This window comes from Doryrhamphus excisus, linkage group LG20 (assembly GCF_037039965.1).
Source record: "Doryrhamphus excisus strain RoL-2023G ecotype Guam linkage group LG20, RoL_Dexc_Guam_v1.1, whole genome shotgun sequence".
NCBI classification, from domain to species: Eukaryota; Metazoa; Chordata; class Actinopteri; order Syngnathiformes; family Syngnathidae; genus Doryrhamphus; species Doryrhamphus excisus.
Window position 1 is genome coordinate 6,140,398 of NC_136376.1, and position 144,179 is coordinate 6,284,576.

General features: G+C 42.6%; 1 protein-coding gene across 1 annotated transcript; it reads left to right on the forward strand.

Moving 5' to 3' along the window:
* Positions 1-30,661: 30,661 nt before the first annotated feature.
* Positions 30,662-106,582, forward strand: meis1b (Meis homeobox 1 b). The gene is made up of 13 exons (XM_058058036.2): positions 30,662-31,375; positions 32,487-32,707; positions 33,497-33,638; positions 33,783-33,833; positions 34,042-34,092; positions 35,228-35,374; positions 45,188-45,299; positions 69,993-70,138; positions 88,503-88,579; positions 98,668-98,726; positions 100,558-100,647; positions 101,056-101,162; positions 105,914-106,582. The coding sequence occupies exons 1-12, from the start codon at positions 31,364-31,366 to the stop codon at positions 101,112-101,114; spliced, it is 1,167 nt and encodes a 388-aa protein (XP_057914019.1). The 5' UTR covers positions 30,662-31,363; the 3' UTR covers positions 101,115-101,162; positions 105,914-106,582.
* Positions 106,583-144,179: the final 37,597 nt, after the last annotated feature.

Below are 144,179 nucleotides of genomic sequence, written 5' to 3' on the forward strand. Positions count from 1 at the left end.
AGCCCCGCGCCCTTGCAGCTGTGCTAACATCTGTGCAACTGTGTTCTCCATCCACCCCGCTCCCTCCGATAAGCTGCCACCCCTCTGACGGGTATGAATAAAGGACGGAACAATCTGGAGACTCGCTTGCACAAGCTGCCGCCGGGACAGTGCTCGTTTTCAATAATCCATGAAGCCCACCCACCCCCAATCCACTTGACTTTTTTTTTTTTCCTACTTTTTGTTTTGGGAGTTTATCAGTGGAGTTAGGCCAAACTGACAAGGTGGTTAAGGTGTTTTTGGGGGCAGAAAAGTGTTTCAAACAACAAGAACAGCTAATTTTAAAAATGTATCCAACATTTATTAATTCATTCATTTTCTACCGCTTATCCTCACAAGGGTCGCCTGGTTGCTGGAGCCTATCCCAAGTACACCCTGGACTGGTCGCTGGCCAATCACAGGGCACATATAGACAAACAACCATTCACACTCACATTCATACCTATGGACAATTTGGAGTCGCCAATTAACCTAGCATGTTTTTGGAATGTGGGAGGAAACCGGAGTACCCGGAGAAAACCCACGCATGCACGGGGAGAACATGCAAACTCCACACAGAGATGGCCGAGGGTGGAATTGAACTCGGGTCTCCTAGCTGTAAGGTGCGCGCTAACCACTCGACCGCCGTGCAGCCTGTATCCAACATATATAATGTATTTCAAAGTCAAATTCATTCATTCATTGCATTCACTTGCTGCTCTCCAGCTGATGCTTGCTTTTCCTCTCTATGGAAGGACATTAGTCACAAAGAAGCTCACTCATGCTTCATGATGAGGCGAGTACTGCATTTCTGTGTATTTTATTGTCCGATTATGAAGCATAATGATGTCACACAGGCTGTAGGAAGTCCATCCATAGCTGGAGCCTATCCCAGCTGACTTCGGGTGAGAGGCGGGGTACACCCTGGACTGGTGGCCAGCCAATCACAGGGCACATATAGACCCATTCAAACCCATGTCGATCTCCCGAGTGTGTGGCCTAAATGCAAACCACTCTTCCACCGTGCAGTAGAAAGTAATGAAACAATAAAAGTTACTGTTACTTATATTATTGGCGACATGCTGGCAAACAGAAAGGCGGGCACCATGATCCAACGCACGGTTAGCATATTAAGATGAAGTGAAGCCTCATCGTAGCTCTCTGCACTATATTTGATGAGGAAACGTTCAAATCATCATAAAATAAAAAGTCTGCTGTTTATCACGTTACATTAGCATCACTTACACTATAGTTGTCATCAGCAGGTTCCACTTGAAAAGCCTGAGTGTTTCCCAGGCTGCAACGCCACTAGCTGGTAACGACACACACCCTCTGCCCCCACTCCATCTTCACACACACACACACACACACACACACAAACACCCTTCAGCAGCCAGCGGGGAGTCATCCTGTTCCCACTGTGTGGCAAGGGCCCAGCGAAGCACACACACGAGACACACTACTCACCGCTACTAATTACCCGCCTACTTCTAATTATCCAATCATAAAACCATTAGCACCTTATGAACACGACCCCGCCCACACACCGGCTTCCATGGAATTGTGCAAACATAGAAACATTAATAAGGTTTTTTTGGGAACACTTTAAATAAACTTTAGCAGATTTGTCGTCATTCAACCAACCAGTCACTACAAGTGTTTTTAATTCTCAAGCTAAATGACTGCTAAAGCTAACGACATCTTCCCCGCTCACGTCCACCGCCGCCGCCGCCCTGTCCACCATGGTTTCCAGACATCATTAAGGCACGGCTGTAGCCGCGGGCTTTCTTCAAACTGTACACTTTATCCATAATTCAGCTGTGGTGCCCTGAATTATTCAAGCAAATAGCAGAGAAAATAATGGAGTTCACAGAATCTTACTTACACGTAAAACTATTTAAATGTGGATTTGAATTTTTGAGGCCTTCAGATGAGAGTCGCGGAGTGGGGGGGCGGGGTGGTAACTAAGCTGCACATGCGACCTCTTTGCCAACCGGGGGCGCGGGGGGGTAGAAGTACTGGTCACATTACAGGGGCAAATAAATTCATTCATTCATTCATTTTCTGTCGCTTTTCCTCACGAGGGTTGCGGGGGGTGCTGGAGCCTATCCCAGCTGTCTTCGGGCGAGAGGCGGGGTACACCCTGGACTGGTTGCCAGCCAATCACAGGGCACATATAGACAAACAACCATTCACACTCACATTCATACCTATGTCAATTAACCTAGCATGTTTTTGGAATGTGGGAGGAAACCGGAGTACCCGGACAAAACCCACGCATGCACGGGGAGAACATGCAAACTCCACACAGAGATGGCCGAGGGTGAAGGGTGGAATTGAACCCTGGCCTCCTAGCTGTGAGGTCTGCGCGCTAACCACTCGACTGCCGTGCCGCCAGGCAAATAAATGAATTCAAGTTATATTTACACTCATATACATGCAATGCAAATGTTATGTTTGCATGAAAAGTTCGGAGCCATCCAACAGCATTCCTATACTTCCTGGTGGAGGTGACATGCGTGTTAAAGGTGTGCTCACGTGAGGCCTCCCCCCATGTTTAAGAAGCTAAATGTAGCCATGCCCCCCCCCCCCCCCCCCCCGATTGATTCCCCATCAGAAAAAAGGCTGAATTAACACGAGTTCCTTGCTTACCGTATCTTGAATCATTTACTCCCCTTGGAGTAAAGCTGGGATAGGGGGGGGAGGCCATGCAACTTTTATCACGGGAAAAAGAATCAGAATTCCCCGGATAGGAGGCAGGGGTGGCTCATGCATAAGTAAAGTGCACGCTACATGTTAGCACTATAACCTTGCTCAGGGATTTTTTGCTGCCAGCGCAGAGTGCATTACTGAGAGGGTTTTTATACGCTATCATATAGAGGCTGTAGGGGCCCGGCGCTTCATCACGGCGCACCGGCGCTTCAGAGGCGAGGTCGCAAGCTGAGAAGGAAGCGCAGGAGAATGTCCTTGGGTCATACACAGCAACACACTTCAGCTTTATTCCCTCTTGTGTTTAGCCTTACGCACCTTCTTGCGCTTGTGTTGTTGCTGCCTTTGATACAACACACAGACACACACACACAGACACACACACACACTTGCACTGCAGGCCACGCATGTGAATGCTGCACTTTAGCTTCACTGCTAATGGACAAACTATTCCTGAAACGCTTGATGCTTAAACAACATTATAGCGACAGTTGACTATTTGCCCACACTAAATATGGCACTGGGGCTGCACGGCGGTCGAGTGGTTAGCGCAGGGTTCAATTCCACCCTCTGCCATCTCTGTGTGGAGTTAGCATGTTCTCCTCGTGGGTTTTCTCCGGGTACTCCGGTTTCCTCCCACATTCCAAAAACATGCTAGGTTAATTAGCGACTAAAAATTGTCCAGAGCCTATCCCAGCTGTCTTCGGGCGAGAGGCGGGGTACACCCTGGACTGGTGGCCAGCCAATCACAGGGCACATATAGACAAACAACCATTCACACTCACATTCATACCTATGGACAATTTGGAGTCACCAATTAACCTAGCATGTTTTTGGAATGGAGTATGGAAAAACTGGAGTATGGAAACAGTTTTTTCCAAATGCCAACTTTGAATCTGAATTTTATGAAGATTAATAACATAATTCAGACTAACACTTAAATCCATACTGTTGCAACAAATGTATAGCAACACAAACTAGCATGAGTCTTATTTATGTCTTACATGGTTTATTTACTTTTATTAGGTCTACTATATGAAGCAATTGAGTGTAAAGGAGAGGCTGCACGGCGGTTGAGTGGTTAGCACGCAGGCCTCACAGCTTTTAAGAGACCCGAGTTCAATTCTGTCCATGGCCATCCTTGTGTGGAGTTTGCATGTTCTCCCCATGCATGCGTGAGTTTTCTCCGGGTAGTCCAAATTGTCCATAGGTATGAATGTGAGTGTGAATGGTTGTTTGTCTATATGTGCCCTGTGATTGGCTGGCGACCAGTTCAGGGTGTACTCCGCCCGAAGACAGCTGGACTAGGCTCCAGCACCCCCCGCAACCCTCGTCAGGATAAGTGGTAAAAAATGAATGAATGAATGAATGTAAAGGTGACTATAGGGGTGTTATTTCCTATCTGGAGGGCTCTAGTAATGTCAAAACCCCATTTTCTATGCTGTATTTATGAAAATATACAATTTATAAATAAGGAATTCTACTTAACGATTGTAAAGGTGACTATAGGGATGTTATTTCCTATCTGGAGGGCTCTAATAATGTCAAAACCCTATTTTCTATGCTGGTACTATGAAAATATTCCATTTACGAACAAGGAATTACAGTTATTACGAACAATATTCGGACAGCTGGGATAGGCTCCAGCACCCCCCGCAATCCTCGTAAGGATAAGCGGTAGAAAATGAATGAATGAATGAATAAATATGGCACCCTGACAGATGCTCGGCCTGAGCCACCTTAACCAAATCCGGTTCTTGGGCTATGGAACCATGTTTAAGTATTCTTGGAGACACACTCAGTCATAGACAGCTGTGGAAAAACACCTCATATATCAGCATTAAAGCTACAGATGCACAAAACTGTGTGTGCTCAGTCAGACAACACTACCAATACACTATTGTGACATTACACCTGCACCTCCTGACATCAAGTATTTTCATTGGCTGCTCATCGATGTCAACACGGCTAGCTAGATAGCATCGTACTATATCTGCACATTTACTTTGAGACTCCCGAGGATTCTGCAGCCAGTCTTGTTGTTCTGTTTCTTTCCATTTGTGTGGAATGGGAAAGGATGGGAAGGACTGCGGGGGTCATGGGAGGAATGAGGAGGCTTGAGTGGGCGGCGAAGTGGAGAAGCAGGAGGCTCAGACGTGAGAACTAATTTGACACATTCGCCCAGATTTCCAGCCCCGTCTGCCACTATCAACACGTTTAGCCCTTCTTGTCTTGTTGCCGTGGGAGATGGGCCTCGTGTGAAGGCCCAGTAAAGGTCTTTCGGATCAATGTTGGGACGCAGTCATCCAGATGCATAATGTCTCTTTTACCAAGCGATAAGAGTCATTTTCCAGCATGGTGCAGGGGGTAAAATGTGACTGTATTCTAGTTTTCATGTATTAGAAACACATGTTGTTCTTCCTGCACATGTTTTTTTTATACTTTTATGTTTGGCTCTTTTTTTTTCTTGGAATCTCCTGAAAATCTTGTTGAAAGATGACAAATCCAAATGATGTCTTATTTTTATACAACATTGGAACAGGACAGGAAGTGAAAATATCCCCTTTGCAGCTATAACAGCTTCCACTCTTCTGGGAGTCCTTTGGAATGTTTTGGACTGGAGTCAATCTATGGGAATTTTTGTTAGTTTAGCTTGAGTTTTATCTTAAATGCCTTATATTATATACTTTATGTTTTTTTCACCAATTGAAAATAAGACTGAGATGTCTCAAAATTGGAAAAAAATTGAGCCTGGATACTAGAATTTAGTTTAAAAGTGCTTTTAGTAAATCCTACTGGGAACATCTTTGCGTGTCTGTAGCTTTAATGCTAATTATATGAGTTTGCATCCCCAATCGTGTACTTTATCCACTTTCTACATATACATGGTAACACTGTACTTGTCCAATGTAATACATGTCACATACAACATAACATTATTTTGCAATGTGTAGCGAAGCCTGCTATTTTTAGAAAGTGGTGGGTGCATACATATCTCTAATGGTAGGTATGTTTTCCTTCATGATGTTATGAAAAGACTATTGTCGACTATTTGACCATCGGCCTACCTTTAAATGGTCACGTATGGTTTGTACATTGGACCCCGTGAGCGTCTCGCTTGGCTCAGCGATGAATAACAGTAATTGTCCACTGGCTGTCTGCGTCTTTTGTGCCAATGCCAGTTGGCAATGTGTGTTTAACCCCCCCTCACCACCAGCCCTTTTTCACCTCTCACCCAACATACACATTTAACTACATTTCACTACAGCTGTGGTCACATGACCCTGCTGTGATAATGCTCGCTTTTGTGACACCGGCATTAATATACAAATGACATGCAGACAGGACCGCTGAGTCCATCATGCCCCCCGTCCCCTCTTTCCAAAACTGATGCTTTTCCAAATGATCAGTATATAGCAATTTAGCATCTTGCATGATGGCTCATTTTCCGAGGTGACGTTTTACCATATTGAGTCTCCCACACAGACAATTTGAAATACTACAGAAAGTGATCACCTCTTTTTTTTATGTGTGCTTTACAGAAAAACAGGAAAATGAAATAAAATAGAAATAAAATAGTACTCAAATTGCATGTTGAGTACTATAAATTTGTACAAGTTGGCAGGTCTGCTCTAATATTGAAAGCCCACCTTATAGTTGACTGAATGAATGCGTACATGTCACTCCCTGATGCCTTAAGAGCTGCACTGGACAACAAGGACTGTCCGGGGATTTTATCTCATTGGCTGGCGCAGAACTTAACTCTCATTTGGTGGAGATGTGTGGTCAGCAGTTTGAACCCGCTGTTTGATGACCATCATGAACGCTCTCTATACAACAGGAACAACTGACCCGCTGTCAGGACATACGTATATATTTCATCATTGGCGTCTTGATGGGACAATAGTGTATATGAGACAAATGTCCAGTGTTGTACCAAAGGTCAAAGGCTAATTCTCTAACTTCCTGCGACCTTCTTCATGTCGCATGTGCTCGAGACGAAAAGATGACAAAACAGTGCTATCGGTCTAACCTTTGGCGCATTGATTAGCTGTTTTGTCAGCATAAGAAACGGCAGCATTAAAGCCTTAATGATGACCAATTTTAGGACGCGAGAGGACCCCAGCTGTGTCTAGGTCTAGACATATTGGCCTATGATGAGCTAAAGTGAGTCCATTTACCCACACATTGCACTCCTCCTCGCCCGCTACCAGCAAACACATATGCATAATGGAGGAATAATGGAATCTTCTAATCGTTTGTTTGGGCCAGAGACGAGAGCTCCTAAATGACAAGCCCCTCTGGCCTATAACACCATTAGAATTTCAAGTATGAAATCTTTTTTTTTTTTTTTCCCCCCCCAGGTGGAATATTGAGATTTGCCGCCGTGGCTTTTTGCTCTCTTGCCAGCTTGCCGCGACATTCCCTCATTGTGACACGTGTCTGCCAATCACAGTGATGGACAGCTAACACAGAGAGGACAAAGACCAGACAGTTTGTTTGAGGGAAGCATTGAGTGACACCTCTATGCAAGGAAGACCTCCCAAAGTCATGTCCTGCACTTCATTTACTGCTGAAACCACGCCGTGCACATGTTTATGGCCGCTGTATTTACAACTACTGCAATAAAACGTCAGTTTTTATTCATTTTAAAGCTTAGTGTATACTTTATTGATACCTTTAGGTAGATTTCTTTTGTGGTGTAAACAGGACCTGCAAAATTGATAAAAAAAAATAGAAAAATACATTATTCAAAATGACAAAAAATGTAATAGTCCTTACCTGAGTCCTACTGGGATGCTGTGGCATGACCGTATAAAGGCGGTTCCTGCTGGAAAACCATCAAATGTGGCTAAATTACAACAATTCTGCAAAGATGAGTTGGCCAAAATTCCTCCACAGAGACTCATTGCAAGTTAGCGCAAACACTTTATATCTATATAGTCAATGTAAATGATATACTATTATGTAACCTTTTCACCTCTACTATTATAATGCACAGGTGTAAGATTAGATTTGAAAATATTTTCAACAATATGCAACCAAGTGTGCCGCCATCTGCACCAACAGTTTGCCACCAAAGCAGAAGCTCATGATTATTTGAATATTTGCTCTTCTCATGAATTAAACAACTTGCTGGACGACACTGTGTATGTATGTGTGCAGGCATCAGCGTGTTTGTGTGTGTGTGTGTGTGTGTCCCTGGCGCTTGCACTTAGACATGAAGAAAACATGAGTGTTTCACACTTTCACACACGACGCATCTTAAGACCGAATCGTGTGTGCAAGTGTGCATAGGTTAAACGCCATCGGCCGCCATCTTGCTGGCTCACAGTTGACCGTTGGACATATGTTTGTGTGTCTACTGTATGTGATGTCATGCACTCTCTTCATGTGTCCCTCAGGGCTGGGAGGCTGCTGCCAGGAGGACAGATGACGGAACCTGAAGACACAGGTATTTTCTAAATTTATATATTGTAAAATATAGAACACAAAACCTATTTCATGGGGGATATTTTATGTATTGTATGTATTTATTATTTAATTTTTTTATTAATTCATTAATGTAATATATTTATTTATTATTAATTATTATTTTATTTATTTAATTATTTATTTGTATATTATATTATATTATATTATATATTTGCAATTTAATATAGTATATTATTTATTAACAATTTTTCACTTTTTTAGCTATTATTTACATTTTAATGCATTATTATATATAAAAATGCTAATTCACCCAATTTTCAAAACTGAAAAAATTGTGTTTGTGTGGATCGACATTTTCTAGCGAATAATGATGATGTTAATGTCTTTTTTATGTGCTCACAATGTGTTTAAAATCCACATTAAAGCGCCTGAAACTGTATCAAAGATCAAAATGCAACATCCTCACACTTCCCGGCCAGTGTGATGATGTCACAGGCTGATTTTGGGGTGTTTTTTGGGAGCCATGAGAGGCCGGTAATCCCTGTGTTTCCAGGATGAGGCCCGCTGGGATGCTATGAAAGTTGTAACAAGATCTGTCCGTATGGGTTGGAGATTAACACCAGTGTCGTATTTGCTTCTGTTTGCCAAAAGCGGACCTCATTTTCTTGCAAGCCTTGCTTGTTGCGTAATTTGGTCAAATAATAATAATAAGGAAGACTAATGGTTATAGTAAACACACATAGAAACATGTGTAAGAGTCCTTAGTGATGAAGAAACCTTTAAGTAGAAACACAGGCTGCTGTACCTTGGCGAACCTCTGGACCTTCACTCCTTTGTGTGTGTGTGTGTGTGTGTGTGTGTGTGTGTGTGTGTGTGTGTATGAGTGAAATCTGTAGGGCTGGACACACTTCAGAGGAAAGAGTGTGCTTGTGTGTCTTATTGGAAGCGCATTGCCGCAGTAGTCTGAAAAGCCAAAGCTGACGGCCTGGCGGTGGGAAAGGCTCCTCTGATATGTCGGCACACCCACCACATATACATGCATACACAGGCCGAGTGAGGAGTCAGCTGTCTAGGCGTGTTTCTCAGCTCATTAAAAGCAAATCCCGACGACCGGACTGAAGAATTTCAATTAGAAGACATCTTCTTTGAAGTCCGCAGTATCTGTAGTCAGCCTGGGTGCTTCCAGTAGGTACAACACACGTTTATACCGTGTGTGGCCTCTCTAATGCACTCATATGCTAGGAGTCCACTGGGTCGGTGCCAGTTGGTGCCAGTTCACGCCGAAGATTATATGATTGGCTCGTAGTGGCTCGCTGTGGCGCCGAATTAATGTTTGCGCCACAGCGAGCCACTACGCGCCAATCACATAATCTTTGGTGTGAACTGGCACCAACTGGCGCCGGCCATCATTGGCGCAACTTGGCTCGCGCCCATTCCAGTGGATTCCAATAGGTGGATTGTTTGCGACATTTGGTTCCACTTGGTAGACGAAGATTTTGAACATTTTGAAATTTTCTTGCCAAATTTTTGCCGCCGTTGCGGGCCACTCCGAGCCAGTTGGGAGGCAGTTTGAGCCACTGCACGCCACTAGGCACCTTATTGGGGACACTAGGCGCCACAGAAAATTGCATTGCTGCGAACTGGCACCAACTGGTGCCGGCCCAGTGGACTCCTAGTATCATTGGCGCAACTGGTCAACAATTACATTCCAGTGGATTCCAATAGGTGGATTGTTTGTGACATTTGGTTCCACTAAGTGGACACTTCATGCCAATTGCTTGATGCAAGTGGCGCGACTAAGATTTTAAACATTTTGGAATTTTCTTGCCAAATTTTTGCCGCCGTTACGGCCCACCACAACTGGTCAACAATTACATTCCAGTGGATTCCAATAGGTGGATTGTTTGTGACATTTGGTTCCACTTAGTGGACACTTCATGCCAATTGCTTGATGCAAGTGGCACGACTAAGATTTTAAACAATTTTCTTGCCAAATTTTTGCCACCGTTACGGCCCACCACGAGCCAGTTGGGAGGCAGTTTGAGCCACTGCATGCCACTAGGCACCTTATTGGGGTCACTAGGCTCCACAGCAAATTGCATTGGTGCGAACTGGCACCAGCCCAGTGGACTCTTAGCATTACTGTGTCTACATGCTCAATTGGTTTCAAACATGAAGGAGACACATTTGGCCACTCAGCTTCCTCAGAAAGGCACTTGTCATCTTGGGGAAGTGTATAGGCTCCTGATCATGTTGGAAAACTGTCTTGCAGGCCTAGTTTCTGCTCCACAAGGCAGCAGAGCCCTTTGGCATTGAAACCCACAACCATTCTGGATCCGCTCTGCTTACCCCTTTTGGGGAAGAGACTAGAAAAGGTGCCCTAAAAATAGTCTGCCCGTCACATCCTGGCCGGGCAGATCACCACATGCGGCCGAAAACATAACACAATTAACTTCTGAGCCTCACCACACACTGATGGACAGTGTAACCGGTGACAGACTCCAGAGGAGAATTACCGTCATCTCTAGAGAGCTACAAGATGTATAATTGATAGGCCTGCTCTCTTTGAAATCCAGCAATGAAGGGAAAATGAAGCGGGAAAAAGGGGGTCTATACCTTAAAGTAAAAAAGTAAAAAAGACCTTGTGTGCATACCTTGATATAGCTGTAGCCTAAATTCCCAAGGTAGAAAAGATTATTCCCCCAGGAGACTTAAGGTTTGGTCGGGATCATCGCATGTTGAAGGGCACCATCGGGTGAGAAGACAGTGGGAAGATCAGCTACAGGAACAAATTTAAGGTTTCTTGTCTCCAAGAACTCACATCTCATTGATTTTGTCATCTAAGAACTAAAGATCAGCAAATGGTAACATCACAAGAGCCATGTTTGGCACAGAAGACTCCTGGTCGGACCATTGGCCTGTTTATTCCACCATGATCCTCAATCTAAAGAAGACAAGACGGACTCAAAAGGGGCAGATCACACAAAGGTTGAACCTTGATAGCCTGCAGGTACCTGTCACTCAGCGGCAACTCCAGGCCTCTCAAGAAAAATGCCTCCAACAGGGGTCTCCAGACAACACTGAAGACCACTGGAATACTCCCAGATACCCCTTGATGTCTGTAAAAATACCCTTGGATATACTAAGCCGAGGCTGCCTCAATGGAATTGATAGAAATCCAGCAACTCATCCATGATGGTGGAGAAATAAAGCAATGGAGATCCTGACACTGTCTGATACTGGAAACATCATGAGTTGTTTTCATTGCGTCACATGTTATGGAGGTTCAGCAAGCACCCAGTGGGCAAAAGAGGCACTACAATTACAACATCAAGACCAACCTAAATAAGTTTCATGTCCTACTGGATGAATGGGCGAACATCACACCTGACAGGCACTTGGCACTGGAGTGAAGCTATGTATAAAGGTGCAGTAGCTTCACCTGCGTCACCTTCACCTCGGCCTCTGCAGCCATCCCAAGACACCCCATAGCGGGCAGTCATACTTAAGTGATGACTGTCATAACAATTGGGACACAGATACAGTATTGTTTATTAACACTTATTAGCAGGCTGCACGGCGGTCAAGTGGTTAGCACGCAGGCCTCACAGCTAGGAGACCGGAGTTCAATTCCATCCTCAGGCATCTCTGTGTGGAGTTTGCATGTTCCCCCCGTGCATTTTCTCCGGGTACTCCGGTTTCCTCCCACATTCCAAAAACATGCTAGGTTAATTGGCGACCCCCGCGACCCTTGTGAGGATAAGCGATAGAAAATGAATGAATGAATAAATGGAAGAGTGCTCATTGGGCTAAAGAAAAGCCCATTAAATGGTGTTGTGCAATAATAAGTACTAATGCATCACATTTCTATAGCGCTAATTGTGCAATTTTTGCTAACAACCATTCACACTCACATTCATACCTATGGACAATTTGGAGTCGCCAATTAACCTAGCATGTTTTTGGAATGTGGGAGGAAACCGGAGTACCCGGAGAAAACCCACGCATGCACGGGGAGAACATGCAAACTCCACACAGAGATGGCCGAGGGTGGAATTGAACCCTGGTCTCCTAGCTGTGAGGTCTGTGCGCTAACCACTCGAACACCGTGCAGCCCTGAAGCGATCATATGAAAAGAAAATCAGTCTCTTTGCTTGCATATATTCTTCCCTGAAGTTCTCATTGAAGATGTACTCAGAGTCACCAAAGAGGACACAAGTGGGCAGTAGAATTTAGCATGAATGTAAAAATCATCTGTAAATGTGTTTTAAAAAAATATTTTTTATAGCTGTTTGATGTTTATGATGCGTCTCGATACCTTCTTTGCTCAGCTTCTGCGAAACGTCTTTGTTCGCCTACTCACCTGACCTACAACCTCTCTCAAACTTGCGCCAGTGCATTTTGGCGCTAGGAAACACAGAGCAGCTCCTCGTCCCTCCATCGTTCCGATGCTGAGGTTTTCGCTGTCTCTTTTCCCTCTCTGTGTGTGCAAGCTTCTTGTCAGGGATTTGCCTCTTCAATCCCACAAATCAACAGAGGATGGATAGCCATTGTGCCCAATCAAAGCACTTCCTCCTGGGATAATCCTTCAATTTGAGCAGGAAGAAAAGCCCGGTGCAGGGAGCGAATGGGTGAGGGGGGTTGGGGGGGTATGTTCTGGATCAATCCTATGAAGGGCCTACATTATACACACTCATTTAGATTTTCACCAAAGTGACACAGCCTGATGGCATCCTTTTGACTGCTCCCCTTTGTGTTTATCTTATTTAACCCTCCTTTTCTTTCCTTATTAATCTGTTTATTCCTCTGCTGCTGTTGTCAGCGAAGTGTCCTGGCGTACCAGCTTGTTAGCACGTGGCGGCGGCTCCTTCTGTAGCACGCTGCCACCGAGGGTGATTGACACGTCGCCAGCTAAAGCTACTCGGTTACAGTGGATGCGCGCTGACAGGAGCGTCAAAGCTGAATGTTTGCCGTCGCACAAAAGGCCCAGCCAGCTTCCATCGGAGGAGGAGGAGGAGGTGACGGAGATGTAATTAGCCACATTTGTCAGGTTAGCTTGACGGGGCAACTCGAAATGCCACATTTAGGTCCTGGGCGCGCACATAAGCTGCAGATTTTGTCGGATTGCTTTCATTTCTGGTGTCTTTTTAGTCTCATCTCATCATGTGACAGACATTGTTATGTCAAGGCCTTTTCTGCATTTAATGCACCTGATTTGGGAACTTTGTCAATAGCAAAGAGAAAACATCCGGCAAATAGCAACGCTTTGTCAAGACTGTCATGGTTTTGATATCGACAAACAAAAGCAGTGGCGTGTTTGTGAGCTGTCAAAACCTCTCTTCTCAATATGAGACTCTGTAACCTCAACCTTGATCTTTTTTCGGTTTCCATCACTGAACCTAACAAAATGTAACCAGAATTAATGTAGAAATAATTTGTGATAAAATTCATGGTTATTTCTTCTGACATGTCATCAATACACCGGCATCAAATATGAATATTTTTATGAGTCAATACTACATATTTCCTCAAAGGGGCGCCCCTCAAATACCAGTTTTCATTACCAGTTACATTCCAGGCATCTTGAGCGTAATATTTTTTATTGACTAAAAGAAGATAATATAGCATGGAAATTAAACACATAAAGTAATAAAATGTACTTGTAAATGTACTACATTATAAATGGTACTAATACATTATAATATTAATATTATAATTATAAGGCTATTATAATATAATATTAATATAATAATGCAATATCTCCTGTAATATGTCATATTTCACTCTGTAAAGTTGTGAAATTGCTGCTGTATTTTTGACGTGTATTTTCTCACAAGTAGTTCATGCTGTCTGTCAAAGGTTTGCATCATTTCTTGAAAATGCTGGCTTTTAAGCTGTATTGAAGAATAGCATTTCTTTCACAATATCTTTCTGTGAACGCGCACAATTTTGCACTGTTCCGTTTGTATTGACTTTGCCGACCAAAACGTCTCAGTGAGAATTTCCGCAATACAGTTAGTTGTACTGTTAATGAATGTTAAACATTGTTGTAGTTAGAGCATAAAAAACCTGTTCATGATAGTTTAGAACTCTGTAGTCATGAAATAACACCCCTATAGCCATTACACTAGATTGCTATTATGCTACAGGGACTATAAACGGCTACTAGCTAGCAAGCTAATGAGCTAACAAGCTAACCAACTAGCCTTAAATTTATTTCTTCTAAACTTAAGAAAGGATTTCAAACAGAGCAGGGAAGAAGGACAATGTAAGAAGCCATAAACTTACCACTTCCACACACAATGGGAGGAGAACCTTTTTTTTTCACTCTGCCTCTTTGTCTGGCTAATGTAATAAGGCTAAATGTCTCATCTATATAAATTACTGCTGCCTAGTAGTCAGAATATTACCTATCACTTGCATTTTAATATATTTTGATTAATAGTAAACCATTGTGATTAATTAATGAATTTCTGAAAAAAGTGTGATATATCAAGGGAGCGATAATCGAACCATGACATTTTGAGGGATAACTGTACTGGTGAGTTTGACACCAGTTTAAACTGCAATACAATGGCCATGTCTACTTGCAGTACATACTGTAGTTCCCATATGCACCCTTCAAGAGGTTCTGAACTGAGTGCATCTTGTGTTAATGCAAAGTGCCGTATATTTCTATACGTTCAAGGCCCTCACTTTTAATACTCTGATGGCTGAGATGGTTGTTGTATTACGTGGGGTTGTAAAATGAGGACATATGCAAACGTCCATCGGTGCATTATCTATACGTTGTCAGGGAGGTAATAGCTATTGATTCTTTGATAGCTCTTCTTTAAAAGGTAACGTCTTAATGTTGTTTCAGGGAGTACTCCTTCAGGGAGTTCAGCGTACTTGAGTGAAATAGTAAGTGTTTATTAAAGTGTGTTATTTCAGAAATAAAAAACAGCACTTTCAAAAGTGACGAAAGGGATTAAAAATAGACTCATCGGGCCCTCCCGTGCCAGAACCTCCATCATAAAAAAACATAATTTTCCAGCCTTAGGAGAGGCTCCGGCGCTTGGTTATGATGTTAATAAGTTGCTATGTCTGGGCCAGCACACATGCTTCTGTTGTGTCTCTTGGAACTTGAAGTGGTTTTGACTCAATGGCAGCTGCTGTTGGCTCGCGTCCGACCAGGAAAAAGACGACAATTGTTATCCCATTTTTTTTATTGTTGAGGTCTTGTCATTGTAGAATATCTTTTTTTTCCACGCAGGTCCATTGATGTCTTGTAACCCAAACTCTTGGATCGGCGTACGCCAGTTGCATCAATAGATATCATTGAACAGAGCTCACTAAACACGACCTTTACCGGACTTCTGAGGTCCTCCAGTGCAGGAAGTCAAAACAGATGAGTGGATTAAGTGTTAGGCAGCGCCCCTGGAGACTCATTAGAATGGAGGACAGGAATCAGAGAAGAGAGAGAAAGAGAAAAGGACCGATCCCAGCTGTACGCCGACATCCCTCCTCCTCCTCATGTGACCTCATCACCAGGAGAGATGTCTGTCTGGTGAGTCAAACGCCAACCACAGAAGACTGAAGCTACGCTGAAGACGCAACATAACCACCGGCGTTGGTTTTAAAGTCTTAAAGGCACTCGGGGAGTATATTGGCAGGGACATGTTTCAGCACTTAGGACGCCATTTTCACTTTTATCTTGTCTGTTGCAGCAATACTTCCTACAAGGTTACATATCAGGGTCTTAATCCTGGAGCAAAGTGCTACCTTTCTTTGTCCATAACGAATCCTTGAAGCTTGCAGTGGTAGGATGCTCGCCGTTTTCACACAGAGGGACCCAGTAACAGGAGATTTGATAGATAGCTGGTTCTGTGGAAGTTTACACAGTACTTGTAGGACAACTATTGCATTGAACATAACAGGGTGAGAGATGGTGTCGGATGTCAAACTTCACGTCCGGGTTTCCGAGACAACATCCTGTTACCACTCTTATACTAACTCCAAAGGTGGAACACTTCAGATTGACTTTGTTCCCTCCATTCTGTATTAGTACTCTTTTTTTTAACAGGTAGTGTGGAAGAGGCTACTATATGCTAGTACCTGATACCTTTGTACTCTTTTGGAGAAAGTAAAACGTAAACACTATACTATACTTTTTTTTTTTCCCAGAAAAATTTGCAAAAATTACGCAATTAGCGCTATAGAAATGTTATTTATTAGTATTGCACAACATCATTTAATGGGCTTTTTTTTGGCCCAATGTGCCTTCCTCCATTTATTCTTTCTTTCATTTTCTACCGCTTATCCTCACGAGGATGGCAGGGGGTGCTGGAGCCTATCCCAGCTTTAAAAATGCTTACTTTTCCTCTCTATGGAAGGACATTAGTCACAAAGAAGCTCACTCATTCTTCATGATGAGGCGAGTACTGCATTTCTGTGTATTTTATTGTCCGATTAGCAACCACAATGATGTCACACAGGCTGTAGAAAGTCCATCCATAGCTGGACTGGTTGCCAGCCAATCACAGGGCACATATAGACAAACAACCATTCACACTCACATTCATACCTATGGACAATTTGGAGTCACCAATTAACCTAGCATGTTTTTGGAATGTGGGAGGAAACCGGAGTACCCGGAGAAAACCCACGCATGCATGGGGAAAACATGCAAAGTCCTGGAATTGAACTCAGGTCTCCTAGCTGTGAGGCTTGTGTGCTAACCACTCGTGAAAAAATGCAGCATAACATAACATTCAAATTCTATGAAAGATAATGTATTTTAAGAGGAAAATGCAACATGATTTGTTTGGTGGATTATTTCTGAAAGTGTAGTGAAAGTGCATCCACGTTGGGTTCACATTGTGCTGATGTGATGGACGATGTGAGTAATTGTGGTTAAGTGGGAAATGGAGCGTTAATGTTTATGAGGCACCATCACCTGCTTTCACACCGCTCTGGCACCAGCCGGAGCGCTGCCTCCCTATTCCCAGATTACGCCACCCCTTGTATATCGGCCTTGTGAAAAGGAACACATGCGGCCTTTATTTTAAACACTCGCTCGTCCCTTCCAGCTAAATGCTGTAAATTTTCAGTCCAACCACGTTTTGTAGCGTGTTATTTTCCTACGCCGGAGCTCCGTTCACTTCTCCAGTGCAGTGCTCTGCCTGCATCTGACCGCCGCGCTCCCCTCTCGGCTCCGGGAGGCCCACAAGTGTCCCGACCTCTTCCTCTGGTGGCGCTTTTAAGCCCGGATCAGATGTTAGCCTTTAAAGAGCAAAAAAAAAAGTTTGATGTGGATGAGCAACTGCCTATGGAACACTTTAATCTGCAGTGCTGTAATGTATTTAATTTCACACCCTCTGATGTTGTTGCCCCTTCTTAGGATTACCCAGGGGAGGGAGGGGGTGGGAGCACAAGGACATGGCAGCAGGAGGAACAGGGAGGGGGGAATTAAGAACAAGACTTAAGAAAGACAGAGGCAAAGGGGCGGCCATGTTATTTGGGGTATTTTAAAGTGCTGTATAAGAACTTTTATGTTAGGTATCCATTAACTTTGCCCATTTATATGCAGATCATAACAACATCGCCAACTAATGGCCCGGCATGTGTATTACAGGGATTTTGCAGGTCGTTTAAACAATATTGTAGTCATTGTGTGAAACTTTTCCAACATGAAAAGGACTCTAGTGTTTTTCTTGGATGTACCTTACTAGAGAAGAAGCGCTGAAATGCATAAAAAGATGTTCTCAGACTCCGGGTCCACGGGGGGAAACGAGGCAAGGAAAAAGTGTTTATAAGATCTGGCCACAGAGTCGCCTTCCTTCACTGAGAAAAAGGAAGAATGCCACTTTACAATTTGGAATGCTTTTATTCAAATGGGAGGTCGGCTCTGTGTGCATTGTCACACCCTGGCAAATCCTATTGTACGGCTCGGGGGGCTTCATAACACCCCAGGAGCGATGGATACAGTCTGGGCGCCCCTTCCTTATGAGATGAGCATCTATGTGGGTTGGCTTCCGAAGCCCGAGACGCGTACACGGGTGGAAAGGGGGTTGGGGGATATCGCTGGCAATAATTCCCCGGGAACGGGAGCGCACACTGGCTTCTTTATATCGCCCCCCCCCTCCCTTAATATCCAATTTACGGGCTCAGGCCCTCGGCCAGCGCGGCCCTCCAGAGCGCAGACGGCCCAAAAACGCCAGCGTGAGATTAGGGCCAAGTTCTCTTTTCTTATGTTTGCCAGAAGTTTGAGGCTTACAGAAATATGAAACTACTCCCCCCCCCCCCCCCCCCTCATCCACTCCCCCTTCTTCCTCTGTGCGTTCACTCAGTTCAAATCGCCAAAGAAGTGAGCTATATGCAATAAATAATTACAGATTAAAAACCACTTTTGCTAGAAACAGTCTGCAGTTGTTAAAACTATTTGTGTTACTTGGAGATTTGTCAGGCTGGGGAGGTAAGAGGGTGGACGGTGGGGGTTCGGGGATTTTTTTTTTTCCGGTAGGGGGGGGGGTGAAAAAAAAGGCAGTGAAGAGAGTCCATCATGCTTTGATGAGTGAGGATTTATTTCGCGGCGAAAAAGTAAAAGTTAGCAAGTGTATACATGCTTAAGAGGCGTGATATTCCTCTTCTGCTGATCTCCTTATCCTCTCCTTAGCCTCCCTAAGCAACACACACACACACACACACACACAGTTGTCGGGGTTGACTCTCCCTCTCACCAGCAAGCCTATATTTACTGCTAACAAGGGCTTAGGTCAATAAGAATATATGGTGATTTATACTGTGACCATGCAGCCTTTAAGTATTTTACACTTTGCTAAACTCTCCCTGTCACACTCCGCCCTGCATATTTTACCAACTACACAACTAAACAACACACTAATGCATCTTCACGAGTAATTCAAAACCTGTTTACACGTGTGCCACATGGTCCGGACACACGATAAGTAAGTTTTAAAGCTATTCACCATGCTTTGGTGCAAAGTTTGTAAGGAGTTTCTTCAATCCAGTTGGGGAAAAAAAGCTTTCAGTTGCAAATAGGAGCGTCTTAGAATCGTTGACTATGCAACGAGTGTGATTCGACTATTAATCACCTGTTGAATCCTATGAAAATGTCATGTGATCACGATTTTACACATAGCTGCGGCTGAGTATAATGTTTACATAGAATGTCCTAGCCTATTTTTATACAAATTCAGCCTCATTTAGGTTATTAAAGAATTGAAAATGACCTGCCTTTAACAGAAGACCGATACTTCTGCACCTATTACGGATTTATGGTTTTGTAGTTATTATTTTATTCATATCAAGTCTAGCTTAACGTCTTGTGCTTTTTTGCAGTGCCAACATTTTTACAGTACCGGAGTCTGCACACACCACACACCCAGCCGGGTTAGAAGTGCTTGCAAGTGGCGTCAAGAACGTAAACAAAGGTGAGGAAGGCACAGAGGAATATGAGCCGACAGCTAGCTAGCTAGCACATTGCACAGACTCTGCTTACAGAACGGTTTTCTTGTTAATGTGTGGTCTTTAGTGAATAAAATGGACATGTTAGAATTCCACATCACACACAGTAGTGTTATTTAGACTGCAACATCATAATGCCGCTGTTAAGTCGCACATGAGATTTGTTTATTTGTAGGGATCGCTTTTTTTAAAAAAAAAAAGTACAGTTCACACTCTAGTGTGGTTTGATTATTACTCCCTCGCTATGTTATTTTCAGAAAGTAATACAATGAATAAATGATCTTACTGAGATATTAAATTTTAACACTTCATCAACTTGATGAAGTGAAAAAGAAGTTATCCTCCCATTGCATGTGGAAGTGGTAAAGTTTTGACTTTCTTAAATTTAGGAGATATAAATTCAAGGCTAACTGGTCAGCTCGCTGGTCGTCTCTGCAATGTGTTGGGGGGGGGCAATGAATATAATAAAATGAATAGAATGAAATTACTCCAAATTGTCCATAGGTATGAATGTGAGTGTGAATGGTTGTTTGTCTATATGTGCCCTGTGATTGGCTGGCCACCAGTCCAGGGTGTACCCCGCCTCTCCAGCACGCCTGCGACCCTCGTGAGGATAAGCGGTAGAAAAATGAATAAATTCTATATCATGGATATGTATATTCAACTAGTCAACGATATAGTATAGGCCCATTCAAGTATAGGCCCATCACTCATTGGATGGACCAATACCCGGGACACTGGGAAAGTCCATGGAACTCAAAGAAGAAGAGACTGGGAAAGTCTTTTGGAGACATTTCCAAAACTGAATGAAAGGGTACCAGAATACTAATTATAACACTTTTTTTGAAATTGGCCATATTATCATCCATTTCTATTGGTGGATTTCCATAGTCCAAATCAGGTAATACCAGGTACTGTATGTGGTACCTGTGTTTCCTGTGTGAAGTGGGGGACATCAACCTGTGTCTCATTGGGTGTACATTATCATATTTGATGGCCAGAAATAAACACACAAACCAATATTACTTTACTCTGTTATTTGGACTCCGCAGTCATGTTGCCCATAGTCTCCTCATGAATAAAATGAGTTAGTGGTAAAAAAAAAAAACAAAAACGAAAAAGATAAGAAAACAAAGCATGTCTTCTTCTCGTAATGAAGAGCCACATGTCAAGAAGAAAGAATCTGCCATTGATGTTATCTTCCCTCCCTTAAAGGTCAAGCCAAGTGTGGCCAAGTCATAAAACAGCCCCCCCATCTCATTATTGGAGCATTTCTTCAGCCGCTGGCAGGGCGTTGGCGGCGGTGGCGCTGTGGAAATGGGATGATAAATCGGAGGTGGTCAATAGTGGATCCATAGGCTGTGTGTTGTTGCCTTTCACTTGAGGATAATTTATATCCCGACTGATCAATAACTAATCTGGGCCATCGTCAGAGCTGAAATAAAGAGGAGAATGATGATGATGGCCGAAGGAGACGTGGCTTTGCTGGAATGGGTGGGAAATTGATGCCTTTCCCGTACCCGGTAGAAACACACACACACACAGATGCTGAAGTTAAGCCTTTACACCAGTGGTCTCAAACACGTGGCCCGCGGGCCAAATGTGGCCCGCAGGACACTAGTTTGAGGCCCCCGCCTTGATATGAAAGTTTAATGTTAGTGCGGCCCGCGCAAGTTTGATATGGATGCTGTATGGTATCATGTACCCAGAAAAAATTATTACGTTTGATTAATGTTCATGTTAAAGGTTAAATAACTGTTAATAGTTATCCTCCCTATCCGTGTGGAAGTGGTAAGTTTTTGGCTATTTAAGTTTGAAGGAAATAACTTGAAGGCTACCGTTTAGGTCGCTAGCTCTCTAGTTTGCGAGTTAGCATGTGTCTCTAGACCCTGCAGTTGCGCAATATGTTGTAAATAAAAAGAGTATAAATGTGACTATAGTCGTGTTTTGTCATGTCTACAGGGCTCTAATAATGCTTTGATAATTTTAATCTGAAAAAAATAATTTGTCTACCCACCAACTATATGTGGTTTCTTAAGTTTTTATTATTTGCCGTTTTATTATTATTATTATTATATTTATGTATTTATTACTGATTGATTGATTTTCTTTATTCTTGATTTGTTTATTTAATTTTCGTCTTATTTTGTGTAGAAAAATAAAAAGTAAGATATTTGAGAACAGTGGAATGTTTTATCAGAAATTGTAGAAAATTGGAACCAAAGCAATTTTTTTTTTAATAAATGCGTTTTTTTTGTTTGTTTGTTTTTTTTGGAAAACCTGATGCGGCCCAGTCTCACATAGACCCGAGCTCCAGTGGCCCCCAAGTAAATTGAGTTTGAGACCCCTGCTTTACACGGCTTAAAAGTTAGCATGTATAGTTTTAGCAGGGACATATAGACTTTATTAAATTGCATCATCATTTAGATTGATGTGGTTGTACTGTACCCAATTTAAGTAGCCATGTTTGAACCATTTGAACGGTTTTACAAGTGAAAAAATAAGTAAACCTTATTTGAGTCTAATTCAACAAGTCATCTGTAAAAGTCGACTAACCATGGAAGGGATTTAGTGTGTAGATGTTTGCATCCAGTGGGTGATTGTACATGGATATACTTACTGTATGTACAAATATGGAATTAAAAGTGATGTGAACAGGGGTCAAGTGGAGTGTAATGCGGTATAAACATGAAAGTGATTCAGCATGGTCATCTGTTAAGGTGCAAAGAACTTGCTGTTGGAGTGTCTGCTGGTTCTGCTGTGTTGGATTCTGATTCTGTGTGTGTGTGTGTAGGGGGCTGGCCCGTGGATCTGAGGGGGCTGAACCCTGTGCCCTCAGATTAGCCCCTGCTTGATAGGATTAGGCTCTAATGACTGGGACTTGGAAGACAAAGGGAGTTTGTGCAAAGAGGCTTAGATATGGAAGAATTAGCAGCAACCTTCCATTGCTTCGGTCCTCTCTTTGCTCTTTTTGCTTTTTCTCGTGCTGACTCCTTTCTTCCTCTTTGTGACCTTTTTTTTTTTTTTTTTTTGCCCTCCCCCCCTTTTGGTCATCTCATTTGTGCACATGACAAACTTTGGCCAAAAGTTGTCAAGTAAGGAGATGCTGGATTTGTTACTCACTTTGCTATACCTGTCCATCTCTTATACTTATTACCTCTTTAATCTTGGGGAGGGTTGCACGGTGGACGAGTGGTTAGCACACAGGCCTCACAGCTAGGAGACCCGACTTTCCTCCCACAATCCAAAAACATGCTAGGTTAATTAGCGACTCCAAATTGTCCATAGGTATGAATGTGAGTGTGAATGGTTGTTTGTCTATATGTGCCCTGTGATTGGCTGGCTGGTGACCAATCCGAATACAGCTGGGATAGGTTCCCTCGTGAGGAAGTGGTAGAAAATGAATGAATGAATGAATGAATGAATGAATTTTGTGGAGTCAGTGTGGCAGTTAGCCGGACTACACCAAACGTATCTCGGAGGGCCAAATAAGATCCGCTTATCCTTACAAGGGTTGCAGGTATGCTGGAGCCTATCCCAGCTCTCTTCAAGCCAGAGGCGGGGTACGCCCTGGACTGGTCGCCAGGAAGATGGTTCACTCTGTGCATTGGTTTCAGCACTTTGGCATGTGTGTTCAATAGAACAAAGGCATGAACGGTGTGAGCCCTTTACACAGTCATACATATGCTTTGGTGGGTGGAGGCGGGGCTGCTAGCATACACACTTTGTCGTCCATATAACATTTTTAACTGTCATGCAAGTGTAAAAAGAAATTTACCATGTAAAAAAATGTTGAGTATTTTCTAGAATAATATTTCTTGTCCGAGTCCCAAATTTGACACAAACAAACATTCAGTAGATCCAAACATCATCTGGATGTAAATGATTAGCCTTATTAGCCTGTTAGCCCCCATGCTAATCGCTGTGATGCACTGCTGAGGTTGTAATTGCCTCAACAACAACAACGGTAACAAAGAAGGATTTAGAAGCTTTTCCGCCAGCTTACAGGCGGCGGAGCTTAGTATGTTGTTGAAACCATGACAACATGACAACATGACAACATGACAACATGACAACATGACAACATGACAACATGACAACATGAGTGATTGGCTAAATAATTCCACACTTGAATGGTGGACATTTCTACAGACTTTTTTCAGGGATGTCCAGGAAGTGGTGTACGGTAACGTCGGAGCGCCAGCTGGGTCCTGATTGGGTTGACTTTCATAAAGCCGAACGAGGGCACAAGAGCTGGCAGAGAGAGTTAGAGTTCGAAGCCAAACTTCTGTCGCTCTTAATGGACTTATTGAGCCGTTTGTTCCCTCGCTTGCCAAGTTGCTGTTTGTCTGCGAGTTTGTCATGTAAGAACCTTGAAGGAATCAAAGTATACTTAAAACATCTTACGTTTAATTCTAAGCCTTTAATTACTCCACTAAGGCCTCTTTTCTGCTGTAAAACTGACCCAAATATTCTTAGAAGTGTGTGAATAATTAGTGCGCTCGTTAGGTCTGTCGTGTGAGTGTAGAAAATTCGGAAACGTGGAGGTCGGACATGCAAAAAATCCTGCAAGACGAATCAAGACGCCACAGTGCTATTTTATTCAAAATACAAAACAAATATAAGGCATTAAAAAAATAATATGTAGTATTCCACACTGGTCACTAGGTGTCAGTAATGTTACATTATGTTACATTGATGGGAAATGGGAAATGGGAAGTGATGGAAAAAAAACGGACTGCACGGTGGACGGGTGGTTAGCACGCAAGCCACGCAGTTAGGAGACCCGAGTTCAATTCCACTCTCAGCCATCTCTGTGTGGAGTTTGCATGTTCTCCCCGTGCATGCGTGGGTTTTCTCCGGGTACTCCGGTTTCCTCCCACATTCCAAAAACATGCTAGGTTAATTTGTCCATAGGTATAAATGTGAGTGTGTCTTTATGTGCCCTGTGATTGGCTGGCGACCAGTCCACAAGACAGCTGGGATAGGCTCCAGCACCCCCTGCGACCTTTGTTAGGATAAGCGGTAGAAAATGAATAAATGAATGAATGTCTACTAAATTGGTTTCATGAGCGTGAAGGTGACTATAGGGCTGCTATTTTTTTTTCTTGACGAGAGGGCTCTGATAATGTTAAAAACCATATTTAAAAGGTTGTGTTTCTATGCCGTAACCATCAAAATATTCCATTTATAAATAAGGAATCCTAGTTTGGAAATTCACTTAACATGGCTATAAACAAGGAATGATTGTGTTTAAAAATTTAAACGTTTAAATGTTTTGAGCAAAAATCCGCACATTTGCGGAGTTGCAAACATCCACTGAACAATTGCCTGCTATTCAGAAAGAGTCAAACCACAACCTGTTAAGAATAGATAGAATATGTATCACTTAAAAACGAGTGCAACAGACGGCATGTTTGCATTTGTGTCATCTCAAGGCCGACAGCGTCATAAGTGAGCGTGAGGTGTAATTATGAGATGCAGGTGTGCTACAGTAGCAACAACAATAACAACAAATGTGGTTCACGATAATTAACAACCAAACAGAAATCAGTCTTTGACACATCACACAGACCCTTTTGACAGTTTGGCGTAACTTTTGAGTCGGATGTTCTCAACGTCTTCACGCCACGTTTGACTCAATCCGTGACGCTTGTTGTCATGACAGGGAGTCCCGCTTCAGAGGTATTTTTTATATATTGGGATTATCTGACAATGTGAGGAACACTGACCGTCATGAAGGTCAAGATGAGCTCATGTGACCTCTGACCTCTCAGTAGAGATACATTTAGTAGAGCCGGCATAGACATAGCATTTGGTACAGCTGCACAGTCCCATCATCATGGGTCGGAAATATCACTTTCAACACTTTTTCATCGTGCTTTATTCTTGTTTAAATTGCAACAAAAATGGTTTTCAGACCACTTTTGAGATATTTCTCCCATGTAAACCGATATAAGATATATTAGAAACAGCTTAGCATGGTGCAATGCTGGATGCAAACTAGCAAACATATAATACCTTTCTGGCAGTGTCACTCAACTGGACATTGTCGTCTTTTTGAAAGGCATGCTAGTCTCATTAGGTTGTGCGGGTGTACCTAATGAAATGGCCGCCACATCCAAGTGTGTGTGTGTGTGTGTGTGTGTGTGTGTGTGTATATGTATAGCAACCAGAAAACAAGCAAAAAGTTCATCCATAAAAAGCGGTGACATAGTGCGGCTGTAGAACCTGATGAATAATTCCATTATATTTTATATTAGCCAAAATGTCTTCCAGAAATAATAAATCTGACGTTTAATTTGAAGAGCCAGCTGCTGCCTGGGGCTTTTAAAAATTTAATAAAATATATAAAAATTTGACCAAAAATAGAGAGCTCCTATTCAGGTTTTATTGTATCTTTTAGAAGTTTAATATACGGTGATTTTTTTTTTGTTTTAGTTCGACACAATCATCATTTTAAAGGATCCTAAACAAAGATCTTCTATTACGACAAGATGTACTAACTGAGTGAAATCATTCATTATGAACTAAAATCTCTGCCAGGCTTAGGTCCACTCACACCCGCCGTGAGGAAAAGATGAGTCTTCACACCTCTTTCTTCACCCCCCCCCCCCCCCCCGTAATACCCCCCCCCCCACTCACCCTTTCTCTCCTCCTTGTCCTTCCTCGCTCTTTCTCACTTCCATCCCTCCATCCATCCATCACCTCCCTCCACGAAAGGTGCTGATCAATTCACAGTCTTGCTGGGAGGTGTGACCACCCCTCACCCGTGCACCCCCATCTTCTCTTCTCTTTTGGGGAGGCTGGGGCAAAGATGACTTTAAACTATTTCAATGAGGGAGCGTGTGAGGCTATTAGCACACCTGAACAAGAAGATGCAGCGGATGTGATGATGGGGGAGATGCAGGGCGGGGATAACAAGTGGAGATGCTGACCCGGTAGTCGTTGCCACAATGTGAGAATGGATTTGTGCTATTAGCTCTCTAGGCCTCCATAGTCTAGGTCTAGGTCTAGTTCTACGTTTATGACACGCAAGTATTTAACAAAGCAGATGTGATTCCCAGATGTTTGCGTATATTCGGATGCGATGCAGCGATGTCGGCTGTCATCCGCTCATTGCTTTGCACTTCTGCTTCTAATCACCACCAGCGCTCACGTTGACGCGACACCTCCAGCGGCTAATTGAAGACGCCTCACGTTTGTGCAACTTTCACAGCTAGAAGAGGCGCTTTGTGTCGTCATTACGTGTCGATGCTGAAGATGCTGATGCTGAACTAAAATGCTGTTCAAAAAAAAAAGTGGGAATTTTTTGTTTTTGTGTTTGGATGAATTGAAAAATGTGAAGCAATCCGTTTATTTGAATAGAACTGGAAAATGTAGAATTCCAGGAAAAACTGGAATATTATTATTATTATTATATTATTAATACTGGAATATTTTGATGCTAGAAAGGTTGAGAAACAAGGATGCTGAAAATGTGGAATTCATGGCAAAATAGGAATTTTTGTAGTTCCGATAATAGTTGTTTTGAATGAGCTGAATATTTTGGGGCACACAGGCCTCTCAGCTAGGAGACTCGTGTTCAATTCCATTCTCGGCCATCTCTGGTGGAGTTTGTATGTTCTCCCCGTGCATGCGTGGGTTTTCTCCGGGTACTCCGGTTTCCTCCCACATTCCAAAAACATGCTAGGTTAATTGGCGACTCCAAATTGTCCATAGGTATGAATGTGAGTGTGAATGGTTGTTTGTCTATATGTGCCCTGTGATTGGCTGGCCACCAGTCCAGGGTGTACCCTGCTGGGATAGGCTCCAGCACCCTTCACGACCCTCGTGAGGATAAGCCATAGAAAATGAATGAATGAATGTTTTGGTGTTGGAATGATTTGACTCAGTCAAGAAGTGTGAAAGTAATAAAAATTCTCCCGATTAAAGAGAATTTCTGTTATGCTAAATGTGGAATTTGGAGGAAAAGTGGGAATTTTGAGAATGGGTTGAGAAATGTGGAAAAATGAAATTGAATGACAATAATTCCAAGACATTTGGTGTTGGTTAATATAATTGAGTGAAAGATGTCCAGCATTCACATGAGTATATTTGAGGTGAGATTCAGCAACTGTCGAGTCAGCACCTTTTGCAGTAAGAAGGAAACACACGAGGCTCCATTAGACTTTTTTATTGGAACCCAAGTATATCAAAATCAACATTTTGGCATTATATTTACATCATACACCTGCACACATTGAATTACATCCAACAAAGACTAAAGACTGCATGGACCTAATATTCTGACAGGCTTTTAGTTCGATACATGTGGTCAGCAATATATTAGAAACGCTGTGATTGACAGTTCTTTACTGATTTTGCAGACCTTTTTGCACAGTTTAGCCCATGGTGTGACACTTCTACTCCTCAACCACTGCACACAAAAGGCTGAAATGTGTCAAAACCTACTAAGGAGTGACTTGAAATTTCTCACACCCCAAAACACTTTTAGGGGACCCACAATTTGAATAAGATTGGTTCTACATGGGGGTCTACATGTTTCCATATGACGTCCATGAATCTGTCCACACTCCTACAAACTACAAGCACAATCGTGAACATATTGTTAAATTAATTTCCTCTCTTTTTGAATCTCATTAGATTGTACAAATGTCCCTAATAAAGTTTTTAGAATTTTATTGCAGCAACTTTACCTCCTCCCTTCTTGATGGTTTCCCCCACTACTTCTTTGCACGCTTGATGTATTACCCAACATCTCCGCTAGAAGGCGCACATGATTAAGTATTCATGTGTGTGAGAAGCAAAAGGAGACTCATACATTCCAAAGTCCAACACTGCAAGGGGAATCAAACCCTACATGAATAAAGAAAATTAAACATTTAAATACTAAATCCGATGTCTCTATTTAATAATACAAACTTATTAGCACGGTATTGTGCTAATATTGGTCAGTGTGGGTGCATTGAAATCACCTGATGGACAAACCTTATTATTAAAACGCTTTATTAATAGGGCGTCCGTTTTAGGAATGTTATAATAATGCTGTTAAGATGTGTTTTATACGATTAATTTAATGAGACTTCTCAAAATGAAACAAGAGATAAAAATTGTGCATTTTTAAAATATATTGTATTCTTTTTTGGTTTGTTTTAAGATAAAGTGTGGTGGGGGCCTGTTGCAGATCTCAACACGTTTAAAAATTATTGACCAAACCAAAAAAACTGCTTGTAATTTTATTTTAAATGAAAATATACACCTTCATTAATTTTGTCATTGCTTTCCACTTACATTTAACCATAAGTACACACTTTAAGTATTACTGCAGTCATCAAAAAATGCCCCCCCCCCCTTCCTCCTCTCCTTGACGCCCCTGCTATACAGCAGAGAAAGTGGAGGTCCACTTTGGCTTTTATAGACGCTAAGTGAAGTAATGACTTAATAATGCCTTTAGTGTTAGTTTACAGTGGCCAGGTGCTGATAGGATTCACTTTTATGTTAATTTGCACCCCCCACTCCTGGATGACCCACTAGTGGATTCCACTACACTAAAAAAACTACTCATTTAATGTCATTAACATGCATTTAAAGCAATATAAAAAGCACAAAGTGAATTCATACTCGCCGATGTAGAAACGTCTTCTTGCTCAGCTCCGGAGCACCAACAGCCACACCCCTGTCGTGTCTCCCCGCGTCTGGTGGCACCATCCCGGGCTTCTCACCTTCATACAGTCCGGTGAATGTGTGCAGTCTAACGCGTCGTGTTTTGACCCATTCGGCTCAAGTATGGGTGGGTGGGTGGGTGGGGGTTGGGGTGGGGTGGGTGGGTGTTGATTGATGAGCTGGAAAGACTCCACAGCACTCTGAAAAGTCCACAGACCTTATTAATATGAACATTTAATATACTTTATATGAATGCCTATTATGCAAGTGGATGTATGATGATGCTGCCATTATTGGAGTGGTGTTTTGTTGTGTAAATTTACAGTATTGTCAGCACCTGTTTACGTGCAGATGAGAATAAACATTCTACTTTATTCTAAAGATATATAGTGCAACTTTTTATTAAAAATGTGCATTTATATAGAGACAATACAAAAAGTGACTGGCTGTAATTATGCTTGCATTTTAACTTAGTTACACACGCCATTATTCAACATTAATGCATTTTAACGTCGTTTAGCAAAGTTAATTTGTGCATGAGATCATAGTTTTATGTGTTTGGCTGACAAAGAATGTGTTTTCCCTTACATTTAAAAAAAAAAGTGTTCCATTCTGCTGTTTGCTTTTTGCACCTCCTCGTCAATGTGGCCTCGCAGCGATCAATCAATCATCCATGCATCGATCAGTGGAGGCAACCAATGAGAACTCCTCCCTCCAACAACCCCATCTCAGCCCGGCTATCATTGGCCAGCAGTGGCCTGCCTGGACTGACCCATTCGTTGCTACAGAAGGGGGGTGTTGTGTTGGGGGGAAAGGCAGCAGGAGGCTTTATTTTGACGATGCTTCTTTATAAAGTTGACTTACCAGCACGGAATTAAAGCGTTTATTCCGAATGTAAAGCAAACAAACACTCATTAATGTTTTTATTGGCTTAAAGGACACGCAAACTGACACGCAAACACACTATAGAGGAAGGAGGGGGTACAAAGTTTCTTCTAAGAGGCCCCAGAACCGGCCGAACTGGACTGCTCGGTCTCTACATGCTGTAAGAATGCTATGCATGCATAAACACATCATACAAGACATTTTAAAGACATTTAAGCTAGGTGTTGCGTTTACTGGCAGCGTTAAGTTGTGACACTGAATTCGGTCTAAGTGTCAACAACGTACCTGGTGAGGTTGTGGTGCGTTAAAAGACCAATTTCTCTGAAGTGTGTTGACGTTACTTCAGTGTTGATGGACTCTTTGGTTTAGGTTCTGGTTCCGCCCACCCACCCCCCTGCCTCAGCTCCACTTGCTGCAGCCCATCTCGTTGCGTAAGACGCGACCTGTTACGGCCACCACTACTTCCGGGTTTGAGCAGTTTGGTCCAGACAGTGCATCTGAGCTCAGCTGCACACACGTCCACTGTGCACGCACGCACGTACGCACGCACACGCACGGCATCGATCGTGGCTCCTTTAAGAAAAGCCTCAGCCTGCAGGATGAGCCCTCCTCCTCTTCTTCCTTCCCCTCCTCCTCCAAGCTTCTGCCGCTGCTGCTCTTGAGCTCCTCCAGACAGTCTTTGCATAAGTAAATCAAGCCGCGGGAGCGTGCAGCCACCAAAGCCAGGAGAGACGCTTCATTCCGGGCCGTGACTGGGAACGCTGAGCCGGTGACGTTCCAGCAGCGGAGCTCCGCGCACGGGAGGACCCTCCTCGCAGCCGACACTTTGAGATCCCAGAGACACGGAGACCAGCCATGAGAGTCGCCCGGTGTCTTTAATTTTTATTTTTTATTTTTTGGGTGCTGGTGGAATCGGAGCACCGGTGCACCCTCAGAAGGAGAGCCGAGGATTGATCGCCTTGGCTGGGGTCAACTTCACAGGCTGCACCGCTCACTGGCTGGAAGGGAAACAGCCAAACAAAACCAAAGAAGGATTTTTTTTGGTTACTGTTTTTGTTTTGTTTTTTTTTTTACTGAAAAATCCTGCCGTTTTGTTTGGATTTTGGTTGTTAATTTGCTCTCCAGGCTGGCATTGGAGCGGATTTAAGTGGACTCAAATCACGAACCAGCGAGGGGGCTTATGGCGCAAAGGGTACGTCCAACTACTAACTAACCGACCTAGTTCTTTAAAAAGTTCACTCCACGCTTACAAAGTTCCTGTGCTGTCACTTTCTGGGACACATTTTGTTGTGTTTTGCAGCACTTTACGCACAGCGGAGCTCCCTTTTACACCCCCACCCCATCCGAAAAGCAAAGCCCCCTTTTTGCGCACTCTTGTTTAACTCGTCTTGTTTTTTAAGATGACTTCTGACAGTCTTTTAGTGGAAGGGGGGGGGGGGGGGTAGCAAATCTCAGCATTTGTCAAAGGCACCACGCTAAAGCCAGACACTTGTACCCCCCCCCCAAAAAAACCCTTCCACCTCCAAAATGAAACGCAAGATTTTTACGCGTGATGCCAACGAGACCATATTTACTAATGAGGTGACGACAAATCATTTGATTTGCACATCCTGTGCAAAAAAAAAATCTGTCACGTCAACTTTGGCACCCGAGTGGGGCCCCCACGTTGAGGGAAAGGGTGGGGTGTAGGGTTGTGGGGGGGCTTTGCTTTGCACCTCATTGCCTTCAGGCTGGACATGTTGGAGCTTTGAGTGATAATGCTTTTGTTTGTCACTTTCACAAACAGCACCTCTGTTGACTTTTATTTTTGGTCAGTCAAATTGAAGAGAAAGTGTGCAAAAAAAAAAAAAAAAATCTCTCACAATTTAGTAGTAATTTTAAGTGGGGGTTGACTTTTAAGTCATTTGCATTTGTGGAAACTTGCTGTACAATTACACACACACACAAAACCAGTGTACGTGAAAGCAGCATTTGACTTTCTTTTTTTTAGTGGTGCTAATATTTAAAATCCTTGCATGCATTTGGTTGAACTTGAATTAGTTCTGCAAAATAAAGTTAAAATAAAATCTTAAAGGTTAAAGCTTTGATTTAGCAATATTACATCGTATTTAAATTGTATTTCTTAAAGTGTTGACAACTCCGGCTGCAGCATTTGTATTTTTGCTGTATGCAAATGCTGAAAAAGTTGAATTAATTTTCGTTAAAATGCTACTTTAACGCTTTGACTTTTCAGTACATTCGCCATGTGTGTACGGGTGTATAATAAGTTGCATGTGTATGTGTGTGTTTGCATGTTGCTATAGTACGAAGACTTGCCCCACTACGGGATGGACGGGGTGGGCATCCCGACCACCATGTACGGAGACCCGCACGGAGCCCGCTCCATGCAGGCCGTGCACCTCAACCACGGGCCCCAGCTGCACTCGCACCAGTACCCGCACACGGCCCACACCAACACCATGCCCCCCAGCATGGGCTCGTCGGTCAACGACGCTCTCAAGAGGGACAAGGACGCCATATACGGGTACGAGCCCCCCCGGGGAAGGGTTGCAAAAAACTTGGGTGGTGCTGGTGTTGAAAGGAGCGGAGTCCTCTTCTTGCTCTGCCCGGGGATAGCAAGGGGATGTCGGTCAGGGGTGGCTTGGCGAGTCGGTGGAAGTGACTGGTGCTCGATTTGAAACCACTTATTACTGTTATTAGTATTTATTAAGATACAATTGTCTGACTAATTTTGACACCTTAGTTATCACATTAATTACAAAATGACGTGTTTCACAAGCGGAATAATTAGGCTTCTTTTGGAATTTAATTTCCAAAATGAAATATACAGCATGCCCAGACACGTGCTCTTTATTCATTGAACATTTCGGACTTTACATAATTTGTATGGCCAGTTATATAAATGTTTTACATAACCTTTGAGTCACACATAAAGCATAGTATTAAGAGAGTATTTTCCACGAGTGGTTCAACCTGTTTGCACGGTTTTGACACAACTTTACACTGAATATATTCATATCTTTAATCTGTATAATGTACAAATAAATGTACATAAACTCCAATGCAACTCAAAAAAAATAGTGAAAATGCAGATTTTGTGTTGCATTTTGCAGCACTTTTTTGCATGCAGCTCCCTACGGGCGAGTTATTGCAAGAAAAGGGGGGGTTGGGGGGGGGGCATGGCTGCCTAAATCCAGCCTAGAGTCATCCTGACCCCGGCGCTCTTCTCCTTGGTGACATTTGCTATTGTGTGTAATGTGTGCATGGTTCTTTTTTTGTATATATATCTATATATGTGTGTGTGTTGGTGCAGGCACCCTCTGTTCCCCCTGCTTGCACTGATTTTCGAGAAATGTGAATTAGCGACGTGCACCCCCAGAGAGCCCGGGGTGGCTGGAGGAGACGTCTGCTCGTCGGAGTCCTTCAACGAAGACATAGCAGTGTTTGCAAAACAGGTCAGCAAACTTTTTTTTTTGCTCTTTATCGTGTGTTTAAAGTCATTTTTTTTAAATTTTTAGTAATTATTTCATTAACATAATTACCTCCTGTGACATTCTAAAAGCATGCATATATTTTGGACTCCCTTCCTCCTTTTTTAGATTCGTGCAGAGAAACCTTTATTTTCATCAAATCCAGAATTGGATAATCTGGTGAGTAATGACATGTTTTGTCTTCTATTTGTGTGTGTGTGCTATTTTGGAGTGTTTGACGTCATGCTTGCCTCTTCTAGGCATGCTTTTTTTTAGACAATAATAATAATAATAATAGTGTAGTTGCTGGAAAGTGTTTGTAATCTTTGCAGTTAGGAAAACAATACAAGTCAGTATATTAAATAACTTCAATCTTAAATCTTTGCAGATGATTCAAGCCATTCAAGTTTTACGGTTTCATCTACTGGAGCTGGAAAAGGTAAAAAAATGAGTTTTTCTTTTTGTTCACTTCAGAAAGTGGGGTGCTCTTGTATTATTTGCATAAATATATTTTTGCTAGTCGCTTATAATTAGCGTTCAAATCAATCAAGACGCCATTTGTAACCACATCTGCATGCCGGACCTTCTGGGGGTGTCCTTCCTTGCATGCGAATCTGGTTCTGACACCTCCAGTGCATCTAAATCACTACTATAGATGTACATATACATAGTATATATAGTATATACACATGCAGTACTTTTTGTTTGGATTTTTTCTGCAAAAACTGGAAAAAGTACACGAAATTGGAAATTTTAATGTCATCCTGGTGCTCTTTGGTGCGTCATGGCCCCCGTGAACCCCCTTGTCACTGCCAATTTCCAGATATCTCCATTCTGAGTGGGGGGTGCTTATGGGTACGGCGGTGGGAGTGGTGGTGGTGGGGGGGTAATAAGTAATATAGTAGTCATGCACAGCTCAGAGTCACATCATCTGACTTTTGACGCACATCAAGAATATATAAAGTATATTTAGTCACTTTATTAGGTACACCTGCACCATCTAATCAGTGCAATCAAAGAAACCTGCCTTCATATATGAACATAATATCATTATGATGAGAGCTTTTTGTCATATTTTTTGTACCTTTTATGTATTTAGCGACACCGGAGGGTCAGACTATTAGAAACTGAACACCGAACTGAAAACCGAGTGTTGTGATATTCATAAAGTTTTAATACTGGACGCTGGATGCATTGGAGGTGTGCCTAATGTTGTGGCTAACTGGGGGATATTATTAGTTATTTTTTATAGTCATCTTGCCTTGTTATTTATTTTGTATAATTTAAATTATACAATTGTGAGTATGTTTTATTGCATTTAGTAGTCCTGGGGTTGCAGAGGGGGTCCAAACTTGCAGTATATATTTCACTTTATGTGTAAAAAAAAAAAAAAAAAGCAAAATAATGTATTATGTTAAGATGGGAAATATATTCTACAAGAATATACGCCTTTTTGCGCTGTTTTACTTTCAATGAGCACCCACGGCCCCCAGGCCAGACTTTGGACACCCCTGCCTGAGAGTGTTTTTTTAAATTGTGCACATGCATGACGCCTCTCCCCGTCCGCCGATCAGGTCCACGAGCTGTGTGACAACTTCTGCCATCGGTACATCAGCTGCTTGAAGGGCAAGATGCCCATCGACTTGGTCATAGATGACCGCGAGGGGGGCTCCAAGTCGGACAGCGAGGAGATCACCAGGTCCTCCGTGGCCCTCGACCAGGTACACACACACACACAGACACACACAGTCACCCCCACACCCCTCCGACCCCGCCGGCTTATTTGCATGCCATTAACAGCCTCCATCTCCTCCATCGGAATGAAACATTTTCTGAATAAATGTCGCTCTTATTGGCCCATTAAGACTTGAACCTGAGGTGCAAGATTAGCCAAAAAATGTTGGTGCTGGGGGGACGGAAGGGGGCATGCTATAAACTTGACCTCCTTCCTGTCCATTTTAATTTACCAGCCCCCCCTTTTTCCCCCCCATCTCCCCTTCTTGCACCTTTCTTGTGTGCGACGCTCGGCCCAGCAGAGCGCGTCGGCAGTGGGGTGCGAGGCTGAGACGCCCCGGTCCCTCCAGTTTGTCCACTGTGGAGCTCATGCACGCTTCATTAGGCGTCTTGTCAGTGTTTCTCTTCAGACATGAGTGCACATTGCTTATCGGGAGTGAACCCCCCCCCCCTCTTCCACCCCACCCACCTCTTCTCCATAACCCACTCCCTTTTATTTAGCCTTGCACAGATTGTGCAGCAATGAGATGGTTTGTTTTGTAGCAAAGAAGGTAGATTAGCCAGTGTTTCCTTTTGTGCACATATCACAGATAAGCGGACCTTTTATTATGTGAGTGCCGCCACTCCAACGTCAACACCTAATGTTCCTTACTGTGTCTTTAAATAAGGATATCAGTCAATTACTGCCATGTTGATATGTTTTTGGAGTATTATTTTAATAAAAGTACCAATGAAGAAGACTTGAAAATAAATGGATTAGTTAGACAACTGGACATTCTAAAAAAAAAAAAAAAAAGTCACAAAGCGATTAGGCTAAATAATTTAAATCTGTAGACCTTCCATATGGGTGAGTGGCTGGGAGAGGCTGAATGGCAAGGCTGGGAGGCTTCAGAGAGGGAGGGGTGGCTTATATATATGTGTGTGTGTGTGTGTGTGTGTGTGTGATTATGGAAATGAGCAAAGATCACCCCACAAGATAATGCCGCGTTTAATCCAGAAGGAGAATTAAATAACACACTTTAAGTGTCTCTTTGAAGGGCTCCTTGTATCCTCTGGAGGATTCTTTTGTCAAAAGTGTTTTTCTATAGATAGGTCAGCGGAGAGAAGCCTTTTAGGACGTGTTAAAAGACCCATGAGGTTTTCTAGGTATATGAAGAGGACCGTGTTGTCCTCGGGGCGCTGATGCAGATCTTTAATTGACTGTTAGATGAAGACATGGCCTATTTTCTTTTAATGATGCTGCTGCTTCCACCTTCATTGAAGAATCAAATATACGGACCGGCTTTGTGTGTCCGATGTTCCAGTGACAGGATTTCGAGATATTCTTTACATTTTGTGGTCTATTTTTATGTGACAAGCGGTGACATCCTTAACGAATTGGACTCTTGTGTGTGTGTGTGTGTGTGCATGTGTGTGCGCATTATCTCCCTCCATATGTATTTTTAATACATGCCTCCGGGCATAAAGTTGAAGCAGACTGGGCTGGAAAGAGGAGGGAAAAAAAAAAAAAAACATGCAGCAAATTTGCACAAAAGCAGCGATGTTAACAAGATGGCAGAAAGACGGCACATTTATTCATAAACCAATTTATTCCAGTGAGGCCAGTGTGGCAGAGAAAAGAAAATGTCAAGGATACTTTGAATTTATTAAAGTACAAGAGTCTTTTTTTTGTTGTTGTTATACAAGACTTGACACTACAGCGTTATGAATTATGGCGCCGTGTGTCATGGCGGTATTGGCGATATTGAAGTTTTCTTGTTCTTAGCTTGCCTGAGCAGGCGACGAGAGGTGAAAAAGTCAGAGGTTTGTGAATGTGACCCAGCCTGTTTGGTGTGTGTGTGTGTGTGTGTGTGTGTGTGTGTGTGTGTTGAGGCTGGCCTGATAAATGCAGCACTCCCTCAGGTGCTGTGTGGAGTGACTGGTGAGTTGGACTTACTTAACTGTTTCCCTGCTGCTGCTTCTCCTCCCCGGAGAGATCCTCGCGTGGCCGCATTCCCCTCACATGCACACTCGCCGAGTGCACATAGCCGAGGTCCTAGGTGGGGCTTGAAAATAACTGAATTTTAATTATGTGTATGAAAAGTGGCTACATGCATAACTTCAGCATAAGACTGAAAATACTTCCATTTTAATGATCTGCGTTTGGAAAAGGTTAAAATTCCATCCATCCGTACATTTTCTGTGCCGCTTATCCTCATTAGAGTCTGTATTGTATTGTATGCTGGAGCCTATCCCAGCTGTCTTCAGGCGAGAGGCGAATCACACCCTGGACTGGTGGCCAGCCAATCACAGGGCACATATAGACAAACAACCATTCACACTCACATTCATACCTATGGACAATTTGGAGTCGCCAATTAACCTAGCATGTTTTTGGAATGTGGGAGGAAACCGGAGTACCCGGAGAAAACCCGCCTAGTATAAGTATTGTTTTGCTTGTTTATGGCGTGATACCGTCTCCCAGTAAAGTACTGCAAAAGGTTGAAAATCAGTTTTAAAAGTACTTTACGTGCACTTGAAATGACTTTTTTTTGGTGTAATTTGCGTGAAATTGAGTTAAAATACACATAAAATATTTGAAAAGTGCTTGTAATTGTAAATAATTGTGTTTTACATCAATTGAGCAAGGCAAGCATCCCCTTTAAATTTGCTGTTTCACTACCTTTAAAGAAAAAATATTTTTTTCTTGATCAGGGTGGGCAAATATTTTGAGTCATGGACCGCATTGAGTTCACAAAATTATCCGGGGGGGCCAGAACATGTATTTAACACACACACTATTTTTGCTTAAAATTTTCTTTGAATTATTTGTGTAATTTTATCTGTAAAATACTATCATATTACTATATAATATGTCGCTTCTTTTAGGAGCACTTGAAACATCACACCACATCAAACTATGTCATTTAATTTTACAGTTTTATTTATGTTTTACTAAATAAGACATCCAACTTGCAAGTCATGTTGCCAGTTTGCATTTTAAAAGTTGAAATACTTAGAAAGCAACTGGCGGGCCGGATTCAAATACTTAGTGGGCCGTATGTGGCCCCTGGACCGTAGTTTTCCCACCCTTGTTCTTGATAGTACAATACCATCTACAGCTTCTTTGGTTCCAATTTTGGCTCTACTCAAATAAATGACCACTGCTTTTCTATTTTGATTCATAAAAAGTAAAATCAATAGTTTTAATCAAGTACAAATCCTTTTAAAAGTGCCTAAAAAAATTCTTCACTTAAGTGACATTTCTGAGGTTTTATGTGCACATGGATGCGGAAAGATGCTTCCTCTGCTTTTAGCAGCATTTGACTCAGGAGGAGGAGGAGGAGGAGAAGGAGGAGGAGGAGGCAGGCGGGGTTGATTTGCTAACGAACTCTGAGGGCCGCTAATGGCGCTGAGGACTCTCTGTGTGCCTGGAGAGCTCCTCCACTTGATGAAGTGGGACTGGAAATAATTGAAACTTCCTTTTGGTGGGGGGGTAACTTTTTTTAGTGGCAGTGAGAGCGTTTCTTCTCAGATGAGTTCATCCCATCAAGATGTTTATGTTTGATTCTCAAACCTGGTGGCTTGGCTCGCTGTGGAAGAATTCCCTCTTGGTTGTGCTATCAGGGAATCTTCTCCCAACAATCGGCACTGTTATGCAACGTGGCTTTCCAGGTCAGCGAGGCCCAGCAGTGTTGGTTTAGGTAACTCCGCCGGTCAAAGGGTGACCTCTGCCCCTCCCGTCCCCGCTTGAATGGAAACCCCGTTTGGTGCGGGGAGGAGTGTGTGTGTGTGGGGGGGGGTGGAGGTCAACCACTATTTCCCTAATCAGGTCGCCCGCTATCGCTAATCTATTAGCGGACTGCCGGAGTCACATTCAGCCTCTTTTTGTCCGCCACCGCCAAGCCTCAAACTGCTCCTCTCAAACTAAACTTCTGAGTCATGGCGAGGGGGAATTGTTGGTAATGGCGGCCTTTGTGGCGGCATAAAGGGGAGGTTTGACCCCCCGCTCGGCCCCTCGGCCTCCCCCCTTTTCTTCCAAGGGCCGCTGAATGCGGGGCGGCTGTGGAGGATTCAACAAGTGACACAAAGAAGCAACCACGTGACTCGTGTGTGTCTTAGCCTCGTCATTATTGCGGCGGAATAGCAAGTAGGCTCATTTTGAGGAGGGAGTCTTCATTGCAACACAAAAATGTACTTTTAGCACTTGGGAACTTGTTATTGTGTCTCAAACGAAGCGCTGAATGGTCGTTAGTTATGATGTTCCCCGCATGATGGGCTGCTGTGTTTAATGTCAGAGGCGGCTTTGGCAAAGCTAACAATAACCCGGCCTAGCGCATGTGTACTTAGCTAATGGAAAGTTCCTCTACACCCCCCCCCCCGAACCCCCACCGGCCTCCCACAATGTCTGCCGTCGCCAAGGGTTTCACCATTGACATCCCACAGGCACGACGACCCAGGCTAAGGCTAAGCTAATGGCTAACACAGCACAACATGTCATTCACAAGTCAGGCCTTTTCATTCAGCAGCGAAGGGAGGGGGGGGGGGGGGGGTGGAAATATGCAGAGATGACGGGGTGGGGTGGGGGGGCAAGCACAGCAAAGACAAACTCACTTTGTCAGTTTGTACATGGGCCAAACCCGCTCCCTTAGCGTCTGCATTCGAACGTGTAATTATCATCTCCGGCAAGTGAGCAGGACTGGATCTGGTGTCAAACATGTTTGACTTCCAAAAGAAACCAGATCCTATTTGTCGTCGTCACTCCATGAAAGGTTATGATTTATTATAAGCGGTGCTTAACTTCTTTTTACACTTTTAAGTTGAAACACTTAAAAAAAGATGCCTATTGATGATAAATGTGCTATATTAGTCAGTAGTTGTTTACATTATATTAACATTATATCTATGGATGGCTATTATTTAAGTGTACTTTATACATAATGGACTAGACAGCCATGTGAAAGTATTAGTAACATTAAGGGTAAACATTGTGTAATCTAACTCTTCTACTCCAAAATGTTGACTGTGCTATTATTTATTTTTTGGACAAATACACTACACGGTTTGGTGTGTAGTTTGACCCCCTTAAGTCGGTTTGACTTGAAATTTCAATTTCTGCAGTGTTTTAAAAAGAAAAGGGTGTTAGGGTGTTTCTTGGCACGCACCTTTAGAGGGCTGACGTGGATGTGTGTGAAAAACTTTAGCAAGATTAGTGGAAAAACATGGCCGCCATCACGCAAAACGCCTTTGCAACTTAGCAGCTGCTTAAATGTTATTCTCAGTCGTTTTGTGATTTGTTAATTAATTATTATTCATTAACTTATTCTTCAACAAATGACATTATTATTTTTTATTATTATTTTTTAAAAAATAAATTTTTATTATTTTTATTGTTTTATTGTTTTTATTATTTTTAATTTTTTTTATTATTTTTATTATCATTACACAGAGGGAAAAGTTTATTGAAACTTTTCACACAATTTTACCTCCATAAAAATGCTGCCGCCCACTACGGTCGTGGGTACGCTGGAGCCTATCCCAGCTGGATCTCCTGACTCGTCCACCATGCGGCCCACATTGATAGACTGTAATATGGCAATGAGTAAACATACATTTTCCATTAGACTTATTATAGTTTCATCATGGTCACAGTTTGACCCTGGAACAGATTATTTCTGTTGCCAATATTTCCTAGGGGAAACCAGAAGAAGTTTCGCTGCAATCAAAAGTTTCTCGTACGTGCCCCTACTTCTTGGAGGGCAATGCATTATGGCAAACGTGCCGTGTTGTAAAGGTCAAGAATGGTGTTCAGGGAAAAACAACAGCAGCAGCAAAGCACTCTGGGGGATGTAGTCTGAATCTGTCATTTTCTATTGCCACTATTGAAGAGTTAAAGTGTGTGTGTGTGTGTGTGTGTGTGTTGGATTATGTATATTTACGCCTTTGCCGCTAAGTATGCTCATAAGATTATTCCTGCACCCTCGCTGCCTGTAAATAAAGAAAAAAAAGGGAGATTCCAGCACCTCTGGGAAGAAGGGGGGGGGGGGGGGGGCAGCGCAAATCCCAACAACCTTAGCCATCATATCTTTTATTATTGCAAATCAATTGGAAAGGCAACATTTATTGCATGAGCGCTTGTAGGAAAGACACCCCCGACCCCCCCCCCCCCCCCACTCCATGCAGAGTTAGAATTCCCAACAAGCTTTTCATGCAGAATTAGAGTAGAAGGAAATAGAGAATTGAAGATAATAAACTGTAAAAAAAAAAAAAAAAAAAGCAACTATCCATGCATGACTCCGGATGGGTGGTGGTACTTTTGGGGGCGGGGGGGTTGGGGTTTCCCCTGGGCAGGGGATTTAAAAAGAAGTTTAGCTAAAGCTCCGCAGAACAGAACCTGAAAAATTGAATTTACTTGACAATTAAGCATTGAAATACAACCTGCACAGGAGAGGGAGGACGGAGAATGCTTTAGGGAGGGAGGGGGGGGGGCTTTCGGGTGGGAGGGGGCTCATTAGGATGACACAGAATAAATCAACTGTGTCGCTTTGTGTGCAGCTCTCTTTCTATTCATCATTCGGTGTGTCCCGCATCTATGTTATATTTTGAGGATGGGCCACACTGCTGTGTGTGTGTGTGTGTGTGTGTGTGTTGATGTAAGGTGTGTGTATGCTTTGTGGTCAAGGTGTGTGCTTTTGTCAAACAAGACAAATGCCTTGTGTGTTGTTTGTAGTTGGCGTATTTTCATGTGTGCCAGCCATTGAAGACTGTTGTCATGTGTTTGCCAATGGGTGTGTGTGTGTGTGTGTGTGTACATGCTGTGTGTGCGTGCGTGTGTGATCTCAGCCGTGTGTGCATTAATTGCACGTTAGATCAGCACTTGCGTCTTATAAGGGCGGCTTGTGATTATAAATAACCACCCCCAACTCCTCCTCTTCTCCCTCGTCCCTGTGGAGATGCCATCCCACCCCGCCACCACCCACCCCCCCCTGTCTCAGCGCCGCCCCCTTTCCCATGGGGCCTGGGCGGCCACCTCCCAGCAGGCACCGCGCTCTTTTGTTCAATTACAGCTAATGCACAAGTTAGCCACTCTCCCCCACCCCCCTCCGCCCGCCACACATTCCATGTTCTAATTATTTTTTCAAGTGTTGCACAATTAAAACACAAAAAAGGACATGCAAGCAGAGGGCAACCTTCATTATTAAATGTATGCAATGTGAAATTTAATAGTCAGTTCCAGGGTCAAACTGTACCCGTCATGAATCCTTTAGTTACACTAGCAATATTTTATGTCACGTTTATAAGCATCATATAAGAGTAAACATAACTTGATGTATGCACCACCTGCCTTAATAAAACAAAAGCAAAATTGCTCACTCTTTTATGATAGTAGTGAACACGTAAGTGAGGAAGCGGGAAGCTTGCAGACGGTGACTTCTTGCATTGCATTGTTATATGCATGTTAGGAGTGGGACACTGACTTTGGTTTCACATTCTAAGATTTCAGCATACACGCAAGTGTGAAAACAAATTAACTGGCGACTAAATAAAACTAAAATAAAATGACTCGCCGCTGAATCACATGTAGTGGAGGTGGAGCGACCATGTAGGTGAAGAGAGGGATGCTTCTTGACTATTTTGTCCTGCTTATTTACATTCGTAACTGTCCTACAGGTGTAATAATCTGTCAAATGATAATAAGACTAAATAAAACTAAAATAAAATTACTCTCCCTTTGACAATGCATTGCTGTGTCGAAGTGGACACCTACATCGGCGAGTCAACTTTTGTCACGCGTTTTAATATTCTTAACTGTTGTACAAGTGTAAAAATAAGTTGTGATGTAAAATTCAGTACTTTTACTGTGTTTATTCTGGTCTTTCATTATGGATGTTGAGCTACTCCTAGCCTTGTCATGTGGCAATATTTTGCATTTCTTGCTCATGGTCCCCATCATATTTTTTTACCACCATTTCTATGCTTTTTTGCTATCACTGGTACCCTTTTTGTTGTCTCACAAAGTATGCTAATGTGTCATGTGACCTCCAAATTTGAATTTTAGGAGGCACATTTGGCTTTAGTGGTTCCTCTGTACTGCTTCCATCCATGCTGGCATAGCTCCATACAAACAGTTCTACTCCTTGTTTCCCTTTTAGAGCTGCAACTTTAAAAGGAATTAACCGTTTGAGCGCCAAGCCAAGCATGTGGTGCGGATTACCTTGCGTCTGTTCAGTCGTAGCCGTGCAGGGGATGCCTGTTTATCTGCCCCATCGCCATCTGAGTTAGGCATTCTCTGGCTCGAGGACTTTCCTCTTTATCGCCAAGCCTCCGAGCCCACTCTGGGAAAACAATTATATTATGCATATAAAAATATTAAATATTAAAATAACTGCACTGCATATAGCTTTAAAAACAAAAACTTCTTTTGAATAAATGTCCGTTCCTTTAACTCTCCAAGTGTCTCCAGTTGGACACCATGAAAGCACCAGTATCCCAATTGGAACCAGCTCTTGCTCTGTGTGGTTCCTTTTTTTTCCCCGCACACACACTTTGTCACATTCAGCCCGAAAACGCAAAGCGGATGCCGCAAAGCAGCTCGGTATCGGCTTGACTCTCACAGGTGGTGTTGTGAGGGATACTGTGATGAATCCCGTTTGAAGTTTCTTTCAGAAGCGCTGCAAAATAAGAGGTAACATCTGGTCTGGTTGCAGTATGAGGAGGAGAGTGGGAAGGGTGTTTGTTGATCGTTTTCTGCAGTCAGTGTGTAAGTAATGTGTGTGTGTGTGTGTAAGAAAACTCCTACACATACACACAAATGAAATAACACACCCTCAATGAAAGGTTTGATCACACTTTGGCAACGTATGCGTCAAACGTGCACTTTGCTTTGTCACAAATAGTTCTGGTTCTGTTTGTGTTTGAGGAGTCCCTGGGTTCTGATCTGGCTCTGAGGGTACCTCCACACCAGAGCGATCCAGTAGAGTCGGAAAACGATTTTCCTTTTGAGGTTTTCAGACGTTTCACACACACTCTGCATTGTGCATCAAAGCCTGTGCACACGCTGTAGTCTGCATGCCAGACCCTGGTTGCCAATGTCACTTGGAAATAAACGACAAGCATTCACACCAAGTTCTTTACCACTTGCAACTATGTTGTTAATAGTAAAGACGTGCGTCTTCAGGTTCCAAAATGCTGTTGTCATGTAAATAAACTGAGAAAATAACATTTTTTCTTTGGGTTTTTTGCACAAAGAATTATTTTTTATTTTATTTTATTTATATTATAATTTATTTTATTTTATATATATTTTTAAAATGATTTTACTTTATTGAGGTATACATTGTAAATTGTTAATTATTTACATCTCTCCCGTGGATGACGTCAGTGTGTTCAGTGGTTGTGCTGTACTGCCGTCTTCATCTGCTAGCAGTTTGTCCCAAATGGAGACAGACGTGGATCACATGCTTCACAAAGCTGGGAACTAATGCAACATGTTGGCTTGCTGTTGGCCCCCCCACTCCACCCCCTTGCCTCTTCTTCTTCTTCTTCTCCTCACCAAACCCCCAACAGCCCTCATTCCATATGATGTTGTCATGCACACTCACTTGTGCCTGCATGCCCTTATGAGGACAGCACATGTAGATAATAGATGAATTGATGACAACACAGCACTAGAATGAACGCTCACTATAGAGCAGAAACCCCTGCCAAGGCCTGAACAACGATGCCAGATTGTATCATACAATTAACCGATCTGTACATGCAAATAAGATATGATGTTTGCATTAAACACAGCATTAAAAACCCCCACTTTGCTTTGACAGACGTCCTGGAACAGAGATCACGACGACACGGCGTCCACGCGCTCCGGTGGCACGCCGGGCCCGTCGAGCGGCGGCCATACGTCACACAGCGGCGACAACAGCAGCGAGCAAGGTAAGACCCAAAGTCCGTTGCATCACACACACTTTGTCTTACATCACACACAGATGGAAGGACAGGCGGGTTGCAGGATCTTTGCAAGAGTTGCTGCTAGAAAGCCTCTGGTTGGGCCGGCAGTGGGCTCAGCAGATGGAGTGATGATGATGATGATGATGATGATGATGATGACGATGTGGTCATCTGAGAGCTTCTTTTCCCTACTTTGTTGCCAAACACCTGCTGGAGCTGTGAAGGCACTTCTGGAACGATTATTGGTGTTTTATTTAGTCAGCAGCTTCCTTGTCATTATGCAATGTTGTCTTGAGTGTGCGGTCAGTGTCCTGGAGAGGCGGATACAAACAAACGAGAGTGTGTTTGTTACTTGCGGTCACACAGCAGCCTTGTCTACCTTTTAATTATATTTACTTTCAGAAATGTGCTTGTCAAACAAAGTAGACTTTTAAGCATAAACTAGATTATGCACTAGCAAAGTTAGAACTCATTCATTCATTCATTTTCTACCGCTTTTCCTCACAATGGTCGCGGAGGGTGCTGGAGCCTATCCCAGCTGTCTTCGGGTGAGAGGCGGGGTACGCCCTGGACTGGTGGCCAGCCAATCAGAGGGCACATATAGACAAACAACCATTCACACTCACATTCATACCTATGGACAATTTGGAGTCGCCAATTAACCTTGCGGGCGGCACGGTGGTCAAGTGGTTAGTGTGCAGACCTCACAGCTAGGAGACCAGGGTTCAATCCCACCCTCGGCCATCTCTGTGTGGAGTTTGCATGTTCTCCCCGTGCATGCGTGGGTTTTCTCCGGGTACTCCGGTTTCCTCCCACATTCCAAAAACATGCTAGGTTAATTGGCGACTCCAAATTGTCCATAGGTATGAATGTGAGTGTGAATGGTTGTTTGTCTATATGTGCCCTGTGATTGGCTGGCCACCAGCACCTCTCGCCCGAAGACAGCTGGGATAGGCGCCAGCACCCCCACGAAAATGAATTGCATGTTTTTGGAATGTGGGAGGCCCGGAGAAAAACCCACGCATGCACGGGGAGAACATGCCAACTCCACACAGATATGGCTGATATGGAATTGAACCCTAGTTTCCTAGCTGTGAGGTCTGCGCGCTAACCACTCGACCGCCATGCAGCCCTCAAAGTTAGTACTATTACCAGCAATTACTTTATGTATATGGAACATTAGTCCCTTGGTAAGCGTGCATAATCCCCACTTTAGACTCAATTCTGTGGCTAATAATACAAAGTATGAGTATAAACTGCAATATTTTATTTTATTTACACTAATTGGTTGCAGGATAAATTTTTCTTGCCAAATTAACAGCTCTCAGGATATTGCAGTGCAAACTCCAAGCACAATAATAATAGTACATTGTATTGGAGTGTTACTGGAGTGTGAAGGTGTACCTAATATAGTGGCCGCTGAGGAGTGTACAGTGTATATTGTGCGAGTGACAAAGTGCAACTTCATCTATTATTGACGCCGATGTCGAGGCGAGGGTTTAGCCAGTGGGCGGACAGGAGGCGGAGCCTGGAAGAGCGATCAGACAGACCTAGCCGTGCTTCCGCTTGGCCGAGCAGACGTCTTTTTTTGTTTTTTGTGTGTGTGTGTTTCTCCATGTGCGTCCTTGTCGTATTATTTGTTTAGAAAAGCAGGATGTGGAAGTTCAGTGACGAACGTGAGTACAACTGCAGGGATGTGTTTGTGTGTGTGTGACCTCATAGGACTAATGGCCTCGGGGCGGCCATGCGCGATCTGATTGGTCACTCTAACGAGCGTGCTCTGAGGGCTGCTGTCTCTGTGAACTTTGACCTCCACTGACTAAGGCGATACTTCAAACCGGAGTACCCGGAGAAAACCCACGCATGCACGGGGAGAACATGCAAACTCCACACAGAGATGGCCGAGGGTGGAATTGAACCCTTGTCTCCTAGCTGTGAGGTCTGCGCGCTAACCACTAGACCGCCGTGCCGCCCCCTCTTGTCCACAATGCATCCTATTTTATTGTTGGGGGTTGTTTACTTCTTTTTACACTTGTGTGACTCTTTTGTTCATTCATTCATTTTTTACCGCTTATCCTCATGAGGGTCGCGGGGGTGCTGGAGCCTATCCCAGCTGTCTTCGGGCGAGAGGCGGGGCACACCCTGGACCTGGACTGGTGGCCAACCAATCACAGGGCAAATATAGACAAACAATTCATTCATACTTATGGACAATTTGGAGTCGCTAATTAACCTAGCATGTTTTTGGAATGTGGGAGGAAACCGGAGTACCCGGAGAAAACCCACACATGCACGGGGAGAACATGCAAACTCCACACAGAGATGGCCGAGGGTGGAATTGAACCCTGGTCTGTGTGACTCTTAAGAATGTTAAAATGTGACTTTGTGGTGGCCACAGTTTGACCCTGGGACAGATTATTTCTATTTCCATAACATGTCGTAACCCTTATATGTTCATGCTAACATGGCATAGCCTCCGTGAGCTTGTTGTGGTGTGGTGTCTTCATTTGAAAGCTTTTCTCCTCTTTTAATTATGGAAAGCGAACATACTCCTACACACCCTGGACGTCTTCTAATCATGTAGCTGCATGGCTATATTTGCTGCGTTCCATTGCTAAATTGTTGCGGTTGCGTGGTCTCTCAGTGCGAGGCTCTTTGACCGCCGCCGCCGTCGTCGTCCTCCCTCAAGCTTACATGTCCATAATGCGCGTCCTTAAATGCAACATCACGTTTAATATGGTCTAATGTGATTACTGGGTTATAAACTCATCAAAAAAAATGTAGTTTACGTGCGTCTAGCTTGGTGTATTGTCTTAATCTGCGCTTTATGGTGTTTATTACTAACACACACACACACACACACACACACGAAAGCAGTAAGAAAGTAAATACCGGAGGACATCTTGGACGTGTTTCATCTTTTATGTGGGTTAAGAGCTCTCGCTGCCACGTCATATTTGGCTGTGTGTGTCAGTCACTCTGTAATCCCACTAAGCTGGTTATTATTTATCTGTTTGGCACCCCCCCCTGAAAAAAAAATACCTCACCCGAACCTTCCTCCTCGCTCTTTCATCCTCCCCAGTGGTCCCTCGTCTCCCACCTACTCTCTTGTGTCTGCCTTTCATTCCTGCCGTCTCTCGTCGCCATTTATTGTTTTGCTTCCTCCCACTCGCTCCACAGCGCCACCTTTGTTTACTGTACATCTCACCTCTTTGTTCCCCCACAACTTTCCTACTTGGTTTTCTTCCCTTCCCTGTTCTTGCTGTTCTTTCTCACTTTTGATTTCACCTTCTTCCACTCCTCCGCCTCTGATTGTGTTCTCACTGACCTTTCCCTGTCTGACTCGTTTCCACCTTCCTGGTCTGTGCTCTTATCCACCCTACAGCCTCACTCGCATCCATGTACACCCCCCCCCTCCGCCCCCCCCACCTCCTTGCCCCTTGCATCCATCCATCCTCTTCTTCCTCCAAGCAGCTCAGGGGAGAGATGCTGGATGCTCCAACTCCAGCATCTTTCTGCATACGTAGCTCCACTTGCTTTATTTGTGGCTTTGTCATCAAATCCAGGTACTACCAGGTACCCAGTTTAGGTTCTAAGCATGCTACATTGTTGTAAGGTTGGAGGCTACCAATCTAGAAATTACAAAAATAAACACTGTACATTTACCTACAGTAAAGTGCAAAAATGGCTCATTATATATTATTTTTTTTATTTGATAATGATTTGGAGTGCATGATAAAATGGAATGGAAAACATAACACTCTTTGACACACATTTCTTAACACCTAAATTGCACAATACAGCAGCAACAGAACCAATGTTGTAATAAACTTAAGGAGTGATAATGATTTGGAGTGCATGATAAAGTGGAATGGAAAACATAACACTCTTTGACACACATTTCTTAACACCTAAATTGCACTATACAGCAGCAACAGAACCAATGTTGTAATAAACTTAAGGAGTGATAATGATTTGGAGTGCATGATAAAGTGGAATGGAAAACATAACTCTCTTTGACACACATTTCTTAACACCTACATTGCACAATACAGCAGCAACAGAACCAATGTTGTAACAGACTTAATCGTCTGACTGCTCAGACAGCATTAGTAGCGAGTTAACAGCCGAGTAAGCAGCATTTTAAAGCGCATGCAGAGGTTGATAAAGCTACTGACAACTTCAGGCGTTAATAAAAGCATCAGGAAGTCGCCTACAGCCACAGCTGTCCATGCCAGTGTGTTTTACACGGCGGTAATTAAAGACCCCGGTAGTTATTCGCTTTTTTAGACCACGAAGCCAGCATCCGCTGTGCAGCACGTAGCATCGTATGCTATAGAGTCTCCACCTTGCCACACTTAGCCCCTCGCTCCTCTGTCAGAATCCCTGCCATCACAGTCTAAATAGCAGCCAGTAACTGTGCGGTGGAAAAGCGGGCTAACCTGCTAATGTGCTTTTTTATAAAAGCCGAGATTTAACGAGGCTTTTACATGCAGTGCCGTCTCGCTGTGAGCAATTAGGAAAGCGACTTTTTTGTGGCTCCCATGCCGCATTCCCAGCTCGGGTGTTTATGCCTTGACCACAAGCCTGGTGCTTTTTTTTTTTTAAGTGCTGGATTCCATCGGCAGATAAAATAAAATAAAAAAATAAAAAAACGAAGAGAAGAGAAGGAGGGCGGATCACATTTGTTTTGCACATGTCATTAGAAGCGAGCGCGTTCCCTCAAGAGTTGACACGGACGACAAGAGCCTGGTGTTTTTTTTCTCGTTGTGGCGAGATCTTTGCAAACACGCAGCCTCAGCGTTAATTAGTACCCCCCCCCACCCACCCCCACCCCATTAACACAGCTGTTTGCTAGCTAGCTGCTGCCTTTGTTGCACCCAGCAGCCCTCTGGTGGAGCCTCATTGGAGCTGATGTGCTGTGATACTCAAAGGGCAGAGGCAAAGCTAACAGATCACGTCTGCTGCCAGTGCAAGAGCAGGAGGGGGGAGGAGGAGGGGTGTCCCTCTTGGACGTGGTGTCTTTTTCTCCCAGAATAAAGTGCTCCTTCTTGCCTGTGTGAATTTGTAAGAACACCCCCCTCCCTCGGCCGCCGCGAGGGCCTGGCGTGCGAGGGGGAAACTGCCGTGCTCCCGACCGAGCAGAGCCGAGTGTTTGCTCTTTCTTTTTTGGAAAGTCTGTGCAGCCTTCCAAAAGCCAGCCACCTCCTCCCCCCAACCTCCGCCTTTCCTCCGCCTGTCAGAAGCATCCAGGGAGCGAGGCGATGACTGGCCATATTAGATATGTATCACCAATTACTCAGACCATTTGTAAAATAGAGGAGAGCGCGACGTGCCAAGGCAAACAGCTCCCTGCGAGGCGGAGTGTTACGCACGCTGTTTGAATGTGTGACACCAAAGACACAACGGCCATGTTTTAGCTCAGCTGAAGCTACAAGATGTCCATCAAAACTGCTCCATTTCCTTACCCGTTCAATCAACTTGGACTTTTACTGGAAGAATGAAACCTCTGTCACATGTGGGCCACTTGATTAGGTACATGCACGTGTCTAACAGAAACCATTCATTCATTTTCTACCGCTTTTTCTCACAAGGGTCGCGGGGGGGGTGCTGGAGCCTATACCAGCTGTCTTCGGGCGTGAGGCGGGGTACACCCTGGACTGGTCGCCAACCAATCACAGGGCACATATAGACAAACAACCATTCACACTCACACCGAGGTCCTAGGTGGGGCTTGAAAATAACTGAATTTTAATTATGTGTATGAAAAGTGGCCACATTTTGTAAATATTTCTTAATGTTGATGCATAACTTCAGCATAAGATTGAAAATACTTCCATTTTAATGATCTGAGTTTGGAAAAGGTTAAAATTCCATCCATCCGTACATTTTCTGTGCCGCTTATCCTCATTAGAGTCGCATTGTATTGTATACTGGAGCCTATCCCAGCTGTCTTCGGGCGTGAGGCGGGGTACACCCTGGACTGGTGGCCAGCCAATCACAGGGCACATATAGACAAACAACCATTCACACTCACATTCATACCTATGGACAATTTGGAGTCGCTAATTAACCTAGCATGTTTTTGGAATGTGGGAGGAAACCGGAGTACCCGGAGAAAACCCTAAAAAAAAGCAGAGGGTGGAATTGAACCCTGGTCTCATAGCTGTGAGGTCTGCGCGCTAACCACTAGACCGCCGTGCCACCCTAACAGAAACCAATTGTATCAAAATATTATTTATGATGGTAGTTATAGTTTATGCTGCATCACATTGAGAGCTGTTTGACCATCACATGCAGCTAATAAAGCAAAATAGCATTCTGATGCAGTGCCAAAATAATATACATATTGAAGAAAACTGAGTGTTTATGATGGAGCATTAAAAAGTACATGAAAAATACGATCCCCTGATGGCTGAAGAAGGCAAGAAGTTTGCCAAAAAGAGTTGCCGTGCCCTCTGAGCCACAGTATCAAACCTACACCGGCTTTGTCCTCCCCATCGATCACGCTGCAATATTTCGGATCCATACCCTCTGACCTCTGCAACTCCTCGCCAAGGTTGCGCCACTGAGTAGCTCCGGCATCCTCATTGGCTGTCCAGTACACCCGGAGGTGGTGGGGGGGTGGTCCGCTGTGCAATCGTCAGCTGGATGGAGACGGTCCAATGGCTTAGCTCAGCGTGGCCAATTAATCGGTCCCATTGTCCAGTAGACTGGAAGAGCAGGGAACTCTGTGTGTGTGTGTGTGTGTGTGTGTGTGTGTGTGTGTGTGTGTGTGTGTGTGTGTGTGTGTGTGTGTGTGTGTGTGTCTCTTTCTCATGTGTCTCAAGCCCTACAAAGAACACAGAAATGTAACACAAACATCGGGATCACCTTGTTATGCAAACGCTGAACTTTACGGAAGGAACAATACATTGATAATGGTAATGGTTTTATTTCATTGGAACATGAAGATTACAGATTCAGATTACAATTGAATGCATCACATAATCAGTTCACAGTTCCACATGTCCAAAAGGAGTAGGAAGAAGCAAAGCTTATTAAATCCTACCCCTCCATCTGGTACTTTTACAATCAGTAACTGTTACATTTGTTCACTTCCTGCTTTCCATAATACAGTTGTTTTTTTGTTGTTTTAAATTTTTAAATTTTTTGTCCCATACCAAAGTACGAGGTGATATGACCATACAATGACATAATGTGTACCATAGTAACTGTCCATATAGTGATATAAATAGCACATCATTGACTTGTACATTGTTACCTCCTTGTGTGGATGGAAATAATCAGTTCCAGGGTCAAACTGTGACCATCATGACACCTTTTATTAAGTGTACAGATATTTTTTTTTTTTGCTTTACTGAGTGACATTTCCGTTGTGTTGTAGTGCATATAAACAAAATAGTAGATCCACCTCCATTGATAAGTGTCTGTGGAACATCGCTACATATCAGTTGTTTGGGACGCCGCTATGATGTCTACATGTGAGAATTGCAGTCCAAAGCAATAAAAAGTACCTCTCGTTGGTGTTTGTGGAGGCATAAATGATGATTGTGGCCACTTTTAAGGAAGCTCCCACATGGCTGGTAGCTTTGTTTGTTGGAGGATTTAGTGCAAGGCAAACACCAGTCACTGCGCTCACCTGGGAAAGTGCCTGGATGTCATTTTTTTACAACTTTGGAAAATGATGATGAACAGCATTAAATCTTTTTATTGTTAGAAAACTGATAAGACAAGGCACCAGGTGGGAATGTGTGGAGTTACATTTGGTAGCTTTAATTGCTGCTTATTCTGTTTATTATTGCGGTTGTATAGTTTGCACTGGTGTTCATCATACATGAGAAGGCCAACATATAAGAGACATTCATTCATTCATTTTCTACCGCTTTTCCTCACGAGGGTCTTCGGGTGAGAGGCAGGGTACACCCTGGACTGGTCCCCAGCCAATCACAGGGCACATATAGACAAACAACCATTCACACTCACATTCATACCTATGGACAATTTGAAGTCACCAATTAACCTAGCATGTTTTTTTTTGGAATGTGGGAGGAAACCGGAGTACCCGGAGAAAACCCACGCATGCACGGGGAGAACATTAAAATTATGCACATAATTCCGATTTGTGATCAGTCTAGACAAGGCTTGGAAAGAGGAAGACGTCAGACACCATTTTTTTTTTCTCAAGAGCGCTCCTGTGTGGACAGGGCCTGGGAAAGCAGAAGTTGGGTCAGGTTCCCACGTGGAGAACCTCCACACCCTCCTAGTTTGCATTTAAGATTATGGCCAGTGTCACATGTACGAGTAAACAAAGTTGCTTCAAAATGTTTAATATTTGAGGGTGTGAGCATCGTCTTTAAGGTGACACATGACTCATTTATTTATCATCATCATTTGACCCAAGTGCGTGCTAAGTATGCAGGTATGACTTACCTGTACATAGTACTTGATTTATTTCAAAAGTATAGAATAAAGCTGATGATTGGTGGGGCGGGGGGGCTTCATCTATCTTGAGCGTATCTCTAGCTCCCATGTTGTAATTGTGGCACGCTAATGATGTACACACATTCTCGCTGTTTGTTTACAGGAAGCGCTCTTCTTTAATTTGAGAGTGGCGTCAAAGCCAGCAGGCTTTATCTAATTACTGGTGTTTGCTAAAAGATACTATTTACACACAAGGACACAAAGTTCAAGAGGTATAAAAAAAAAAAAAAGAGGATAGCGTTGTGCAGGAATGTGGATGTTGAGTACACGGACTTTGTGTCTGAGAAGTGTCAACCGAAAAGGACTCTATTGCCTTTTATTTCCATACGCGGTGCCATAATTAAAGCTTCTGCTGCGTCCTTCTTCTTTTTTTTTTGGTCAAATGAGTGCCTGTGCCAGTGCTCCATCTTTGATTTGCACATATTTAAAGCATGCAAATGCGGTTAAAGTACAAATGAAAAGGTAAAAGCGGAGTTTTATTGCCGTGGGAAAGTTGGAGTGTAACATCACCTTTGTCGTCGATGTCTCTAAAATACTTTTAATTTTTGAACAAATGTGACGATATGGCCTGAATAGAATTAATATGTGTTGCAAGGCATCGAACGTGAGGAAAATCAGTTTTGTAAAGCAGGCTTCTCCACACTCCTTTAAAGCTTTGCCTTTTTTCCATCAGTTCGTTAAAGATGTGGGGGTTATTCTTTTGATTGTTTTGTTTTCCAGCTGCACGGTGGACGAGTGGTTAGTGCGTAGGCCACCTGAGTCAATTCCACCCTCGGACATTTCTGTGTGGAGTTTGCATGTTCTCCCCGTGCATGCATGTTTTTTTTTTCCGGGTTCTCCAGTTTTCTCCCACATTCCAAAAACATGCTAGGTTAATTATCGACTCCGAATTGTCCATAGGTATGAATGTGAGTGTGAATGGTTGTTTGTCTATATGTGCCCTGTGATTGGCTGGCGACCAGTCCATGATGTGTGTACTGTGCTGGGATAGGCTCCAGCACCCATCATCGACTAGGCTAACCTAGTATGATGTTCCTGTTTTAATGTGACCTGTCATGTTAGCACCGTAGCATCCCTGCATGGTGCCTTACACGGCAGATGGCGTGGGTTTGTTTCCCAGCCCAAGTTGCATCGGGGAGGGAATCCGGTGTAAAAACCAAGCCAAAAAAACATTCATGTCAACCTCTGATATAGGGAAAAAGTCGAAAGTGGGGAAAAACCACACACACTTGAAGACAGCTGTGAAGAAACACAGTTCAATACCAAACATAAAATGGCATGTTGCCACGTTTACAGTAACCAGCTTCTATAATTTTGACTGTTTCCAATGCTACATATACGATAGGTGTGCATTGTGTATTACTGTTTCACCCAATGATCCCACACTGGGAACGCCTAGTAGACGTGTCTCTATACAATATAGTTGCACTTTTTTTGCATCCCTTAGCTGACACTCACACACACACTTGCACAAATATTTATTTAAGCTTTTGATAAAGAGATTAGTGGCATCATCCTACAGTCTTAAGCTAGCCAAGGGGGGTCCATGTTGAGGAAATCCTGGATTTCCTGACAACTCTGCCTTATATGGCAACACTTGAATGTTGGTTATAATGACAACATGAATGTATTGACTGCAAAATGAAGGCAACGCTGGTTGTCTTGGGTTTGGACATCCATCATGAGGAAGTGGTCATGTCAGCTGGGTTGTTTTTTGTTTATTATTGTTATTGGTATTATTATTATTATTATTATTAGGCATATGACAGGGGTCCATCTTAAAGCTCCAAACAGCAAAGTGCTAATTTTAGCCTCCAAAGAGGATAGAAGAGGATGAATAGCTTGCTGCCAGGGTGCCATATGGTCCTTTGCCGATTTATATTGTGTCAGGAATATCTGCACCCCCCCCCCCCCCCATACACACACACACACACACACTCCCCATCACTAAAAATATACTTTGTCTTATCTGTGTCAAATAAACGGCAGTTGAAATTGGACTAAAAGTGGAATTTTCCTGGAGGAGATCATACCCTTCCAGCTGCAAGGTAACACAGTGCCCCCCCCACCCCCCTTACCCCCCACATCTGTAATCTCCCGCAACTTACTTGATATTCTCACTTGTAAATGTGAGCCTGCAGTGGAATAGAGATGAGTCCGTTCACATGGAAGCACACACACACACACACACACACACTCTCTTTCTCTCTCCATTATTCTCTCACACGTTCACCCTCAAATTGAAATAATTCAATTTATGGACACAGTTCCAGACCTCCCCGGCTAAGACCATTATGCATGGACCCCCCCACCACCTCCTGCCCGTCCCTTCATTTCCAACAAAAGAACGGGAGAATTTACCAGTCGGCTCCAGAAACAACACCCACGTAAAGCCAATTTCATGCCAGCCCAGAAGACCCACGAGAGGCGCCATTTTTCCCCTCCTCGAGGATTGTTTTTATCATCCGATGTGGGTCGATACTATTTTCTTTTTTTTTGTATGGATTACTTTATCACCTCCGTCTGGCACATGGTGTGATGTGATGTCGCACGTTTCAACCCCCCAATAATCACCTGATGTTTTGTACTTGTTCAACTTAAACCTGACACTGAAAGATGCTGCGTGCTCTCGGGGAGTTTTGGAGGATTTAGTACAAAAAGTGACGCACTTTTGATGTATTTTTGTATTTTGAATGTCAAATGTCCATCCTTAACATTCATTCATTCATTTTCTACTGCTTTTTCCTCACGTGGGTCGCGGGGGGTGCTGGAGCGTATCCCAGCTGTCTTGGGGGCGAGAGGCGGGGTACACCCTGGACTGGTGGCCAGCCAATCACAGGGCACATATAGACAAACAACCATTCACACTCACATTCATACCTATGGACAATTTGGCGTCGCTAATTAACCTAGCATGTTTTTGGAATGTGGGAAGAAACCGGAGTACCTGGAGAAAACCCACAAAAAATTCCACACAGAGATGGCCGAGGGTGGATTTGAATCGTGGTCTCCTAGCTGTGAGGTCTGCGCGCTAACCACTCGACACCATGCCACCCCATCCATAACATAAAATATAATAAATATGAAATCTATCATGGGCTGCACGGTGAATGAGTGGTTAGTACGCAGGCCTCACAGCTACGAGACCCGAGTTCAATTCCACCCTCGGCCAATATAGTACATACTTACTCCATAAATACTTATCCAAAACTTGTGAACATATATTGCATGACTTTTTTTCTAGTAGATTATTGTGAGGATAACCTGTAAGGTTACCTGGGATGCTCGAGGTGTCATTGTCTGCATGTCAGCAGGCCAAAGCTTGACCCGAGGCTGACCCAGACCAAACATGCTGCCCCCCCCCCCTCCCTTGAGGCTGCCCCCCCTTGTGGTCCTTTTGACATGGATAGCTGCTATAGGGCCTTAAGTGAGAGATAAAGACCATGCTGAGCTGCGTGTTTAGAGGAGGAAAGCCGAGGCAAGATAACAAATACCTGTAGGTAAACACAAGAGGTAGTTGTGGAGTGGGGTGGGTGGATTTGGGGTGGGGGGGCAGGCCACTTGTGGCTGCTTTTGTAGCGCGTGCATTAAGATGTAACCTGATCATGTGGTGCTGCTGCTCTGAGTCAGTGAAACTCAAAGAGATAAAGATGCTCACCTGAGATAACCCCCTCTACAAATGTATGGTATACACAAAACCCACCCCCACGGCGACCTGAGGTCTTTGTTCCAGGGGGGGGTCATACTCTTACAGGAAGTCACCCTGCCTCCTCCAGGAAGTGACTCCACGAGGCCGTTTGGCCAGTGGGTCATATCACCACAGTCCACGTGGGGCCCGGCATCCTCATGCAGGACGCCGTAAACCCTCGTGCTTCCTTTTCCTCTGGACCTTATCAGGGCGGCGTATGGGGGGACTTGATAGGACTAAAAATCCACCTCGCATCCACCATCCACGCCACATCCTGCGTCTGTCAAGGATGCAGTGACAGCGAGGAGGAAGTTGAAGAGGAAAATGTTTGCCTATTAGCTCAGGCTGCGTGTGAGAAGCTTCGTTTAATCTCCACACAGCAGCAGCGGCTCAAATGCAAACGACACAACAAGTAGGACAGCTTATCAGGTCTTACCTGTTTGTCCTCCCACGCCACACTTTCATGACATTCCGTTATTCTTTAAAAAAAAAAAAAGACCTCACTGGAAGCGCTATTATTAGCTCACAGCGGCCTGTGTTTACTATCACAGGAGATACTGATAGGTTTGCAAGAGTGAGATGATCCTGGCACGTGTTTATCAGTCAGATAGCAAGTGCAGACGTCAACTTTCCCGGGAAAACTTGGTTGAACTCACGGTTTAAACCTTGAGGGGTGAGTCCATGTTTTGGTTTGAAATTAATTTTTTTGGCCGGTTGATGGAAATGAATTATGGAAGATGACTTGAAGGCTTCTTATTGGGTTGGTTGACCTCAGATTCATTCATTCATTTTCTACCGCTTATCCTCAAGAGAGTCGCAGGGGATGCTGGAGCCTATTCCAGCTGTTTTTGAGCAAGAGGCGGGGTACACCCTGGACTGGTGGCCAGCCAATCACAGGACACATATAGACAAACAACCATTCACACTCACATTCATACCTATGGACAATTTGGAGTCGCTAATTAACCGGAGTACCCGGAGAAAACCCACGCATGCACGGGGAGAACATGCAAACTCCACACAGAGATGGCCGAGGGTGGGATTGAACTTGGGTTTCCTAGCTGTGAGGTCTGCGCGCTAAACAGTCGCCACCGTGCAGCCCCACATCAATGTTACACACAAAAATATTGTGGCGGTTACATTATTTTGACTTTTTGTGTTTTATTTCGTGGTATGAAATATGTCAGAGGGCTGCACGGCGGAGGAGTGGTTAGGCTTCACAACTAGTAGACCCAAGTTCAATTCCACCCTCGGCTATCTCTGTGGGGAGTTTGCATGTTCTTCCCTTGCATCAACTCCGGTTTCCTCCCACATTCCAAAAACATGCTAGGTTAATTGGCGAGTCCAGTCCAGTCCAGGGTGTACCCCGCCTCTCACCCGAAGACAGCTGGAATAGGCTCCAGCACTCCCCGCCACCTTCGTGAGGATAAGTGGTAGAAACTGAATGTCAGAATCTGCACAGACGTACCGATTCTATGTCTTGGCTGCGGTGCACACGTGCATGTGCGTGCAATCATGCCGTGATCCGACCCATCTCTTCCAGCAAAAGAGGGAAGTGTGTCCTGCCTGGGTGCGGATCCGTGCACTCACACTTTTAGGTGGGAAGTGGGCCCAGGCACGGTACGAATTAGTCTAGTGTGTCTGTCCTTTTTTTGTGTGAGATGAGAACTTTATTTTGCTTTGAGACACATGTAGTGAATTTGACTTGTTTTTTTCCTTTTCATAGCGCCTACTTTAGTAAATTAAATTCGGATGCCACAAACTCAGGAAAAATGGGATGGTCCTCCCAAGAGTAGCTTGGATGGTCTCCATCTTTGTGCTCGGTCTATGGAGCGCCCTTTAGCGAGGCCCTATTGCGCCATTGTGCCGTTAAGTGCTCTTAGCTTTTGTGTCAACCTTGTCCTCTCAAGCACCCGCCCTCCATACACCACCACCCCCCTCCCTCCATTTGACTCCCTTCTCCTCTCCGTGCTCGGAAGCTGGAAGGTGTCAAAAGCCATCTAAGAGGCAGCAAAACAATTGGGAGAGTGAGAGTTAAACGTGAGAAGGCAGCCATAGCGGCACCATTTCATGAATCTTACATCGCTGTGTGTGCAAGCGTGAGGACTTCCCTTTACAAGGGTGAAGAAACCGCCCCCCCTCCCCTCACAAGTGCCCCCGTTTGAACCGTCTCTAGCCGATATTCTCCAACAACAGCACCACAAAAGCCAAAGAGGGAAAAATCAACAGTTACTCAGCAAAAGCTCTCCAAAGGATGAAAGGGTGAATTCATCACTCGACAATTTCATCTTGCTTCCTCCTCCCGCTTCTCACGGCTCATCCGGAAGTGGGAATAAAAGCCACCGACGATGTGTGTGTGTGTGTGTGTGTGGGTGTTTTTTAATGTCGTGTCGCTGGCAGGCGCTCCGGGCCGTTTGCGGCGTGTCAAGGCAGCCCTCGTGGTGATGACCCTTTACGGGGAAATGGCACCGAGAGAGCAGTCACATTTACACTGACATTTTTGCCATCACCTATGGCGATGTCAACAGGCCCCTCCCCCTTCAGCACACACACACACACACACACACACACACACACACACAAAACCTCTTATGTGTGTCTGCCAGCAATGAGACTGAGAAAAACATTTATATTGTAACATAGTTTTAATTATGACTCAAAAACTGCTGTCCCATATTGACTGGCATCGCAAACATCATCTGACCTTTTTTGTGCATGCATTGAAACATCGCCCAAACTCCCCATTCATTGTTTATGTAAGCATCCAAGCAATGCATCATGTATTTCTGTATATATCAACACATACATGCTGAATGATAACAATCAGCCTCCCAGTAAAAGCAACTTTGACTCCAGATTTGTGTCTTGGATGAAGTATTCGTATCGACGCGTGGATGCAAGTGACTGCCATGTTAGGTTTTTCCCGAAGTTTTTTTTAAAGCTGTGACTAGTGGGCTGCATGGGAGGCGGCTGCCGTCACTGGGGCAGCAATTTGTTGAATATATTTCAATTTACTGTCAGCAACAGTGTCAACATTAGGGTTGTTTTCACAGGCTTGAACAAGAGTGGGAACCCCTGATCCATATGAGTGGACTGTATGTCCATTTATACAATGTATTACTTAACTTTGTTTTCACATTGTTTTTTGTGTGTAGGGGAAACCCTGCAAATTAGGCGATGACGTCATTTAGTCTCTTTTTGGAAAGCTAATAGCTACACACAAAGAAATAATTTGTTGGGTGAACGTAATAAAATTATGGAAAGAATTTCCACCCAATTATAATGCTGTCATTTAATGAGATACAATTTTGTTGAACTAATTTCAAATATGTTGAGTGAACATGTCTGTATTAAGTATTGGTGTTAGCATTACAATGTTTAAATCCAACTTAATTTGTATAGGTTGTTTTAACTTATTTAAGGTAGAAGCTAACTTATTATCCTTTGGTTACATTAACGTTTATATGATTATGAGTATCTTATTTTTACAGGGTAGGTACAGCTACAATTTTAAAAGGTATTTTTTTTTTTATTTTTAATTTATTATATATAATATATTATATTATTATTATTATATATTATATATATTTTTTATTATTTATTCATTTATTTTTAGTTATTTAATCCTGACTTGACAAAACTTAAAGTTCAGTCAACAAAAAGTGAAAATGAGAAAAAACTTTTCAAAAAGGAAAATAAACTCTAAAATAGTATTTATTAGGAAAAAGACCATAAAACAGACTTGATTTGTAAAATGACTGTATTCTTCAAAACTGGCTGATGACATGCTCTTTGCAGTAACTCTTGGACTTAACTCTTGGTGGACTTTTGAGCGTAGACTTCCACCAATGCGGATTTGTTCACAAAAGTCCACAATATTTGTGTTTTTGTGAGCAAGCAGACTACTTCCTGGTTCATGCAGGATAAAGCAGGCGTTCTAATTCAAGCAAAAGTGGACGCTAGATGCTTGTATTTGAACTTAATCCAACCTGACACACATTTGAACAACAACATAACGTGACTCAGTAAGTTGCCTTAAATGTGACTCAGCATATTTGGTCATCACTGACTAAGCCATGGCTGACGTTGTCGCCTTGTCAGTGCTCACCCTCTACGTCTTGTTTTCAGTTTGCTTTTTTTTTTTTCATCCCGCTAAGTGAAATCGACCCTTTCCGAGAGGGGATGCAGTCCAACTGTGATCCCGAAATAGTGGTACAGCTCTCTGGCATGGGCAGGAAGGGAAAGTCTAGACGAGCCGCCGTCATGTTTTGTCCACAGCGCATATCATTATGTGCTCAACTGCGATGGGGGGGCTCTCACTTTTGGTTGCTGAGAATGTTTTGTTTCTAAGTGTGTGAGTGTGTTGTTTGGAATACTTTTGATGCCTCACAACCCCCCCCTTGAGCATGGACCATCCAAGAGTTGGGACGTTCTCGCTCGCCGTAAAAGGAGAGATGCTTTTGAAACCTCTGCTCTGGAATCTCCCTGGAATTCCAGCATGTTCTGAATATTTCAGAGATGGGAGGGTCCTGAAAGAGACCCCCCCCCCCCCACCACCAACCCTCCTCCTCCCTCCTGCATGCCCGCTCCCTTGCTTTGGAGCTTATGAATGGCCTGAATACAATAAGCACCACTTTTTTTCTTTCCCCTCCTCCTCCTTCTCAGGATCCCTGTGTAGCCCACTGAGGATTGCTGGGAATGCAATGTGTGTCTTTGGAGAAGTTGACACCGCTCAATCTCCATTTTTCTTTTCTTGTTGCTTTTAAAATACCTTTCATGATCTTGGGTAGTTTGGGAAATTGTTGATCAGGCAATGAGGGAGTACTTGTTGAGGATATACTTTGGATTTTTTGTCATTTAACTACCACATCCGCCACCGCAGAGATGACTTGTACACAGAATACTGGCCAGTTTTATTTGCACGGCGTTCAAACTTTGCGTTTGTACTTGAAATGCCAACATGGACCAAAAATTGAAATTAATTTTGACTAAATTATGGCAGGGGCGGCACGGTGGTTGAGTGGTTCGTGCGCAGACCTCACAATTAGGAGACCAGGGTTCAATTCCAATCTTGGCCATCTCTGTGTGGAGTTTGCATGTTCACCCCGTGCATGCGTGGGTTTTCTCCGGGTACTCCGGTTTCCTCCCACATTCCAAAAACATGCTAGGTTAATTGGCGACTCCAAAATTGTCCATAGGTATGAATGTGAGTGTGAATGATTGTTTGTTTATATGTGCCCTGTGATTGGCTGGCCACCAGTCCAGGGTGTACCCCGCTTCTCGTCCAAAGACAGCTGGGATAGGCTCCAGCACCCCCGCGACCCTTGTGAGGAAAAGCGGTAGAAAATGAATAAATGAATAAATTATGGCAGCTGTTCATAATGCTAATGCTAATGTCTATGTAACTCAGAAGACAGTTGGTACATAAACAGTAGGATGCATTTTAATGATCTACTAAGACTGGATTTCCATCAGGATCCATAAAGTAACACCAATCAAGTTCTGGATGCATAGTTCTGGAAAAAAATATATGGTTTGTGCCAAGAAAAAGTCACATCCGAGCTGAAAGAAATCAAATGATTCTGTGAACGCTACCTGGATTTCACCGCATTTCTCACCTGCTTCATAAGACCTGAGCACCAAGTCCCACGTGGAACACGATAGCAAAGGCCCTGAGGCCTGGGTCTCGCCTGACTGGCCGGGCCCGGCGTCATGTGAGATGTTGTGGGTGTGAAAGTCAAAAGAGCGAGCCATGGGAGATCAGCTCCGGGTCACTCGCCGTGAAAGGCAAACCTTTTTGCACCGACATGAGCCTCACGTTACATCATCATAAAGCAAAAAAAAAAAAAAAAATCCACTTCTTCTCCCTCTCAACTCAACTCATGGTCCATAAAGTCCTGCAAAAACATCTCCTCCAAGAGACATCTGTAAATGATCCTTCTCGTGACATCTGGCGCTAAGCTAATATTCCTAACCCTTGGCGATCTTGGCACTGGAGGAAAAGTAGATATAAATTAGAAAGCTAAATGTCATAATTCTCACACGTGGTGCCGTAAGCGAAGACGCCTGACAAGGCGGCCGTTTCGCACATGAACGATCTGCAAATTTGGCCGACGTTAATTTACCAGGCAGCGGAAAAATGGCTGACACCTCAGAATGACACTAGCGGCGGCTGGCTGGTTCGTTGCTTGGTTGGTTGGCGGGGGCCAAGGTGGCGCCGCCTCTGCCTCGTGCCCGCACTCGGTGATGGCTTGTAATCAGATCATAACAGATTAGCCCAGATAGCGCTTGATAATGTCAGTGCTTGCCTTGAGACGCGAAGGGAAGCAATGGAGACAAAGAGATGAAGCGCTATTAGTCATCTTGATAGCACTGTTTAGCTAACAGACAGGAAAACAATGATAATCCTTCTCTTTATGAATGTATTATCCTTCTTTAATAAGCCTGGTACCCACTAGTACACACAGATTTTTAACATAGCAGACATTCTAGATATGAAAAACATCACACATGGCAATAAAACATTGTATGTGGTGTATTAGTAGTAGTGTATTAACTAGCTAGCTACCTGAAAATACCTGGTCTGACCTGTGAGGGGCAGCAGAGAGCGTCAGGGTAGCCAGACTGCCATTTTATATAAGAATGGAGTCATCATTTTTATTCATACAACGGGAATTCACAACAGAAATTATCTCAAGGCACTTTGTATATGGAACAGGTTTCGAACCCACAAGTCGTCTTTGATTGTGTCATGGTTGCCAGTCGCTATTGTTTATTTTGCTTCTGTTGCCTTTGGTGAAGTCATAGTCATGAAGTTCCCAGGCTGTCGTCCTCCATGTTCAACATTCATTACCGTCATAATCACCTCACGCCAAAAAGTCAGGATAATTGTTATTGATGTCAGACACAGGACGGGAATTGGGCTAAAAATCGTCCTGATTTACTCGATCTGTGTGTACTTCATACTTGATACTCCAGTAAAGTACTGCGGAATGAAGGAGGAATTAAAAATGAATTGCCCGAGTTAAAGCCACCCAAGCTGAATGAGCATAGAAGCGGCTAATGCTAACAGAGCTAGTGGAAACGCATGGCTAAGATAGGCTAACCTACTTTTTACGTCATTATGTGTTTGCTTCGTGTGTGTGTGTGTGTGTGTGTGTGTACAGCATGTGAGGCGACTGATAAAATATTCTTTCCCTTGGTTGGCCCCGGGGCATTTCAATTGCCCCTGGCTCCTTCCAGTCACTGGCCTGCTCCTTAATTGCCACACAGACACACACATACACACACACACACACACACACACACGAGCTGCCGTGGTTGGAAACACACATGCATAAAGAAAGGCTGAGAGACACACACACACACACACACACATGCACACACAGCCCAATGCACATCCATGCATGCATGCATGTTTCACACACGAATATGTACACACTGCTGCACCCCCCCAGCCAACCACCATCCTTCATTGATTTGCCCCATCCTCAACCACCCTCACCCCTCCGCCCCCCTTTCCTACTTCCAACCGGTTGCAGAGGAGACGTTGTTATGGCCCATGAGTGATTGGGGCCCAGAGCGGCGCTGGTGGCTTTACGTTTTTGGGAGGTTTGCTAGCTCGGCCATGTTGGATGCGGTCGCTTGATGGCTGGAGCCTGGTGATGCTCCTCATGCATCCGTTTAACATTTGATTAGCATCTTAAAGTTAACTGAAAATCTGTTTCATGTTTATCAACTGCGAGAGTGGTCAAATTCTTGCCAAATAGTGAACCAGGCTTTTCCACATGTTATTTATTCCTTTAGTAAAAATACCCAGTTTGTGGTTCATATTAAACTTTATTGGTAAGAGTCTTAAATGATCATAGTTCTGTAGAATAGTTTGATAAGTAGCCTTGTTATAAACACTTTATAAAGGTAGCCTTTACACTACAAAGTCATGGTCGCCATAAAGCATAGTTTTGTTTTTCTTTGGTATTCATCTCTAATCCATATTGTCTTAGCTAACATTGCTGTCACTTCCTCGAGGCGTCTACCATACCATGCAGCTACGACACCTTTTCCTCTCTACCCCCCCACCCCCCACCCCCTTCTCCAGCCAGCCGCCACTCTTCCCTTAGCAGAAATTAGCCCCAGACCTCGCTGAGGTGATTGGTATCAAATTGCGGGCAGAATGGAAATGCCGATAAAATTGACAGCTCCTTCCTCCATGTTTTTTTTTTCTTTGCCTTTCAGGTAACGATAGTGTGCACAGGTCAGTAGGAAGGAAGGAAGGAAGGAAGGAAATTTGTGAGTTTTGAGTTTCAAAACGGTCGAAATATGGAAATGTTTGTCCCTCTTTGGGTGTTTTGGGATTTTCTAATTTTATATGCAGTGGAGACGTATGCTGTGTATTAGCATCAGCTTAAGTGCTTGTATCCTTTCATCATGTAAATCAATACCTTGTACTTAGGTACAAGGTGCATTATTAAAAAAAAAACTTAAACTGTATTATGGAAAGCAGGAAGTGAACAAATGTAACAGTTACTGATTGTAAAAGCACCAGATGGAGGGGTAGGATTTAATAAGCTTTGCTTCTTCCTACTCCTTTTGGACATGTGGAACTGTGAACTGATTATGTGATGCATTCAATTGTAATCTGATGCATGTTCAAATGAAATAAAACCATTACCATTACCATATTTTAGAAGAATAAATATGGCCAATGATATCACTGGCTACAGACATCTGCATACACAACATTAAGTAGATCCACACAAGCTAATAAAACCCAAAAAAGAATTGCCAGAGAGGTATATTATTATAACAATGTGTGTTTGTAGTGGTGTAGCATTGCACCACATTATAAGGAGAAGTGTTCCTAATATATTGGTTACCTTAGAGCAAGGGCGTCCAAAGCAGCAAATATCATGTGGTCATCTTGTCATGTGACACATCTTTCATGACTCACACGTCTCTTTACTGTCTTTGTTTGTTTCCCTCCTCTTCCCATACTTCTAATGATCCCTTCCTTCCTCCCTCCCTCGCTGGCTCAGTGGCGACGGCGAGCCATTTGCTTCTGTTTTCCCAGCTCGCACGGGACGAGCCCCTGGGTTTGTTATTGTAGGCTTTGCTGAACATGAGCCGGTCTTTACGGCGGATTGAAAGCATTTGCTTCCAATGAAAATCTGCTCTTAGATTACAATGTCTCAGCTGGGCCCGGCCTGGCCCGGCCCGCCGTTCCACCAGGCGGATGCACAGACACAGACGAGGAGGGCGGGGTGCAGCTCATGGTGGAGCTGGGAGAACACGCTGTTTGCTGGCTTGTTCATCAATGGATAGATTGGTTAATTAGGAGACATGATTGATTATTTGTTAAGGGAGTAAAAGCCGATGCATCAGTAGCTTGTTTCTTGTTAAAACTGTAGGGAAACACTAAATGACAACCTCATCATGTGATGCTGGACATGCACGGGCAATTCCGTCAATAGCTGAATGATAGCCAACAAATAGGATATGTCCTACACGGGGACATTGCCTTTGTAGTTCCGTAAAAAAATAATGAATCTTATCAAATGTAGGATATTTAAAAAGTGTAACATCGCACATGGAGCAACACGAATGTAGCCTAATGCTAACCCAAATGTGTTTTTTGTGGTGCCTAAACCAGATGGACTGATCGGCAAGCAATGGCAGCATAATTCAAATGTATTATGCCAATATTTCTTTATTTCCTTTGATATCTCTACACACGTTACTCGTACTTGTTTTTTTACAAAAAAAACCTGTAAAGTCATTATTTTTTCCTGAGTCAAATCTTCAAGCATCACTTTAATGTAGAATCCAGCTGCATGTTTATATAATTGTATTGGATCTGCAACCTTTGGCTTATGAGCAGCTCAAGCTTTGCCAGAGTATTCTCACAGCGGGAATTTAAGTTGGGAAAATTCAGCATTATGTTACGTTCATTGATGGATTGTTTTTCCAGTGGCACAGCATGGTGGACCACTTACCTTTTGCCATGAATACACTTTATGTGGCGTGTTGCACCATTTTTCTTTTTACTATTAATGCGTGCATTTAGACATAATGGAAAGAGAAGGCTTTAATTGTCAGGACAAAGGACAAAGAATATATAAGTAGGGATGCAGAAAATAAATATTTTTTCAAGGCCATATCCAATAAGATATTTTTTCTGATGTTTTAAATTTAGATTTAGTTGTAGTTTGTGCACACCTTGAGCGAACAATGACTTGTACGCTACATGGGGCTCTGGAGCCGGGGGTTACCGACCCCTGTCCTAACCAAATATCACTACTATTAACAAAACATTAAAGTACAAACCATGGCTCCAACAAAAGCCACTATATTCATCCATGGTGAAGGGGTGGTCATCCAGCTCCATCATTTCCATGATGAAATCATAAGATTGTATTAGCCCTTGGGTCGTCTTCTGACAAAATTTCTGTACTTATCAAATGCTGCAACGATAGGAACAAGCCCTGGGCGTGATGTAGCTGATATGGTTCGATGTGTTGAAGCTCAGTGTGCTTTTTTTTCCCCAGAGTATTTGGTACAACTAGCACGTGTAATGTCTAATGCCTCTGAAACAGTGAATGTTTGTTTACAAATGTGAACAGGCATAAGAAAAGGAGTTCTCAATTTCCCCTTTAGCGGTTATCTGAGCTGTTTTTTTTAATATACTTTTTATTGGCATGATGGTATGATTCCACTGTTTATATCACTAATCAAATATAAGATTGATTATTGGAACAGTCCACATGTATGAGATTGTGATTGTGACTGGGATTCATTTATGTTTTATTTATTATTAACAAATTATTCCTGTTTTACTACTGTAATAGAATTGTTTATGCTTTTTTACATTTTTATTCCCTCCTTTGCTTTCCATATCTAATTTTGCAGTCTTTTTAAAATCCCTACTATTCCAAATGTAAGCTAATGAAGTATTATATCTGTCAACCTGTAAAAGATATGACATTATCAGTAACAGACATGGAGAAAAAGGTAGGATTAAATAAGCTCTGCTTCTTCCTACTCCTTTTTAGATATGTTGAATTGTGCATGTTATGTATTAAGCATTTCCGAAAAAAAAGAACCATCCTAGACCATATATACTGATGCTAATATATAGCGGGAAAATCTTATAATGCACATGTAATGGACTCCTCAGTGACTGATGATGCGTTAGCTAAAAGCTACCGCCTACCGCCTCCACCAGCACCCTGTGCAGTCGTTTGCATCCGTGTTGTTTCATCCCAAACAAATCCACCTCAGCATCACCTCGACCAGCACCTGAGCGTCATTAAAAAGCCCTTCAGTGTGTGTGCATATGCATCTCGTAGTGTTCTAGGTGCAAGCCGGCAGCGCTGTTGCGTATGGATCTTGGCGAGGCACTCTGTGCTAATGGTGTATATAATTCAGGTGCCCCGCGGGCATGCTTTCAGGAATTCTTTTGCCCGAGGTAATGTGGAGCAAAGGCCCGGGTTTTAGGCCGCTGATTATTCCATTGATGCGGTAGGCTGGAAAAAGTCATCTCCAACCGGATTAGCGCCAACATCCCTATTAATTATCAATGAATCGAGGCGGTTCTGGGTTTAGCGGGGTGTCGTCTGGTGGAGCGGCTTTAGGAGTGCTTTGTGTGTAATCAATAAATAACTCAATGCTGCTTCTTGCACTTCCAGCGCTGATAACTTCACGCATCGTATCTTACGTTCATTCTTGCCATTTGTTTACCGTTTCTCGTGTTGCTATTATGAAAGTCTCACGTCTATGAATACCGATAACGACAATTAGGAAGATAGGCAGAGCCGTACGGAACGCCGGCAGTGATTGGATAGCACGCACATCTCCGAGAAAAGGCGGCGCTCAAAGCCACTAAGCCGCCTCCCATCAGGTGAGGTGAAGTGTCCTCGATATATAGCGCCTTATCGAAGCCCAACAGGTCGCTGTCAGCAGCCGCGACGCCATTGTTATGAAAAGCAGCTAGCTTTGTTAGCGCTGTTTGTGCCTCCGACTTCCCCCCTTTTATTTGCCGCCTGGCAGACTCCCTCCTTTTTGTAGTGCCGTGTTCCTCTTTCCACCTCAAGTCAAAACGGGGTGTCGCTTCAATAACACCCCCCCCCCCCCCACCACCACCACCACCTCAGGATAATAAAGACTAAATCTCTCATTTTCAATTCTGCGTGGGCCGGGATGGGAGAGTGGGGAAATGCGACCTTACAAGTCCTTTGTGCGTCTCTTCCTGGCACTGGCTGTGTTGTTCAAGGGGAATGAAAGGCAGGGATATTTATAAAAGTATTAAAAATGAATGCGTTCATGAGGTGCCATTTCCCCTGTTATTCACTTTTGCCCATTGTTGTGTCTCCGTACAAAGCCCTCCAGAATTCCTGGGAAATCGCATTTATTCCCTTTGAACGGCGAGTTTGCAGCGAATGCGGGTCGTAAACAAAACTGTCTAACCGTCTAATCTTTTTCCTTTTCTTCCTGTTTTGGTTGCCTCGCAGGCGACGGGCTGGACAACAGTGTGGCCTCTCCGAGCACGGGCGACGACGACGACCCAGATAAGGAGAAGAAGCGCAACAAGAAGAGGGGCATCTTCCCCAAAGTGGCCACCAACATCATGAGAGCGTGGCTCTTCCAGCATCTAACGGTGAGTCCTCAGACGCTCTCTGCGAAAACAGGCTGGATCACAGCCCCCTTCTTCTTCTTCTTCTTCTTCTTCTTCTTCATCCATGCTGCACCTCACTCTGCTTCACACACACACTCTGTGTCATCTGCTCCAAGTGAGGCGTGCCCCCCGGCTGTAGCAGGCGTTCTGTAGACACTTTGACGGAGCTTCTTTAAAACAAATATGTCATTATTCATTGGAGACGAGGAGCAGCTCGTGATTCCAGTAATGGACCACTCTTTAAAAAAAACACTCACCCAACCCCGATTGTCAGGCTCACAGTATTGCAAGTTATTATATTTTGGTGAAGATCAGCATAGACCAGCTACTAGCATAGACCAGCATACGTTGTTTTTTCAAACTGGTAGCTGGTCAGACCATCATACGTGTTTTGGACAAATCACCTTTATCCATCGTACTGAAAAAAACAGTATAGACCAGCTACCAGCTACGTTGCTAACTAGCTGTTCAGACCAGTATACGTTGTGTTTCTGTGCTGTATGCTGGTTCTCAAGACCAGCATAGACCAGCTAACAGTACAAAAACACAACTGTGTTTCTGTGCTGTATGCTGGTTCTCAAGACCAGCATAGACCAGCTAACAGTACAAAAACACAACTGTGTTTCTGTGCTGGTCTATGCTGGTTCTCAAGACCAGCATAGACCAGCTAACAGTACAAAAACACAACTGTGTTTCTGTGCTGGTATGCTGGTCCTCAAGACCAGCATAGACCAGCTAACAGTACAAAAACACAACGTATACTGGTCTGAACAGCTGGTCAGCAAGGTAGCTGGTCGAGACTGTTTTTTTTAACACGGTGGAGAAAGGTGATTTGTCCAAAAATAAATATGCCTAATCTGATTATTTTAAAATTACCTACAGTTCTATATCTGACAATAGTATTAGTAAAGACAGTATTAATTAATGTAATTAATTTTGGAAACACCACGATAGCGATAATCGAGTGAGCGATAATCGAACTGCGATTTTGTGAGGGACGACTTGTGTGAATGAACATAAATGACTTTTGCCAACAGTTTCAGCCTTGGCGGAGGTCTACTGTGCGACATCTTAGTTAATTTATTTTCATTTCAGCATTGATAAAACCCTATAATTCACGGTACGAAAAGGTAACAATTTGGTACCAATCAATTAATGGTACATGGTAAATGTACATTTATAATTCCCATTATTTCATAAATGTAAACAAAAAAATAGCAAATACTGAACTGCTAATCAATCTAAATGTAAACTAGCCTGAAAAACCTAAATGGAGTCAATGCTCGCTAAGACTTCAAAGTCGTCTATAGGCGTCAATGTTCCTTTTCTGGCCTCACTCGGAGGTAAAATGTCATCAGTAAACAAAGGAATTCATTCGTTGAGGGAGGACTTCCTGCAAATTCCCTCACCCTCATGATTGTTCCACAAACATTCACAAGAAGCCGATTCTTCTTTTGGTGTGAACAGAATCTTTGTATAGCATGTTGTTGTACGTGTGTGTGTGTGTGTGTGTGTGTGTGTGTGTGTGTGGACACCCAGAAAAGCTGTCATGAAGGCAACAGTAACCTCACTTTAACACGCACATCTTTTTTTAATACAGTATCCCCATCAATTTGATGGCAGTGCTTCGGGGTTAATACCACACTTACTTGCAGCACATCAGGCGTCCAGGATACTAGATTCACATTTGAGGGGTCCACCATTATGTTTCAAGTGTGTTTAATAATTTAGCGACAGATGCATAAAAAGCGGAGATGATGCAGCAAAAACTGGACTAGAGAATATACTATAGTGTTTGGAGACCCACCTCAGTGTATTTTTTTTTTTCTTAATACCCTCCCTCACATTTGGACCCTCAGGGGAGTCACTATTGTGCCTGAGCGAAGGGGAAGGTGGGTGGTGAGATGAAACCGGTGCCATCAGTGTAAGTGGGAGGTGGCATTCATGCAGTTGCTTCTTGAAAGGATTTCAAGCAGGAAAAGTGGTGGGATTTTTTAGATGTTGTTTTCCAGGAATGTCGTATGAATGGAACGCTGCTGTAGTGTTAATGAATGTTGCAATGTGCAGTCTGGATGAGAGACATAGAGGCTGTAAGCAAGAACGACGCATGACACGGTGAGCATGCCCAATGAGATGATGTCTCATTTTTTTAATATTAATATATATATTTATATATATTTTTATAAAATATATATTTTATATATATATATATATATATATATATATATATATATATTCAATATTTTGGCTGCTCTACTAGTGTCCTGACGGTACCGTGCTCAACTTAACTTCATCGTTTCTTGGAAATGAAACCAAAGCCCGGAACGCTATTGCGTAACTGTCCTGGTAGCTCATTGCAACAACGCCAGCACCGGTCTCTGAGGAGGAAACATGGTACAGCCTGCCTCAAACCCTACCCCCGAACACCCCCCCCACCCCCCTTTCATCCAAATGGTCTTTTCTTGTTTAATTTAACAAGAATGAGTAGTAAATGAAAGCGCGGGCCTCCAATCCCCCGATGCGCCCTGCATGCGCTCTGCCCTCCGCTCCCCTATGAAAAGGCAATTTGTGAAATTATGTGATAGAGTAATTAGATGGAATTCACAACCCCCCCCCCACTTACCCGTTCATGGCTGCCTTCCTTCTTATACAGTGAGCAGGGGGAGTGGGGGGGGGCGGTGATGGGGTGTGTTAGCGTATTAGCTGGCAGCCTAAGACTGGATCTCATACACATTATCACTAACGCTCCCACTCCTGGCTCTCCTCCCTCTCTATTTGTACACACAGGCGGCGTAACGAGAGGCAGCCGCGATCACAGCTCGTAAAAGAAGCCAACCCGCAAACTCCCCACCGCCGCCTCCTCTTTTCTCTCTTTTAAAACGTATAAAATGCACCAGCAGAGCGTATTAAAAAAAAATCCAACTGGAAGGCATAATCCGCCGCTAATACAATTAGAGGCTAATTTAACCGCTTGCGTACACACATGTACCCCCTATTCCTAGCTCACAGCACACTCAGCGGCAGGCAAGGAGTGATGTTTTGAACAGAAACAGGTGTGAAAAGCGACATAATTCATTTCTGCGCTGGCACAGGAGGCATGGAGTCAGCCTGCCGTGGAAGAACCTATCCACAACGCTTCCATGGAAGACATCATGCTTAAAGAAGCCACACAGCTAGCATGTTTAAGGGTGTACCGCTACCGTGTCCAGGCCCACGTCACACTTAAAGCTTAGACACAGTTCACTTGCCCTTTTTTGGCACGGTGGGAGGAGTCGGGCCTGTGCATTTGCCCGTAGCTGACTCACAACTTCTTCATAATAACCGACACATTTCATAATAAAAAAATAAATAGATTCAATATCATTGACAAGTCAAAGTCCAGTATGGAACAAATAGCCTCTTGTGAGTACACCTTAAAACTAGAAGGTCAAAGCGAGTATTGGGCCAGATGAACCTATTTGTAACAGCTACACAATTCCCTTTTTAGTGACAAAACAAAGCAGCGCTTTAGCAGCAGGCAAACAGCCACTTAACAGGAACTTAGTCTTCCTCTCACGGCTGCGGTGCCAGTCCCAGCAGATGGGCTTTCCACACTCTTCACGCAGCTAATGCATATGACGATGAGGACGGGTCAACCCGGGACGGGGTGGTTTATCTGGTGCCTGATCACAGAAGATATGCCAAGACTCCTCCGGGCAGCTCGATAGGACGTTTGAGGTTAGAGTTCGCCGCCGCCTCATAGCCATCAGTCTGCTGCGGTTTATTGCCGGAGTCTCGACTTGTCATCACCATGGTCACCTGAGGCAAAGTTGCCTGAAACCGAGAATAGTCCATTGTCCCCGTGGGGCATCGTCTTGCAAATATTTCTGTTCTTATTACATAGATAATGACTCTATGGACAAAATTTTAGTTTTTAGTCTGTTAGAGTTAGTTCCTCGTCATTCGTCTTCTTAACTCAACGCGAGAAAAGTCCGAAATCTCGATACTTTCAAGCAGTGTTACTGTGTTTTTGTGTCTGTAGCTTTAATGCTAATGAGCTGTGTTTGTCCACACCTGTCTTCGACATTGTGTGTCTCGTATACGTACCGTTGTCCCTCGTTTATCGCAGATAATCGGTTCCATACAACGGAACATGAGGAAGTACGACACAAATGTTAGCAACATTAACATAGCTATGAGCTAGTGCTAACACAAAATCATGCTAGGTTAGTCTATTCAGTTATGGAAGCTGAATCGATCGCGGACAGGAAGTGGCGATGGGAGTTCAAAGTTGGATTTCACCGCTTGTGGGAAATGGCCGCAACAGTTATTATTATGATTACTATTATTATTTTTCCTATTGTGTGATACTTTGAACCTGCAATAAAAGTCGGTTGTTCAAGTCTGGTGCTTTCGGTGGTGCAATGAACAATTACTGACATTTTTATGCTTGAAAACATCCGATTTGCATATTTACTAACTAATACTAGAGAGTAGTCAACCATGAAAGAGAAATAATTTATTAATGGGAGCGATGTTCGAACCCCGATTGTATTTCTTTCTTTGTTTTTGGCTGTCATATGGAGTCCATTGTGAACTCCCACTTGGGTCACCAAATATGGTTCCTTGACCCCATAAAGGTCTTTGGTCCCTTTAAAAGGAGGGCAGGCAGGTCCATCCATCATTCTGTCCATCAGTCATGGAACAGATGGCCTTTCAGGAATCCGTGTCAGGACCGCTGGATACCCTCTGCCCTGGTCATACTAAAACCGCCAGTCCCCCCAACACCACCAACATCATCCCAGTGCTCCCAGTGAGAGGCGCCATGCAAGGTCCCATGGGTTTTTACCTACAAGATGGCTCATCGTCTCATTGTCTTTTAATACGTAAGCATGCTAGTGTGTGTGCGCGAGTGGATCAGTCAACAAAAAGGTGTCCCCCACCCCCCAAAAAACAAAAAAGAGGCCTTGTCTGGCTTTGGTCTCTAGGGCCTGTCAAGAAGGATAATTGATGATGTTTCCATTACAAGGTGTGGGCCAATGTGGGGGTTGGGGGCAGTCAGGTTGACTCAGCTGGCTCCTCTATGGACACCAAGCAGCTTTTGATATCTTCAAGTCATCCTACCAAGTAAAGACACAAGAACACACACACACACATACAAACACACAAACAGGGCCCACAGCCAATTCCATTGCCACAGATAAAGCCTCTCAAATCGAGTAAAACCCCGAGAAAAACAGCGACTTGTTCCGTGGCCACGCTCTGACGCCGGGTTACGTCACGTCGTCATGCCAAGCCTTTGGCGCATGTACGCGCCTGTCTGTCGTCTCTGAGGAGCTCTTTGAAAAGCAGGAGGACGCTGGCGCCTCCGATGCTGTCCGCCACTTAGATTGGATTAAGATCTAATCGGAGACACCAGGCCGAATTGGAGGCCGAGACACGACAAGATTGACATCGTGTCTTTGTTGTTTATTTATGAAGTTAAGGACGGAGACTTCAGCTGATGCTATTCTGTCTCCTTCTCTTATTTGTCTCATCATGGGACATGTAGACATTCACTTACAGGAAGTGAAAAGGAAAGTATAGCTTTAGCTTGACTTAGGTCCTTGATGAGGGTCTACTTGCTCGTTTGAAAGGCTGAGTTTGAAAGGCTTGAGGTCAGCTCTATTCAAATTGACGCTTCCCAAGGGCCGACTGTTGGCCCCTATTGATCCTCCTATTACAAAAAAAGTGCAGTTGGATGATGCTTTAACAGTAATATACTACGTATGTCTCCAGAGCCGGCATTGAACTCTGAGAAAAATCATCTTCTTCACCCTTTTCAAGGGGTGATCAAAAAGCTGGCTTCACTACACATCTTAAAATAATGCCTGGAGCTATGCTAGTTATTCATCAGTCAGCTCTAGACATGGGAACTGTAAGTTTGATTGTTTTGTTATGTCCGCGGTAAGCCAAAAAAATAGCTTATTATCTTTTATTATGTTAAGCATATTGGGGATTTGAAATGTAAATGGGACTATGTGGGTGTCAACATAGAACGCTAATCATGTCAACAGGTCTGGCACCACAATAAACGAGGGATTACTGTATATAAATATTTTTTTCAATGTAAATAAGTCACAATCAATGGTGAATTGGCATTTACTGTATCTAAAATGCAGTATTTAATATATATATATGATGATATGTGGATGCACGGTGTCTGAGCGGTTAGTGCACAGGCCTCATAGCTAGGAGACAGCTAGTTCAATTCCACCCTCGGCCATCTCTGTTCACATTCCAAAAACATGCTAGGTTAATTAGCAACTCCAAATTGTCCATAGGTATGAATGTGAGTGTGAATGGTTGTTTGTCTATATGTGCCCTGTGATTGGCTGGCCACCAGTCCAAGGTGTAACCTGCCTCTGGCCAAAGACAGCTGGGATAGGCTCTAGCACCCCTTGCGACCGTCGTGAGGATAAGTGGTAGAAAATGAATGAATGAATGATGATATGTATAATTGTTACTTCTTGCAATATGTAGAGTTGAGGTCCATTTTTAGCTGTGTAAGTTTTACGTTTGGCTTAAAGTAGCTTAGCGTGATGCACACACATTTCTTTAACCAGAAAGTCATTGACCCAAATAGTCAAATCACATACATCCTGCATACAATAACATTTATTTCAACAAAAATCCAAATATGATGTGCAGGGTGATGAATAAAATAGTTTACAGACAATTAACAACAACAACAACAAAAAAAGTTTGTGACTCCGTCCTGGACCACTCACAACATTTTATTCAGTCATTTTTTAGGAACATCTTCGCCATCATAATTTCATAGTCAGGAACGTTCAGCCTCTGATTTCATTGCTGAATGTGATTGATGGCTTCATGCTCATGCGCTTTTTCACACTAGTCCTCGCTTTCATTATCAGCTGTGTGTTATCAGTGTGTGTGTGTGTGTGTGTGGGAAGGAAGACCTGATAACTCTGAAATGACACATCATTCTTGCTTTGGCGACATATATACAGAGAGAACGTTCTAACACACACACACAGGGAGCAGAGTCAGCTGTGACATCAGTGCATGGGTGTGGTGTGGAGTTCCCCACCATCGCTGTGGTATTTATTGGAGAGTGAGTGGCAAGCTGAAGTGTGGAAGAGCCAGCGGGAAAATGTGGCCACACGATAACGAGTAGCTTGACACGACACTGATGGAAAAGTGACTAGGACTCAGGAGAGACCCCAACCAAGGCTGAACCATTCGAAATTGGATCAAATGGACCTTCATAGATGTACCCCTGCTTTTAATATCATTACGATACATTTGTACTGAGAAATGAATCCTTACTAGGATTTAACGTTTTTTTTTTTAATCCTAGGCTCATGCGCCACCGCTGCATAAAGTTTAGTACAAATTCATCAAGTACTGAACTTCTTTTAGTGTACTGCATTTTTTTTAGCAATCTTGCAACAAACTATTTAAAAAAAAACATAAAATCACAGCACTTTTTTTAAACATTAAAACTCCACAAGTTTACAAGCTTTGAAGAAAGTTTGGCCTAGCCTTTGTGTGTGTGTGTGTGTGTGTCACGGTTGTGTTCAGCCAGCTAGCGATATATTAACCCTGCTTAGTGTGAAATCACATTAGCGCTAGCTGTTAGCCACCATCCATTAAAGGCTGTTTGGTGATCCGGAGGATTGTGAGGATCTCTTCTGGCTGGAGTCAGCATGCGGCTCAGGACCTCGGACTTATACTGTGTATATATATACTTATAAGTACTGCATATAGAGCCAGTGCTGTTTGTGTATTCATTTGCGTTATTTATGTGTCTGCGTGCATGGCTTTGTTTGTAGTTTGCGTGCAGGACGCTGCGATGTTGACATCCCGATAACGTGTTTGCACGCCCGTTCGACTTAGTATTTATCAATTCGGTATGCGTTGCATCTTGTCCGTGAGACATCTTATCTCTGCAACACCATCAGAGTCTCTTATTGTTAATGCATGTCCTACACTTTCCACCTCTCTGCCTTTCCATCACGTGCTAAACCTCTCTGCGTCTATCAGGTCAAACGCAGAGGAATACAAACAATAAATCTGTTCCGGGGCCAAACTGTGGTGATTATAGCAGTTCCAGTAACTAATTTAACATTTTAGCGCTCACTCACACTTTTAGAATGAACATGTAAACACAATAATATGAGCTGGAAACCCCATATTACAAATATACAACATAAGGTGGCCAGAAATATTTCAGTATTGAACAAAGCAAAATTTGTTCTCAATCAGAAATCACTCCACACTCTTTATTGCTTTCTGGTTCTACCATATCTTACTTATTGTGTGGAAATATGGGGTAATAACAATAAAAGCAATCTTCACTTGCTAAATGTACTGTATAATTTAAAAAAGGTCAGTAAGGATAATTCATAATGCCGCCTACAGAGAACATACTAAGTCCTTATTTCTAAAATCACAAATACTTCAACTTGCTGATATAGTTAATCTTCAAACAGCTAAAATAATGCATAAGGCTAAAAACAACCAATTACCTAAAAATGTCATCCAGTACTTCTCTACAAGAGAGGAGAAATATGATCTCAGGGAAGAACTACATTTGAAACACTTATATGCTAGGACTACGTTAAAAAGCCATAGCATTTCAGTATGTGGAATCAAACTATGGAATGGATTGAGTAAGACCCTCAAACAATGCACAATGATGAGCCAATTCAAGAAACAATACAAGCAGTTGATGTTTGCTAAATACAAGGATGAAGAGTCTTGAACCAGTCATGATGTGCTATATATATCACTATATTGACACTTACTATGGTACCCATTATGTCATTGTATGGTCATATCACCTTGTACTTCGGTACGGGACAAAAAAATAAAATAAAAAAAAAACCTTCAACTGTATTATGGAAAGCAGGAAGTGAACAAATGTAACAGTTACTGATTGTAAAAGTACCAGATGGAGGGGTAGGATTTAATAAGCTTTGCTTCTTCCTACTCCTTTTGGACATGTGGAACTGTGAACTGATTATGTGATGCATTCAATTGTAATCTGATGCATGTTCAAATGAAATAAAACCATTACCATTACCATAACAGATTCAAAAAGGCATAATAACTTTTCAACGTGAAGTGTCACACATGCAAAAAGTAGTGAAACGGTAGTTTGAATCCAGTGACTGTAACTGTCACTAACCACTGTACATATTAATATGAATATCTAACAAAAGATGTAACGCAAACATAATAGAACACAATAACACACTCAAAAATGAAGTGTCAGAAGCACGAGAGTTAGGATGATGTCCGAGATACTTGATCCTTTTGAAGTTTTGTGCTACTTTGAAGACATATTATTCCTAGATTTTGGTCAAATGTCAAAAATAGTACTACCTCTGTGGAGTACTACTTTAGGTATTTCACTGTAATGGCCAAAAATGTAGGACTAACATATAATTGAAGGTCTTGGAGAAATCCTTGTAAGTCATTGCAAAGTGATGGGAAATTGCTTTTTATGGTGTGTGTGTGTGTGTGTGTGTTTGTGTTCAGTGTTGTGAGAGGATTCCTGCACGCAGTCAAGCAGGCTGTGAATGCAGACGAGCATGAAGTCATGCTGGACACGAGTTGGACAGCTAAGGGCTAAAGGGCTGGTAGCATGGTGGAGGGAGGTGGAGAAATGACCAAAAAAAAAAGCTGAAAATCTCTCATGTGTCGTCTTCTTCCTGCATTGGCAAGGCGAGAGCGTGTTAGCAGGTGGAGGTGGTAGGTTGGGTGCTGCTCACTTGTTTGTTACATCGGATTAGCTCATTGATTTGTAAAAGCGGTGCACTGATGGAGAAGATGAGGAGACGGGAAGAAGCAGGAGAGCTCTGGCACTTCATGGATGGAAACATGGGACTTAACAGCAAGAGGAGGCGAATGGAAGGAAAATCAAAAAGGGTGGGGGGGGTGGGATGCTAGTGTAGCGTGAGAAAGCGTTGCCAAAAGCTAAAAATAGAGCGGATGGATGGAAAGGGCAGGGACAGGTGAGAAGATGATGAGATGTACTCTGAATGAGATCTTTTTATACTCCACATGGCATCAGGGAGCAATTGTAAAATTACCTCACCTACTTTCCCTACTTTTCACAACCCCCCCCCCCCCCTTTCACCTCTCTCCCCCGGGGTGGGTGTGGGGGGTAGGCCAATGGTGGGTTTCTAATTAAAACGTCAGGGGCAAAAGGGTAATTATGGTAATAATATCGCCAAGGTTATTAGAGCGTTCTGCGCTCCCCAAATTGCTTCCTGGGAGGGATCATTCATGATGTCACATTTGCTTCAAAGTCAGGTGGAATGACTCCCAAATAGACACCCCACAATCTAAGGACAATTGGTACCAGACTTGGTCATCTTTGTTTGACGTGGTCCGAAGTCGGCATCTTGCTTCTTAGCCATAAACACAGCAGTAATACAGTGTTGTATTATTAAGTGATGACATCAAGTGTGTATGCAATACAGTAGTGTTGTCCGAAATGCCACCCAGAGGCCATTCCTGGCCCGTTATAAAAGTATAAAAGTTTAACAAGGAAACTAAAAAAACACAGCCGTTTTTTTTAAGCTGTAATTTTACAAGAATAAAGTCTAAATATACAAGCCGCACGGTGGATAGACCTGGGTTTGAATCTCGTGTGTGTGTAAGTGGGTTTTCTCCGGGTACTCCGGTTTCCTCCCACATTCCAAAAATATGCTAGGTTAATTGGCGACTCCAAATTGTCCATAGGTATGAATGTGAGTGTGAATGGTTGTTTGTCTATATGTGCCCTGTGATTGGCTGGCGACCAGTCCAGGGTGTACGCCGCTTCTTGCCTGAAGACAGCTGGGATAGGCTCCAGCATACCCTCGCAACCCTAATGAGGAAAATTGATGGATGGAAAACCAAAATAATACATGAAAAAGAATGAATTGATTTTATAAAACTAAGTTAAAAAATTTTTAGTTGTGAGTTGAAATATTAAAAAAATACATTATTAATATTTTTAAAAAATAGTAATATAAGAAAATAAAGTTATATTTTTTAAATTAGGTTTGGAAAAAAATGTACAAAGATTTATTTCCGAAAAAAACTGAAACATTGGACATATTTAAAAACCACAGTGAATCCATACTACTCACAAAGCTTCTATCCAGTTTTTTCTTATTTAAAAATAACTTTGTAGCATGTCTACATGGTTGATTTATAAAATATCAAAGTTGGACACCCCTTGCAGTACAATCTGAGTGTACTCTTAAATTCTACCCGCCCTTGGATCACTTCTGATGAGCCGAAAGCACTTTTTTTTTCCTAAACATGCCACCACATTACATACTAATCCAACATAATTATGCCATTTAATGTTAAAAAAAATGCATTGTTGTGATACAAGACGTTATTAGACGACCGGTAACACTTAATCGTACTAGTTTGACAGGTTTTATGTAAAGAAGGCACGTGCTACAATAGGAACATTGTGAACGTGAAGCTTAGCGATGGCGCCACGCTGCTATTCTAAGGGGCATCCCACTGTTACTTCTCTGGTCTCACTAAGACGACGCCTCCCAGCTCCACCGGTCCGGCCCCTGGAGGCGGCACACCTCCAGCTGTGGCGCGGCTCGGTGCGAGCGCCGATTGCTTTGGAGTGCCTCCCCTCGCTCAAATAGGCAGTAATTACGGGCTTAAAGAGGTTTAGTGGTCCAGCAAACTACATAATCACCCCTTGAATTAGCCCCCCGCTCATCAGCTTCAGTCCAGCGAGCAGCGACTAGCACCCGCTAGCGAGACCCTTTATTGCACGGTGGCAGGTGTTGTGAAACATCCGTCCAGCCTTCATAAATACCCACCCTCGCCCCCGAGCTGGAATCAGCAGCACTAACGAAGCACGCCCTCGTCTTTAATGAAGCGAGGTGTAAAAGCCGCACAACGTACCGTGCCAAGACTTGACTGTTGCTGTTCATGTGCATACATGCTGTAATATTCAGTACATATGAAGCCCCGCCCACCTTCAAGCACAGCACAGCAAGGCCTTTAGCTTTTCAACAAGACAAACCACGCTGATGATCAATTAGTGGAAGATGAGATGCCGTGCATCGGCTAATCCGCTTTGCACGACAGCGCAAACACACTTTTCCACACTAACTCGGCTAACTAGATTTATGCGGAACGCTCCGAGTCTTCACTAAACCAACAAAAGCTGTTTTTTGGAGAGTGAAAAAGTGCTCATTAATGAATGAAAACATCTGTTTTTTTTCGACGTGCTTTATCTCCTGGAGACAGGGAAAGGCTGGATGACAAAGTGTCAATTGTGGCATGTGTGTTCATGTTGTTGAATTATGCATGTTACAAGCAATGTTGAAGCACATTGTTATAATTATTATTTTTGTTTCCTGTCTCATCTTAAATGTTTTTGTTGTTTTGCATCGGAGAAAGCCGACTCTAAGGAAATAAGGTTCGGAATGGGGGCTTTGTTTTTCTTCTCTTATTTAGTTCTTCTCTTTTTCTGTCCTTTAATCCTTTCTTTTTCTCTCCGGGCCGGCTTTGTCGCCGCTGCCTAATGAAGGCCAAGGGATGCCGGCGGACGCCCAACTACAGACAGAGGAATTTACACTGGCGTTCGCGCTTGCTTGCTAACAGAGGACGCAGCGTCCACTGGATGGGAGTGGGAGCTTATATTTGGAAGGCTGCTTCTAAAAAGTCTGCACTTGCTCAGCGTTCTGGCCTTTAGTTGCCAGCATAACAATGTGCTCACCTCCCCAAATATTTAAGGTAATCTCATACTGGCCTAGCAGCAGCCAGGATACACTCCCAAGTAAACAGTGTGTTCCTCAGTGTAGAGCACGCCAACTTGTGTGTGTGTGTGTGTTGTGTATCTAACCCTACGGCCAAAAAAGGCCCCCGGATTAGTCGTCTGGGAGAAGGCCTGCTGCCGCTTGGCCAAAAGAAGTCAGTAGCTCACCTGCCAAGTCGACAAGCAGGAATCAATTCGCACTTTCTCTTTAGACCCCTCTTGGCATATAATTCAACTTTGGTCCTCAAGAGGCAGTAAAGAGTCACTACAAGGTCAATTGAAGATGTAGTCTGACTTACACATTGAGTTAGTATCACGCTAAGGATGTTTGCATTCAAACATCATGTCTTTTTGTGGTGTAATATAGCATTTTTTGTGTGTATTGAGATGGTATTTTGCTCTTTTTCTATGAAGTGTCAACTGTTTAGTAAAATTCCTTCCAGTTAAATCCATAATGTTATCTTGTTCATGTCGCTTTGTAGCGTTAACAAAGTGTGACAAAATGGTGCATTGCATTGCATTTTGGTAACAAGTTGTTTACTGCAGTTGTTGATGCCTGGTGGCAAAGACGACCATCTGCTGGCGAAGCGTCTCCAAACAGCCCACGTCGTGCGGTGTCATGTCCTCTGTTGGAGCGACATCGCATGATTGTAACGCCATATGATTTGTTTCCCGTCCCTCCCTTCGTCCTCTCTCTCTTGTGTTTCGTGCTCGCTTGCTGATTTTTAAACCGTAATGTGGCGTGTCCAGCTTTTTTTTTTTTTTTTTAATGGGGGCGCTCGCAGGCTTTAAATAGAAAGGCGATATCACCACAGCGCTAATAAGCAAGGACGCTGCAGCTCTAAGGATGGAGTTCAGCATGAGTGTTGATGTTATAGATGGAATAAAAACGGGAGTACTTTGAAATAATATAACATCACAGCGTTGTTTGCAGTCAGCACTTCTTGTTCTTGACGAGGCAAATACAAAGAGTGTTTTTGGCATTTCTGGTGGGAGGGTGGTTGGTTGTGCTGACGATGCCATTTGTGAAGACCTTATAACTTTTATTATGTTACTTTTTTTACTCAGTCACTTTTATGAAGTCAAATTTGACACTGCAAGTGTGAGATAAATAAAGTTTATCCTGTCTTATCCTATTATTATCACTATCAAAAACCATCCTATGCCATGTATTTAGTTGGTAGTTACCTCCCTCCAGGAATTGATGTGCGAAAAAACAGCTTCATCCATTTCCGGGGAACGTTTGTGGATGGTAGAACCAAGGAACAGCCCGGTAAATTCTGGTGCTTATCCAAAATTTCTCACAAACTTAGCACTCTGTCATGTTTAAGGCTTTTCTGGTTAAGTGCAGAACTCCCCTAAGATTAGTTCGCTACTCCCTGGTTCATGGAGAACGATGTAGTACATCACTCATCGAAGACCATTTGCATTCTGCGACGGGCAAATTCCTATATTAGTTGTTTAACTAATTAGCTTAGTTTAGTCGTTTTTGTAGGTGGAACGGTGGTCTAGTGTTTAGCGCGCAGGGTTCAATTCCATCCTCGGCCATCTCTGTGTGGAGTTTGCATATTCTCCTTGTGCATGCGTGGGTTTTCTCTGGGTACTCCGGTTTCCTCCCACATTCCAAAAACATGATAGGTTAATTGGCGACTCCAAATTGTCCATAGGTATGAATGTGAGTGTGAATGGTTGTTTGTCTATATGTGCCCTGTGATTAGCACCCCCTGCGACCCTCGTGAGGATAAGCGGTAGAAAATGAATGAATGAATAGTCATTTTTGTGTAACTCTTAGCTAATAAACCAACAAACAATAAGAACAATACCTTTTGCACTTGGTAGTTGGTGTATCTTCTGGATTAAAGTCAGGCTTAGTAAGCAAGAGGTGTAATTAGCAAAGTTTGCACAAGGTGACCATGAAACTTCATTTTTGTGAACCATTGCCATTCATATCTTTCTTCTGAAACTACAAATGTTTTTGTGACATACTAAATCACGATCAGTGTCTATGATGGCTTCCCGCCAGGAGTAGCTTCAACTTAAGTGTGCGACAAGTGGAGTAAAAGAGTTCTGTGGAATATGTATGCTCTTATCTCTTTGGTAAACCCTCCGGGGGTTGCAGATATCCATTTCCACGATTTCACATCTCCTCCCTCGCCTCCTTCTTTGTTCTCGCTGGCTCCATTCCACCTTTCCTTGTCTTCACGGGAGGAAGAGGTGTCACTAATGCACCTCCCTGCCGTGATCATGTACTTTATACACATGCATGGCAGAGGTTACAAGAAACGTTATACTTAACTGTTGGACACTATTGCACTGACATGGGAAACACCCCCTCCACCCCCCACGTCCTCACCCCTCTCTCTCTCTCGCCGTCCTGGCAGCCTCATGCTAGCAGAGAACAGCCTGGACATTCTCATGACAGGAGTTGTATATTTGGAGAAGACGTATCATTAAGATAGAGCCGAGGGAGAGAAGGATGCGCAGAAACTTTCCATCTGCTCCTTTAAAGAACATGTTATTGCTTTTCTTATTGAAGGCCTCTCGCTCTCTCACTGGATGACTTCCAGCCAAAGGTCATTAGGAGGCACAGTCACAGACAATATTAAAAGTTGTTGCCGGGCGACCTGTTATATCACAACGTCCTGACACGTTGGACCTCATTTGGCCCGCCAAAAACATAAGAGAGGACAACATGGAGTGAGCTGATCCTTGCTTGCTGCTGTCTTGTGGTTCCTGTAGCGTTTTGGCAGAAGGAACCACATCCATTTTTGCAGCAGAGAGGCTCAAAAATTGGTTGGCTAGGAACCATATTTGGTAACCCCAGAAGGGAACCAAAATTGTTACAGCTCTTTCTACTAATCATGGAAAAAAATGATGAAACTAAATGTTCCTGTCATTAAATCACACATGTAAACAAGTTTTTTTTAACATACTCTTAACCCTCCTCTTGTGTTAGGATCATATAGACAAACAACCATTCACACTCACATTCATACCTATGGACAATTTGGAGTCCATTAATTGGAGTCGTCAATTAACCTAGAAAACCCACGCATTGAACCCTTGTCTCCTCGCTGTGAGGTCTAACCACTCGTCCACCATGCCGCCCTCTTTTAATTGTTGATATACGGTAAATCCTTTATAGTTTCTTCCTGATTTTCTTGTTCTACCACATCCATCATCTACATTCTTGTTTCTAGAGACTCTTCCTCATTCTTCATTTTCTTGAGTTCAAATGTGGAATTTCCCTTTCATACAGCTTTTAAAATCTGGTCATTTTTTACCAAGCAGCACAGATCTATATCAGAGGAGAAGAAAGTGAAAAGGCGGAAAGGAAGGAGGTCGTATCGGAGTGGTAATACAAGCAAGGATGGCGCCTGTGTGCAATGCTAGAACAGAGAACAGGAGCGTTCTGTTGTGTTGAAAGCAATCAGCGTTGTCCAAGAACACACCAAATACGTACACTAATGATCAGATTGAAAAATGCTGTATCACTGTGTCAATGCTTCCACATTTACGGCAGGACTCCACCTGTGCTGGGTTCTCCAGGATAAATGAATGAAAGTGTCCGGCTTGGTGGATTGCACTATTTTTGGTATATTCCAGTCACTGTTGTGCTGTGGAGTAGAAGGCAGCGGAGGCAGCATGCGTGTCAGTTGTGTATATTTGTGTGACGGCTGGGCGGAACGAGCCAAACAGACTTCATTTGTTCTGCACTGCAGGCTCGAGTGTGGACACCACCACCCCCCTCCCCCCACCCCTCCAGTCAACCACGCTATCACGAGTGTGACTCGCCTGCTTCCACAGATCCGTGACACTTTGTCTTTTATCTTCATCATTGTCGGCTGGATGGACGACTTTATACACACACACACACACTGCTGTCGAGTCGGATCAGTGTGAGACCTTCGATTAGTCTAAACAATTGTGTTTTATGACTTTAGAGGGTCGTGTGCCCACGTGGGCGGCAGATCGGCGCCTTTAGATGCTCTGTTTACATGAATGGACGCATAGACAACACACTCACACACACACACACACACACGGGACGGACATCAGTTTGACCAGAGGCGACAATGCAATTATAACTTACTGCATGGAATTAGCCTCCTCCTTGTTGTCTTCCCCACAGCCAATCACATGGACGAGGGATTGCTGGGGAAAAAACTGTCTGTCTGCTTCAGACAGTCCTGTTCATTATGCAGTGGGACAAGTCGATGGAAAAAAAAAAGAGAACATAGAAATACATGCTGGCGCCACACCAATTTTACACGTCTGGTTGTTGTGTTGTTTGTGTACAGGCTTGCAGTGTGCATATGACAACTGTTGTTGGTCAATATGTCACAGCTTGTTGCAACAGTTTGATTTGTTGGATGGGGGCTTTTGTGGGTATTTCTAAGAATCGAGCAAAAAATGTCTTTGTTTACTATTGTGATGTGTAATGTTGATTTTATGCACGTATTTTGTGCACTCAGAAGACTGACTCAGTGTACTATCAGTGTACTTCACTGAGTATACAGTATACAAGTTTCAACAGTGTATTGTTGTCCCAAATAGTTTGAACACTTACTGGCAATGATGAAAGCAATATTTACCCACTTCTGCTTATTCTTCTCTCCTTTTTAATGGAGAATTGCAACCACCTGTGTTAGTCCCTCTACTTTCCACTACAGAGCCAAGATTGAAGGTGGGAGGTGTCCAGCATTTTGAGTGTTTTGAGTGCATGTTAGGGCGGTCAAGTGGTTAGCGCGCAGACCTCACAGCTAGGAGATCAGGGTTCAATTCCACCCTCGGCCATCTCTGTGTGGGGTTTGCATGTTCTCCTCGTGCGTGTGTGGGTTTTCTCCAGGTACTCCGGTTTCCTCCCACATTCCAATTAGCGACTCCAAATTGTCTGTAGGTATGAATGTGATGTGCCCTGTGATTGGCTGGCGACCAGTCCAGGGTGTACCCCGCCTCTCACCCAAAGCAGCTGGGATAGGCTCCAGCACCCATTTGTTAATGGGAAACAAAACATGAATATTGCATAATTAGACATGATTAGGGTGGACGGAAATGTTTAATAGGATGGGACAGTGCAGTAATGATGCTGGACTTAGCACAATGCTAGTTTCCAAACAAAGTCCCAGACACAAAAGCAAAGCAAAAGACCGTGTCGCAGCATAAGAATACGCCTATAAAGTTGTACCACCTTGTACTGGTCCCAGTTAAAATATTTTGGTCAGTTAGCTAGCAATATGATTCCATGCAAGTCGTTGGAGGGGATGGGTTTTCCCTCACTTTTGGGCCTTGGCGGTGGTCTGCACAGAGCCGAGTGCCACTGCAGTAACACAATGCACATTTGTGCCTAATTAGGTGGAGCTGCTCCTCCACTTCACTTGACTTCCTAATTGGCTTGCCCCTCTTTGGCAGGCGTTAATTACAACAGCTCATATTCCATTAATGACGAGGACAGACGCAACACACACACACACACACACACACACACACGGAGCTCTCATCAAGGCAGTGAAAGAAGCTCCTCCCCTAACGGGAAGTGGACTAAACGTTATCTCTGTTTTCCTGCAGCATCCGTACCCGTCAGAGGAACAGAAGAAGCAGCTGGCACAAGACACGGGCCTCACCATCCTACAAGTCAACAACTGGTAAGAGAAGCTCACAGCGTGGATATGATCCTTCCCTCAGGCCATCCCGGCTCCCAGTCATTGGAATGAAAGCAGCCCCCCCCCCCCCCCCCCCAGAACGCAGAAACACATCACTTAAGGAATCAGGCATGGTGCAGATCAATCTAAACAGATATGTCCCGCAGTCATTTTCCAAAGCGTTAATTAAGAGTCTGAAAACATCCAATAAAATCATCTTACGCACCAACGTTAGCAGGGTGATTAGCCAAGCAGCGCTAGCCACTGCTGATTACCCCTCCTTATTTATTTATTTATTTTTTACTTGAACTTTCACGTGGCAGACGTTTACTTGCTGTTAAAATGGCAGTGAACTTCTCATTTAACATTTATTCACCGTGGATGAATATTTGATTGGTGTGCACTCACTGCAGCGTTTTACATTTCATTTGCATACTCGCGCACATTTGTAGTCCAAGTGCAAACAGTCAACAGAAGAAGATGCTGCTGACGACCAATGGATGATGATGATTTCTTCTTAACTATTATTAACTGTGTCAACATTAAAGGGGGCATATTGTGTTTTTTTCCACTTTTCTGACCTATAAATGTAGTAACAATATTGTATTATCATGTTAAACCATGCCAGATGAGGTTTGCGGATATCGAAGTGAGCCCTAAAAGAAGTGCAATCCAGGCGTCCTTATATGGGCTGCAGATTGCCTGCACTCAGTAAATGTGGACCTACACATCCAGAAGTCCTCGGGAGCCCTTGGGAGCGTGTGCAATCACAGCGGATTGGGGGTACCTATAAGAGGACCCGGGGTGGAGTAAAGTAAACAGACCATTTGGGTCTGAAGCAGGAAGTCAATGGAAAAACTACAAAGGGATCTACAAAGAACAAAGAATCTGGAAGATCTGGAAAGCGTTCTGTGTGGGTTATTGTGTGTAGCTGCTCTATAGGAGTCCAAAAATGACCACAATAGGTCCCCTTTAAGTGACTTTTTCACATTATTAACTCTCATACAAGTGTAAAAATAAGCAGTAATAATAGTAATGGTTAGCTGCACGGCGGTCGAGTGGTTAGCGCACAGACCTCGCAGCTAGGTTAATTGGCGACTCCAAATTGTCCATAGTATGTATGAATGTGAGTGTGAATGGTTGTTTGTCTATATGTGCCCTGTGATTGGCTGGCGACCAGTCCAGGGTGTACCCCGCATCTCGCCCGAAGACAGCTGGGATAGGCTCCAGCACCCCTGCAACCCTTGTGAGGATAAGCGGTAGAAAGTGAATGAATAAATGAATAGTAGTAAAGTAAAGTGAAAATATAGCTTGCACGTCAAGCAACGGCAACATTGATGACTATTCATTTCAAATTGGTGCCGATTGTGCTAAAATATGTATGATTATTGATTAATATTCTTTGCTAGTGTTTCACATAGCTGCCTTTTTAATTGGCAGCCTGACTTTATTTTTTATCGGCCGCCCGTTTGACTTAAATCAAAGCTGCTAACTTGTAGTTTTAACCTGAGGTAACATCGTGGAGAAAGGTAGAAATAGGGTGAGATCGCCAGCAGCACACGATTCCCGTCATTAGCCGTGCCTAATTAAAGGGCCCACCGTCCGCCTGGTAAGCGAGTTTGATCTGTCAAATAAATCCTGGAAAGTCAACGTCAAGGCACGTTGTATGTATGTGTGTGTGTGTGTGAGAGAGAGACTCGGAGAGAAAAGATGTAGTGAGTGAAGTCATGTCAAAAAAAATGAAGCAAAACAGAGGAAGATAAGGAGGGAGGAGATGAGATAAATCCGTGTTAGCACTCCTCTAATGATGTTAACATGATATCAGCCATTGTTCCGGCAGACATCAAGACACAGGCGGCAGATTAGCGCTCGCTGCACAAGTCTTTGGAGAATTATTTTTACATCTCACGCACACACCGGAATATAAGAAGGACTTGAGAGTGGAGGGAAGCCCTGTAGAGGTTATCAGATCAGGTGACCTAGCTGGAATCCACCGGGGATCAATTCTACTAGCGCAGATAACACCTTGTCACATGATCAGTGCTAGCATGGGCACTCAAGGCTTTGTTATTTTTTTTTATTGCTGGGTTGGGAGGGGGGGGGGGGATGGGAGGAAACACACCCTGATGTGGGGGGTGGCGGGTGGGGAGGGTTAATCTAAGCGGAATTAGTTGTTAAAGCCAGTATGCTGGGATCCTGCTGCTCCCCTACTCACTTAGTCGTGTGTGTGTGTGTGTGTGTGTGTTGTGATGGAGACGTAAAGACAAGGGAGAGGGGGGGTTATGTGGGGAGATGGCTGCCATTTCGCAGACATTGTTGTTATTGTTGTGTCGTAGTTGTGTCATCCAGCTACAGCCGTCACCAATGGGTGTCTCCATGGCAACCCCCTGTGATGCCTCTTGACCCACTGATTTGGTGGAGTCAATTTGGCGAGCTGTGTGTCAGCATTTCACACGCTCAAAATGATTCAAAATTCATTATCAAGCTCGTCTATTTTCAGAGTTAATCAACTTTTCAATAAACCGACACGCTAAAGCTATTTCAAAAGCTTATTACATGTAATATTATTTTTTCATATTCTTCCTGCCATAATTTTGTTCTACGTCTTGATTACAGTGACAATAAAGCTTTGCTACATGTGCTAACCTATCTTCTGGCGGCTAGCAAATCGAAAATTAATGCAATTTGTTGTTTGCTGGACTAAAATCCTACTTTTATTTTGAAGCTTACTTAGCACTGAACAGGAAATAGCTGCAATAACAATCAAAGGGCACATTTTACATAGAAATCTATGGGATGAACCTAGTGGTGTGACCCCGCCATAATGAAATTATGTAAAATTTTAGGAAAAGTCAAGTTAAAAAAAAAAAGGTGTTTCATGATCATGATTATACGCCGCCCACCCTCCCTCTTGTGCCGCCCCCGCTATGTCCCTCACGTGCACTCCCGCGCCCGGTGGATGTGTTAACACACATGTCGGTGTGTATTATTGATGAAGCGCGCAGCAGCAGCGGAGGCTCAGCAGATTAAATAAAAAATGCTAAAGGCCGGCGAGGGGCGCGGATCACTCATGAATTATTGGCAGCCCGGAGCCGCACCGGGGAGGCTCAATTTGAATGGAGGGAGGAAGGGAGGGAGGGAGGGAGAGAGGGAGGGAGTGTGCACGCATGCCCGCCCGTCATCGTGCTGGTGGTACACTTTACACCACGGTGTCCTGAAATGGACCTAGAGTGTCATGTGACAGGTCAGTCAAGTGTAGAGCACTCAGCTAGCCTGTTAGCATTTACTTCTAGCTAAACCGCACTTAAACATACATAGTTTTAAATTCAATACACTGAGAAGTATTTCATATTGCATATAAACAATATTTTGGCACCATTTTAACATTAACATTCTGGTTATTTCCTTTCCTGTTGCCAAATGAATGCACATTTCCCAGCTGCTGTATTTGTGGTGTGTTCAAGTGCGTCCTGGATACAGTTGTAGGGATTGTTCTTACCGTGTTTCACGTCATACAGTTGTTACCAGAAGGAAAATGTCTGTGCGTCATGTGACACACGCATGTTCTTTCTGTTCCCGCTCATATTTCACCAGGAAACAAGCAGGTGTCATGTCAGGAATTGTGCACCTTCATTGTCATGGTTGCGGTTTGTCGTTTGACACACTCATTTAGTGTCATTATGCTCTAAAGGTGTTAGTCAGCAGGCGCTGTCTCACGTTATTAGTTGCGCGTGTGATACACACATACACACACACACACACACACACACATACGGAAGTGATTGTTGTCCTTGAACATCACACACACACACGCTCCTATTTTCCTACTCTACGCTAAGTTGCGCTAACGCTCCGCTGATGTAAAAATCAATGCAGGGGTCATCAGGTTTCCCTTGTCGGTGCACCCCACCCCCCCACTCTTCCCCTTCCAGCATGCAATTTAATCATGGCGCTTTAAAGGCGGCGTTTAAGCCTCGGCAAGCCATTGTTTGGTCAATAAGGTCGCTTTTAGCAACATCTTAAAAGCATAGACAGGGTGAACATACACGGGTCCAAGTTACTTAAGGAGGGAGGGGCATGATCATTGGATTTCTGCAAGGACCAATAGAGGAGAGATGGCAACAAGAGAAGAAAATATTATTTTTTACAATGTGTTTACTTTGTTTGTCTCTTTGTTGCGGATTGGGACAGTGCAGAAATAAACCACTGGGGTATCTAATTAGCACCGTTACATTTTCCAATTAAGTTTTTACTTCTTATCGCAGGCCGCACCGTGAACGAGTGGTTAGCATGTAGGCCACATAGTCAGAAGATCGCGTGAAAATTATAAAAATAATAAATTCGCACCTGGCAAACAGGTGGAGTGAGTCGGGTCTGCCGGTTCAGCCTGATGATGGCGAGCAACTCGTTTACTCGAGAACTTGTTTTGTGTATGTGAGCGTGTGTGATGGAATTTGAGGAGGCCTACTTTCCGTCAGGCTGGTTTACACACCTCTGTTGGGACTGCTAGTAAGCTACAAATGTCCTCCTAAGCCCCTCTGGTTGATGTTTACTGTCTATTTGTGGTGGTGGTCGGTTGCATGCGAGTTTGAACAGTGTGAATGATGACTGGTATTTTTATTTTTGCTTGTTTGTAGCTGAAACTGCGCCAGCTTGCCGCTTTTGTCTTATCTACGTACTTGTGCTTAGCACATTGGCCACACAGGCAGGAGATCTGGGTTTGAATCCCCAATTGGGCATTTTCTCCCCATGCATATGTCAGTTTTCATATGCATTACCGTAATTGGCGACTCAAAATTGTCCATAGGTATGAATGTGAGTGTTACTGATTGGTTGTCTATATCTGCCCTGTGATTGGCTGGTGACCAGTCCCTGCTTTGCCTCGCCTCTTGCCCGAAGTTGGCTGGGATAGGCTCCAGCATACCCGCGATTATGCCTTTTTGCTGTATTTTTTTGTTTGCTTTATTTCTACAATGGGATATGATGCATTTAAATTAAAAAAAGCGCTATCTTCTTAGCACAATTGCTAGTCACCGCAATCCCATTAGAATGTGTTTATGAGCAAGTGTGAACAGGTTGTACCAAATTGAGTCTTTGGTGGTCCAATTTATTTGTGGCTGGCCACTACAAATAAACACCAAACATGCACTGTCGGTATGACCCCGCCCCCCACCCCTGACCTGTAAATCATTCATTCATTCATTTTCTACCACTTTTTCCTCACCTTGGACTGGTCGCAAGCCAATCACAGGGCACATATAGACAAACAACCATTCACACTCACATTCATACCTATGGACAATTTGGAGTCGCTAATTAACCTAGCATGTTTTTGGAATGTGGGAGGAAACCGGAGTACCCGGAAAAAACCCACACATGCACGGGGAGAACATGCAAACTCCACACAGAGATGGCAGAGGGTGGAATTGAACCCTGGTCTCCTAGCTGTGAGGTCTGCACCCTAACCACTAGACAGCCGTGCCCCCACCTGTAAATCACATTTAAAATAAAAAACTAATTCCTCCACATTCTTTAGCTTGTGTAGACATGTCTTTTTAGGCCAACAGGAACACGTAGGAGGTGTCCACATGCACAGCACCCCCCCTCCCCCCAATCCTCACAACACACCTCACAGAACATTACCTGAGGCTAAACCTGCCTTTAACTTCATTTGAACTTCATTGTTTTTTAATCAAGATGGCTGTTTGTGTAAATACCAAAAGTTGCCAGCTCGGACACAAATAGTGGCTAAAATGCGGATAAATGTAAAGGAAAAAAAAGCCCTCACGTCCTTTACTGTATGTGAGTGATGTCATCAAGTGTAGGTTTGTTGACGCTGCCTGTTATTGGTGTCACTATGGCAACCGCAACTTGGGGATTAGCCGAACTGGCTGCAATCAAGTCCTGCATGCGGATCAAATGTTGCGTGTAATACGGAGATGTGCTGCACGATTTGTCTTGTGCAGCAGCGTCCTTTTTTGGGGTGGAAGATTGTGATGGCCCCGAGGCCGTACTTTCGGAATTTGACCAAAATTGTGACAGGATTAACTGTACGGCGGTTTTGCTTTTTCTTTAGGTTTTTGTTGCCAATTGAATAGCCCTGTTCTATCGGGTTTCACTGTACATCAGCAGTGCGAATGTTGTGTTTGTGTACACTCGTCCAACTCGTCTCCCTACTCTGTAAAAGCAGTTTAATGGTAGATTCATGTCACTCCTAACGAACGCTGGACACCTGTATGTGCATGTGTGTGTTTTATATGTTGGGGGGGATTCGGTGACCCCCATGACAGCTCTCGTTTTAAAGCCCTCTTTTAAATTTCACAGTTTTCCTATGTTTCCTTGTGTCACATTCATAAGCGTGTGTGTGCGCGCGTGCGCAAGATGTGCCTCTCGCATGTCTAAACACAGGCCCCCTGACTAATAACAGCCTGGCATACGCACCCAATTTCCCCAGTGGTGCAAGACGCCAAGTGACCCCTGCGTGACCTTGCAGCCGTGCTTATTTGTTAAATGTGTTTTGCACACTCTTGCTTCAATACAAGTGCGGACAAGTGCGTGTATTTATATCTCGCACAGTGCTGCAGGTAATGTAGCACACCTTCTACCCCGCCCCCCCCAACTCATTTTACCACAATCTTGATGAACAGCATTTCTATACTTTAAAGCAGAGCTGTCCAATGTGCGTCCCGCAGGCTGTTTTGACTCCTAACTCTAACTGTTAATAACTTATATTTCTTTCCGTAAAAGTTACTGTGACTTTGCACGTGTGTGGGCGAGGCGTTAATTGCAGCTGAGGAGCAAACAATCGATGTTGGCTGTGCACTGACAACCTGATGATAAGCTCCACCACGTCCTCCGCCTTCTCTGTGGCGCTCTTAAATCACCTTGATTGGCAGCCAGCAACGCTGCGTGGTTAGCAGAGTTATTTGCAGCCCTTTGCTAAGATTTGAATATGCATCACACACATCACTGTTGGCGGGCACCAAAATAGGCTAAGACCTGCTCAGTGTGCACACGTGTGTGTGTGTGTGTGTTTTTACCATGAATTTAAATCAACCAGCTAGCAGAGTAACCTTTTGTATATCCAATCTGCATCTTTCCACTGCTCGTTATTAAATTACCTCCTAATTGGTCACACGCTGAAGGCAGCTGATGAAAAAGACAATTTCTTGCTTTTAATTGGCCATTTCACGTGCGCTGTGTGTACACCTGTGTGTGTGTGTGTGTATAGTGTCTCACTGTCTGGTGTGTGTTGGTTGTAATGAGAATAGGACATTGGCAATCTCAATCAGTTCCACTCTTTACCGACCAGTCTGGAGGATGGATGCAGACATGAGCAATCACTGGAGCAACCATAGGAAATAATGTAAATGCAAATAATCTGTTCCGGGGTCAATATGTGACCATCATAAAACATTTCACTGTCCAGGTAAATGTTTTAGGTAACATTTGGCCATACAAGTGTAACAATAAGTTAAACAGTGGAATGAAACTAAGATGACGATGATACATTGGTAATTCTGTAAAAGTGTAAAAAGAAGTTACCCAGAGTAAAGACCCTGTACTCACTCATTCATGGACAATACAACCTTTTCAGTTCTGATCCGAATATACAATTATCAGCACAAATCATTTATACTTTTAGTACTTATTTTGTATTGTGGAATGTTCCAAAAGGCTTGATCAATTAGTGGCAGTTAAGCATAATATAGCGAGGTACCCAACTTTATTCACTACTGACAGTGTCTGGTCTTTGATAAATAATGACTTATTTCCCGTGGGAGTTTCCCTTGTGATGCTGCTTCAAATGTGAGATGAGTTTGTATGTATAGTATTAAACTTCCTCAGTTCGGTGCCATCACAGGAAACTTGTGCATACCAAGTTTTGTACTGTCAGACTTTAACCAAAAATGCACACCGGCAATATCACTTTGACTCTTTGCTACTTTGTTAGCATGTTAGCACATGCTGTTGTGATTACGTGGGCTCTTTCCGGCGGCTGCTAGATAGTCTGGAATTGCACAATAACTAACTTATTATTAACACACTTTTATGTAGTTAACCCTTATCTTGTGCTGGCGTCTCATTTGATGACGGTTAGTTTGTGTGTGTATTGTTCCTAAATTGGAAAGGCATTCAAAGGTTGAGGTTCCACTGTAGTCTGGAGGACGTCGTGGTCTTGTATGTTGTGGTCCAACACATGGACGGCATGTGTGCTGTTGCTCCCACAGTAAGCTGCTTTTTTTTTTTTTTTTTAATTCGGGGTCACCATCCATCTTGTCCCCTCTCTCTCTCTCTGTGTTTTGGTCCCAAATGGACGCATCGGTGTGGTGCGTCTTGCCAAAATAGCGCAGCTATTGTTGCGCACTTCATTGTGTTGCCAAGGGCGGCAAGGGAGTGTAGCAGCTGTAAACGTTGGCCCTATGGCACCCGGGGGTCGTGCTAAGGTGAAGTCTCACTCCCTATCCAAAAAAAGAAGGCTGCGGTCTCTCCTCTCCCTCACCTCTCTTCTCACACTGCTTCTCAGCTTATTAACGGTCACAGCAAGAGTGTCTGCTTTGCTGTTTTTCCCCTCTCACTCCTCCTCCTCCTCTTTTTTTGCCATTCTGCCGCTCCATTCCCCCGGCTGCTATTATGAGAGGCATTTTATCCTTTGTTCCAGGCCCCATGGTGCATCTGGCCTCAGATACGGGCACGTCAGGGACAGGAAACTGGCGAGAGGTTGTTGCAGGGGAGGTTGGGGGGTGAGTTTATCCAGTGTGGTGGACCAGAGAGAGGCCCGGCATGATAAGAAGTGATAAAACAAGGCCAAGGAAACACATACATGAAGGAAAATAGTAGGCGTAATGCTTCACTCTTAAAAAGCAGCACTTTTTCTATGCAGTTTTGTATGTAGTAGTTCCACTGACCACACTGTAAAGCTGTAAAGTACTGGCTTGACTTTCTAAGAAATCCACATCCTTGCATTTGCATCAGCATCTGCACGGAATAAAAAAAGAAATATATATAAAAAAAAATATATAGGATAGGCAGTGGGGGGGGTGTGACAATAAGAGGTCAACAGTTAGCCGGAGCTGGCCCCGAGTTGACCTCCTATAAAGGGCCCACAGAGGAGAGGAGTTAGTGGAATGCTCCTCGACACTCCTTCCCTCCTGCACTCCCATATCTCCCCCAGCAAAACAGGCCTGCAAAAGGAGGGGGGGGGGGTGATAAAACTCCAGACGTTCTCTCATTTGATGGTGTTCTGCCATGTCAGTGCATTCTCGCATTCCTCTTTCGCTCCCTTTGCCCTCCACTCCTTTCCAAAAAAATCCATCATTTTAGTGTAAAAAAAAAGCACCCATTTTTAATTTTGCTCCGTCACTGGTGCGCGTCATTTATTACAAGACTAACTTTCTCCTTCCCTTCTTCCATAGTGGAGAAGTTAAGCAATAAGTGCATAAAATGAGCCTTTCCATGACATAAAACAAGTGCGATGCATTCAAGTCATGAGGGGTCAAACACATTCACAGGCAAGTGTCCTTTTGTTTTCCTCCTTTCCTCCTCAGCTCCACGTCCTCCTCCTCCTCTTCCTCCTCCTCCTCCCTCTGACCCCTTAAACGCTCCTTTTCTAAAGGAGGTGCAGCGGCTATAGGACTTTTGTTTCCTTCAGTGGGGCTAATACTCCCCCTTTTTAGAGATGAAATACAAGAGTGCGGCAAGGGCAACAGCAGGAACACATAAATCACGTCACAAAATCCCCAAGAGCCCTCTCTCCTCAGGGTCATCACAGGTCAAAGGGTCACTTCACAAGGGGTCGAGCCCAGCCAGGCAAGAGTGGGTCACCGTGTGTGTGTGTGTGTGTGTGTGAATGTGGGCGATTCAAATATGTGTGTGCTTTAATTATACATTTAGTATATTTTCACAGTTATGTCAACAGTTAAAATAGTTGAGGTCTATCTAGTGCCACCTACTGACCATGGTATAACGTAAAATGTGTTGTTATTTTTTTGACACTGTTTTCATGAATGCGATTACATGTAATAGCAATGTACTTTTCAAGGTCGCCATCGCCGTACTAACTTGATTTCATCTCGTTCTGTCTCTTCCAGGTTCATCAACGCCAGGAGGAGAATAGTCCAGCCTATGATTGACCAGTCAAACCGTGCAGGTCAGTCTGATATTTAACGTATCAAGCGCTCTGCAGTACTGAAGACAAAGAAGACATTTTGTTTCAACTCCTCCTCCCCTCTGTTTCTTTTTTCGGGTGACCGTTGTTTGGCTTTTTGGCTCCAGACCTGTTTTTACCCCCCCTTCCTCCCCTGCCAGCCTGTCCCCATTTGTGGCTTTTTTAGGGAGCTAGGGTTAGGGAGCCCCCCACCCACTGGTGCACAGCTAGGTTTGGACTGCTGTAAACTTTATTACCTGTAATAGGGGTCATAGGTCGGGGTGGTATTAGGGGCGCAGTAAAGTTCAAAGGCATTCGGAGGGCCTGAGCGCTTGCTTTTGCTTGAGTGACCCCCGAGCGGCCTAAATGGAAGCTAAGTGGATTTCTATGAGGGCGCAACAATTGTGGCAAATGCTATCGGGTTTCACTTATTGCCCGTGCGCTTGCGTCCGCGCATACCAATTTACGACACAACGGCACTTTATCCCGGGCTTTGTGTTCTGTGGCCAGGTGTTTACATTACATAGTACATAGCAGCATTGTGCTAGCTAGCAGGCTATCCTCCCGGTGAGGGTGGGATAGCCTGATAACCAGCAAGCAGTACAATGATAACGGAAAAATGGTACCCGCGGCCGTAACAATTCGGAAATCAATCTAAACGTTGAAAAAGACACTTCTAAAGTCAGACAGATTGCGTGTTCTCCCCGTGCATGCGTGGGTTTTCTCCGGGTATTCCGGTTTCCTCCCAAATTCCAAAAACATACAGGCTTGTTATAAAAAACGAGTTTAACAAGGAAACTAAAAAACCGCAGCCGTTTTTTTAAACTGTAATTTTACAAGAATAAAGTCTAAATATACAAGCCGTACAGTGGTTGGCATATTGGCCACACATACAGGAGACAGGGAGACCTGGGTTTGAATCTCATGTGTGTGTGTGGGTGGGTTTTCTCTGGGTACTCCGGTTTCCTCCCACATTCCAAAAACATGCTAGGTTAATTGGCGACTCCAAATTGTTCATAGGTATGAATGTGAGTGTGAATGGTTGTTTGTCTATATGTGCCCTGTGATTGGCCCTGCCTCTCGCCCGATGACAGCTAGGATAGGCTCTAGCAACCATGCGACCCTCGTGAGGATAAGCGGTAGAAAATGAATGAATGAATAGTCTGACAAAATCTCAAAGCACTCCTCACAACGACGAGCCTCTACACTCCTTAACTTGACTTTTTCTTTGGCTTTTCTGTGCCCACATAGTTTATATAGTAAATAACTCTTAATGATGGTCACAGTTTGACCCTGGAACAGTTCATTATTGATCCCCTAAAACATTGACAATGAGGTCAATGGAATATAATGGACAATTTATATTTCAGTGTTTGTCTTCATTATACTGGCAAGTCAGCACACTTTTCTTGCAAGAAGAGATGTTTTTCTTGTATATATTCTCCTAAGCTGACTATTAATATTGAGCTTTGAGCTTTATGAGCATTTAGGATTGAGCCAGAGCACTGTATTTAAAGACAAGATTACACTTTGACTAATAACGGTGCACACAGTGTATGCATGTAACCGCCGTCTTTCAAAGGAGAGTCCTTGAGAGAGTGTAGTGACCTAGGGTAGTGTATGAGGGGCTCTGCAGGGTTAGACCTCATTAAGCATTAAAGTCTACCAGGAGCTTACCGTGCGTAGCAGACATGGAGCAGAAAGGCGGTTGAAAGACAACCTGTGCGTGCAGCGGCCAACAGACGATCCCGCTTCGGCCACTGAGCCTTAATTAAAAGCACTAATTGACCACTCTGTGCCCCCCCGCCCTTGCCTCTGTCTCCCCTCTCCACAGTAAGTCAAGGAGCTCCCTATAACCCAGATGGCCAGCCCATGGGGGGCTTCGTCATGGACGGCCAGCAGCACATGGGAATCAGACCACCTGGTAAGGCTTTTTCTCCGCGTCGCCATCTTTCCTCGCTGGTTGTGGTCTTCCTCCTTATCAAGTCACTTGACTTCACATTCCCATCATGCACCGCCCCCGCACTAGCATCAACATTTCACCGTGCCCCCTCCCGACAAAAACAGGTGTCAACAATCACAGATTCGACCCTCCCACTCAACATGTACTCCTCCTCTTCCTCTATCTGAAGATTCCACCCCTGCACCCTCCCATGAATTAGTAGGCCCCTCCAGACCTGAGAACATTTTCATGTACAGTCTCCTTAAGCCACATCTCCACATTGTATTGGAGAATGCCCTGTGGAATTCATTGTGGTGGTCTACAAAGATCCCATATAAAGGTTTTATGTTTTGCATTGCATTGATATTTATATTGTGTGTCTTCCTCCAGGACCAATGGGCGGCATGGGTATGAACATGGGCATGGAAGGTCAATGGCACTACATGTAGCCCCGCCCCCGCCCACTGGGGCCGACCAATCACAACACAGAGGCGAACGTAAGTACTTTTTTGTATGTTTAATGCTATTGTTGTTACAGCACCGCTTTGTGATGAAGGTAGCTTTATCAAGGAAAGGATAAACTATTTGTCACTGGGTAAAGACGGCATAGGGGGTCATGGACGGGTAGTAAGGGAAAGGGGGGGTCGGGGGTGTACCGTATCGCCATGGCAACAAAGTATAGAACCATAAACAGTCATGGTCAGAGGTAAAGTGTCATGAATTAATGCGTTCAATGAGTCTCATTGAAGCACACATTGGTCATAGTACATTAAAAACAACCCCCCCCCCACCCCATCCCCTTTTTCACAGTAGGTCAATTTTTCTTTTAAAATCTCACCTCTCCCTCTCTCTCTCTTTCTTTTGCCCTGGGGGCCCAAATAACTCCCACATAATTCTTGGATGTATACAAGCCTGGCGTGGTAACAGTGTCGTATTGACGGCCACTCGGGGTTTGTGTTTGGAAGCGTATGCGCCGTCTGTGTGGGCACATACTGTATGTATGTATATGTCTGCAAGTGTGTGTGTGTGTGTGTATGGTAATAGGATTACTCCTGGCACAGGGAGGGGACGCAAACCAGTGCAAAATGGAGGAGGTAGCCAGCAGGGTATGCAGCTTAGCTGGGCCTAATTGACTAGATCCAAATTAAATATGCCATCAGCGGAGGTGTGACCAATGGATTTGACTTATTCAGTTTACCAAAATAGAGACCATTAACCCTCCACAGAGTGTGTCTCCATAAAAAAAAATAAAATAAAATAAAACTTACCACCCCTTGTTTCTAGTGGCTAATGTCCACCAGCACAACAAAGACGGAAAATGTCCAAACCAATGTCATCGTTAGTCGAGGAGACGTAGCTACAGAAACACTAAGTGTGTGTGTTTATGTGTGTGTGTGTGTGTGTGTGTGTGTGTAAACACGAGGGCTGGCTGTCCGTGTCCAAGCCGCCTCCTTCCAGCAGCTGCTCGTCTTCCCAGCAGACCCCGCTTTAAACAGCCTCAATTTGCCTGCTGAATCCCGTAATTGGGCCACCAGAGGAATCCTCCGCGAGACGAACGAAGATGAGGAGGCAGTCGAGGAAGAAAGACTGTGAAGGGAGGGAGGAAAGGAGGGAGGGAGGCGGGCGAGCGAGCGAGAGTGGAGTAAATGACAAGGAGGAGGGGCAGAGATTGGGAAGGATGGAATGGACCAAGGGAGGAAAGAAAGAGGGGTGGAGACTTTCCTTACAGCTTCATCAGCTAGCTTTTAGCCGTCACTCTGTCTTTCTAGGTCAATGAGAGGATGAAAGTAATGGCTGATATTCTTTTGTGACCAATTGCATTAATAGGTTATGATGATAGAAACGGTGTGGGGGGGCTTATTTGATTAAGACAGCACTGGGTCATTATATTTTATCAACATTTTCCATTAGCATGGCTGAGCTTTTTTTTACCGTTGGGCCACAAGGAGTTCTTCTCCTCCTTCTTCTTAATATGAAGCAGTCACATTGCAACATTAGTTAAAGCGAAAGCCAATTAGTGCTGCTTAGCGACCGGCGTTATTGCACCGCTTACATCCCCTTGCGAAACAATACACCTGTCAGCAGAGATGAAGTCCGCCAAGTCGAGCAGAAGCGATCCTTTGAAAAGCCACAGAAATGACTCTCATGTGACCTTTGGCCCTGTTTCCCCTCTCCCCTTTTGCGTGAAATTAGCCACGGGTGCTCGCCCAAAGCTGTACTTTTTTTTTTTTTTTACTTCAAAGCGACATTGGACGAATTAACGATGGCGCACAGCCTACAGTCGTGTGAAGAAACAAAAAAGCAATAGTGTGAAAATTGGTCAAAATGTGCACCTCAACTGTGCTGTTTGTTACTTTTCTGATAAATTCACCACATGGTGGCACTGTTGTTAAACCCTAAAGTTCAATTAACTTGCAATTTCTCACACCCGTTACAAAACATTTTAGGGTGTTTTGCCAAATCACCAGAAAATTTGGTACACACCAAAATGGGACAGTCAAGTACATGCACGTAAAAGTTGAAAAACATGGCCGCCATCAAGCAAAACGCTGTGCAGGGGTTAAGACAGGACCGAGCAACTTATTGTCCATACGTCATTCAAGCACATCCACATATGCTAGCATGACATGAATGTATTTGGAATATTTGGGATTGATTTTCCCGGCCATTCCCAGATAGCTCCTCTTGGAACGCTTGAGTGAACGTCGCCTGTAACGGCCCCTGATCTCGGCTGGAGAGCCTTTGTCCCACAATTCATTGCTCCAATCATTAAGCGCAAATTTAACCCTCAACTGAGGGGTCAAAATGCCCCCAACACACACACACACACACACACACACACACCATTCCTGTTGGATAAACTTTTACTACGAACAAACGCAGCACCTCATATTCTCCCTGCAAATGTTGACATGTCCCCACAGGAATACCCCCCCCCCCATCCCCCGAGCATGAGAGCGGGAACTCGATGTATTGATTGGCTTATTAGTGGTAAACCTTATTAGCAATGTGCACCCCGTCAAGACCTTTATTGGGACTGGATTGACTCCTGTCGTCAGGTTGTACTCATTATAGGCCTCATGCAAAACCAAAGTATGGATTTAACATTTTACGATAAATTTGACTTTCAGTGCTGACGATATCAACATTTAATAATGATTGCTTCCTAATTAATGAATGAGCCCTTAAACACCAATTTCAGGATCCGGTCTTTTTTTTTTTTTGTCCGACTGCTCTAAATTTGGGAATCAAACCTAAAGAGAACTCCAGGGTGGTTTATTTTCTCAAGAGAATTACGTTTGTAATTGTTTTTTGTAACTGGACTGGACTGGACTGGTCAACCAGCCAATAGCAGGGCACAAAAATACAATTAATAACAATGATTGACCAAAATATGAGGGGACGTTGAGACAGAGCATCATTTGGAGGGATTGGTTGAATTGGCGCCAGACAAAATCCACAAGGATATGTTTTGTATGACTGTATATGGTACTGTATATGGTACTGTATATGGTACTGTATATGGTACTGTACATGGTACTGTATTGCATTGACACCTCACCACACCACACAAGCTATCTTCACTTAAGGATTGCAGATGATAATAAAAATTCCCCAATAAGTGCCCCCCTCCCTGTGTAAGACTTTCAACAACACTATCAGTGGCCTCTTTGATTTTGCCGACAAAGGCCTTCGGTGCTCAAGCAGAAACGAATGGCCGCTACCGTGGTTAGCTTGGCGACCAAACAGTTGTACCGCTAATATACAATGTAATATTTCCACAATGCAACAGATTACGTGGAATGTGTGTGTGTGTGTGTGTGTTTGGTGGCTAAGCCGTCTCCTACTGTTAAAGTAGCATTAGCAAGGGTGCAGGATTAACACAGTAAACAAATAAACCCCCTCCATCGCTCTTAAACGCCCCCGCCTGGTGAAGGGCAGGCGGCACTTGCTGTTCTGACCCAGATTAGCCCTGTTTGTGCTAACCCCCACACGTTTGCTGGTGTGAACACATGCATTCATGTTGCTTCAGTCACCTTTCCGTTCTACATTGCTATTTTTGACCACATGCATTGGCTCTCGTTAGTCCTCGGAACGCTGTCTCATACAGGATCTTTGATAAGTGTTTTTGCGATCAAAAACAGCAACACTCGTCTGTCCTTTGTAGAGGATCTTTGAGCAACAGTTTTACAGTAGATTCCTCTGCATAGCAGCACGCTCCTGTCATATAGAGGCTCTTTGACTAGCATTTTTGCAGTATATTCGTAATATGAATAGGCACCTGTTCTATAGAGGATCTTTGACTAGTATTTTTGGCAATAGAGTGCCAAAAAAAAGCAAAACACCACATGTCATATAGAAGATCACATGAGGGCCTTTAAAAAGGCAGAGCATTCGACAATCTTTGACTGGAATGTTTGTGATTGATTTCTAAAAAAAAAACTGCAGAGAACTCCTGTTAGAATTTCTGCACTAGATTCTTAAAAATGGCAGAGCACTCCTGTCATATAGAAAATCTTTGACTAGAATTTTTGTGGTCTTTTGAGGTCTTAAAAACAGAACAGCTCTCTTGTCATATTCAGGATCTTTGACTAACATTTTTTCAGTAAGTCCCAAAAACAAAGAACACTCTTGTCATCATGTAGAGGATCTTTGACTAGACGTTTTGTGGTCCTAAAAACAGAACAGCTCTCTTGTCATATAGAGGATCTTTGACTAACATTTTTTCAATAAGACCCAAAAAACGTCAGAACACTCTTGTCATCATGTAGAGGAACTTGGACTAGAATTTTTGCGGGTTTGTCTTAAAAACAGAACAGTTCTCTTGACATATATACAGGATCTTTGACTAACATTTTTTTCAGTAAGTCCCCAAAACATCAGAACACTTGTCATCACTTGTCAGAGGATCTTTGACCAGACCTTTTGCGGTCCTAAAAACAGCACAGCTCTTGTCATACAGAGGATCTTTGACTAGAATTTTTGTTGTAGGTCCCAAAAACAGCACAATGATCCTGGTGTCATGTCAAGCACTTCTTTCTTGAATCTTTAAGGAATTTTGTCCCAGCTACTGTTGTTGTGAACACAAATAAAGTTGAGTTGAATGCATCCAAAGCTCATTTGAGGTGATCATCTACAGTCTACAGTATGACTGTATCTATGATGTGTGTTTGCCTTAAAAGTGTTTTTATAAGCGATTGTCTGTCTGTCAGTAAAGTTGACTGTAGTTTGTCATTTGTGTCGTCAGGACCGCGGGGCACAGCAGGAGGTCACCTGTCACACAGAGGCCTACGGATTTACGAGGGAGACCAGATTCACTGACTTCCCCATAACATCAACAACAGCATCTTACTTCCTTCCCGTGCACTTCCAAGGCCCTTGGACTTTACAATTTGTCTGCTCTTCAAAGATGAACCAAACCAACGTGCCCTTTCCCGCTCCTTGCTTGTTCTTTGGTGACCCCACACCCCCTCACCGCCGCCCGTCGCAAGGACCGGTCCTTTCATTCTGATTGTGACAGAGACACACCTGTGCACCCTTTTGGCTCCGCCCACTGAGGTGTTCCGGCCTCTTTCAGGGCAACACAAACAACAGAGACTTCCTGTTGACGAGCGCTGCGCTCTTTGGGAGGAGAAGCCAATGTCTGTAAACCTGACAGGACACTGACAAACCAAAAAGAGTGCCCAGTTGAAAAAAGAAAATCAAGAAAATACGGCGAGGAAAGACTTTCAAAAATATAAAAAACTATATCAAGCCCATTTTTTGGGAGGTGGGAGGAGAAAGTGAGAGAAAATATACTGTAAAGTGTTGTAAAATGATGCTGGACTCTCACAAGAACTGGGAATTTAAGTATTGTAAATGCTATTGTATTGTTCTGCATATTATGTTGTTTCTAATAGATTTTTTTAAAAAAGGCTCTTTGCTCCTTTTTTCTGCTCCCTTACTACAAACGATAAACATATCTGTGTGAGTGTGTGTGTGTGTGTGTGTGGAAATATGACTTCTTTCTATTTGATATTAAATAACAAATACTCTAATCCTTGCTGCTGCATGGATCTATTGACTAATCATTGCATGCACATGATTGACAAACCCTGCAAGAAGGCGGGACTCCAACAGAAACAAGCCACAGGTAAGACAAACAGTATACATGCTGACTAACATTTTTTAAATCTGGAATGTACCATTCCGCTTAACTTCCGCCATCCTATCGTGTTAGGTTTTACTGTTCATCCAATCATTGGGCAGTCAACATGCCGGTCATTCATCGCAGCAGCAAGGAAGCAGTTTATATGCATCTTGAGCACCTGGTAGGTCATTTTTTATATCCAAAAAATTATTTTCTTACAATAAATTAGCAGTACTGAGGAAACAGTTGAACTATAAAAGACATCTAGACCCTGCAACGTTAAAATGCAGACTTATTAGAGGGAGCTACAACTGAACACACTTGACATTTATACTACACTTCTTTTTTATTTACTTATAAAAGTCCTAAACAGATGTGCTTTTACTTTGAAGGGTCGATAAATAAAAGCATTCAAATTACAATCGTCCATACCTTTATTAAAGTGTATTTAAATACAATTAGATTCAGCCATGATGACATCTACCTACAGTGTTAGTCTTTATGTACAGACGCTTTTATTCTTAAAGGAACACGCACATGATGATTTTCTTCCAAGAATTATTTCATCACAATATGCAGGATTTAACGTACAGGTAAGTCCTCGCCCTTTTACCGAGGCGCTGTTTTTAATTTTCAATTTTTTTAACGAAACCGGACAAAAAGGGGGCGGTGCTTCTGACACCTCCGAGCCGAGGCTGAGGACTCCTGAGGCGGCCTGAAGGAATCCGAGGAGACGGAGGAGGCAAAGCCCGTCTTTGACTGCCCTCTTTAGGGGAGGCCTGATAACTGACGACCGGGGGAAAGACCTCGGCGAAACTATTTTTTCGAGAGGGGGGGGGGGGGGGGCGTTTTGACGGGACGCTATTGTAATAAATGTTTAAAATTCTTTTATTCTTTTCTTTTTTTGAGTGATGATTTATAATAACGAATAGACGCAAGGACGAGATGTTGCGAATACAAACGAGAAAATGATTTTAATCAGCTTACCGAGTGATTTTGTTGTCTTCAAATGTAATATTTACTTTAGATTTTCTTACTTCTATCAAGTCGCGGTTTTAAAACTAATTTTTAACTTTAGCACTTTACAAATAGTGCCGATTTTATATATGAAATTAACATCCACTGAACTTTACTTTCCTCCAATATCAACACACTTATTATGACGATGTAAAAATGGATTCAAGTCTCTCTATTTGTCTCACGTCCGTTATATATATTTATACATCGCTTCAAAACCTATAATTATACAAATAAGTTAAATCAAATTGAAATAACATCACCCTAGATAATGACAATGTATATATTTTCATATAGGCCAAGTTTTAAGAAGCACTGCTGACCTACATTTCAAACTCCAGTAAATAACCAATACACTCTTTTTTTGTATTGATTCATTTTTAAGGTAAAATATAAACACTCATGGTAGTGACACATCACATTGTGCACGTGGGCCTACAAAAAAACAAACATGTAATGCACCATGTGTATGTGTGTGTTTTTGCAAGCATGCCTTTAACAATAATGGACTCTGGTATGGCAGTAATGAATTAAATTCATGATATTCATTGAATTTACTGCAACACGTACGTAGTATATGTACATGTAAAAATGGGTTAAATGTAAATCAGCACTCACATGCATTCTGCAGGTATGAGAACTACATATAGAGTATGTGTTCAACATATGCAAGAGGGCCTTTACAGGAATAACAATGCTGTTATATCATTTATTTAACCAGATATTCATTGTTTATAGTTTTGTTCTCTGTATAGTTGTACCACAAATCTACAAATACAATAACAACTACTAATATGCATGTTGCTTTCATTTAATGTGCAAAAACATATAGTATTTTACATATTTTTTTACCTTTAAACCATATTGGATGTCATTATAGGATCTAATGTCTCCTGTTAGTGTATTTTATATAAATACTAATTTGTGTACTGTAAGTGTACATAAAGAATCCTAGTTGTGGAGCATCCAAACACAAAAGACATAAGAATATTTTTAAATATGTGTCATGTAGCATTTCGATTATTTATATTTAATTGAGGGGACTTGATAAGGGGACTACTTTGTGGCGCGGATGCAGCAGGAGAAAGTTACCTTAAGCTGCAACTATTCTACCTCCTAAAGGTCAGGCGGCAGCTGGCTTTGAAACAAAAGGAGGAGAAAGAGAGAGAAAAAACTATTGGTGGCGAGCTAGAGACTGTTGAGTGTGTTTGGTGGTTGGGTGGGGGGGGCATTTTGTCTCCTTGGCAACGGGGCCCCGGCCCTCAAAAGCCCCTTGGGCGCGGGGAGTGTTTGAAAGGAGGCGGCTATTTTGTGCAGCATCATTTATCACTGTCAGCACATAATGATTCCCCTCGCAGCTCCTTATTGATGTTTCTAATTGCATTATCTCATAAGGCTGGTGATCAATGGATGCGGGAGGGGGGCCGCACGGGGGTCAGGGGATGCCTCCTTGGCTGTTTGGTCATTTAATGCTTGCAGGCCCTCATTATCTGCAGCCTCCCGATTTCATGCCAGAAAGTAACGTTTACTCACAATGATGTTGTGGCCTTTCATTTGTTTAACCCTCAACGCTCATTGCAAGGAAAATGAAAGTGAAAGTAATATCTTCACACTGAAATTAAAGTACATTTATTCATGAAGCACAGCCATGGAGCTTTTTAACGTGATATTTACATGACAAAAATTATCCTAACCCCATATAGACATACTCTACATTCACAGTACATAGCAGTACATACAAAGATACTATACGACGAAGTTGTTCTTTCGTTACCAGAGTTAGGAACTATTTGGAAGCCAAGCTAACAGCTGCTAACAGGCCAAGTTCAAAGCAGCTGCCTGCAAGGCAACGCCAAAGAGTGACAATAAATGAGCTCAAAGCCCAGCAAGTACCGGCTGAGGAGACATACGAGGAATGCAAAAGATGGTTAAGGAAGAACGTCAATCATATGGTAACCTGGTTCTGATTAACGATGTATGAAGGAGACGGCAAGAGAAATAACGACAAGACAGCGGAAATAATCTACAAGAGAGATCGCTGAGGCAAACTCAACAACAAGAATGGATGTGTTCAAAAATACTAGCGACCCAGATTGGAGATTTAGAGGATGAGATAATGGACAAAGACAGATCAGATCAAACTGGACATACAAATATGAAGCAAAGAGACAACAAATCAAATACAGGAATTACAGGAGACAACTAACGTCTCTCGGAGATGAAGAAAATAAATAAAAACCACACAATGAATAACACAATCTGGGCTGACCTGAGAGTTCTGAGGCCGCAAAACTGCACTGGAATGACATCAAAGATCTAAAGGAAAATAGTAAATGCACTGCAAAACATTATCCAGGATTCCAAGAAAGATATCAAAGCGATGGACCACATCATAGAAGAAATGAAGTGAAGAATGGATGGGTTGGAGCAAAGCACACACATGAACGGTGTGATTGTGACCGGGCTGCACGTTACACCCAGGTCCGACATCAGGGCAGCTGGGAACAGTATTGGCTTTAACAGAGCAACAGGTGGCCAATCATCAGCAATCAAAGGCAGCCGATGTCAACGTCAACAACAAGTAGGAGCGTAGGGAACAAACGTCTACAGCGGGAGTTTCCAAAGTTCCACCCGGGTGCCATTTGTGGCCCATGGCTGGTTTTAAAAATAGAATTTAACAAGGGAAAAAAAAACAACTGAAAATGTGCAATAATTTAATTGACAAAGTAAAAATATTATCATAATTATGCAAAAAGTTTTTTACAAAATATTAACAAAGAAAAGTTACAATTTTACCTGAATAAACTGGTAATATTATGAGGAAAACCAATGTCATTTTAGTAGCATAGAATTGAAAACCGCTTATCCTCAGCTGCCTTCAGGCGAGAGGCGGGGTACACCCTGGACTGGTGGCCAGCCAATCACAGGGCACATATAGACAAACAACCATTCACACTCACATTCATACCTATGGACAATTTGGAGTCCTCGGAGAAAACCCACGCATGCACGCGGAGAACATACAAACTCCACACAGTGATGGCAGAAGGTGGAATTGAACTTGGGTCTCCTAGTTGTGAGGCCTGTGTGCTAACCACTTTGTCCACCGTGCAGCCAAAACACAGAGATTTTTGTGAAAATAAACACAGAAGCAAATTGAAAAATAGCCGTCCACACAGAGATGGCAGAAGGTGGAATTGAACTTGGGCCTTCTAGTTGTGAGGCCTGTGTGCTAACCACTTGACCACCGTGCAGCCAAAACACAGAGATTTTTGTGAAAATAAACACAGAAGCAAATTGAGAAATAGCAGTCCACACAGAGATGGCAGAAGGTGGAATTGAACTTGGGTCTCTTAGTTGTGAGGCCTGTGTGCTAACCACTTGTCCACCGTGCAGCCAAAACACAGAGATTTTTGTGAAAATAAACACAGAAGCAAATTGAAAAATAGCAGTCCACACAGGGATGGCAGAAGGTGGAATTGAACTTGGGCCTACTAGTTGCGAGGCCTGTGTGCTAACCACTTGACCACCGTGCAGCCAAAACACATAGATTTTTGTGAAAATAAACACAGAAGCAAATTGAAAAATAGCAGTCTCGTCACACTAGCATCAAACACTAGCCCTGGTAATAACCCGACTTGGAGCGAACACGAACACATCCATCCACATTGGACAACATCAACATGACACCACAAAAGATGGCTGAACAAGAAGATGTGGAATTGGAAACCTTTCATCACACAATTCCATAATTTACTACATATTTTCATTTTCAACATGCTATTGTAACGTTTTAAAACGTAAAGTGTTGTTTTGGAATGTTGTGGGATAAGAACATTTGTGTGCTGTTGCATTTTGTCATTGAAAGTCTCTTTAGGTCTTAAATGTCGTCTTCTTCTCATTGCAGGTTGTTTAATAACAAGACTGTCTCCTAAAAATGATATTCCATACAAATAACAGGCCCCTCCAAATTGACAAGTCTCCTTATTGACAAGCTTCAAGGTGTTGTTGGAGCTTTGACATCATACCTGTTGTATTTGAGCAACCCAGTGGGTCGTATAAAAGTCTGCATTTTTAATTTGAGCCTGTGGATTTCATGGCCATATTTACTCAGCAAATTTCCAGGAGAGGAGCGCAGTGGGAAGGAGGCTTTGGTGGATCTCACTGTGCAGCGTTCTGCTCCGTGTGGCATTATTTATGGAGCATGGACAGTTTAGAAGAAGCAATGTAGTCAATCAGGAAGAGGGAGAGATTTGTTTTCCGTGGAGGGAAAGTATGTTTTTGGAATAACAGACACACACACACACACACGTTCACTCACTCACACTGTGATAAAGATGTTTCCCCCCGCGACATAAAACAGCAGGGAGCACCAACGGCCACTTTCTCTTCCAGCCGAGTGTGAGGGAGCGTTTGTGTTGCTAGACTCGCCTTATAGACTTTCTCCACTCAATTAAATAGCCTATTCTGGCTTCTTTGGCCTCCGTCGGTCAATTAAATCAATCGGAGGTTTGACCGGTGTCTTTCTTTCATGTTGATGCTGCTTCTAAATCTCGTGCATTGTTGAATATAAGAACTTCACAAGGTTTTTTTGATTTCTGATGACATCATTTTAGGAATTCCATGTCTGAGTTTGCAGTGGTAATCAATGACCATTACTTAGTTAGCGTTGATACTTTTTTAATTCATTCATTTTCTACCGCTTGTCCTCACGAGGGACGTTGGGGTATGCTGGGGCCTATCCCAGAGGAGAAGCGGGGTACACCCTGGACTGGTCGCCAACCAATCACAGGGCACATATAGACAAACAACTACTCACACTCACATTTTTCGTAAATAAATTTTTGTAAATTTTCCCCTTTTTTCTGAACCTAATAAAAAAAATATAACTTTATTTTCTTATATTACAATTTTTTTTAAATATTAATAATGTATTTTTTTAATATTTCAACTCGCTATAATTTTTTTTAAAACTTAGTTTTATAAACTCAATTCATTCTTGTAAATTGCAACTTTTTTCATGTATTATTTTGACTTTCCATCCATCAATTTTCCATGCGGCTCTTTTATTTTTATTAGGGTTGCGAGTGTATGCTAGAGCCTATCCCAGCTGTCTTCAGGCAAAAAGCGGGGTACACCCTGGACTGGTCGCCAGCCAATCACAGTGCACATATAGACAAACAACCATTCACACTCACATTCATACCTATGGACAATTTGGAGTCGCCAATTAACCTAGCATGTTTTTGGAATGTGGGAGTAAACCGGAGTACCCGGAGAAAACCCACGCATGCACGCGGAGAACATGCAAACTCCACACAAAGATGGCAGAGTGTGGAATTGAACTCAGGTCTCCTAGCTGTGTGGCCTGCGTGCTAACCACTTGTCCCCTGAAATGAGAAGAATATCTCCCCTTTAAGCATGTTCCAAATCAAGTAAACCAGCACACAAAGTACCTTGGACTTTGTCTCCAGGATACAATTAAAATATAATAATATTTGACGCTGCGTGTGGTTGTGAAAGTACCAAAAAGCCTTTTAAAGCCCAGTCAAAGGACTTCTTTCATCCCAATAAAATCTGTTGTGAAAACTTTACAGAATCCCCACAAATGATCCTCACATGGTGATGACCACGGCTCCTCGAGCGCTCAGATGGCTCCATCCAGTCTCCGAACATCGATGACGGGACTCCCCCTCCAATAAATAGACAAACCGAGCATTTTTATTTTTTAGAGCGCCGCATACATAAGATCAGACACAAAAACATAATAGGATCTGTAGCGTCGTTCATCCGGTGCTGTCTATTTTTCTTTCGCCGTCTTGTAAAAGATCTTCCTCATCTTCTTCAGTGACCCTGAGCGTGGCGAGGCGAGGGTTCGACCTTGGGCGTCCCATCGTTACGGCATTAACGGCGGTGGTGAGTTGTGGCCCGGTGTTAAAGTGCGCTCCGGCCACAGTCAATGTTTATGTGCGGCAATCAAAGGCAATGTGTTTATGTTATATGGTATAATGGACAAGGGGGCTACGTAAAACACACTGGGATGGCGGGATGGTGGGACGGTCGGGTTTTATGGCCTATGAGCTTTGGAGAAAAATGAAGTGCGGAATACGACTTTCTGGACCAATGTAGAGGAGATTTAAGAAGACATTTTTCCACCTCAGAATGGAAAAATAAGGAAAATCACTACTACGACTACCATTAAAACTAGTATTATCATGAATGTGATCATTATTATTATTATTATTATAAGGTTTATATTATTGTTATTATTATCATGACTATGGGTGTCTACTAATTTATTTTCTACTATGTCATACTTCTGCACATACTTCTGTGTGTATGCTAGCGGCCCTGCCTCCACCCACAGACTGATAAAAGGGCTCACTCTATTCATGCCGTTGTTCTGTAGAACAAACGTGCGAAGGAGCTGAAACAAATGCAGCAAGTGAACTTTCTTCTTGCTTGTTTGAAGGCAGGAGATGAAGAAAAGATATGCATGCTTGTGGCAATTTTACAGTACTCAACATGCAATTTGGGCTACACGGTGAACGAGTGGTTAGCGCCCAGGCGTCACAGCTAGGAAACCCGAGTTCAATTCCACCCTCGGCCATCTCTGTGTGGAGTTTGCATGTTCTCCCTGTGCATGTGTGGGTTTTCTCCGGGTACTCAGATTTCCTCCCACATTCCCAAAACATGCTAGGTTAATTGATGACTCCAAATTGTCCATAGGTATGAATGTGAGTGTGAATGGTTGTTTGAATATATGTGCCCTGTGATTGGCTGGCCACCAGTCCAGGTTGTGAGGATAAGCGGTAGAAAATGAAATGAAAAAAATGAAAAACATACAATTTGACTCCTTTATGATTCTATGTTCTCCATTTTGTTTCATTTTCATGGTTTGAGTTTCAAGGTCAGTGTGTACAGTACAGATACATGAATATACATGAACTATGATCAGTTTCTCAAAAAATGTTCTGTCCCATTTGTTGTCAATTCTGAGTAAGATAGACAAGGGAAGTAGCAAAGAGTACCCCCCGTATGGTATGGATAGAAAGTTGGCACTATTTCTGCTTTCGGCTCAGCCTCTGTGGTCTCAAACTGCTGCCAAGTGGGAAGAAAGATGGTGAAGATTGTGGTTTGCTGTCAAACTTACAGCAAATTGAAGCACATTTCCTCCTAAATCGCTTGTTGAATTTCCTCCTGATCATCGGGAGAGATAATCATCCTCTCACTTTGTCAACGTGACAAGGGGTCAAGGCTCTGCGAGCTGTGAGTGACGACTGATTACGGATGGCGTGTCCCTACCTGACAGAGTCTCCGAACTTTTTTGTGCTAAAAATCCAGCCTGGACGTCTCCCCCAGCTGTTTGCTCAGAGCTTCCATGCTAATGAGAGGCCGCTGAGCAACACAGTTCACGAAACATCTGGATGTTATGGTTGTACATTTTATTCATGAGTGACGCTAACTTCATACTAGCTGACAGAGTGACACTTTTTCTTTCAGGTTAGGGAAACTGGAACTGGAACGCCAAGGTTTCGGGACCGAACAAACACATTTTCCCGCCAATCTGTTTTCTTGGTCCTGTTAGATTTGTATATTTTCAGACATGCAAGTTATGGTTAGCCACAAATGTTGAATCAACAATCGATGGACATAAAGACATTTCAGTTTCACGCCAAAATGCTTTGGAAGGCATGCTAGCATTCATGGAATACAAATTACGATCAAAGTATTACGATCATGAAACAAATGATCCATGACTTAAGGACAATGAGACATTAGCCACGTTTACATGAGAAGTTTTTCTTCTTACAGAATGGAATCTTTCCGAATGACTTTTCCGAAAACATGGCATACATGGCAAGGAATATTCTAATCTCTTGTCTACATGCGCCGCTATAATCCAACAGAATAGTCAATGGGGCATGTGCAGTAAAGCGTAAACATCAACATCACGTGATACCGGATTCCCCGAGTTTTTCTTTCACTTGTTGGAATAACTCCGTATTGCCAGTTTTCTGTTCAATCTTGCTAATATTTCATAATTAAACTCGGGACATGTTTTATATAGATATATATTTTATTTTAAAGAAAAACTGAACTTGTGAATGGCGTATAGAAGGGTTTAGATTCTGTTCCACAGGTGGCGGTAATGCACACGAAAGCTGCTTGCCAACCGCCAATAAACAACAGAAGAAGAAAAACACCACGAAGAAGAACGCACCCTGACAACTTTCCGTTTGAGCGAGTACGAGATACCTCAATCGGATTAGGGAAAGGAATATTCCACCCCTGTGAATCCGATTATATGTTCATTTCGAAATGAGGTGTATACAAAGATTAAATTCTTTCCCTTCGAGCAAATAAACCGAATGCAATTGGAACATTTGTGTCCATGTATACATGGCTAATGAGACAATGAGTCCTAAGACATTTTGCTTGGTGGTGGCCATGTTTTTCAACCAAATTTTACACACATGTTCTTGCCAGGCTCTTAAAGATATGTATCAGATTTTGTGCAGATTGGGCAAAACACCCAAACGTTACAGTGGATGTTTTGCTGCAAACATTGAGCTGTGTGAGAAATGTCAACTTATGGGATGAAACCTTTTAATAACAACGCCACCAAGTGGTGTATTTGTCAGAAAATTAATAGCAACACAGTAGGGGTGCACGTTTTGACAAATTGTCGCCTGTTTATGTGCAGAGCATCAGGAGCAAAAAAGAAAGAAAGTTACCATATGATTGTGTGTAAGAACTGGTAAGTTCAAGACTTGAAGAAACCTTTTGGATAACCCGGATGACTGAGCGTCTATACATCTAAAGACTGCAGAACCCGATGAGCTCCGAAATGTCTTCATGAATGGAAAACGTCTTACAAACTGAGCTAAAAGGGACAGATAAAAGTCAACCACATAAACTGTTGCTCAGGAATGCGGCCTTTGATTAAATGTGGAACAGGAGATAAGCACAAGTCATAAGGGAGAAGCAACACGGCGTGATGGATGTGCATGCTTTTCCACGCACTTGAAACTTCCCAGATATATTTCATGCTTTCAGAAAACAAACTGTGGCGTATTTTCCCTGGCTGGCTGGCTGGCTGGCTGACTTCCTCCACCGAGCCCTCGAAAGCTCTGATATCAGCCCTGCAATGACTCAAGATGCTTTGATGGCGTCACTTGCCCTGTCAGCAAAAATCTTAACCCTGCAAAGTCTTGTCTCGCTTCTGAGTACTCACTCGGCCATCGGAAAGTAAAACCGCAAAGTAAAAAAATATTTCAGGCTGGATATCTGAGGAAAATCACACCTTGGTCGCTCCTGTCTAAACACAGAAGTTCCAAGAATGTTTTCTTTAGAAAGTTGTTGCTGCAGTAAAGGCTTCTGGATTAATTAATGCAGATGGAGTAAGCTCACTCAAACATTAGAGTGTAATGCTTTATGGATTTGGAATCAGATTTTATGTTCCGGAACATTGGGTGTGCCAATTTCCCACATGGTACACATTAAGTGAGGGACAGGAACTGCCTTGCGATATAATCACCTGCCTCGGCAAACAAATACAGAGCAGCCTAGCTTTTGCCGACTTTGAAAACCCTCTTCCAAAATTTTAATAAAACTGCACGTTTTGTGGAACCATTCGTAATCCTTAAATGAAACATGAAGACATATTTCCCTTTTGTGTGCATTTGAACAAGACAAAATTGGAACAATTAACAATGTCATTGGGACCTACATATTTTAGCACAAAAAAAACCATCAACAAAACGTTCCATTTACGTAACTGAGATGTATATTAACCAAGCTACAGCGATATTGTTATCATAGCCGCTAACATGATGCCTCGCTAGCCGCTCATCTCAGCGTCACTCACAGACAGAACAGACAGAAGAGTGGATAACTCTAGATTTCACTATGAAGACTCAACAAGATGCTCGTTAGCTGTTAGCATTTTTTACCTTGGTCTTGTGCTGGAAGACACAGCCATCCCATTAAGAGCGTCGTTTGCTGTTAGCATTTTTTACATTAGCCTTGTGCTGAAAGACACAGCCGTCCCATTGAGAGCGTTGTTGGCTGTTAGCATTTTTTACCTTAGCCTTGTGCTGGAAGACACAGCCATCCCATTGAGAGCGTTGTTGGCTGTTAGCATTTTTTACCTTAGCCTTGTGCTGGAAGACACAGCCATCCCATTGACAGCGTTGTTTGCTGTTAGCATTTTTTACTTTAGCCTTGTGCTGAAAGACACAGCCACCCCATTAAGAGCGTTGTTTGCTGTTAGCATTTATTACTTTAGCCTTGTGCTGGAAGACACAGCCATCCCATTAAGAGTGTTGTTTGCTGTTAGCATTTATTACTTCAGCCTTGTGCTGGAAGACACAGCCATCCCATTGAGAGAGTTGTTTGCTGTTAGCATTTTTTACCTTAGCCTTGTGCTGGAAGACACAGCCATCCCATTAAGAGCGTTGTTTGCTGTTAGCATTTATTACTTCAGCCTTGTGCTGAAAGACACAGCCATCCCATTAAGAGCGTCGTTTTCTGCTCACATTTTTTACCTTAGCCTTGTGCTGGAAGACACAGCCATCCCATTGAGAGAGTTGTTTGCTGTTAGCATTTTTTACCTTAGCCTTGTGCTGGAAGACACAGCCATCCCATTGAGAGAGTTGTTTGCTGTTAGCATTTTTTACCTTAGCCTTGTGCTGAAAGACACAGCCATCCCATTAAGAGCGTTGTTTGCTGTTAGCATTTATTACTTCAGCCTTGTGCTGAAAGACACAGCCATCCCATTAAGAGCGTCGTTTTCTGCTCGCATTTTTTACCTTAGCCTTGTGCTGGAAGACACAGCCATCCCATTGAGAGAGTTGTTTGCTGTTAGCATTTTTTACCTTAGCCTTGTGCTGGAAGACACAGCCATCCCATTGAGAGAGTTGTTTGCTGTTAGCATTTTTTACCTTAGCCTTGTGCTGGAAGACACAGCCATCCCATTGAGAGAGTTGTTTGCTGTTAGCATTTTTTACCTTAGCCTTGTGCTGGAAGACACAGCCATCCCATTGATGGACATGTGTTGTCGTCGTTGTTTCTATGCTGCTGTTGTTGACTGAAGTACTGTAGTGTAAGGTCCTGGGTTATATCGAAGAGGTTTTGGTAATGTTTTGAATCATCAAACTAAGGCAAGATACTGCAAGTATTACATGTTATCAATAGTGTACTTAAACCATAATATTCCGATCAATTAATACTATTTTTTCACCTGAATTTGTAGCAAATAATCTGCCTGAGAAAGGTATAGCAAAAGCTCAGTATGTAAGTTCACTGTGTGGTCCGTCATCCAAATCCTTTTGTCTTAAAGCAAACTGGATCAATTTTCTCATTCTTGTCTCCTCCAACCCCCCCTTTTTCCACGCATCGTGACTTGTACACCACAGATCTAACCCCCCCGCCCCAAGGTGCTTCCAGACCCAATGCTGTACGTCATGTCACGGCTGGAAGCCAACGTGAGCTCGGAGGACAGCTGGAAGGCGAGTGAAGTTGGAGATATACGCGGATGGGATTTATTGTGGCGTATTTCATGTGAGGCGACATCTGGGCCTGTTGTGATGTCTGTTTTGCACTTAGGGATGCTGGGACGTCTCGCAGAGAAGCCACTTGTGGACTGCAGTGCTAAATGTCAGTGTGATGATGGACAGGTCTACGTCTTTGGAGGTTTTTTTAGTCTCAAACTTGTTGATTTGATTCAGTGATGCTGATGAAATTCGGTATTATCTTACATGTTGTCATGTTTGCATGCATCTTTTTTAGCTGAAAAAATGCATCAGTAGTACTCTGTAAACCACAGACAATCTGACTTCTTTGTTCTAGTGTAATACCGTACGAAAACAACACAAGAAAAAGTCCAGAAATTGAATCTTTGACCAGAACTTAGTTATAAAACAATACAGTATGTTCTGGGGCTGTTTGGATGTACTGTTTTTTTTTTGTTGTTTTTTTACATCGGCCGCCACAACATTTTATGGAAATGGTTCAAGCGTTTTCGGAGTTCAGCTCATAACAAATATGGTGGCTTTGTTATCTCTTCCAGAAGGTCCAACTCAAACTGAAACATAGTGTTACTGTATGTGTTGTGCCTTTTCATGTGTTGCTATGAAAAGATGTGTTCCGGGATTGGGGGGAGCAAAAGGAAGGAAGGGAATGGACAGGAAGTGGCGGAAGAGAATCCCATGTCAGAGTTGGCTGAAAGTTAGTTGTGGCGTGGGTTAAGGCCATGACAGTAGCCCATGTTGGGAATAGTGTCTTCATGGACTTGGATTTTAAAAAAAGGCTATCTGGTCTGGTGTTGAGGCTGAGCGCAGAGTGTTACGGTAATACATACGTTACCAAATCAATTGTCATCCAAACCAGAAACCCAAAACACAATTTTGATTTGTTTATAGGTTAATTCAACATTTAATGTCACTATTACCTTGGCTGAAAACTTGATTGGTGACATAGAAACCTAGTGTAGAGGCAGTACAATATAGATCCACACGGACGTCACATTCAATTTTTTTCACCTTTTTCTTCAGTTGTCTTATTTTGAAACCGTATCAGAAAAGCAGATACAGCGTCAATCGCTGTTGACGCCGTAGATAGGTGGCGTCCTCAAAAGACGTCCTGGGTAAACGGTACATAAAGACATTAAACATTTAGTCACCCAATATTCATTCATTCATTCATTTTCTACCGCTTATCCTCACGAGGGTCACGGGGTGCTGGAGCCTATCCCAGCTGTCTTCGGGTGAGAGGCGGGGTACACCCTGGACTGGTGGCCAGCCAATCACAGGGCACATATAGACAAACAACCATTCACACTCACATTCATACCTATGGACAATTTGGAGTCGCCAATTAACCTAGCATGTTTTTGGAATGTGGGAGGAAACCGGAGTCCCTGGAAAAAAAACCCACATATGCACGGGGAGAACATGCAAACTCCTGGAATTGAACTCAGGGTCTTCTAGCTGTGAGGCCTGCGTGATAACCACTTTTGTAAGTTGATTCTATTGATTCTATATTCAGCTATCATACGTCATACAGAACCACAACTGCGGTGTAGACAACCAACATTAATATGGTAGCAATATTTCATATTTCTATTCATATTCATGGAAGGTAATCATTTTGGAGAGAACCTGCTTTTATTGTTTCATTATATGAATGAAGTCACCAATTAACCCAGCATGTTTTTGGAATATGGGAAGAAACAGGAGTCCTCGGAAAAAACCCACGCATGCACTGGGAAAACATGCAAACTCCACACAGAGATGGCCGAGCGTGGAATTGAACTCGGGTCTCCTAGCTGTGAAGCCTGCGTGCTAACCAGCAATGAATACAATAAATGACAATAATTTTTGGGGAGTAGTTTACAAGCATTAAAATGAACCCGAGTGTGATTTATTGTCAAATGCACCTGCAGTCCGTGTATCCACGCCATGCGTCCTCGTGTTGCACGTTCTATCATGTTTACAAGACAACGTAGTTAACAACCGTAAGTGCACTTGTCTGTTTAATGCCAGAGAGGAACAGTGGATGTCCAAGTACATGCTTTGAATTAATGAGCTAATGTCGCCGAGCAGGGTTCTGAGGGGGATCAGATGGCTCGGAGCAGATGATAGAACACTTATACGATACTTGAGACTCGGAGTTGCTACAAAAAAAAGAAAATTTGAGAGCATCTCTGGCTGCCGTCGCATTGGAAAACGTGTTTCCTGTTTGCAACCGCAAGACAAGACAGGATTTTGAAAACCACAATAAAAAGTTTTTCTTTTTTTTTGTTCCGGGGTGAACGCTTTTCCGAAATATGAGCAGAATTCCAGCCTGCATGCTGGAAGTCTTTGCAAAGGGAATCACCTGTGAGTGCGCTGTAAATTAAAACAGGTGTGAGTCTGAAACACATTTTGTGTTTCACTTGAGGACTCTTGCTGTCATTGGAGGCTCCACTCAAAAATAAAGGTTAATGGCTTTTGAAATAAACTTTAACGCTTAAAAAAAAAAAACCTCTGCCCTCCTTTCCATGTGTTATTATTCTGTTTTAGTGCGCCGCATTTCCTATAAATCATCAGACGACTGAAAACTAGTGGGAGCGTTGCCTTCAAACTACAAGAACAATAAATACCACGCTCAGATGTCTCTTGCTCGGAGTCAAACCAACCTAAACGTGCGCCGTTTGATCCGCATGCCGATGAATTTGATATAAATGAAGATGAATCGCGATGTTGCGGCGCTCTGGTCACCGAAAAACATATGTGGCTGATATTGGCGGGGGTGAGGAGAGTGAAAGAGCCCGGAGGAGGTCACGGCGAGGCTACGAGCACATGGAAAAACAATTATACGGGAAAAACTCTAAAGAATTTATAGCAGCGACCAACATGAGAAACGTTCACGTTCCCTTCGTGCTTGCTTGGTCGTTGCAGTGTGGATCGGCGAAGTGTTCGCATACGCTGTAGAAACAGCACAGTGGAACGTGTCACCGACACAAGACTTTGTCGAGGGGTGGTAGTAGTATTGGTAGTAGTAGTAGTAGTGGTAGTAGTATTTACAAAATACTAACTAACAAAACAGTGAGCCAAAACTGCATTTTTAAGTATAAAATGGCTAAATAAACTAAAGTACAATTACAATGCTTTCAGAATACGCTGTCAATGATATGCAATACTGTATACTGGTCAATAATGTTGCTGATGACACACAAACACCAGACTTGATTGCTAGAACAACAGGCTTTTATCGCAGGCATAATAATAATAATAATAATAAATAATAATAATAATAAACATTACGATTACAATAGGGCTTTTGCACTGGTCAGGGATCGAGCCCTAATAATAATAATAATAATAATAATAATAATAATAATAATAATAATAATAATAATAATAATAATAATAATAATAATAATAATAATAATAATAATAATAATAATCCATTATAAAAAATAAAAAAACATTATAAAAAAAACACAAGCTACTTTTGCATCTGCAACCCACTCCAAGCTAAAACTCAACTCTGAACCCCTGATGTCACTTCCTGTTTGGCCCGCTACTCAGTTCCTTGGGGAACACATTAATAGCAACACACACAAATAGTTTAATCTAGTCATAAATGGCTTATTCACTATTATTATTATGTCTGCTTCAGAACTAGGGTGTTAGTAATTCCAAAAAAAACATACTTACAGGTTTTTATGCTGCAAAAATATTCAATTTATAAATAAGGAATCATTTATAAATAAAGTCACTTATCATGGAACCAATTAACCACAACAAACGAGGGATTACTGTTCTGTTCAACTCTCTTTTCTGTGACTAACTACTTAGCTTTTGATGTAAGTCATAAAAGGACCGCATGGTAGATGAGTGGTTAGCATGTGGGCCACACAGTCAGGAGATTGAGAAGACCTGGGTTCGATTCTCCGCTTGGGCATCTCCCCATGCGTGTCCACTATCCTCCCACATTCCAAAAACATGCTAGGTTAATTAGCGACTCCAAATTGTCCATAGGTATGAATGTGAGTGTGAATGGTTGTTTGTCTATATGTGCCCTGTGATTGGCTGGAGACCAGTCCATGGTGTCAAACAGCTGGGATAGGCTCCAGCATACCCGTGACTGTAGTGAGGAAAGCAGCATAGAAAATGCATGTATGGATGTAAGTCATAAACAATGGGAATTTTTCAAGTAGAAGTCGGAAGAAGCTATCGTGATGTATGAAGAAAAGTTCAGCAGTCGAAAAGCGAGAAAAGGGGTTTGGAGGGTGTCAAAAGGAAAAAGATGTAGCGTCATTTTTTGTTTGTTTTAGTCCAAAAGTTAACAAAAATGTTATTTTTTTTGCAAAATGCTTGTATGAGTCCATCTCTTGTGTAAAAAAACACTTTTCCAAATAACGGGACATACAAGGATACAAGATGTGTTATGTTCATGCTGAGAACTTCGCTCAAGCGTCTAACTTTTTGCTCTTCTTCCCTCTAGACGACTAAATCAAAACATTTGCCGAAGTGTCGGGGTGAGGCAGAGGACAGCACGTCTTGTAAAACATATGCACTTAATATCAGGCCCATAAAACTTGTACAATTAAAAGCTATTTTGGAAAACAGAGAGAGCGAGAGAGAAATATTTATGCGTCTGGCTCTGGCTTGAGGTCGTTTTATCTCGGGGCAGCGAGGGCCCGCTGGGGCACAGGTAACAACTGTCAACAGGCGATAGAAGGGTGCTGAAACATGAGGGGGGGGGGCTCGCAGGGGTCCGACCAGATGTCCGCATGCGAGAGATCTTCAGTGTGTACAAGGTGGACTTTTTGAAACAGTCAGAAATGTCCTAAACAAGGACTAATATCAGCATCGATTTATTTCCCCCAAAATAAGCTTTTGACTCCGAGATGCAGGACCGCGTTGAAAAAAAAAACAAAAAAACGAAAACATTGGCACTGCAGTCAAGTTGATTGAAAAGCTGCAAAAAGGTAATTATGAACGTGAGAATGTGCAGAGCCGTCGTCTAAGCGGCCATGCAGCAAACATCGTAAATCGTACGACCTTCTATGTTTACGTTGCAGTGACCTCTGCGTGCCCTCTGCGGGTCCCAGGCTGGGTTCCCCCATCCTCTCGCCACTGTTGACGTACATGAGCATGCTGGCTGCTTGTTAAATACGTGCAGTATATTGTTTATGTGGTTTTATTGGGTACTGTATATGTGTATTTTGGACACGTTTCATCAACACAATATTATTTATTTCTCTATATTTTCATTTTTTTAGTCTTTTATTTTCATGGGTGAATATGCTGTGTACTATTTATTTAGAGGTAAGTATGCAAGCTAATGTGCAATATGTACAGTATGCATTAATGTGTACACACATGGCACTAAAGTATTCTTTATTGAAGTATTATTTTCATTATTAGTGTTATTATTGGCTGTAGTAGAAGTCCTCAAACTTTTTTTTTCAGGAAATGAAAATTGTTTGACTGACATTCCAATTTTCTATATATTATTTTTACATATTTTCTAATATATTTATTGGGAGGTTATTTTTATAGCATGTTATTTAATTTTATTTATTTTTTGGATTTAGCAGTAGCAGTAGCATAGTCTATCCATCCATATATATATATATATATATATGTATATATATATATATATATATATATATATATATATATATATATATATATATATATATATATATATATATATATATATATATATATATATATATATATATATATATATATATATATATACACACACATACATATATGTATGTATGTATATATGTATATATATACTACATATACGTGCGTGCAGGCCTCACAGCGAGGAGACCTGAGTTCAATTCCACCCTCGGCCATCTCTGTGTGGAGTTTGCATGTTCTCCCCGTGCATGCGTGGGTTTTCTCCAGGTACTCCGGTTTCCTCCCACATTCCAAAAAACATGCTAGGTTAATTGGCGACTCCAAATTGTCCATAGGTATGAATGTGAGTGTGAATGGTTGTTTGTCTATATGTGCCCTGTGATTGGCTGGCCACCAGTCCAGGGTAGGATAGGCTCCAGCACCCCCTCATGAGGATAAGCGGTAGAAAATGAATGAATTTATTTGAGGAAACTTAAAAATAACAAGTTCTGTCAACATAATCAAAACATCTAATTTCAGATCAAATTATTTTGCCAACCATTTACAATAATAAAATTATACTCATTCATCAAAGCATTTTTTTACAGTGTGTGATGTGAAAACCTCATGAAGTTCATTGAGAGAACACCAAAGGTTTGTAGCGCTACCAAAAAAAAGCAAATGGTGGCTACTTGGAGGAATGTAAAATATAAAACACATTTAGGTATTTCACACTTTTTTTGTGCAGTACATAATTCCACATGTTCATTCATAGTTTTGAGAATCTTTAATGTAAATACTGTAGTCAGGACATCTGTACACATGGGATTTAATAATAACTATTGTCGATTTTTAGTATATAAGTACGTATATCAACAATTTTTGTTGTGACTTGCCCTTTTTGTGCACAAACGATGTGCTTTAATGTATGTGCCACAATGAACGATGCTACAACAGCTGTTTATGTAACATAATGTTGTTTTTTTTTGTAGGATTTCCAAGTAAAAGTCTCCAGAGAACGTGTAAGCTAGTCTTTGTGTTCATGTATGCAGCAGATACAACCAAGGGACTATTATGTTTTTGGAATAATAACTACAGACGCAGCCTCTTGTTGTAAACCACACACACATGTGCACACACACACACACACACACAACTGCACACCTCAGCACGGTCCAAAATGCACTAAAAATTTACGAGCTGAACATTCCTGCGGGGTCAAGCAATTTATCAAATGCTGCACATTCTGGTTTCAATTACACAGGCCATTGTTGAGAGCGCTTATTTGAGCAGGTTCATTTGGCCCAGTCGGGGAGGTCCAGTCTCTTCGCTCCACTCGCCAGCCTAGACGGCGAGCAAAGGATGAGTCCGCCAGGAAGTGAAGAGATGAGAGTGTGTCATCAACGTGACTGTCTCACCCAATTTGTGCCTCATTCTCTTGTCTTTCCTCTTCCTGTCCATCATCTTGCTTGTCCCCCCCCCCCCCCCCCTTCATCTGTCTGCTGATGAAAGTCACTCCATGTCCCAACGTTCCTGATCCTGATCTCATCCTCGCTCCAATCCCAGATCCTCTCCCTCTCTCTCTCTCTTTCTCTCTCTCTCTGTGGTAGAGTGGTGATAAATCCACATTTTATTGCCGGAGAATTCCTCTCTCCCTGCAGGGCTGACAGCTCCCCACCATGGGGGGACGCGGCCAGCTCCAAACCCAATCCTCCCTTCTCCCTTCTCGCATCACTCCATCTCTGCCTCCATCTGGCCCTGATTAGAGGCAGAGTGGAAGGGTGGCAGGGTGTGGTGGTGGTAGTGGGGGGGGGGGGGGTATGACACCATTAGAAGACAGAAGATGATGCACAACATGTTGTTGGTAAGGATGAGGAAGAGGAAGGACAAGGTGAAGACAAGCATGGTCGGGGGGGGGGGGTGTAAGAGTGATAGAGCACTGGAGAGCCGACACAAAGAATAAATGTGATAAATAAGGAAATAGTCACTATTTGCTCTTTGATAGCATCATTCCTTCTTGCAGTGACAAATATTAGAACCATTTGTGTTTGTTTGGCCCTTTTTTGGTTCGGGGGGGTACAAACCATTCCAGTAAAAAAAAAAACAAGCATGTAGGGGGCCACTTTATTACTTTTTATGCATGAACTAACAAAAACTAGGGTGTCCAAAGTGGTGCCAGATTATATATACATATATACATCCCTTAGTGTATATATTTATAATGAAAAGGTAAGATTATTTTGATGGTTTCATTCTTGACCCGAAAACTTTTGCACGGTGCTATAGACCACACCTGTAATCTAAATTTACATTTCTAACCTATGCATTTAAAACACTGAATGCAGGATTTGAATTTTTCTTCTATTTCTTCTGGATCAGATAATGACCTTTCCTATATAGTAATTAGTTGTAATTATCATATCATAGACTTTTTATTAAACTAAACCCTTTATCAGGCACCATATTTGAAAAAAATATATACATATACAGCATATATATTAAACATTTTTGGAATTAAATTACAAAATTATGACTATTGGGCTGCATGGCAGATGAGAAAATGAATAGAAATATATAATAGATTAATTCATAATAGAAAATAAATGAATGAATATGATTATTATTATGGTAATAGTTTCATTTTATTTGAACATGTATACATGTTACAATGTTACATCACATCATTGGATTCATAGTATAAACTGTATATTAAGGCTGTCAAATGATAAATAAAATGTCATTAAATTAATCACAATTGTCAAATTAATCATGGTTAATCACCATGTGTGAAATGTGCCAATTTTTATTGTATTTTTACAGGACAGAAAAGTAAATGACAGGATGATACATTTTTAATTCATTCATTTGCTATCGCTTATACTGCTGGAGCCTATCCCAGCTGTCTTTGGGCGAGAAGCGGGGTACACCCTGGACTGGTGGCCAGCCAATCACAGGGCACATATAGACAAACAACCATTCACACTCACATTCATACCTATGGACAATTTGGAGTCACCAATTAATTTAGCATGAACATGCAAACTCCACACAGAGATGGCCAAGGGTGGAATTGAACTGGGGTCTCCTAGCTGTGAGTCCTTTGCGCTAACCACTCGACCACCGTGCAGCCCTAATAAATAATATATATATTTTTTTAATGTTAGGAATAATTGCAAAAAAAATCCCAATAGAATCAATCTATGTTGCAATGAAAATGCTGGCATTTTTTTAAGTAACCAAATGGCTGTCCTATAAAAATATAATGAATTATGATAATAATAATAAAGTTTAATAAAGCCGCCACTGATGCATGTCCGTAGCCGGCAAAGATCATTTTCTAAAGTAAAGATGATCAAACGGCGCCGCCAGAACCACTTTCAACCTTCAGATTAAATCTTTACGACGTGTGAAAGGTTAGCAGACGTGAGCTTGGCTTTGCTAATTCCATCGTACAGCTGAGACGTGATAATGACCTCATTGGGACGAGGGACTCCACTACTCTGTGTGTGTGTGTGTGTGTGTGTGTGTGTGCTGGCAGGCAGCGTGTGCCAGGCCAGTGTAATAAACACAACTGCTTTGGACAAGCTGGTCCTGCACATCAAAAGCTAAATAATGTACTTTGGCAAATGTACACGTCAGTGTAACACTGGTGGGTGAGAACGTTCCATTTAAGTGGAAGTGGGTGACAAAATCAGCTTTAAAGTGCACACCAGTCATTTTACGACTTTAGGTATAACCCCCGCATAACCAAACAAAGAGATCCAATACAAAAATACAGTGAATAATGTCTGTTTATTATTGTTTTTTTAGTTACTGTAACAATACATATACTGTAACAATACATATGTTTACAAGTACTCTGACCCTAAAGCTATACCTTCCTTCTTAATAGGAAACAATGGCAAAAAAATCAGTTTCAAACAATTTAAGTTTGTTATGTTAAGCACAGGAAGTGAACAGTAAATCAGTAAATGCTGAGATATGGAGGACAGGTATAGGCTTAAATAAGCTCGGCTTCTCCCTACTCCTTTTCTGACTTTTTCCACATCATGGAAGCAGTGGTGCAGCTACTGGCTCAGGCCACCCTACCAATGGTGGAGCTATGAGGAGACATTACAGGTATCAACTTATGGTCACCCCTATGTAAGTAATGGTATTGGCCACCCCAATGAAAAAAGTCTGGCTCCACCATTTGTATTTTTTACTTACTAAAAATATTCATAACTATCACAAATGCTTTTCGTGCCAGATGGACTCGCTGTAGTGACCTAGAGACAAACTTTACTTTTATTTCCATATATTTTTGTTCTTATTTTGGAATTTAAAAAAAAAGGCAAAAAAAGCCAAAGAAAAAGCAAAAACTCCTTTTGAAAAAATATTCGTAACTATCACAAATGCTGCTTTTGATGCTGACAGTGAGGGTTTCATACCCAACACTCAGACACCGGAGCATGAAAACTAAGCCAAATCAGATGGACTTAGAGACAAAAAAAACATCAAATTTTACTTTTATTTCCATATATTTTTCTTCTTATTTTGGAATAAAAAAGGCCAAAAAGCCAAAGAAAAAGCAAAAATGTTTGAAAAAATATTAGTAACTATCACAAATGCGGCTTTTTGTGCTGACAGTGAGGGTTTCATACCCAACACTCAGACACCAGAGCATGAAAACTAAGCCAAATCAGATGGACTTAGAGACAAAAAAACCACCATCAAATTTTTCTTTAATTTCCATATATTTTTGTTCTTATTTTGGAATAAAAAAAGCCAAAAAAGCCAAAAAACATGCATTGAGTCATTTTCTTCCATACTCGTACAACCTTTAAGGAGTTTTACAGGTTTGACTGAGCCATCCATGTCAAGTTTAAGAGACTATTTTGTTTATTTTAACGCAAACTCTCTTTGGCACTTTTAATTGAAACTTGCCTGGCTCTGCAGCCAGAAAAAAAAAAAATCAGTCTAATTTCTATTCATTATTACACCTCCATTTATCTGCGAGACGAGACGCGGGGAGGACGGGGGGTATAACTCTGAGGAATAACAATACCATTAAAAAGCCTGCACGGCAAGTATCAATCATGCTTGCCGTTAATGTCCCTGCAGCCTATTCACATGGCCCCTCTCCTTTCTTAATGTCCACCCATCTGTGTGTGTGTGTGTGTGTGCGTACGTTACACTGAAAGCTCTCTAATCAACAATCGCTGCATCTGGGCCACATAATGAATGGCATTGTTTATCACCTCACTCCTGCACCAGGTGATAAATGCGCCTAATGCCATCATCTGAATGGCAAATGAGAACGTACTCTTACTACGTTTTTTTTTCATCATCCCCTTATCAGGGATGTTAATAATATTTTCCTGATGATGATCACGATGTTGAATGTTGTCAAGCAGCCCGTCATGGCAATGAAAGCGACGGGATGCGAGATGATCGGATGGGGCAATTGAGTTAAGATTTTAGAGGTATAAGTGCGTTATAGATGGAGTCATTAGGCTGCAAAGTGCAACTTCAAAATGATTAAAAAAAGCATTTTTCTTATACTTGGAAATATTTAGTTTTTTCTTATTCTTAGTCTGGCAACTAAATGGATTGTTAGGGGTTTTATCGTGCTTGAAAACTCACCCAGTTTTGAGCATTTTTACGTGCTAACGCTAACCCTAATACCAATACCTAACCCTAATTCTCACACAACCCGTTTAGTGGGAATTTGACATAGAATTCAGGATGGTAGTAATCGTCCATTTTGGTTTATAGGTGCCATTGGTCAGGGATTCTCACCTTTTGGATTATATTTTGTAGTAAGGTAGCATAAAAAAAGAAACATTGAAAAGACAACTTGGTTTGATGGTGTGATGACTCGCTTTCAGTCACATTTAAACATCCTTTTGGGATTATAAACTGTTCAATAATAATAATAATTATACATAACAAATATTTTGGAATTTAACCAACATTTAGGGGAACAGTACACTCCCTAAATTTTAAATTTTAAATTTTTTTTTAAAACAATGGATTGGTTGCATTGTTGTGCATTACTGGCTATGGGGCCAACATGTAATATTGTATTTTATCAGTCACTCTGTGCTTTTTACGAGACCATAACTGTAGTATTACCTACCCGGGCCATAAAAAAAAGAAAAAGAACAATTTCTCCACACTATCTTTCCTCTGTGACAATAGATCCCAATGGAATAACAGGGGCTCCGTGTCAGAACCCTGTGGGACACCTCAGTGGAATACAGACACAGCAGAATCTCTTTGCCGTTCACTGACGCTTCCTAAAGCACCCCACCTCAACCATCCGTCTAACTATGGAAGAAGACCCCCCCCCCCATGTCTGTATCAACCACAATCATTGATAAAGACAGCCTATCAGGGATGACACTGATAGCTTCGCTGAAAGCATTGGAGGAGTGATTTGTTTGCCGTTTTAGCTCCTTATGAGACAAACGTGTGCAGGAAGACAACCAGGCTGCACCAGCGACTCTTTTGTGTACATTAAAAATTCTAATGTATCAATAAATCCTCCATGTTTGTTATACTCTCTTTAAGAAAAAAACTACTGGAAACAACACACCAATGCTAAGCTACAGAACCCTTTTTTAAAGGTAAAATTATGTTTTATGCAATATGCTTTTTTGGGGGGGTTTTTTGAGGGGGGGGCAGACTGTTCTCTTGTCTGCACTTTTAGATTTCATATATAAACGCATGAGTCGCAGTTAAGAAATGTAATAGAGGCGTTTTTTATTTTTAAAAAGGTGGTGGTTTTAGCAAAAATGCTGCATATTGTGACATTTTTTTTCTTTCATTTTATTTAATTAAAACTGATTATTTATTTCAAACACAATATTATTATTATTATTATTATTATTATTACCAGTTTAACTGCCCAGATAAATTGATAGATAGACGGAAATATAGACAAATAGATAGTATGTGGATCAGATATCAGATTTTATTTAATAGAATATGCTAAGGGCCAATAAAAAACGAGCTGCAGATCAAAAATAGCCCCCAGACAGCACTTTGGAACCCCCCGCTATGGATGACTATAAGTAGGCTACTATTCAAGAATGGCCTCCTTGCATAAAATGAACAGTCCCGTCAGCTAAAAGTTGATACATTTTTCCCTCCAAAGTGCTTCATGATGGTTTTAATTTAAGGCTCAGACACCCAGAAGTTGCTGCCTCAACTCTTCTGTCCCATCCCTATGTCGTTGTCGTCCGCCCCCCCACTCCCCACCACCACCCGCCGACCAAGAATGATGGCAGCTGGGCAGGCTGATGCTGGGTCCTGCTAGATGCCATTGACAGCTGAATTATCCCACAGGCCTCAGCGGCTGATTATCAGCAGAGAAGTCATCAGGGGGCATCCCATGCACACCATCCAACCCTGCCCCCTACCCCCGCACACACACACATAAGTCCCCCTACTTGTCACCCCTTGTCAAGACAGGGCCGCCTCCTCTTGACAGGTAATCTCAACAATAACAATTACGGCCATTACTGGTGTCATACACAAGTGGGTGGCCCGTACAAAGGCCTTCTAATTTATCCTGCAAAAGCCAACAGGTAACAATTGGTATCAGCACAGGGGATGGGGGGTGGTCTGGGGTGGGGGGGGGGGGCTTTTTATGCTGCTCTAAACTTCACATTTATATTTAAATGTAAACACAAGGAGGACTTTAGAAGGGCTGTTTATATGTCATTAGGATGTTTAAAAGGCATGCTTTATTGATTTTTGCCACACAGCTGGAATTTACACACAGAGATGACAAGTGAAGGCATCACATAATAAATATAACGTGAAAATGTGGTGAAGATAATTGAGAACATAAATGAATTTATCGCTATTATAAAGCATTTCATTTAAAACCGAATTAAAAACACATTGAAATATGCACGAATTAAATAATACAATTTATGTGTTTATTTGTTGTTTTCTTCGCATGTGTGATTCAGACTTTGGCTTTAATTCGGCGTCTTTATATAGTCAAGCCAGCTCGGTCACGTGTGTTAAGAGCGGAAGCACAAAAGTAAACAAGGCGTCGTAGTCCGGCGGCTTCAAAGTCACCAGAGATCCTCTAATGAGAAGATGCGCGCTTCAATTAACAAACGTCACAGCCCACATCATCAGGTGTCACTCTCTTCCTCCATCTCCATCGTAAAAACACACACACACACACACACAATTCTGCCTCCGCACACGGCTCTATTTTGTTTATTCGGTCGAGTTTGGTGGAGGAAGACAGGATGCGACATGGCTGCGAACAAAACCGCCACAACAACAACAACAACAAAAAAGAAACATTAAAGAAATATTTTTCAAACTCTATTTTTCACCACGTTTTCGGCATGATTTTAATGTTGCGAACCAGTCAGGAATTTAATATGATTAAAAAAGTCGTTACCACATTACAAAAAAAAGAAACAAACAAAATGGCATATAATTGTATGAATAAGAATTTAGCGCTAAATTAAAACATAAATAATAACATAAAAAACGTTAAATTAGGAATTATAACGCAATACCGAAAATTTGTTTGTTTAAAAGCAAGCACAAAATGAACCATAAAACGCATTGCATGTAATGTATATCAAACATTACAATTGCAATAAGCAATTATTTTAACTAAACCAAACCAAAAAAACCCCACATTATTTATGTATAAAAATAACCCGTGTCATTAACTGTTAATAATAATCTCATCCTGTGATAATAAAGTGCTAATAATGTGCTTGTTGTACATCTTTTCCCACATACAATTACAATTAATACATTCAATAAAAAAGGATTGTTGTTGCTGTAAAATAAAACCATTTTAAAAAAGATATTTTCATTCAAAAAATGAAATCTTACAAAATATATTTTTCAAATAGGCCTCTGGAGGTAAATAATTCCACAGCTGTCTTTTGGTTTAATTGTTTTAAATGTCTTTTTATTAGAGAATTAAAACAGTTCATTTGACTTACATGTGTGCTTATTACACTCTGATAATTAATCAGCCGTGCAGGGAGGAGGAATAAAAAAAAAAAAGAAACTATTAACAAAAACGATTTCCAGTGATGGTGTAATGAATTCACATGATCACTTCATTCACTTCTTGTATTTATGTTGTCTAAATTTGTGGTCATTTGTGACAATAAAAAGGCGGGAAGTTAAAAAAAATAAAAAGATGAAGGGTAAAATCTACCTAGCAACAGCATGTTTCCGCTCTTGCAGGCAGGAATAAAATGGAATGTGTTTTCTTTTTTTTTTTAGTATTGCCGTTCTTCTGACCTGACTCGCTCGTCTTCCTCGGCACTCAGCGGGAGCTCGGCCGGCGCTCCCCTCGCCAGCCCGGGGTCCTTTTTCTGGCGCCTGCATATCATTTACATACGCTTGTCACCGCCCTGACGAGGCCTTGCTGTCACATCTCGCCTGTTGTCCCACGACGGTCCCTTGCCGCCGTGGACCATCAGGGACCGCGGTCTTGGAGCGGTACCGGCCCCCGATGGTGCCGCCGCGACCACAGGAGGATGGAGAGGAGGTTTGTGGCTGTTGGAAACAAAAGGCCAAGCAAAAGTGCAGCGACTAGGAGAGGGAGGATAAATGAGCCTTCTGTGTGCCCCCCCACCACCACCACCGCCAGCACCAGCAGGCTCTCTCTATCTGACTCTTGAACCGGGCTCCGTTTTGTGTTAAGCAGCACCCTCTCATGACAGATCTGTGGCAGGGTCAGGGGTCAAAGTTGAGGACGGGGTCAGTGCAGTCATAACATGCACACAGAGTTGGGTGGGTAAGAGGGGGGGGGGTACTCTGCAAACTCCTCACTCTCCGCACACCTTCCCTAACTTCTCAAAGTTAGTGTGACGTCACAGCCCCCCCCCCCAAACAAAGCATGCCATCAAATGTTTATGCATTTTTCTTCTGGTTCTTAAAAGCTCAGCAGGAGACCTAAACCAACAGGGCAGCATGTTTGAGTCGAGCCGTAATTCACCTAAATGCAACACGGCTAGTGTTAGAGAGGCCGTACTTCAGTTGGCTTCAACGCCTTATTTATGGAGCGTTGCTTGTTTAGTTACGAAAAAACGTCTTTCTGCATATTTCACTGGCGGATGTTGACAGTGCAAAATATTAGTTTTGGAATAGGCTTCTTCTTGAAGTTGGAAAACACACCAGCACAAGGTTAAAATGCACCTGAACAGACCTCTGCCAAGGCAAAACTGTCAATAAAAGTAAAAAAAAAAACATTGTATTTAATTTGCACAATATTAGGTCAAAGCTTTTGCAAGAGTTTGATGACAGCTAACAAAATAACACATTTTGGTGACGCAAAATTAGATTAAAGATTTTCTAAGAGTTTCTTCTAATATGCAAAAACATGCAAGGGCAAAAGGTTATTGCCACGGACCTCTGCCAAGCCAAAAAAAAGAGCTTATTCTAATATACAGAAAATGCATTTCCTCAAGGTTAAAATGCACTGTAATTGTCCTTTGCCAAGGCAAAACTGTCAATAAAGTTATAAAAAGATAGCATCACATTTATTTGCACAATATTAGGTCAAAGCTTTTTCCAAGGGTTTCTTCTGATCTGCGGATAGTACACAGACACAGGGTTAAAATACATTTGCAAGGCAAAACTGTTGGTGACAGCTAACAAAATCACAATTTGGTGGCACAAAATTTGATCAAAAGTTTTGTAAGAGTTTCTTCTAATATGCAGAAAATGCATCAGCTCAAGGTTAAAATGCATTGTACCGAAAAAAAAAACTGTCAATAAAAGTAAAAAATATATAGGTTGCATTTTATTTGCATTATATTAGGTCAAAGTTTTTGCAAGAGATGTGCAGAAAATGCAAAGGTACTACATTAAAATGCACTGTGGCAGACCTCTGCCAAGGCAAAACTGTTGATAAAACGGGGAGAAAATTGTATAATATTATATTTGTGTTTGTTCTTGTGTGTATGCACTTTAATATAGCGGCAAACTTATTTAATTGCGCTGTATGCATAAAGTATAGTAATACAATCCAGTCTTGTGCTCCGTGGTGTAAGAATAAGCTTACCATCAAATGTATTTAATGTTGTCAATAAATATACAATTCTGTACCAAATAAAGAAATGATGAATAAATACGAATAAAGAAATCTAGCGAAAATACTATGTAAAGGAAAAAAAGGGCAATTAAAATGCAACAAAAATGAGAATTGAGGGGCTGAGAAAAAATGTGCTCACTGCAGTGAGAGTTGGGAACGCGCTACAGAAACGCTGCGGACGTCTGAAACACTCTTAGTTTTGTGTAAACAAAGGCGGAGACAGACCACATCAGTCAAAGCTTCACACCACTGACCACAAGCGGATGACCAAACTGAAAGACGGAGGGAAAACATGATGGAGTTGGACTTGAAGATCAAACAATAAACAGTCCATTAAGTCTGCGGGGGAATGGGGGGTTGGCAAAAGTGGGTAGTGGGGGGTGATATCTGGGATGGAGGGAGGGGGGGGGGGGGGGGGGATGATGGGAGTTTATTTAAAGCACAGTGACCCCGTGGCCGATGGATGCCTCAGTGCTGGGATGAATAAAACTTTAATGGATCATAAAACACAGCCACCCTCGCACCCCACACACCCTCAGCACCCCCTTTCTACTGGACGAGGCCATGTGGCTTTGCTGAGTTTATTCCTGTCGCCCGGTCAGCCAATCAGATTGCGGGACTCTTTCAAACACAAGAAGCAGCAGAGGAGTGATGGAGGTTGAAGGAGGAGGAGTTCATGGCTGAAAGTTTGGGGAAGTACGCCTGTTAGTGATCTCTGGTTCTCAGTTAGAAACCGTACAGGGATGTTCGATTTCGTGTTTGCACTGGAAAAAATGGTCTTAATTAGGATTACTAGGTTTACGATGGAACGCCACAACCATGGTTCGATACATACCTCGGTTTTAGGGTTACGGTCGAGTACAGCACTTATATAAAAATGTTCAACAAGAGTAAAATGAATAAAAACATGGAAAACAGGCATAAAAATAACCAAAAAACGGCTCAAAAGTACAGGAATGGAACTAAAACAAAGTCAAACACACATAAGAACATAGGCAATCAAGAATAACCGCCACCTAAGTGAGGATCAGCGGCATAAAAAATGGATGACCTCCTAGCAGTTTGTAAATGTTTGAATTTTTCAACTAATTTAATAATTTGCATTGTGCAAATCAGAATGTTTGTCCCGATTCCCGTCGATGCTCAAGAATCGATGCCCACCCTATTAAAAAAAACAACCTTAAACTGCGTTATGGAAAGCAGTGAACAAATGTAACAGTTACTGATTGTAAAAGTACCAGATGGAGTGGTAGGATTTAATAAGCTTTGCTTCTTCCTACTCCTTTTGGACATGTGGAAGTGTGAACTGATTATGTGATGCATTCAATTGTAATCTGAAGCATGTTCAAATGAAATAAAACCATTACCATTACCATATTAAGAATCTTGCCCAGAATTAGGAAGTCTTGCTTTGCTTGTGTATTTTGACTTCCGATCCCTCTTCTGCACGTTGCATCATTGGTGATTTTCGATCCCGAATATTTAAACCTTTCTTTCCCTGACTTTACCCTTAAAACCGAGGTACGTACCCTTAAAACCAGCTTTACGACAAAGAGGCTGATGGAAGACAGGAAGTGAGTATTGTGCAAGCGAATGCTCTATTTATATTACGAAGGTTCAACACATACATGCAAACCACACACAACCTTTCCACTCTTTTCAACACAAAACCGTGAAAGTTCAAACTGTCGTCAGCAGTCAAATCGGACTTGTGTGAAGAGACAAGACGCCAAGCGCCGTTTGCCTCTCTGGAAATGTGCCTTGGACAGTCTGAACCGCTATGGACAGCGAAACAAGCTCTTGTCACTTTGACGGACGGACAGGTTTGTGACCGTGAATGTCCATCTTCATCACTGGACACATGTAAATATTGAACAAAAATGGCAGAATACTGTTAGCATGAAAAAGGTTGCAAAAACACTCAATAAAGCAGTCAAACATGATCTTATATTTGTGATGTGTGTGCATGTTTGACCAAGCCGACCCCTCACCTCTCCTCCCTGGAGCAGCCCAGCGGGTGTCATCCTCAGGTCATGAGACTGTAAATACACCGTCCGGGACCTCAGAGCCGTAAATAACAAGACGTCCAAGCCAGCACGTGGGCTCAAAACACGCAGATGTGATACAACTAACCACGCACAGCCAACGCCAGTCAAGATCCTCTATAGCAGTCTCCAAACTTTTAGGGCCCACGGACTTGCTCATGTTCCCACAAGCCACCCATGGACTACAGATAGACACAACATCAAATTAAGGCACAATCAAGCACAAAATAAATAGCCTGGTTTGTTTTTTCTTTACAATAAAGCAATCAAGTCAATCAATACATTCATTTTCTACCGCTTTTCTTTACGGGGGTGCTGGAGACTATCCCAGCTGTCTTCGGGCGAGAGAGGCGGGGGAACACCCTGGACTGGTCACCAGCCAATCACAGGGCACATATAGACAAACAACCATTCACACTCACATTCATACCTATGGACAATTTGGAGTCGCCAATTAACCTAGCATGTTTTTGGAATGTGGGAGGAAACCGGAGTACCCGGAGAAAACCCCAGGCATGCACGGGGAGAACATGCAAACTCCACACAGAGATGGCCGAGAGTGGAATTAAACCCTGGTCTCCGAGCTGTGAGGTCTGCGCGCTAACCACTCGACTGCCATGCAGCCTCAATCAGCGCAGGTATGGGTGGGTGAAGGAGTTCCACAGGGAGGGGGCAGCGAACTAAAGCCTATGATGTCAGCCCAGGTACAGCGCTTGAGGTAACGAAGGTAACGTTTTGTGGACTACAAGTAGAAGAGGTTAGCAAGGTAAAGGGGAGCCAGATTATGTAATGCTTTGAAAGTGAGTAGCAGGATTTTAAACTGTATGCGGAATTGGACAGGAAGCCAAAGGATGGGAGAAGACGGGCGATGTTTTTTTTTTTGGTGAAAAAAGGCAGTTCGGGTTAACTGGCTGATGAAAGGAGTTGAAAGGAGATTTCAGACGTGAGGTGAGAGAGAAAGGGAGGTGCAGTCAAGGGAAAAGCCCTTGGCCGACTTGTGAGAGATTTTGGAGCAATTATGATATCATAAGTTAAGTTTCATCCACGATTTTACTAGTGATGGATTTGTTGATATGTAGAGCCAGATATCATCGACACAAAAGTGAAAATGGAAACCATGATAGCGGACGATGCTACCGAGGGGAAGCAAATGGCTGAAAAGAGGAGGGGGGCTGAGCATTGATCCCTGTGGGACTCTTTTGGAAAATGACGGTCAGTGAGGTATGGTTGAATTCCATTTCAGTTCCATGGTTTTATTACTTTATTTATTTAATTTTGTTATTGTTTAAAGCACAATTTTCACATGTTTTATATGATTTTTCTTCTCAGTTTTTTTCTGTTGTTGTGTATTAGCTTGGATATCCTGCAATACTTCAGTTTAAAGTGCAGTAAATGGAGACAAAACTTTTCAATAACTTCATAGGACCCTACTACTGACACACTATGTTCTGTAAGCCATACATTAGGGTAATAATTTTTTTTCACCATGGCATATTTACATCATATTTACAGTAAACATTGTAATGTTAGAATAAATGGTGGGAATGTTGAATGAAGGTATCAGAATATTTCAACTTTATATCAACTTTAGCTGAGATTGTCCTTTAAACATATTTAATGGCTTTTTCAAATTTACAATAGATTGGTTTTAGAATTCTTTCATTTTTCTGTAATTCTGTGTATATTTTTTGTTACTCCAGCATAAATAAACAACGCCATGCCCGACATGGACTTGACACCAGCAGAGTTAGCCAATGAGGGACTTCCTGTGCTAAATTACACTTAATCATCAAGTCATTTAAAGTCATTTCGACTTTGTTGATCAAAGGTGTGAAACTATGAATGCATTTTCGAGCCCAACGGCCTGGCAGCAGTTGGGACAAACTATCTGGGGGAACGTCTAAAAGTATCGACATCATCTCCTACACTGACATCACTCCGCTTGTGATCTCCAAGGCGAGAAAAGAAGCTTTTTTTCCAGCCATTACGGTGTCATCAAAGTGTTCGAAACTACGGCGGGATTGAGCCCCGCCGCTCCCTGGAGGGTCGCACCTGGCAATTATCTCTCTGTTATGTCAAGTGTCTTTCAGCCCCAAATTGCTGTGAGTTGGATTGTTCAAAGCTATCGGGTTGCCGTGTGAAAAAGCAGCGACCATGACATCACTGACACACATGCACTCATACTCAGCTGCGTTTTTCTCAGGGTGAGGTAAAAAAAAAACCCAAAAAACAAAAAACCAAGAGGTAACTTCTGTGCAGCTGATGGATTTTTGTCTGTGAAAAAAATAGCTAGCTTTGAATATGTGGGTGAGACATTTCACTTAACATAGCTTAAATAATAATAATAATAATATATATATAGGGAAGAACTAAATTTGAAACACATATGCAAGGACTACGTTAAAAAGCCATAGCATTTCAGTATGTGGAATCAAACTATGGAATGGATTGAGTAAGACCCTCAAACAATGCACAACGATGAGCCAATTCAAGAAACAATACAAGCAGTTGATGTTTGCTAAATACAAGGATGAAGAGTCTTGAACCAGTCATGATGTGCTATATATATCACTATATTGACACTTACTATGGTACACATTATGGCATTGGATGGTCATAGCACCTTGTACTTCGGTACGTGAAAAAAAAAACTAAAAAAAAAACTATATTAGGAAAGCAGGAAGTGAACAAATGTAACAGTTACTGATTGTAAAAGTACCAGATGGAGGGGTAGGATTTAATCAGCTTTGCTTCTTCCTACTCCTTTTGGACATGTGGAACTGTGAACTGATTATGTGAGGCATTCAATTGTAATCTGATGCATGTTCAAATGAAATAAAATCATTACCATTACCATTATATATATATGTGTGTGTGTGTGTGTGTGTGTTGAAAGTGTAAAATATTGTCTATACTATAGTGGCAGCATTATTTTAAGAAAGCCTATATAACTGTAACATTGTTGAATTAGCATTTAGCATGCTACTAAAGCTAACACGCTAACAGTTTAGCAGCTTGGCAGCTAATATTCAGCATATGTGTCTCTGTTAATGAGATGCTAAGCATGTTTACACAAATACTGCTTAAAAACTGTGTTGTTTTGGATGTTTATTATAGTGCTGTGGTATGTAAACATGTTTCGGATAAAATTTAGGCGGATGAGCAGGTATTGTACACGGGTGTTTTGTTTTTGACACTACCAACTAATGGCTTAGCATGCACATTACAGCGTTCTCTGTGTTTTCGTACGTGAGCTGGCAAGTGCTTGTCGTTGCCGTCTTTCCACCCACAGGCAGAGCAGCTGAGAGATTTTTAAAACTAAAAGTAAATAAGCAGAACTTCTGCAACAAAGTGATAGAGCTCTGTATCAGTTTTCCCGATTATGAAAACCCATATTTTAAAAATGCTGTATACATCACATAGTGTATGTGTCCATTCTACCACAGGAACGCCATGAAACATATATTGGTATCGATATCGGCTGATATCGGTATCAGAAATTGAGTTGGACAATATCGACATCCCTTGTTTCTACCGTCTCTCTATTCTCTTCTTTTTCTTTTATCCCCTTAATGAGCAACCTGAACGAACTAATTAATTATTAGTTCCTGATCAGCCATGAATCCCCTGCTAAAAAGATGTCAAATATATCCACATACGTGTGGACTTAAGCTGAGCTGGTTGGCCTTTTTGCAGCTGTCGTTGCCCGAAGCTGCTTGCTAAGCTGGAGGTTTAGCAATACGATACGTTAAATGTTCTCTTGAACGTTTACAATACACTACTTTACACTTACTTACACACACACACACACACACACAGTACTACTAGGGCTTGAGAAGTTTGTCATCCTGGTGACGACTTCTCTCCGAGATGCGTCGGGCCATTACACATGACCTCTGACCACCGCGGGCACCATGAGGTGAAACGGTGCGGGCCTGCTCTCACTCAGCCGAATCCAGGAAAAAGGAGGGGGGGTGAGGAATTGACCATGCGTGTGTTGTTAACGTGCATTTGTGTGTGTGTGTTCAGGTTCCAAATGATGAGCAGGACGTCTACACGCATGAATGCCAATGCCCGCCTGTCCTGTGGACAGTTGACAGAGGGTTACGGGGGTGGGAAGGGGGTATGAATTTTAATCACAGCCAATTATCTGCTAGCAAACACTTATTTATACACTGAAATTTCAATGTGAGATTAGACGGGATTAGACTGCTGCAGCACTTTTGTGTGGACTTTTTTTTCACTCATTAAAATAATACCTATTTTACATATTTATATACCATTTTTTTCTTATAAAATGACAAATTTGTTATTTTTTTTATTAATTTATTTTCCCCTTTACAGTGTGATACAAATATGCCTTTTTCTAAAATCACATTGCTTTATTTAAGTAAATTATTTTTTTAAATAATTATATTATTATATTATTATATTATTATATTATTATATTATTATATTATTATATTATTATGTTATTATATTATTATATTATTATATTATTATATTATTATATTATTATATTATTATATTATTATATTATTATATTATTATATTATTATATTATTATATTATTATATTATTATATTATTATATTATTATATTATTTATTTTTTGAATGTTGTATCATCCATTTAATTAATTAAAACGTAATGAATTATACGGAAATGCGTTATCTTTATTTTTTAAGCTAATTTCCGGCCTCCTGCTCGACATATTACAGGTAAATTTCAGGTATAGGTCATGTGATCTTTCCCAAGAATATGTAAATAAACATGACATTTAGTAAGTGATTGAGCCCGCTAATGAACATTTCATCCAATCGGTTGTTGTACTTCCTGTCACTGTTGCTCATTAAATTTGTGCAAAGACGGGGTGGACGTGAGAACAAAACCCGAGTGGTCATCTGAGATGCAGCCTCATTAAACCCCCCCCCCCCCCCCACTGGCACACACTCTTAATTCAAAGGATTCTTAATTAGCGACTGTCCACTCCACTCATCCACACGCCAGCGCCCATGCATGGACACCCTGCTAATTATGGCTTAGTTTAGCACACACAGACACACACTAACACACACACACAGAGTGAAAGGTGCACAACTTGATGGTTCACATAAAAAAAAGAAGCTTGCCATGTGTAAATATTCCCAACTCATTGTCATGACGGCTTTGTGTTTGGCAGCAATTAATCAGTAATTATTTCCAAAAAAGATGCTAAAATTTTGCTTGCTAACACTAATTATAGATTGTTAATTTTATACCCATCACTTTTATTGCTAACAATTATGGTTGTTTTGCTTTTTAATGCTTTGCGCCACACTTTTATTAGCCTTCCCTAATTTATTGACACATTTTTATTCATTTATTTTGATAATTTGTTGGACGTAGTATTACAATACAAGGGGATATTTTCTTGTGAATTAATGAAACCAAGCACTACTGTATTGTGTATACTCGTCATGCCACAGATGACAGCTTTACATGTAAGGAAAAGTTACCAAATAAGTGTTGACAGTCATTCATTCATTCATTCATGTGTAAATGGGGGACAAGTCAAGTCTGCATCCGCCGGCGCCCACGCGCTCTTTTGTTTTCTACGCAGTCAGACTCACTCACACACAAACAATGAGGGGTGCAGGGGGGGGGCAATGGTAAGACTCCTTCCCACCAAAAAAGAGAATAGAGGGGTTCATAGCGAGAGGGTCATAAGACAGTGAGGGGGGGTGAAAGGTCAGCAGCCTCGGAGTTGGTGTGTGTGTGTGACTTTAAGGATTGTTGTCTAGTGACTAGTGTGTCTCTATAAAACAAGCAACCAATTGAACGTGCTGTAGCCATGGCAACATTTGAACTTATGAACTATATGTCTGTGTCTATATGTCCCATTCACGCACAAACAATGCAGACAGTAGTCTGTCCCTTCACAAACACTTTGCGAACATCTAACTATCCATTCCCATATTTATATGACATACTTAAACATTCATGTGTCAGTTCGCATACCGACATAATGTACCTGCCCCTCCCTTGACATGACCACCTATTGTCCAATCACATACTTAAATAAACATGCCGGTTTACTCATAAACACTCATAACATAGACTTTTATCAGT

What these genes read in the sequence shown, in the direction of transcription:
- meis1b (XM_058058036.2), top strand. An exon ending in TAGCAGTGTTTGCAAAACAG is followed by an intron (nt 33,639 to 33,782) that starts GTCAGCAAACTT and finishes CTCCTTTTTTAG; the next exon opens with ATTCGTGCAGAGAAACCTTT. An exon ending in ATCTACTGGAGCTGGAAAAG is followed by an intron (nt 34,093 to 35,227) that starts GTAAAAAAATGA and finishes TCCGCCGATCAG; the next exon opens with GTCCACGAGCTGTGTGACAA.